At 38.9% G+C, this 121,896-nt stretch overlaps 5 protein-coding genes across 21 annotated transcripts in view; 2 read left to right on the top strand and 3 right to left on the bottom strand.

Annotated features, from left to right (window-relative positions):
• Window positions 1-1,000: 1,000 nt before the first annotated feature.
• Window positions 1,001-37,875, bottom strand: c2cd5 (C2 calcium dependent domain containing 5). Of its 17 annotated transcripts, none has more exons than XM_049483294.1 (31): window positions 37,576-37,875; window positions 34,819-34,926; window positions 34,546-34,632; window positions 34,286-34,457; window positions 34,022-34,117; window positions 33,702-33,857; window positions 28,017-28,227; window positions 26,404-26,577; window positions 24,598-24,752; window positions 23,820-23,993; window positions 22,445-22,533; window positions 19,752-19,860; window positions 16,927-16,980; window positions 13,465-13,579; window positions 12,499-12,669; window positions 11,960-12,151; window positions 11,078-11,264; window positions 10,820-10,984; window positions 10,670-10,714; window positions 8,942-9,082; window positions 8,410-8,473; window positions 8,259-8,320; window positions 8,014-8,112; window positions 7,834-7,923; window positions 6,834-6,921; window positions 6,478-6,561; window positions 5,695-5,733; window positions 5,189-5,290; window positions 2,714-2,907; window positions 2,124-2,270; window positions 1,001-2,023 (listed from the first exon to the last, which is right to left on the bottom strand). In XM_049483294.1, exons 2-31 carry the CDS (start codon window positions 34,906-34,908, stop codon window positions 1,898-1,900), a joined length of 3,678 nt encoding a protein of 1,225 aa, XP_049339251.1. In that variant the 5' UTR covers window positions 34,909-34,926; window positions 37,576-37,875; the 3' UTR covers window positions 1,001-1,897. The 17 variants fall into 17 exon arrangements, with proteins under 17 accessions (XP_049339251.1, XP_049339252.1, XP_049339255.1 ...); XM_049483295.1 differs by having other exon boundaries at window positions 5,189-5,260; XM_049483298.1 differs by having other exon boundaries at window positions 12,580-12,669.
• Window positions 37,876-44,615: 6,740 nt separating this feature from the next.
• tnni1c (troponin I, skeletal, slow c) lies at window positions 44,616-47,849 on the top strand. The gene is made up of 6 exons (XM_015604473.3): window positions 44,616-44,694; window positions 44,841-44,882; window positions 44,985-45,116; window positions 46,030-46,119; window positions 46,647-46,829; window positions 47,395-47,849. Exons 1-6 carry the CDS (start codon window positions 44,650-44,652, stop codon window positions 47,491-47,493), a joined length of 591 nt encoding a protein of 196 aa, XP_015459959.3. The 5' UTR covers window positions 44,616-44,649; the 3' UTR covers window positions 47,494-47,849.
• Window positions 47,850-48,310: 461 nt separating this feature from the next.
• b4galnt3b (beta-1,4-N-acetyl-galactosaminyl transferase 3b) lies at window positions 48,311-105,404 on the bottom strand. The gene is made up of 20 exons (XM_022679522.2): window positions 105,044-105,404; window positions 90,925-90,980; window positions 89,789-89,872; window positions 86,783-86,878; window positions 86,593-86,683; window positions 86,402-86,502; window positions 85,662-85,729; window positions 83,182-83,260; window positions 81,789-81,855; window positions 81,074-81,220; window positions 78,457-78,566; window positions 78,056-78,156; window positions 75,606-75,673; window positions 57,738-59,160; window positions 56,581-56,837; window positions 55,417-55,570; window positions 54,291-54,363; window positions 54,039-54,192; window positions 52,866-52,992; window positions 48,311-52,070 (listed from the first exon to the last, which is right to left on the bottom strand). Exons 1-20 carry the CDS (start codon window positions 105,171-105,173, stop codon window positions 51,962-51,964), a joined length of 3,495 nt encoding a protein of 1,164 aa, XP_022535243.2. The 5' UTR covers window positions 105,174-105,404; the 3' UTR covers window positions 48,311-51,961.
• Window positions 105,405-108,370: 2,966 nt separating this feature from the next.
• Window positions 108,371-119,457, bottom strand: fkbp4 (FKBP prolyl isomerase 4). Its single transcript, XM_007244043.4, has 10 exons — window positions 118,987-119,457; window positions 116,955-117,099; window positions 116,495-116,637; window positions 115,450-115,570; window positions 115,191-115,347; window positions 114,922-115,012; window positions 114,761-114,844; window positions 114,448-114,633; window positions 109,865-110,104; window positions 108,371-109,503 (listed from the first exon to the last, which is right to left on the bottom strand). Exons 1-10 carry the CDS (start codon window positions 119,074-119,076, stop codon window positions 109,420-109,422), a joined length of 1,341 nt encoding a protein of 446 aa, XP_007244105.2. The 5' UTR covers window positions 119,077-119,457; the 3' UTR covers window positions 108,371-109,419.
• A 974-nt stretch (window positions 119,458-120,431) lies between these two features.
• ddx11 (DEAD/H (Asp-Glu-Ala-Asp/His) box helicase 11) overlaps window positions 120,432-121,896 on the top strand; it is a 21,707-nt gene continuing 20,242 nt past the window's right edge. Inside the window, exons 1-2 of the mRNA XM_022679520.2 lie at window positions 120,432-120,850; window positions 121,878-121,896. The exon at window positions 121,878-121,896 is cut by the window's right edge and continues 224 nt beyond it. Of these exons, the coding sequence (XP_022535241.2) occupies window positions 120,716-120,850; window positions 121,878-121,896 (154 nt within the window). The 5' untranslated portion in view covers window positions 120,432-120,715. The remainder of the gene's footprint in view (window positions 120,851-121,877) is intronic.

The following is a 121,896-nucleotide window of genomic DNA, read 5'->3' as shown; positions in this document are numbered from 1 at the left end:
TAAAACAACGCTAAAACAAAACAACCCCATGTCGTGCGTAAAAGCGTTTAATAAAATTGAGACTCACTTCACATTCTCCTCTACACCTCTGCAGCTTTTCCCTGAGTGTTACACTGTTAAATCCAGTCTCGCTCACCAAAAATGGGACCATTATTAAAAAGTAATAAAAGGCTGGGACTTATTTACTTTGTGTTACAGTCGTTGTGAGGGACGCTCATTAACTGCAGCTGGTTAATTTCTCCCCATACATGCCCGCACCTCGGACCGCGCTTCTGATTGATTGAGAGAATTCTTTCCCGGCCAATGAGAAGCGCTGCTCTGCTGAGTATTGAGCACGTAAGGTTTATCGGTTCCGTTTATTGACTGTTTGAGGCAATTTTTATAAACTGAGGGTAAAACTATATTATTCATTTTTTTTTTAAATAAGTTTATAATAGAAAATAAGGAATGTTTAATCCGTTTTTAAATTTTTCTTTGTTTTTAGTAAAAAAAAATCTGAAAATGTTTTTATTTTCCTGTAGTTCTGTTTGCAAACCACAGAAATGAAAAACTGAAAAAGTACAAAGAACAAAAACAGACATTTCTTACTATACCAAACAATAAAAAATAAATTTTGTTTATACTCAGTTTTCCAGTTTCTCATAATGGTAAAACTGGGCTAAATAAGAAGTGGGCTGCCTCTTCTTAAACCGTCTCTGATTAGACTTTTTTTTTTTTTTTTAGCTCTGGACTGTCCCAAATAACTTTTCATAGGACAATAAATATAGTAGTTAAATTTTTACTACAGAGAAAGTCATTAAAATTATGCCTATATTCATTTCTAAATGAATTAGTAAAAACAAAACTTTACTAGCAAAAATGTGCATTTTACTTTAAACAAAATGCAGTTTGCTATCAAAAATATTGTTTTACTAGCAAAAGCTATTAATATTCTACTAGCATAAAACAAATTCACTTTACTAACAAAATCCCCAACCACAAACCAGACAGCAGTCCAATCTTTAACATACATACTTTTAATTATTGTGCACCATTTGATTTGTCCTCAAGCAAACAGACTTTTGTAGACAATCAGTCTAAAGATGAGCAGAGGATTTGTCAAGCATCCAGCCTCGTTCAGCCAGTAGGCCTTTTCCCCTCCATCTGTACATTCAAGTCTTTCCTGGGCAGTTTGCTTTTGGCATCACTCCACCCTAGTATCCGAGTAAGGAAAGGAATAGCTGGCATTGCACATGCAAGAATAAGAAACCAGGATCACAGAGATTGACCTCAAACTGCTTAAACACAGAAAATGCAGCCAGCCTGGCACATGGACTAAAATAGAGAAAAACAAAAAACATTTCCAGCATTTTCTTTTTACACATGATTGAAATGTGATCAGTAGTACTTCAGGGGAGATGTCTAAAATGACACTAAGCATGGCAGGATTTTTTGTACGTAGGACGTAGGCATGAGTGTGTGCGTTTACTATATTCCTTTGGTGGAAAAATACAAAGATGGCCACGGAGAGACTCCCAATGTTGACACTTAAGACACACACTCTAATAACGTCATTTATATCTTAGCTGCCTCAGCCAGGCTTCTCTAGGATGAACGGAATGTGTACAGCATGGCCGATGAATGGAAGCATGGCGATTTTCCTTAAAAAAAAAAGGGTTTTCAGTAGAAGATTCACCTTGTTTCTCATGGATCAACATGGATGTGAAAGGTAATTTCTTGAGTATGCCGCATAAAACACTGCAATCACTCTATTTGAGTTCACCTTAAAAATTATCTTTACTTTATCTTTGGATGTTCTGTTTGGTACCGCAGAGGCAGATACTAAACCTGTTAGACTTGGAGTGGACAGATGTGTTTAAGGTTACAGAGAGAAAGTGTGTCCACCATGTGTTTATTCTCATGTTCCCTCTCCGCTGCTGGAGGTTTGTGTGCTCGCTGACTGAGGCTGTGGAGGCGTGGCCTCGAGCTCAGACTCTCGGACGAAGATCACGGCATCTCCACTGACATTGATAAGGCACTGAGCCTGGGGAAAATAAACACACACATCACACAGTGCAGGTTTAGATCGCAGTTTGGGTCATTTTTATACCTGTGTAAGAGTATTTAAATGAACACACACTGACCTGGTTCTTGTTAGGATTCTCCATAAACACACACTCCTTCATGCTGTAGGACACAACAGCATTTCCACCCAGAGCAGCTACATGGGCTCGTACCATAGCAAAGACCTCAGCTATAAACGAATGCAGGAAGCCACTCACCCCACCCTCCTAAGAGAGAGAGAGAGAGATTTAAATGTTTAACCATTCTTTATCATCATCAGTCATGCAAAAAAATATGGGCAATCAAGTGCACCTCACTAAAACTGTCAACGTTCTGCACTGTCTAACAAAACAAAACAGGGATGCACTGAATATTGTCAACTAAGTTTTGTCAAATAATAATTGTCAAATAAGTAAAAAGCATGAATAATTTATACAGAAACATGACTGAAAAGCCAGAAATATATATTTAAGCTATTTAATTCATGCATTTGGAAAATGTTAATACATTTGAACACGTGTCCAGTATTGGCTTCAGCCCATTTTTTTTATTTAGGTGCATCGCTAAAACAAAATCTTTGATTCTTAATTGCACCAAACCTATAATACTTAACAAGATGTCACTACTGAGACCAGTATGCGACTGTGTGTGAGCACATATATGAACTTACCTCCCGTAGTGAAGTGGTCTCCCTGATGAAGAACATGTTGATGATGCCGAGGTACTTGATTATTTTGGTTCCAGGAATAAAAGAGAGCGGAGTCATCTTGACCACAGCGACAGAGCCTCCAGCGTAGGACCGATTCGACCTGAGAGAGCGAGACCGACCCTCCGGCAGCGGACTGGCCTTCTCCAGAGAGGACACTAAGAGATGGAGAGAGAGAAACACCCATAGAGAGAAGAAGGAGAAACAGTAGACACGGCTCTCAGAGGACATCCTCTGATTTCATACGGACGCAAATTTGAGCAGGTAACAGAGGAAAGAGGCCGCGGGAAAGAGGAAGTGTGCACGTCTGTGCGTTTGTGAGCAGGTGTGTGCAGCAGAAAGAGCTTCATGTGATTAGAAAGCTCAGTGAGAACGCTACTGAAAATATGATAAGCTACCATGCATCGCATGCAGACACACTGGCACACGCTGAGTGAGAGTGAGCGAGAGAGATTGTGTTCATGTAGAATCTGCTGGCATGGTTAATTAGATGGCAATGAGAAGTGTCAGACTACTAGGACTGGGTGATATAGCAAATAATCAATGAAAATTATTCTGGGGGGTTTTCTTAAAATATGTGAACTTGACAAACATGAAATACCACCATGTTAAGAATTAAGAAACAAAATGTATTTAGACTGCACCTTTAGCATAAACTAACATTTCACAGTTTTTTTATGAATAAATGTAACAAATAATATACCAAAAAACGCCATTTCAGCCATACAGCTAGGAATGCAATTTAAGTAATAAAAAAGGCATATTGGCTTTTACTGATTAATAGGACATTTAGCCTCAAATAATCAATATCTATACTCAATATATCAGTCAGGCCCCAATTTTAGCACTAAAAGCAACTAACTCTGTTATATCCATTATGTGAATTACAAGAGTACAGTATTACACTCTCTTACCATAATCACCACCCGATCTTATTTTTATCTTTTTGTCTAATCTTGATTTTCTTTGTGACTAGACAGTCACCAAAGCCCTACTAGCTGTATGATACAGGACTGTAAATTACTAGCTTTTAATTTATTACAGAGTAGCAGGCAAGTTTTGTCACCTGTTGTAACACAAAAGCAATTGTAGCACTTAAAATTGTATTATACCACAGTTAGTTTCGACCCTGCAATGTGATTGGCTATGAGGCATATAAGTGCCATTATCAGCTGGCAATGAACTGTAACTGAAGTTCAGCACAGATACAAACAGAGCAGCAATTTATAATTTATAATGATTTATAAACATGACCAGATAAACATTAACCTATTGGTACACCAAGTCCAATGCCAGGCGTCTGACTAGAGGGGTATAAAGGCAGTGGTAAAGATGTAAAGATGGATTACATCTTAAAATTGCAATAGTTCATGTGGTCAAAGTCCTAAAGGTCTACCAATTTAAAAAAATAATTTTCTTTGTAATGAATACCATGTAAAATGTTTTGACATACCAGGTCCAACATAAAAAAGGACCAAAAAAAAGGTTCCTTGAGTGATATAAATATATATTTATTTGATGGAATTTGGATTCAAGTGGCAGGTTGATCAATAGAGATGTGAAGAAAATGGCCATTTACTATACTGTTATTCTAATATATTACCTTTACAAGAGCATTTGAATGAATAGCATTATGAATGGGAATTTTACATTTCATACCAATTTAATAGAATGTTTACAACCAGAATGTGCTTGGAAAATCTTCAATAAGATTGAGAGGGCACAAAGTGAGAGAGAGTTTATCTGTGGCAGAGCTCAGAGGGTTGAAGGAGGTTACAGCAGTGAGCTCTAGAGAAAACTGAAGCTGCTCTTCGTTTTTCCAATAATACAATATAAGCCAGTTACAACTGTTTGACCAGGGGGGCTTGTTTGTTTTTGTTGCAGTGGCTCAGTGATAAGAGTGCTAGGGGTTGTTGATCACATTTATAATTAATACAGAAAAACAACTGATTGTTCTAATTATAATTACAGCTTTATCACCCAGGCCTATGTATAACATTACTCAGCTGTTAATCAGCATACATAACCACAGCCCTGACATAAAGCCTTCATATGGCATCAGAATCATCACATTGCATGAAGCTCTATATTAGGATGCATGCAAGTGTGAAAGATGTCAGAGCTAAACATCACAAGTCATTCAGTTCATGCCTATGATGCACTTATGCAGGCTTTGTGACAGAGAGCATTCTGTGAGGTGCTGCCATACTTACTTACACATCATTCAGGCCAATTTAAAAAATAACCCAAACAAAATTGTCATCATTGCTGCACAGAATAGTGCTCTTAATACTCTTTAATATTGTCTTCACTAGGGAGCAGTCCTCAACGTTCACACTCTGTTGATCAGTTCAGCTTGATCGGTTTATGCCAGCATAAGTGAGAGTGTATGAAGGCGTGTGCGTGTTCGTGAGTCTGTGTGTATGAATGTGCTCCTACTTGTTTTAATTGATCCGCGTCTTATGGTATGAGCTTTCAGTCTAAGCTGCTCTATCCAGGAGCTGCATCTGTCTGTAAAGGAACTGTAATCAACTGAGGGGGCTGGGCACACACATAGACGCACACACGCGTGTGTGCCGCACACACACCCACACACCAAAACAAAACACACGCACACAGGAACACAGACCCACACAGACAGACAGAAAGACACACGCGAAAAGACACACGGACACAGACATGCACGTGCCACCACATCAAATTACAGAGACAGAGACACACAAACAAACACACATACACACACGCACAACAGAGGGATACACAGAAGTGGAAACAGGATAGAACAAAAAGGAAAAAAGAAGAACAGAAAAGAGGAGTAAAATGGATGATGCTGGAGTGTGTGTTGTAGCACTGCAATCTGTCAGACACAAAAGGAGCAGAAATCAAACCAAAAAACAAAACCCTGCCACCGTGAAAACACCCAGCCAACGAAAAGACGCACTCACCCCGAGCGCTCGGCAGAGCACCTGAAACCTCAGACAGACCTAAAACACACAAACAGGTTACTCAACATCACAGTGACCATTCTTACATGGTAAGATAAACATCAATGTGGTGATTTAGAAAGCTTTAAGAGTATTGTTTTTAAACAGGTGCCATTTCCACATGGCAACTTGTTTATTTAAACAAAAACTACAAAATGTGACATGGTGATAAATTACATGACAAAATAAAAAAAAGAAGCCATAGTTCATGTGGTCAAGTTCCTAAATATCAACCGATCTGAAAAGTAGTTTTCTTTGTACTGACTACAATCTGAAAATGTATTAACATACCAGGTCCCCCATGAAAAAGGACCGAAAACAACGTAAAAGAAGACTCAAGGTAACTTTTTCCTGCACTGCTTGCTGTTCCAAAAACTCAACTCAAATGATGTTTACCATTTGATTAGTGGGAGATATTTGTTAAGTAAACTCAGACATGCATTTATACTAAAATAATAAAAGGCTTGATAAAATAAAATCTATTTATTTGATGGAAATTTAGATTCAAATGTCAATCAATAGAGACGTGAAGAAAATGGCCATTTACTACTATACTGTTTTTCTAATATTACCTTCACAAAAATATTTGAATAAATAGTGCAAAAAATGGAACAAAGGAAACACTTCACACCGATTTCACAAAATGACTATAACTGTAAGCCATACAACTGGTTGGGCTTGGGAAAATCTGAAGGGTAAGAATGAGAATGAGAATAAGAGGGCACACAGTGAGTAAGAGTTTACCTTTGGCAGAGCTCAGAGGGTTGGAGGAGGATTCAGCAGTGAGCTCTAGAGGGAACTGGAGCTGCTCTTCGTTTTCTGTAATGGCTGGAGAAGACATGCAGGGTCAAGGGCTCAGATTAGATTTGGTCAACAGATTAAATTGGGGCATTTACTGGCATGATGATATGCAAAGGGTATTAAACAACAATGTAATACATTCATACAAAAAACATGCAAAATTAATCAGTCAGTAAATTAGTTGTGAATGAGAGATGTTCTTGTAAAAGATCGCCCAAATGAACACAGCTGAGTACCTTTGCACCATTTCTCTTTGAAGGGTTGTGAACACATGCAGACAGGCACACACACACTCTCACCTTTCATAAGCGTCTTGTCGCAGCTTTGTCTGCCATTTTCCAGAGTCTGTTCCTTATCAAAGCTCATCGCCACTGCTGTCACTGCCACCTGTAAATCACACAGAACACACAAATCCTTTGCTGGGTCTGAAAGTGACTGAAAACACATGTACTGGTACATGTACACATGTACTGATGAATGGATATTCATCAGTAAAAGCAGATCAGACCATGGTTCATTCTTAATTCACTTGAAAATATAGAATGGATATGGATATTTAGCGTATCGCAACACACTGCTTTGCATGCTAAGACACAGGACGATACCACACACAATAACTACCATGTTTAAAGTGGCAGTCCGTATTATTTTGTTTCTAAACTAAAAGCAAAAGCATTTCTTAGTGGAACCACCATACCTGCTAAGTATAATATGTTAATTCTAAAAACTGGGGTATCGGGTCGCTGTTCACGGAGTTCTTCTGGCCACATCACGAGTCTTTTCATATCTGGCTCAGTTTTACTAAACGCGAGCAGGTGGAAGAGCAATGGAGATTTCAGAAGGGGAAACTCAGAGCTCAGTAGCTCATTCACTCATAGTAAAAACAAAGTGTATAGTTAAAGTAAAGTTTCTGACTGAGCGTGCTCTCTCTCTCTCTCGCTCTCTCTCTTTGACTGAACATAACCTGGAATCGGATTCATCCGCTCTGAAAGGAGACCGCATCACACCCTCCCTGTTTAAAATGATTCTTTCGCATGCTCAGTGCAATTAACCACATTCATCAAAGATGGCCCTAAACTCCAAAACATAAGGACATCAGCTTTAAACACATGAACTAGGCATTACTGTACAACAGATATGTTGCAGGGTCTGACGAGTAAGTGTGTCTGAGCAACAAGTGGAGAGAATCAATGGGAAAATGCTACAAATCCAGACTAATTAACTTGAGCACACCAACTACAGGTCGTGCCGTGCTTGAAGTACAGTGGACCAAATGCACATGTAACTAGAAGTTCTCACCTGTATGAGCTCATCCTCAGGCACAGCAACAGTGAAGTTCAAATGGCAGAGGCAGCAGGGCACCATGGAGCGCAGTTTAAAGTACAGGCTCTACAAAACACACACACACACACGCTCCTTAAAATAAGGGCCTAATTCCTTAAAACACATAAAAGAGAGAAGGGGGTTGAGTGAACTCACCTTAAGGAGATTCTCACAGAGGTCATTGAACACCTTATTCAGGCCCTGATTAGTGAGGTTTACATTGCTGAGGCGGAAGACTCTTACAGATGTAAACATCTACAGAAATAAGGAAAAACAAGACTTGAGGTATGAGACACACAAATGTAGAATCTTACACTGAGACATGTTTTTGTCCTCAGAAGGGTCAGCAGAACTATTCTGTGCTGTTTATATGGTTTGGTGACCAATGGTTTTTATCCTACCTGTAAAGCTGAAGTCCAGTTATAAATCCCAGGCATGATTTCAGTATTGCAGCTGTAAAACCCTGAGGATGAGAAACAAACAAATACATAAATACAGAGAGAAGACGATTGGAGAGAGGAGAGGAGAAAAGAGAAAACAAAAGTGGTGTACCTGGAGGTGTTGGGGCATCAGTAAGGAGGGAGTGAATGTCTTCAACAGCATCTGTGTCGTCAATCTGAAAAAGTACCAAAAATAATTTCACAATCTTTATTAAATAAATCAAATTCTAAATATTCAGAATATTTTTTGATTTACAAATTAACACATATACTCCTTGTATAATTTGGTTAAAAAAGTGATTTGTCCCAGGAGTCTATGCAAGTAGTATGTCCTCTAGGGTTAAATATTAAATTTCTGCAATGTCTGGAACTCAACACAGAGGATTTTGTCTTCTATTATGTAGTTACTGACAACCGTCCAAATGTTAGTCGTCCCACTGGTCGCCAATGCTGCATACAAGGTAGAACAGCCTTCTGTTGCTTTCTACCCTGCCCATGCCTCAATACACCCAAGCTTTCATACACTCATTATAAATACCCAGATGGGCATTTTTCAAATCCGCTCTTTAATAAACAGTAATTCTGCACACTGATGAATTCGCTAAATCATTTCATCCACATCATGTTGCATGCATCCTCCTTACCTCTAGAACGAAAGCATCCTTCTTTCCGTGAGACAGGTCTAACTCCGACACCTCGTCTGAACTCTCCGAGTGGGAGCGGAAGAGCCGGGAACGTTGCCGGGGTTCAGGGATAGGAGAGCCAATCACCTCCTCAACAAGTTCCTGTATGATGATAACACAAACACTGACTAATTAGAGAGGAGAAAAAAATAACAGCATTAGATTGTTCTGGTGTTGAGTCTAAACAGAAATCAGTATATAAAAGAATATGAGAGGAATACCAGTCAAGGGAGTTATGTCACGGCACAGCAGTCAAGGCACTGGTATAGTGTATGCCAGGGGTTGGCAATTAAGTTTGGCTGCGGGCCAGATATTTTCCAAGACATTACATGGTGGGCCACGTAACAGTTGAATTCAAAGCAGGTAAACCCAAGAAAAAAGCAAAAAAAAAATAAACACATTGCTCCTAAGGTGGGATCGAACCTGTGTTGTCAGGGTCGGGGTCCAATACACCACCGCTGCCTCGGCTACTGAATTGGGACACGCTCAGGGCAAAAAACGCCCTTATATAAGGAGATAGGGAGATAGGAACGGGTGGAAAAACGAGAATGGACGGAAACTAAAGTCACTTAAACAAAAGCTTATATATATATAATTATCGTTCACTATAGTTCAAACAACCTCACAGATCAAATGTTTCATGCTTGCGGGCCACATCTGCACCACTATTGCCGACCCCTGGTGTATGCAGTCACTCAAAAGCGTCCAAAATGTAAACAGAGGTCGATAAACGCATTGCAGAGGGAAATATCTCATGTACACATTTTACTCTTGAACCTTGAGCTTTAAACAGCGCTGGGTGATATTAGATCAAGATTCATGATTCATTATATCAAGATTAATCTTACCTTACACATCTTACTTTGAGTACGATAAGTGTATAATGATTTGAATGAACAACAAACACAACACAGACTATCAGAGTTGGCTCGAGGTTTAGGTTCTCAGGTTGGTGAGGTGTTCTGTATTCCAGTAAATGTCGGTTTTGATTAAATGCTTAGCCCTAGCTTTCAACTGCTTGATCTAAAGAGTATTTGTATTTGTATTAACTGTAGGGGATATAGGTTGTCTTAATGAATCACACAACAAAAAAAAAAAATACACATTCAGTTTCACAGAAATTCTGGCCTTTTGCCATTCAATCATGAAATCACGATTATGGGATAAGGATGGTGTGCCAGTGCTGTTAGTCAGTTGCCATTTGGTTGGTTAGAGGTTTTTTTTATTTGTATTTTTGTGGTAATGATGTAGGTTGCTTTATCAAAGTGTACTCAAAGTACATTGACTTTTGTGTATGGTTAGTTACCTCAAAAAAATAGTTGCTTATGTTTGTTCATATCTATATTTATTAAACTCAACACAATAATGTTTTGTTTATCCAAATGAGTAAAAATATTTTGGTCAGCTTAAATGAAGCCATGGTACTTAAAAATACAAAATACTACACAAAAATAAGTGCACCCCCCTAAACACACAGCATTCTCTCACAATTAGTATACCACACCAGCCCTGCAGGAGGTCAGCATGGTTAGTTGTGAAACACCTGGGAGAGTGAGTTGTGGTGTATCCAGGTGCTACATGTCCACCTTAGAGAGTGAGTGTAGAGGCAAGACTGCATGCTTTTATTATATTCACCAGTGTGTGTGAATAGAGAGTTTGAGCACTGTATGGTCATGCATTAAATTGTACCGTATTGATGCATCTGAAAGCTTCTGGGTCCAGAGTGAATAGTTTCTTTGTCAGTTCAAAAAGAAACACAGTGTTCACCAGTTAACATCCACAAATTGATGAGCAAAGCAGTTGCAACTTAAGCCACTGACCGTATATTTCTGCACTTACCGGGGGGTTGACCTCATACAGCTCCTTGTTTTTGGCAATGGTGTCATTGATTTTCTTCTGCATGTTTGAGATGTGTTGTTCGTATGTGATGTCACTCGGGGTCTTTCCTGCTATCTGGATTCCTCCTGGACTGGGTAGCGGAGTCAGATACACCCCTGTAGCAGACTACAGCGCGCAAACAAACAAACAAACTTTTCAGCACAGCTTTAAGAAACAGTAGAAACTGAGTGTGAGATGAGTAAATGGTACAGTACTTACAGCCAAGCCCAGCAGCATGTTCTCTCCAATGCTGATTTGAATGCGCAAACCAAATAGTGCGTTCATGCTGCGCAGCTTCAGCTTGTTCATCAGCTGCGTGTGCAGCTCGTACTCCAGAAATGGCAACAAATTACTAATGGCTGTGGCATTTCCTTCCCCCTGAGCCTTCTTTTTAGTCCGACATAATCTTCAGAAAGAAACAGAAAATAAAAAAAATCCATATACTTCATATTCTTTTTCTAGTTTTTTTTTTAATACCCATACTGTACATAAGTGCTTTTACCACTGATACGCAAATGAGCTGTTGAGACAGGCTTTCCAACATTATGCCTCAAGCTGCAAGTAAAGCTGAGTAGTGAAGGTCCATGCAGTGAAAAGTGTTATGATACACCACTTTTTTTCGATTCAGAAAAGGATTATTAAATGTGCAGAGTTGGTGGATCAAATGTGTTAGGTTTTTAGTAACACTAAAAAAGGCAGAGCAGGGAGTTCTCCAAGATTAGGCAACACAGGTGTAGTGTTTGCAGCTTTTTGTTGAGTACTGTGTGTCTTTATTATATGAATATCAGTACTGATTTAGTATATTTGAAAGTAACTATGAAAAAGAATGTGTGCTAAATGCCATGCATTTGAATGTAAATGTGATGAAGAATAGTCTGGACATTATTATTCTAAACACTGTTTAAAAAGCCAGGATAATTTACAAAACAGTGAATATTTTCTAGGTAAACAGAGTGACAGAGTGACCATTTTTAATGGTTCATTTGTGATTTACACAATGTAAAGACCAACTGTCACATTCACATGACAAAACTGGCAAATACGAAAAAAAGAAAAGGTTTTTGCATGGCAGGGATGAATTAAACAGTGTCTATGACTCACCTGGCTTGTATAAGGCAACCCTTGCCAGTAACATTGGCTTCAGTAGGCAGGTCTATAGTAGTGAAGAGCACATCTGGGACTTTAAAGCGCCGGCAGCAGTGGCAGTATGTGAGCTGAGCTGGAAATGGCATGTTCAACTCATCATACGGTATGTGACAAAATCCACAGCCAGGGGGCGCAAGGTCTTCAAACCTAACACAACAATAAAAAAACAATACTGAGCAAAGCATACAGGATAATGCACAGCATGCTTAGTAAGGACTCTCTCACATTCACTCGTGCTCACTCTAAAGGTATATATATTAAATGTATATAAGATTAACAATTTTGGCTATCCCCTTGATTAGAACTGTACATTGATTTATCAAAAGTCCCACACACACAAAACACACAGATATACAGACCTCTCCCCCCCAGTACTTAAACATGTTAGTGTCTGTGAAAGCCAATCCTCCGTATCTTCAACCACACACAGCAGCCTCATTAGTAATGTTAAGTGAGGTTTTAGTCCTTCAGCATGGGGCATGTGATTAACCTACCCTAATGAGGCTGAACTACCCATATCACCCTCGCCTTTCTCTGTCCCTGAGGTAAAGACAGGTGCTTGTTGCCGTGACAACCTGTGATCCATGTCCAGGGCACCGTCTTGCATGAAGCGAGAGCTGAGGACAGCAGCTGTGCCTGACGCAGACAGGATACACACTTCTTCGCTGCAAAACACACACACAAAGCCACATGTCCTGACTACAAGTATACATTTGCTTAATGATAGGAGTGAGCAAGGTAGAGTTTGTGTGTGTGTGTGTACACTACAGTCAAACATTTAGACATCTTTCTTCTTTTTAAATGTTTTTAAGAAAGTAACTTTTAGTAACTTTTTTACTTTTAGGCTAGAATCATGCTTTATGTAGTACGCTATGGCCTGCTGAGCCATCTGTGTCTATGATCAGATGGACACAGGTGTTTTTTGCTAATTTCTATTTTACAGCACATACATATATGATCAGAAAAATATCTGCACGTGCCTTTGTCTCATGGCCAGAGTTATAATTAATGTAAATTATGTAATTTTTTACATTAAATTATTAATGTAATGTAAAAAATAATTCATGTAATGCTTTAATCTATTTGTTTTCTTATAAAGGTCTTTTGAATATCCACCAGGGTGGTTGTACTTTAATTGTTTTATTTATTTAGGGAATAATATCTTTATATTAGAAGCCTAATGTCTGTTCTTAATAATAAAAATTTAGTTTTACTGTTAAATGGTGTAATAGTATTATTACGCTAGTATCATTTTACTGTGGCACATTGTCTAAAAGCTCCTTTGGGAGCCCAGAAGCAGGGAAAAAAGGCACTTATTAGATTAATAGGGTAAACCTGCATTGAAGGACATTGGTTGCTAAATGCAATGATAATCAATTTTAATATGAGAATTAAGAAAAAGTAGATGTCCCAATATCTGTAAGTCAGTTTGTGAACAAGCATGTTGTAAAAAATGGTACCAGATGCTAGTGGACTCGCTGTATCCCACCACAGCATGGCAGCCCAGAGCTTTAGCATGAGACTTAATCTCCTGACGAATTTCCTCCCACCACGCATCTCGTGTTTCTGGCTCATCTGAAACACACACACAATTACAACTTAACACACATGCAGACATCACTATACACAAAAACTCTCTTGCTCTCACTCTCACACACACACACATACTTTCACTCTCTGAGAGCGAAGGGCTTTTAGAGACGCTCATGAGAGCAAGCACAAATAGACCCCTTCGCCCATACACAACAGACCAGGAGAAGAATGGAGCTAATAACAATAAGGATGAGGATGCTGATGATGAAGATAATAATGCAGATGTGATTATTATTTGCCATTCTCCTAATGGCTCATCCTCTGAGGTTTGGGGATGTGCAAAACCACATGATCAAACACTCCCAACTAATCAGAACATTCACTCGGTTTTGCAGTCATGCGATCTTACAGGAATTATTAACAAGGGCAAACTCCACCCATTTCTGGGTGCAGCCAGTAACGGAGGGAGTGAGTAGAGGGTGAGCAAATAAGTGGAGACGTGAGCAGAACTGAAAAGTGGAGGTCAGACTAATAATACTGATACGCATAATGGGTAAACAAAATGAGGACTTGCAGGCCAAAGTTCATGTGTAATTCAAAACCTGGACTATAGTTTTTTAATGGTAAAGAATTTACGGCTGCTATCATGACATTACACAGATGTTTAAAACTTTGTGGTCACTTTGACTACTAAAATCACTTGTACTATTAAAATAAAGTACCGAATGCAAGTTTAAATATATTTGTATGTGTACTCTTGCAGTCAAACAAAAACAGTGAAACTTCTAAATGTCAAATTTAGTAATTTAACCTTTTTAACTTTAAATAGAAGTCAATGTATACAGATTTTATTTCAAGTTATAAGGAGAAACTACATTAGTCTATTTATCTTAAGAAAAAAAACACAAGATCAAATTACAATAAAAATGTAAAACATTAAAAATGGTTATACCGCAGCTGCTGGCTACACTGCTCTGTAATAATCAGTCTTTTGGAACTGAATTATATACTGAGAAAAGGAATTTTAAGTTCAATTTAACAGCAGTAAATCAGATGAAAGCTACCTCAAACAATGTTACTTTAATACCCACATGGAATGTTTCTGCTACTCGGAAAAACAAGCCCTGGCCCTATTCCTTATGAGCTACATGCCTAAGCTTGTTAGGAACTGAAACCGTCTACATCTAAACCAAGCCCTAACAGACATGAACTGATTTACCTTACAGAAATGTTTTACTCTCCAGAGCACTCATTAATATGCAACTTCTGCTATCACTTCCTGTTACACAGTAAATTTAATGGATGTATAAAGTAATTTCCATTTATCTCAGCCTAGATCTAGTTTTGAACATTGATCAAAAATAATGAATCGGGTAAATCAATTGATTAGAGTTTTTCTTACTGTCACATGATGACACAGTAACACAGCTTACGAAAATAATTATTTAATATGTGTTTTAGCATTTAGTCCTAAACATTTGGTCAGAATTGGTTATTTGTAATGTAAGACATATTATTAAAGTAAGGAATGAACTAAAGCATTACTAGACTCAGATATCACTCTCTATTTCATCCATATTAGCCAGTATTAAGTATTGATTAATTAGACCGATCTATGGGACTGATCCATTCAGTAAACTTGATGGTGGCACTTTAAGTCGTTACATTAAAATTTATTTAAAAATTCTTCTTTACTAAACGAAAACAGAAAAGTTAAAACAAAAAGAAGAAAAACTAATTTTAAAATAAAATGTAAATTAAATTAAAGCACAAATACAAAAGTCTCTCCAGTATAGAAACTTGCTTCATGTGATATCAGTGTACACAAACATACTGTAGAACTGTAAACACACATCCACTGCATTACATAAAGCAAAAACAGTAACCATGAAGGACTGGGTCATGGGAACCAGAGACAGGGTCAGGGAGAGGTCACAGTTATCACCCTGGTCACAACCCGCTGCAAGAAAAGCAGGGCGATACGCACGCCCACCTCTCTGCACCCTCTCTGGAGCATCTGGTCAAGTGATAATGTGATCGGAGGAAAAGGATGCTGGGTATGGGGGTCCGGTGAGGAACAGCCAAAGCCGATCAGAAACATCCAGCCAGAGCAGAGAACAGCTACACAGCCAGCAGAAGCATGCTGCAGCCGCCTCATCCACGCACACACTCACTCCAATCACAGCGCATGGCAGCTCATGCAACACACTACTGAGCAAAACCAAGAGTGTGTGAATTACTGCATGTATCGGAATTGTTATGTGATGTGTTTGTCTGCTTTACAATAATGTAGAAGAACTGTGTTACTATTAGAGGAATACTTCAGTTTTCCTAAACCTAATCATTATCTGCTATATCTGTACAAAGTGAAATATATGGAACTATAGGCCAACTATGACTCCAGCCCTTTTTCTCTGCTTTCTGCCTCTATTTTCTAAAATTATACTAAATAAAGTTGGAGAGTACGATACATTGTTTCAGCATTGACATCACAGTGTGTGCATTTGCAATTTTCACAATGCAGGACATGTATTGTCAGATGTAATGTCAAATAAATGTTTTGCTGCTTGAAACAAAAGGAAAAATCCAATATATTTAAATTTTCCACAACATATCTACCAGATGCAGATTATACCATGGCTCCCTGTTAAGGAGCTGTAATATTTATGATATACTGATGGACAAAATTATACAATATTATACTGTCTGTATAATTCTATACTCATACAGTAAGTTTTCCAGTGGTAATATTACCAATGTAGTCCTTCTTTTACCAAACATACAAAGTTTTCTGATTGATCATGGCCTTGCATTAAGCATTTTTGGCAGGTACCAACCATGGCAAACTGAAAAAAAAAAAAAAAAAAAGTCCTGCCTGATGTTTTGAAGATGTTCTGACCCAGTCATCTTGCCCTCAATGTTTGGTCAAAGTGTGTCAGATTATATCGCCTGTCTTTTTTTCTTGTTTCCCCTACATATCAACATTACGATATGACTGTTGATTTGCAGTCTAACATGTAGATCCCACTCACTAACAGGTGGCAATTAAACCAATATATCTAATTATATTAACTTTACCTGTTTTATAATATTTTATGGTTATGGCTGTACGGTACGAAAAACCACAAAAATAGCTTGACAACATAATATATCTTACAGATTAAGTTAGAAAATGCTGGAGTATTCCATTAAAATACTTGTTAATACAGTGATAAACAGTATCACTCATGTCCAAGTATTTCATGAGGTGGGGTGCAAGTATCATAAAGAAGATATTAATAAATTAGTATGTCAGTATGAAAACGTGTATATATGTGTGTCTATACGAGCTTCAAACTGAGCTGCCAAGGGCTGTGTGTGTAAATGCAGGACTGGGGGTAGGGTAGTACCTGCGGTGAAACTATTCCAGTCTAGCAGTTTGTATGATCTGGTGTTACCCAAGGCTGATTCAAAACGCCACATTAGTAGATCAGTTAAAGGAGCGGAGAGAAAGAGAGAGTAGAAAAAAAAGAGGAAAAGAATAAAAGAAAATAATAAACATAAACTACAAACAAGAGCACAACACTGGACAACACCACTCCACAGGAACTGCAAAGACAGACAAGAGAGTTATTGTCAGAAAAGAGAGAGGGAGGGAGAGAGAGAGAATGAGAGTGTGAGTGTGTGAAAGAAAGACTGACTGAGAAAGATCAGATACTGTGTGGGGAAGTGAAAGGCAAAGCAAGAAGAGGAAGAGATGAAGAAAAATAGATAAGAGACTGAGGGAAAGAGATTGAAAGAGAGATTGAAAGAGATTAAAAGAGAGAGAGAGAGAGAAAGGCATGCAGCAGCACTATGTCACTAGGTCAGTGGCTCTATATCAGCACAACTACAGTAAAGATTACACAAGCAGCTCCTTCAACCAAACCATGCTTCACATTCAGCTAATACTTACACAGACACACACACTCTCTCTCTATCTCTCTCACACACACACACACACACTCAAACACTCACACTTACTATGATATGTAGGTGTTTCTTTTCAGAGGAATTTCTGCAGTCAATTCCCCTTGAAACTGTGACTCACTAAAATTAAACTAATATTTATCATTAACCCTACATTCAGTGCAGCTGAAGTGAAAGTGCTCCAAATCTAATTGTTTTGTTTGCTCATCTTCTTCTTAAACTGGCTGGTATGTGTCATAACACTCTTAAACATAAAGGTGCTAAAAACACAACGCCCAAAGCACTGACTTGATGCCTATATCTGTCTATACATGAACTGAAATGTGTAACATCTGTGCATTTCATAACTTGCCTTAATAGCATGCATACAAATCCCAATAAAGCTTGGGCAGTACGGTAATTTGGTTTCATCTGTTGATATACATGCACTTTTTTATGCTGTTCCAACTTTTCTGTTTGAGTTAAACAATTAAACAATGCACTAGTGTATAAAGTATATTAATTTGATTTTTGTTTTGTATTTATATTGTGCATATACTGTGTATTTACTGTTGCAAAAAGGCATTCACGTACATTAGTGAGAATCTAAAATCTGGGCTTACATAGGAGTTGTGAAATTTAATGCCTAAAATACTCTCAAGCTTAATTACTTTTACAGCTAACTGTTCAGTAACTACTGGTTGCGATAATCCTCGGTTATAGGAGTGAGGAATCTAAAACAGGACATTAAAGGGTTAAACATGTGACTATGTGCCAATTGATGACATATGGTCTCTGCCATGCAAAAAATAGCAACTTCACAGGAGAAGAAAAAAAAAACCTTCTTAATTTTTATTGGAAATGAATGTAAAAAAAATATAATTCCAAGTCATAGTGGCAGATTTCTACTGGTCCGGTTGTTCTGATTGTTTGACACAATGTAAAGAACAACAGTCAGCTCACATAATGTCAAAAAGCAGAAACTACAAAAACAGAGACACAAGGTTTTTGTTTAACAGTGATGAAATGCAAATAGTAGCCTGTATTTGTGCTCAAATGTGGTAATCAGTTGATTACACCTCAACTCTGCAAACTATATTTAAATGAAAAAGATCTCAAAAAAGGGCAGAATATTTTCCAGCAAGCATTTCGCTACATTAAAAATGGCACATCAGGTGAAATGGGAAGATTCAGGTAAAAAAAAAGCCAGGTTAACAAGGTACAGAATGTGCATCATTGCTGAGCACCATTTCATACAGAGTAAGTAACTGCTGACACACAAAGGCACGTCAGACAGAAGCATCAGCAGTGAAAGCGTTATGCAGGGTGTGGGAGATGGCAAACATACTTTGTGATTTTCTACACAAATCAGGGTGAAAAATAAATGATGGATAAGCTTCACTAACACATGACATACATTCTGGTGTTAGGACAGTCAGTGTGGAGTGGTTAGGAGTGTTTGAAATGATCCATATATTTAAAAAAACAACACAAAGACACAAAAAAAACATAAATAAATATGTTCACAGCTTGCATCATTCCAGTAGACTCAACACATGGGGTATGGATTAGTAGAGGAAAAGATGCACAACACGTAACACAGAGACAAAAATAAACCTACAAACATATGAGAACTAAAAGGCAGGTGTAGTCATGTTTGTTGCCAGGCAGTCAGGGCATGCAGCAATAGACCATGTGATGCAGAACAGATTCCACATTTCACCTCCAGCCCTAAAGCTTAAAAAGCTCAGTGCTTAATGATTTAGAAGTGATTTTCTGCTTTATAATCAGTAATCAGTACTGTACTATCTATCTAAAGTAAGATTACCAAATATGCCATGGTCAAAATTATGGGCACCCCCAAACTTCCCTTTAGAAAATGCACCACTTCTCCCAGGACTTCACTCATGGTACAAAGACACAAAGGCTGAGCTCACTTTGCTTTATTTGAAAAAGTTGAACATCTGTTTCTTGTCGCACATTCAATTTAAAGAAGCACCACATGACTGCAATCTAATTAGGTGCCAATCATACGGTCAATAGCCTCTGAATTATTTAAATTTCTCTTTTAATTAGGTGTTGCATCCAACTATCAGACTAATCTACATTTAGCTGTACAGTATTGTGATTAGAGTGATTAGGGTTAGAGTGGCCTCGCATCATCAAAAGCTTTAGTTTTGGTTCACTGCAATTTTTGTACTACACTGCAGTAAATAGGGAGTCCGTCATGGGTGGAGGTTGTGTCATGAACTTGCCTGATTTGTGTATGTAATATAAGGTGTCTTACCAGGGTTGTGGATTCGATCTAGAAGCTTGACTGAACGTGCGCTGACCACTCCACCCACATGCAGCAGAAAACCAGCAGGGAAACTGGTCAGGGTAAAGAAAGGAAACTCCTAAACCAAAAGAAAGGAACAAAAAAACAAATCATACATGTTTTAAATTGGTCACTTTTGAAGTTTAGAAAAGGTGATTTTCTCTAAGGAACCGAAAAACATTGCACACTATGAGAAGACATGCCAAAATAGAATTATCATTCTATAAATACAACACACAGGAAGAAGCTATTTGGTAACTACAGTATGTTGTATCTGTACTGGGACACAACAAGAGATTAATGGTTGTGCTGGATGCAAAATCCCAAACACTGAATCTGACCTAAAACGTTGAATTTACATGGATCAAATTGAAGAAAATTCTGTTATAAGGATTTAGGATCAAGGTTGTGTAGATGTAAAAGTCATTTTACATGAATAAAAACAGATAAGTGCCATCCTTTGAACCCACCTGCATCTGTTTTTTTCTGAATTAACTCTTCATATGATAATAACAATGTGTTTTCAATGTGGTTTGCTTTGCATAACGTCACTTTCCAATGAAAAACCATGATCTCCATTTCTGTAAATTTTTAGTTTATCGCATAATTTAAACACACAAACTGCCCTTTACATTGTTTCTCGATGAATGGATCAATAGAAAGTCTCAAAATTACCTGAAATAAACTCTTTTCACATTGAAGAAGGTTTAATCTCCCTCTTTTAAAGTTGCTCTTTTGGATTTTTTTTTTTATTGGAAAGCAACAAAACAGTGTTTTAGAGCAAATACATATTCTGTAAATTTCATTTACTTTTATAAAAAGCTTTAATTTGAATGCACTGAGCATAAAACGTTTCTGGTCTATACTGTCCCAGTACTAATAACAAGCACTGCATTCATTTTAAGAGCAATCACTCAGTAGTACATGCACTTTTTTATAATGTATACTGTACAGTACAAATACTCCAATTCAATACATATTTAAGAGATGTGAATAGGTGCGGAAGTACTACATGAGAGTGCTCTTAACTGTTACCAGCTTCATATCAGTCATTTAGATCATATCATACATACAGGTTCCAGGTCCATTATACACAAACATTCAAAACCTCACATTTAAACTCATGCTATACCCTGTTTACAAAGGGTCTCATATATCTCTGTATTAAAGACAATGAGTAGATCCTGGGAAAACATAGATGAACAGGACACATTTATAACAGAGGATAAACGGTGGCGTCAGCTGAATTACTCAAACTAAGCAGCTTCTCAGCCACTGGCTCCTCTGGGATGGGCAACACAACATAACAAAAGTGATGGTCATGCAGGTCATTGAGTGATATTTTTTAAGAAATGGTATTTGATGAAAATAAACTTGTCAAAGGAGCATTGCAAGGAGAGAGGATTTAGAGTACTGGAATTGAAGGAGGTTTATTTCCTTTAAACCCCAAACATGCTCTGTCTAGACATACCCCCATCCTAATAAATGTCTCAGAAGATGACGACACTCCCTGAAGTCCAACAGGAAAAATGTCAGAATGAAACCACCATGGCTAGAAAAAGTAAACTTATTTCTGCTCTTATTATTATTCATGTTATTATATTAAGTAAAGATGCATCTAAAAAAAATATTAATAATACCACTGAAAAGTTACTTTTACATTTCAGTAATTCAGTTTAAGATGCAAAACTCATATTATATAGATATATTACACACAGAGTGATCTATTTTAAGAATTTATTTATATTATCCTCCAGACTCTCCAGGTCCCTTAATTTACAAATAAAATGCAAAATTTACTGATGATCAGTGATGGATTGGAGAGACATGTCATCTGCTGGTGATGATCCACTGTGTTATATCATGTCCAATGTCAGTGCAGTGTTTTCCCGAAAATCTTACAGCACTTCCCTTTGCTGACAACTTTTATGGAGGTACAAATTTAATTTTCCAGCAGGACCTGGCACTCTGCCCACACTGCCAAAAGTACCAACTGGTCTTACATAATATTCTAATTCTACATTCACAATCATGAATAATAAAAGAAATAAACACTAAAAATAGATCACTCTGTGTGTAATACATGTATATATGAGTTTTACATTTTGAAATGGATTGCTGAAATAATGTTTTTTTTTTTTTTTAGATGCACTAGTACAGGTGCTGGTCAACGAATTAGAATAATTTGAAATAGTGCAATCATGAAATTCTTTGAATGCATTTTTTGTGCAGAAAGCAAATCAGGTGTTCACCGCACCTGTCCTACTCGTTAGACTAATCACAGAACTCGTTACCTGGAAAAAATTTACTCAGCTGAGCTTTCCAAAAGGCCCATTTAGGCCATTTAACTGTGACACTGTTGTTTTATTGAATTAGAATAATGGAGAAGCCGTTTCATTGAATTAGAATAATTTTTATTATAATTACAATCATCACTTTCTCAGTATTTTGTGGCTGCCCCCTTGGCTTGTATGACTGCCTGAAGTCTCCGCGGTAACGAGTTCTGTGATTAGTCTAACGAGTAGGACAGTTGCGGTGAACACCTGATTTGCTTTCTGCACAAAAAATGCATTCAAAGAATTTCATGATTGCACTATTTCAAATTATTCTAATTCGTTGACCAGCACCTGTATATTGTCTGTGTGTGTGTGTGTTTGGCATACCCTCTGCTCCAAAGCTGACTGGGTCTGTTGCCTTAAAAGTGCTTTAAGAGGTCCTGCCTCCTTCCCTGCACTGCCCCCACTGCCCATACCTGTGAAAGAAGAGCAGAGAGAGATCCGGAAAACAGAAAAGACACTTCAAGATATCAACCCTTCGTGCAAAACGATTTCATCACTGTCCTGAAAAAACCTTGCATATCCTTTTTTATCCACATTTGATCTTTACATTGTGTCAAAATTATTTAATGCTTAATGAACCGATACAAATGATTCAAAATGACTCTGAAAGGTTTTTGCTTGACAGAGAGAATATATATCCAGATACACCTCTGCTGGTAATTTGTTTTTGTAAAAGAAATGCATTAATCAGCATTATGACCACCTCCTTGCTTCTACCACCCATTGTCCATTTTATTGAGCTCTAATTACCATGTAGAAGCACACTGTGGTTCTATAATTACAGGCTGTAGTTTTGTATCTGTTTCTATGCATATTCATATCATTCTTTTAACCTGACATTAATTCCTCAAATATAAAGGACCCCCCCTATTATTTACATGGTGGGTCATTGGCAAAGACACTGGTGGCATGGTGGAGGTGTGTTAGCAGTGTGTGTTGTGCTGGTACAAATAAATTTGACACAGCAATGTTGCTGGTGTTTTTTAACACCTCAGGGTCAGTGCTGGACTAAGAAACAAGGAGGGGTAAAAGGTCTAAAACTGTGTATCCAACATCCAACATTTGTGTTCATATCATAAAGCCATATTTCAAAGCTTTTCTGCTGACCACCCTGGAAATTGTTTCATCTGGTTACTTGGTGTTTTATATGCTTATATGGTATGATTCTGATAGAAATAAGGAAGATTGGAAAAAGGAAAACAGGAATGATACAGATGATAGAGAATATGAGCAAACAAGAGGGTATTGGACAACCCGTATTCTAACCATAATCATCATCAACACCCAGTCCACAGACCTCAATCTAATCTCCCATTGCATTAACACAGAATGCAGATTAATGGACTAAAACAGCAACTTAAACACATCTCAAAGGTCCAGACATTTGCAGATCATCTGACTATGTCTATCATTAAAGTCTTAGTCTACTCCTTTCCAGCTTGCGAGGGTTTTGAATCTAATACACCACAAAACGCATGCGAGTGGACTTTTGTTAATTAAAACAAATGCTTTAGTTCCACACAGCAAAACTGCTTCATTCTACACAGATGACCAAATAAATGACCAAGCCAGGTTTTCTGTCCAAAACCTTTAGTTAGTTCAATCCCCAACAAGGAATGAGATTTCCTTTTAGGGCTCAATTTGAGGTAGCCATACTGCGTGCAGTCAGTTCGGGGATTAATGAGTGGGTGTGTCCTACCAGAGGCAGCCAGTAACAGGTCCTCACTGAAGGACACGCTCTTTCGCAGCATGGCTGTGTCTGACTGGCTCACATGGAGAGGGGGAGGAGTTGTACTCCTGAGGGCCTTAGTAGTGGGAATGGGTGAAGATTTAGACTGAAGGGTAGGAGAACTGGGAGACAGACAAATCCTCGCTGAGGGGAAATGAAGAGAAGAGAAGAGAAAAGAAGAAGAGGCAGAGAATAGTGGACAGCAGACAGAAGAGGAAAGGAGTATGGAAAAAAAGAGAATGAGGAATGGAGAGATCACATGAGTATGAGGCAATACAGAAGCAGAAATGAATTATGAAACAAAGCAAGATAGAGTACAAGGGAAAAAAGACAGACAGCAAAAGAGACAACAGTGAAGAGGAAGGCTATGGAGGCATTAAATATGAGGAATGTTCTTCTTGCTTTGCTGGGGTTGTGCCAAAATATCTGGATCAAAAAAACCTATAGCCTATATTAAAACAGTTCTTAATCAATCTTGATTACTACAGTACAGTAGTATCAAATAAAAAGAAGAAAATGGACAAACATGATAACTAAATGAAACGTGACAGAATAATAAACACAAAAACAAACTCAAACAAATGAAGGGAATAAAGCGGTACCTCCCGCTCTCCCACTTGCTGAACAGCCAGTGTTTGGTGTTGGTAAATGCCTTGATCAATTTTAGGACTGAAGATGTAGGCACTGGTCTGATTGACCAGTCTTAGAGAGCGGGAGTTGGAGCGGGAGTGTGGAGTGATGGTCTTACCAGTTTTGGGGGTGAGGCTGAGCTCCGTGTCAGAGGAAGAGGACTGGCGGCTGTAGGACTTGGAAGGGGAGAAGGAGGAGAAGGTTTGAGCTCTCAGCGGGGTGGGGGGTCCGGAGGACAACGGGACACCAGGGGCCTCCTCCCCAAAACCCGCCCTGTCAGAGCAAGGAGGAACACACTCAGTCGCACACCCACCATGTCTATACACAGGAAGGGCGCTTGTGTGTGTTAGTATTTGTATGTGTGTGTACACTACTAGTCAACCTTTTTAAAAACACCCCATATTTTTCACAGAATTACCTTTTTGCTCCTGAATTTTGAAATGTAATAAATGAAATGCCAAATTCAAATTACAAAACTCTTACAAATTACTGTGACAAGAAGGAGAGAAAAAAGGAAGAAAGAGAGAGGAGAGAACAAATAGATCTGACAAATTCAACAGCATCCACAACAGCATTAGAAGACAAGTTTCTCAGAGACAACAGCTTGCATAATTGTCGTTCCATATGACCCAACATCTTTTTAGTTTAGTGCATGTGGAGTGGCAGTAAGAAAGTGATTGCCAAAATGGTAAAATAAGAAAAGCAGGCTGGGACTACTGAAAATCAGAGATGGGCTATTCAGTGTTTCTGGGGCAATTGCTAATAGCCTTTAAGCTTAACCAGCTAATCAGCAAAGTGAAGGCAGGGCTAGATGCTACTTTAAACATTTCCAGACAAAATTGATAATGCATTGTCATGCAGGGCTTCTGTAATGCCTCTCAATACAAAATGTAAATCAACCACAGAAATAATACTGTGGAACTCCAAGCACCAGCTGTAAAGGTCTGTGAATTTTTATGCAGAACTGCACTGTGGAGCTCAGAGTGGAAAAACAAATTAACAAATTAGGACTGCTTAATCCAGTGCTAACAACTCCTTTACAACTGCTGCTGATATTCATTTGTAGTTAATTTGTAGTTAAATGTGGTCTGCACCATTTGCTGCTTTGTGTGGGCAGCAATATTTGTTAGCTGTGATAATAGTTACTCACTGTATAAGCTGAAAGATGTACTCTTAAGAGAGGAAACTGGTTAGTGGTGTTAGAAGTCTATATTCCCTATCGTCCATGCGATGCGTTAGTATTGGGGGTGTTCTCAAATTTTTGACCAGTAGTGTATGTGTGGAAAAGTGAGGAGAGAGACAGAAATATGAAGGAGAGAAAAGGTTTGAGGAGAGAGCAGAAAGAGTGTGTTGGCTGCTTGCTGCTGAAGAGGAAGGCCGTGAGGATGACAACAGGAGAGAGCGGGCAGGCGAAAGGAACCAAACAAATCAAACAAACGAAACAACGTGACTCCAACACAAGAGTGGACAAATTAAAAACCATACCAAAAAACAACAGACAACACAAAGCGATGAGATGGAAAAGCATTTGTTTCAGCTAACCAAAGCACAACGCTCAGCTAACCAAAGCACAACCCTCTGATAACAGTACCACAAAAAATGCTAACTTAAAACGTAACCTAGCCCAACCCCGCACCCCCAAAACCATCCCAATTAACAGCCCAAAAAACGCACGTGCAAGCTTGGCTTCAGCTGACTGGCTACACTGGTGAGTGGCAGCTGACCACACCCCACCGATTTGATCGCAAGCATATTGTGGGGAGGAGCCTTAGCTGCAGAATAGTTTGCTTTGGCAGCTGAAGGGCGGGTCTGGTGATGTCACAGCCATCTCTTCGAATGAAGTGGGAGGAGTGGTGGTGGGAGGTCTTTTGCAGGATCGTGACGGGATCGTAGGGGTGGGTCATGGGGTCGTGGGGGTACCTGCCTACACTGCCTGGCTCTGGGGCCCTCTGAGCTCCTGTGTCTGTGTTTCATACCGGCGAACAGCAGGGTTGGCACAGAAACGGAGAAGCCCTGAGAAAGGCGGCTGCTTGCACTGTGAACCGGACTGCTGTGAGTGGAGCGACATCCAAGAGCGGAAGGAACAGCCTGCGGAGAGCTACACAAACACACGCACACACATCCAAGTGTTTCATCGTCACATCGCGCGCACACACACAAACATACACTCAAGACACATACAAAGGCACGTACAGACGTACATGTGCATTGACGTGTGTGTTCACACAGAGCACACATACACACGGACAAGCAAAGACATACAAATTCACATGCATGCTTTTCAGATGTCACACACTTATATATGCAAAGCAAACAAACATACATGAACATAGCCATGTTAAAAATGACCACAATCCAAATCCAACCTTTAGCTAATAAAACATAACTATTGAAAGATGGAAGGAATATAACTAAACACACAAAACTAATAATCTGTACTATATAATTCATAAGACAGTTCCCCGTCCTATTAAATCTTTGACTTTTAGTTAGGTTCGCATTTTACTGGTAACAATTATGGTATAATAAAAAAAAAAAGTTCAATTTTTGTGTGCTTGGATATAAATACATCTATCTCTCAATATTGTTAAAATAAGGATCAAACGTCCATATGTTTAGGTTTTTATTGGCTGTGCTAATTTTTTTAAGTAACCATATATCCATTAAGAACTCACACATACATACAAACATACACACAGTAAAGATGCATGGACATCCACAAACATATGGAGCACACACACAACGCAAAACCCAACGATACAAGCAAGACACACAAAGACGAGATGCAAAACACGTAAACTTGCAAACAAAAAACACAACATATTCTCTAACCACTGGACAAACACAGACCAATAAAACACAAGACATCACAATAAAACAGACACTCACACAGTCACATATGCTGCGCAAAACCGCCTGCAGACATAGGACCAGTGCAAAAATGCCCCCGGCTCGCCACGACTGCAACGCTTCATCACAGCTCACTAATGCAAACATGCGGGACGTGAGGGAAGTAAGCAGCGTGCAGGAGTTGCTTACAGAGGGATAAAGGGACAGAAGGAGAGAGAAAGACAAGAAAGAAGGGCAAGAAAGAGCATGCAGGGGGAAAGACAGGGTCGGAGGTGTGGAGTGTTTGTGTGTTGAGAATGTATTACAGCAGAACATACTCAGAAAACAAACAAACCCTCTCACACAGACAAAACAATACAGTGTGAGTGCATTGACGGTCAGCTAACATTTTAGATGTATCCTTGCAGAGGGAAAGACACTACAGGTTTTAGGCTATAAACTTTACATGACTCACGCTATGAATTATATGAAAGATAAAAAATAAACCTGTTGTGTTTTGCCTTAACTAATAAAAATCTACTGATAAAATAATACAGACACTGCATGTCTTTAGGTTTTGTCAGTCAATATATGATTGAAGAGGAAGAGTTTATACAGAACCATCTAACTCAATGTCTTTTAAACATCTATTCATGACATGTCCTATATATGAGTGCTTTCTCTCAAATGTTGAACATAATCACTCACTCTTTTGTATCTTTGGATGGAGACGAGTTACATGGGTTAATGGCTGATGCAGGTGCGTATGTGTTGCTGATTTTGTCAAGTGTGCAGGCGGTGCCGATGGCACGAACAACAAGGCCGGATTCCCCCTCCAGGTCAAAACACTGGAGGTAGCCCACCACTGCGTTTCCACCCATTTCCAGAACCTTCAGACCAATCTTTCTCTGGAGTTCACCTACAAAGAGAAGCAAACAACATGACTACTGTTGGGAAATACATGGTCTATACTTAAAAGCATACAATCATTAAGAGTGCTATGGCATGTGCATTCTCTACTACTCTGGTCTGCTGCTGTGCTGGTCTGCTGCTGTGCTGCTCTGCTGCTGTGCTGCTCTGCTGCTGTGCTGCTCTGCTGCTGAAAGCTTGCTTTAATCTTCAGCTTCTACACTTTTCTCTGTTTTCTTCTCTTTTACTCTCTTCACACTTACTAATCCACTTTTAGTCTGCTTCCTCTTTGCTCTACACACCTATTAATCCACTCTCAGTCTACTTTTATAGATTTTTCCTCAGGTTTGCTGGATTAGCTGTTTGCTGCTGCAGTTTGTTTGTGTAAGTTTCTAATTTCAACTGAAACAAGGTGAGTGCTTTTTTTCTCCATGGCTTCTGCTCAGGTTTACACCTGTTTAGAGTGTGGCATGTATAGCTTAGATCCCTTATCCACCGATACTGGTAACAATAGTGGTATTTGTACTAAGTGTGAGATAGTTAGCACCTTGGTGGATAAGGTGAATAAGTTAGAGCTGCACGTCTGGGGTTTAATAAGGGATAGACTGCAGGATTCACTGTTAGCAGCCCCGGGTGTCTCAGGGAGAGTTAGTACCCCCTCGACTCCGGCCTTAGAGCCCTCACAGCGGGGCGAATGGGTAACGTCTCGGCGGCATAGTCGAAAGTCTAAGGCTAATGCTACCGCAAAGGCCACAGCCAGCCCACCTGAACACCACGCTCCCCCAGTTCACGTGTCAAACAGGTTTGCCACGCTCAGTGAAGCACCAACTGAGGAGCCTGTTAAAGGTACTCTGGTGATAGGAGACTCTATCGTCCGACACGTGAAATTAGCTACTCCTTTAGGGGCACCAGCGGCAACAGTTACTTGTTTACCGGGAGCCAGAGCACAGGACATTAGTGGCAACCTCAGGTTAGGGAATAGGAGATATTCGAGGGTAGTAATTCATGTAGGGGCCAATGATATTCGTCTGCGGCAGTCTGAAGTAACTAAGGCTAATATTAAAGAGGTGATTAAACAGGCCCAGACGCTGTCCGAGGAGGTAATCTGCTCTGGCCCCATCCCAATGAGGCGTGGTGATGAAGCTTACAGCAGGCTTTCTTCGCTGAACCGCTGGATGTCCAAGTGGTGTGCAGAAAATCATGTGGGCTTTATAGATAACTGGCTACACCTGTCTACTAAGCCTGGTCTTTTAGGTAGGGATGGTGTCCACCACTGCCTTACTTTCATGCAGCATAGCTCATAGTCTTTTAGCTAGTCGGCAGAGTAGTATTAGAAGCTGCTGACAATCCAGAGCCGGGACCAGGCCGCAGACAGAGAGGCTTAACCGACCGTCTGCGAGCTGCAAAGAGACGTTACCTAGATACCAATGTATTCAGACTGTGTCTGTCCCCCGAGTCAAACAAAAACATCAAAAAACTAAAACAGTAAATCTAAATAACTTAACTTATATTAAACAATCATATCCAGACTGTAGTACTAACATTTCAAGCCTAAAGATTGGTTTACTTAATATTAGATCTCTAAATTCAAAAGCAGTTCTAGTGAATGAAATGATAACTAATCAGAAATTCGATGTTCTGTGTCTGACAGAAACCTGGATTAGGCCAAATGAATATGTAGCATTAAATGAAGCCACCCCTACAGGCTATAATTATATACACAATCCGAGATTGTCCGGTAGAGGAGGTGGGGTCTGCATATTTTTCCAAAGTACCTTAGTTAGCAATCAGAAACACTATGATAATTTTACTTCTTTTGAGCTTCTTTACACCAGTATAATTAATCCAGTTACAAAAAAGAATGCATTTTCTTTAATTAACATCTACAGACCACCAGGGCCCTATTTAGAATTTTTAAAAGAATTTAGTGATTTTGTCACAGACTTAGCAGTAAGTAATGATAAAGTGATTATAGTTGGAGACTTCAACATTCATTTCGAAAAATTGGATGATCCATTAAAAAAGGCATTCACATCGACTATTTAATTCCTCCTATTAAATAGTGATAAAACAGAAGTTCTCCTATTAGGCCCCAAAGCTGCTAGAAATAAATGTTCAGACTTAATGCTAAATCTGGCTGACTTCTCAGCCACACCTGGTTCAGCAGCTAAAAACCTTGGAGTTATCATAGATTAACAAACCTCCGCAATTTCAGATCATTACCTTATTTCATTTAAATTACATCTCAGTCATAATATATGTACATCCCCTAGCTACTCTGTAAAACGTTCAATTACGCCTTTTACAGCCCAACAATTTACAGGTAAGCTTCCAGACTTATCAACTCTAATATATTCTCCTATAGACCCAGTAGAACTAGACAAACTAACCGAAGGTTTAGAAAATACCTTTCGCTCTACCTTAGATGTTGTAGCACCCCTTAAACACAAAATAGAGAGACAGAAAAAGCTCGCACCGTGGTACAATGATCAAACTCGTACCTTAAAGCAGTTAGTACGAAATTTAGAGCGTAAATATCGATCAACTAAACTGGAAGTGTTTCACTCTGCGTGGAAAGACAGTCTTGTTAAATATAGAAAAGAACTAAATAAAGCCCGCTCAGCATATCTGGCCTCACAGATCGAGATAAATAAAAATAATCCTAGAGTTCTCTTTAGTGTTATTTCCAAATTAACTAAAAACCAGGCAGGTACTGAACCTCAGATTCCAGCCATTCACACCAGCAACGATTTTATGGACTTCTTCAATAGTAAAATTGAAAACATTCGGGATAAAATTAAACAGATAAATATTACATCCTCTCTGTCATCTGGTCTGGCTGATCTAGAACAAAACCCTGTTACTGAAGTTAGGTTGGAAGTCTTTAACCCACTTCCACAGCTAGAACTAGAGAAAATTATCTCCTCTTCAAACAGCACAACCTGCACAGTTGATGCTGTTCCCACAAAATTACTAAAACAGGTACTGCCAGATATAATTAAACCTCTGTTAATGATAGTAAACTCATCGCTCACCCTGGGCCATGTACCCAAAGCCTTTAAAACAGCTGTAATTAAACCTCTGATCAAGAAACCAAATCTTGATCCTAGTGTACTGTCTAACTATAGACCTATTTCAAACTTACCGTTTATTTCTAAGATTTTAGAAAAAACTGTAGCCCAACAACTTTGCTCTTACCTGCAAAGAAACCAGATCTATGAAAAATTTCAATCTGGATTTAGGATCATAGCACTGAGACAGCTTTAGTTAGAATAACAAACGATCTACTTACAGCTGCCGACCAAGGCTGTGTTTCCCTACTCGTACTTCTCGATCTGAGCGCAGCCTTTGATACAATAGATCATACTATCCTTTTAGAAAGACTAGAGAACATGGTCGGTGTAACCGGAACTGCCTTAGCATGGTTTAAATCGTACTTAACCGATCGCTATCAGTTTGTGAGGATAAATGATATGTCTTCCAGTTATACCAAGGTAAGATATGGAATTCCACAAGGCTCTATATTAGGACCGTTATTATTTACATTATATACGCTCTCACTGGGCAAAGTTATTAGAAAACATGATGTGAATTTTCATTGTTATGCGGATGACACGCAGCTCTTCATATCAGCCAAACCTGATGACAGAGTGAGATTAAAGAAAATCGAGGATTGTGTAGAAGATGTAAAATCATGGATGTCGCACAACTTCCTCCTATTAAATAGTGATAAAACAGAAGTTCTCCTATTAAACCCCAAAGCTGCTAGAAATAAATGATCAGACTTAATGCTAAATCTGGCTGACTTCTCAGCCACACCTGGTTCAGCAGCTAAAAACCTTGGAGTTATCATAGATTCAGATCTAGCATTCGATAAACACATATCTAAATGTTACTAGAACAGCTTTTCTACACCTCCGTAATATTGCCAAGCTAAGAAATGCCCTATCACTGCATGACGCAGAAAAATTAGTACATGCCTTTATTACCTCAAGGCTAGATTATTGTAATGCGCTACTGTCTGGATGTTCCGGCAGTAACTTAAATAAACTTCAGCTAGTTCAAAATGCTGCAGCCAGGGTCCTTACTAAAACGAGAAAATTTGACCATATTAGTCCAGTACTATCAGCACTGCACTGGCTTCCAGTCAAATTCCGCATAGACTATAAAATTCTCCTGTTAACGTATAAAGCCCTACACGGGCTAGCTCCTGAGTATTTACAAGACCTCATCTCCTGTTATGAACCACCGCGATTACTTAGATCTCAGGGTGCTGGTTTATTAGTAGTTCCTAAGATTCAGAGGAGCTCTGCAGGAGGAAGAGCTTTCTCTTATAAAGCGCCTCAACTCTGGAATAATCTCCCCGAATATGTTCGGGACTCAGACACAGTCTCAATCTTTAAGTCTAGACTGAAAACTTACTTGTTTAGTTTAGCTTTTGGTAATTAATGTTTTTCCCTTTAGATAAGGCTGCAGATTCAGGGGTTCATGGACAGAGGAAATCGTGGTAAACTGAGATGCTGGTGCTGCTGTTCTCCCACTGCCCACGGTCACTCAGGTTTGTGGACGGTGGAGTGGGTGGATGCCAGTGTTTCAGGGAGCCTTCATGTCTATGTTACCTTCTGGCTCTCTGCCTTTAGTTAGGCTGTTTTATTTAGATCTGCCGGAGTCATTTGCCACACTCTGATAATGTTTTATATTCTCTGTTTTACATAAATCCAGTCAAAACTAATTCCATCTCTCTGCCTTCCTCCGAGTTACTGACTGCCCACCTGTCTGACCCGATACCGAGGGATGTTGGACCCTCAGGCTCTCATGTCCTCTGTCTGGCCAGACTGGAAGTTTCTGAAGTCAGCTCTTCTCCATCCACCACCACAGATCAGCTGCTCATCATCCATCTTACTCTATAAGCCATTAGTGGAGCTGCTATACGCCTGAATATATAAAACCTATGTGGATGTATGAAAGACTTTTTAAAATTAATTTAAAAGCCATTTGACCAGTGTCAGGATGGTCCCCCCTTTAATGTGACTCTTGGTCCTCCCAAGGTTTCTTCCTCCTCCTGCAGCTCTGAGGGAGTTTTTCCTTGCCTCCGCGCTCACTGGGGGTTCTGTATTATGTATATTCTGTGTTTAATGTTTTGCCTGATTCTTTGTCCTGTAATCATGTTTCTGTAAAGCTGCTTTGTGCCAACACCATTTGTTCAAAGCGCTATACAAATAAATTTGATTTGATTTGATTTGATACTGAACCATCACAATGCAGAAGTCATGGTAAATGGTGTATTAATATATAAAAGAATATTACACTGAATGAAAGTAAACACAGGTAGAGGTCTGAATCTAAATGTTTGCAAACCCCTGCTGTAAACTGTAAACTTGTATCAATTAATTAACATACCATGCTAAGGTAAGCTGAATTAATTAATTATGCCTCTTATCATCAAACTAAAAATAAAAAGCAAATACTTGTGAGCTTTTGTACCAGACATAAGAGAGATGAGTCTCTGCCGGGCTTCATTGGAAGCTCGTGGGGTTCGGATGCGGTCAATCCACTGGTACTCCGGATCCTCATTGACCACTAGTTCCTCCACAAAGCCATGAACCATGACAGCACGGTAACATCGCGGAATTGACGTAGCTGGCATGCAGAGACGGGAAGAAAAGGGGAAAGAAGAATTTAAAAACATGAACTACAACAGACAGCATCACAGAACCATAAACAAACCAGAGAAAATGTTGTTAAATTCAAATTAGAAGGAAATTTAAGGAGTAGGAGTAAGGAAATGCAGTCTGGAGGCTTACTACAGAAGAATTTGACTCCGCAGGAAGACTGTCTGAATCGGTTCAGGTCATTGAAGAGGTCCACCTTGACAAGCACATTGATCTCTCCTCTAATACCTAAATACAAGACAGAAACAATGTAATAAATCGTTCCTAACACAGTGTGTGTGTATTGTGGGTGTGGTGCAAACTTTCAACACGTGAACACATCGCTCCTTCGCTCGTTATCATTTATACATATTTATACAGATCAAAACATTAATAAAAAGACCTGCAGATACCCACCATGAATGGTGTCGTAGATGGGAAACCAGCCAGAGATGACTGTAGCAGCTTCACTGGAAAGTAGTGGGTCAATGTCAATGTAAACCTTCCCTATGGCATCATTAGCGCTGTATGTGTCATGATCCAGAACAGTTATCTGCAATGGCTCGTCCTGCAAATCCTCATCATCCACCTACAGAAAGTGGAAAGTGGGGTAAGCTATTTAAACGTAGTTTAAATTATCTAAAGAAAAACATGTTTAAGTAAAAAAAAAGACTTACCTCAAACTTGAACCACTCTGAATTCCACTGAGGATTCAGGGACTTAGGATAGACGTCAGTTTTAAAAGTTGTGTTTCCAAACTTCACCTAAAAGACATACAGCACAATCAGTGTCACAGAAGCTGCCTGTACATAAAGCTGTAAATGTGTGACTGAACATGCATGTAATTCTGTAAACGTGTGACTGAGAGGTGGGACTGGAGCTGTATGTAAAGCTGTACATGTGTAATTGGTGAATATGTGAATATGATATAAGGCAGGGTCTGGACTTACCTCCACAAAGGCATCAGTGAGGTCACTTGCACGGTCCATGACGGGCAGATGTCTGCCCGCCACTATTTTGGCCTTCAGTTTCCCCGGCATTGTTTACCTTGACCAGACCTAAATTCACAAATACATGAACATTAACATCAGAACGCTTAAGCTGTAGCGTACCAGTAAACTTTTATAACAGCTACAAGAAAACACGAGTGCTGCAGACAGTCAAGGAGCACATGACAGCTACAGCTGCATTTGACAGATTGGGCAGAAAGGGAAATCCTGCATAAATGCAGGACAACTTAAACTACCATTTCGGTAATTTCTGTTTAATAGGGCTGTGTACTGGCTAGAACTTCAAGCACATGAATCTCCCCTCTAATACCTAAACACAACTCAGGACCATATCCACAATATGCACATACTGTGTTACAAACGATTTACTACAAAGATATTACATGTAAACAAATTCCAATATAGAGGGTTCAGCTGAAATGTCAGTTTCATACACCTCCTTTAGCTCAAACCATCATAAAGGTCAGTGATATTTTGGAGAGCCATGTCATCTGCTGGTGTTGGTCCACTGTGTTATTTCAAGTCCAAAGTCAGGGAAGTGTTTTCCCAGAAAATATTATAGCACTTCATGTTTCCTTCTGCTGTCAACTTTTATGGAGATATAGATTTCATTTTCCAGCAGGACTTGTCACACTGCCCACACTGCCAAAAATGCCAATAGATCTCATAATATTCAAATTTTCTGAGACACTGATTTTTAAAATTCCATTGGCTGTAAGCCATAATCATCAACAATAAAAGAAATAAAAGCTTAAAACAGATCACTCTGTGTGTAATACATCAATATAATATAGGAGTTCCACATTTTAAACTGAATTACTGAAATAAAGTAAGTTTTCAATAATATTCTATTTTTTTGGGATGCACTAGCATATTGAATATCCTGATAACATCAGAGCACAGTGTGTGAATGTGTGTTCATTCATCTGACCTTATTTACAGAATATAGGTATGCTGAGTTAGTGAAGGAGATAACATTAGCTTTTTTAAATGCTTTAACTAAAGGTTTGACAAGTATTGACCTGATTTCTGGAACAAAATGTTAAGATATGAAATGTTTTAGCCTTAAAATATTTAGCTACAGTCATTTGGCCATGCTAAGAAAAAACAGAGCTAAATGAGCTGTTCACTGAACTTAACTATCTGATTAAATTCTTAATTTCTGATCAATATTTAGAAATGGGTCTGGGCTCTTATAGGCTAAGCTAACCTAGCTAGTTAGTTAGCTAACCGTCACCCAGCCCTGCTTATACTAGGCAGGTGGTTAAGGTAGCTAGCTAGCAAGCTAGGTCAGCATGCTAACTAGCTAGAAAAGTCTATTATTTAGATAGCTTAGCTAACCTAATCGCTATCTAGCTTTCACGAGTGCATAAAATGTTCGGCTAGTTAGTTAGCCTAGCAACATATTAACCATAAAAGCAGCTAAACCCAAGGCTTCACTGAGTCTGGAACCAGGGGTGGTGCACCAAATCCACTGGACTACTATCTACACCATAGACATGTACATAGACGCCACATCGACCGGCCGCCATATTGGAGGAGTCAACCATGTAGCCCAGTGCATTTATTAGTACTTAGGAAGGTGTTTAATAAACCTATAATAATCACAACTCTACCAATTTGTACCTGATTTTCACACGTTTTGGTTTGTTACAAACGGCAGAGATGTAGTAATGATACAGGACGCTGTCACACATTACTAACACATGCTTTCATGCTACAGGTTTCATAAAGTTTGTAAGCAAATAAATGGCCATGACGTTTTCATGACTTTTCCATGTCTTCAAGGCAAATTGTCATGACTATACGATTTTTAAAACATCAGTGCAGACATGGAAAATAAAACCACAATTTAAAACTAAAACTCTAATGACAAAAAAACATTTCTTTAAACAATGTTGAGACTATCTTTAATAATAAGAATACAATGTTTGTCAGATCCAACGAGCTCCAATGTGAAGGGCTATATTACTAATTGGCAAATGTCCATGTATTTTTATTTTTCCAAAACCTATCCAGGCCTGGAAATTGTTATTTTCACATTACATGACCTTTACATGTTGTACTACTGTACGAACCCTGATGCAAACATAATTTGTATTATGCTCTTTAACAAAGATGTAAACATGTATGAATTAATTAATTTTATATTTATATGTACATACATTATATGTGTATTTACAATGTATGTACAAGAGCATAATAGTTCTTATATACACAGTATGTGTGTAATATAATTATGTATGGCATTAATGCTATACCACGTCTGTCTCTGTTAAAGAGCATAATACAAAGTATTTCAACGTATTTGTAAAGTTTGACAGCGTTCTGTGTCATTACTATATCTCTGCTGTTTGTAACAAACCAACCCGTGTGAAAATCGGGTACAAATTGGTAGAGTTTATTATAGGTGTATTAAACACCTTCCTCAGTACTAATTAATGCACTTGGGGCGCATGGTTGACTCCTCCAATATGGCGGCTTACACACTTACTACGGCTGCGCAGTAGGCTGCACCTTGCGCCACACAGACTACACAGCTAGCGAGCTAGTCAGCTAGCCAGCAAGCTTGTTAGCAACTCAGCTAACCTACAAATATTAACTACTACTGTCTGACTGACTGTGCTGCTCTAATATCAGCTATCTACCCGGCGCTTATTCAGCGTTAGGAAGCTAACGCTAGCTAACGCTACTCACCGGATCCTGGCGCTTCAGAAAAGCTGCAGAACAGCGCAGCGTTTTCAATTTGACGTTACAGTCGGTCCATCGGCCTAGCGTGCCTTTCGAGCCCATAACACGAATTAAAACAGAATTCTTGACCCAAAAGCCTGGAACAGAGCTGCACAGCCTCCGCTACTACTTAAAAAAACATGTCTGTACGCTGGAAAATCCGCTATAAATCCTGAAGTTTGCGATTAAAGATAGCTAACCGGAGATAAACACCCGCAGTGGCGTTACTTGCCAACGGCGACAGGTAGGCGGGTCTACGGAGGGTTGCCAGATTGCGAGGGAATCTCATCCTGCAGTTTTACAAAATCCCCCATTCGTCAAAAGAAGTCATTATTGTAAGATAGATAGTCATAACTATGAGATAGTAAGTCATAATCATAATATATGAGATATTAAGTCATAATTACGAAATACTTAGTCATAATTATGATATAAAATATACTAAGTTATAATTATGAGAGAGTAAGTCCTAATTATTATATATGAGATAATAAGTAAATTATTATTATTATTATTATTATTATTATTATTATTATTATTATTATTATTATTATTATTATTGTTATTATTATTATTATAAGTAAATTATAATGATAAATTATGATATACTGTCATAATTATGATATGTGAGATACTAAGTAAAACTTATGAGATAGTAATTCATAATTAAGAGATAGGAAGTTATAATTATGATATATGAAATTCTAAGTCATAATTATGATATATGAGATACTAAGTAGTAATTATGAGATTATTATTATGGGATACTTGGTATTTCACTTAATATCTCATAATTATGACATAGTATCTCATAATTATGACTTACTACATCATTAATATGACTTATCTCATAATTATGACCTTTTTTTAAGCAGTGAAAATGGACTTCCATACTTAACCCCTTATCACTAAACTGAAATACTGTACTGATGTATTTAATTCTAAAAAAATTAATGATAAGTATAAGTATTTTATGAATAACCCATAGGAGCATAGACCCACATCTGAATATTGATGCCAAACTAAGAATAAATTCAGTGAGCATCTCATTTATGTTTATTTGTGGGCATTAGACGAATATTATATGGATGTAACATTAATAAACATAATTTTCTAAAAGCCATAATAACTATAATGTTAAACTAAAATGTAAATGTTAAAGAATTAGGCATTTATGATGCACTAGGCTCCCTGTTTCAGCTGCATATGTGCCCACTAAAAATGAATGCATTATATGTAAATACAATGCAAATATTTGAATGAACCTTAGTTATAAGCTTAGTAGGGACATTTAGCTCAAGTTTTCATGAGTCTCTGTTATGGATTATCTTTTTTATAATTTTTATCCCATTTTCTACCTAATTTAAACAGCCAATTATTCAGCCCACTCATTAGGACTCTCCCTATCACTAGTGATGCCCCAACACCAGGAGGGTGAAGACTATCATTGCCGAGTATCCAATGTGCTCGGAGGAAAGCACAACGACTCGGTTCCAATACATCAGCTCACAAACGCCTTGTGCTCAGCGACATTACTCTTTAGAGTGATGTAGGGAGAGAGTGCCATCTACCCACCCAGTGAGAGCAAGGCCAATTGTTCTCTTAGGGCTCCGGTAGGCAAGCTACATAAACAGGATTCTATCCGATGATCTCATGATCATAGAAGCAGCGTTTTAGTCTGCTGGACCACTCGGAGCCTGCTTTGGATAATCTTTATTTTAGGCTGTATACAGATGCAATGCAGTGGTGATGGATCTTATAAACCAATAGAATGTCAAAAATATATATGTATACTCATCCAACCACAATTAAACTCACTCATTGTATCAATGTGTTGTCAAATATCAATATTTTTATTTAAACATATACACCCCCTATGCCACCAATTTGATTTACTAAAGTTGTTGCTTCATTACTTTACATGGTGGTGCTAATCAAATAAATAGGGTAAACCTGTTATGAAGAATATTGGTAAATTCTGTGAAACTGACACCAATAAAATCATAATTCCTGGTGCTTATTTATGAGTATTTTATCCTCTTCAGTAACACAAAGGCCTTGAAGTATCGTAGACAATTGTAATATATTGCAATATATTTTCAGTATCACAGAACCACAGTATCGTGATATTACTGCTATCATGGGCAATGCACTGTGATAATATCGTCTTGTGATTCCCACCTGTACTATTTTATTAGGATGCACTCTTCATGCACATGTGCCTTGGTGGACTATTCTCAAAAATACCAACATGGCAACACAAGGAAACTTCTAAGAAAGGTAGCAGCAGCCACCAAATAGAAGAATGAGGACAGAGACACTGCTGTCACAACAGGCTTATGTTGAGCCTGAGACGAGAATTAGCTGTAGTGAGCTGGGGATGATTGTTTGATCCCGGGTTGAAATGCCGAACATCTAAATTCTCATTGGGCTAGTTTTAACACCTAATACATTCACACTAATAGACAGCTCACAGGCCGCACACACGGAAAGTCAGAGCTTTAAAGACTAATCCTTTTGAATTTTAACCAGGGGACAAGCCCTACAACTGCACTACTATTATTACACACACACAGTTGCTTGATCTATTTTCAGGTATCCTTCACACCAGCCCACTACCCAAGCAAACACACACAACCACACAGACAAACACACACACACCTGTCCTGTTCTGACTTCCACCTATTTCTATTTCTTACATAAGCTGATCTCATGTTATATAAAGCTCGCACCTGATAAAGTCTGACACACATTCTGCATTGTGCCACCGTGTGCCCTTGTGTGGTGTAAATGTGTGTTTTATACCCACAGGAATATTCACATTGTTGAGGTATAGGTGGAAATGTGCTAATACTGTCAGAATCACTCAGAGAGGCCTGAGAGAGATCAGCATTACAGTCTAAAGGATTTGGCAGGGTGTCCCTCCGCTCTGTCAGCGTATCAGTGATGGACAGTCACAGTGGCACAATGCCGCATAGTCTGGGGAACTGGCATGCCTCTCCACTGACTATGGAAAGGTTACTGAATAAATAGCTTATACAGCTTTTGTGGGCAAACTATATTAGTCTAGATGACATCTAGCGTATTTATTATATACCATTGCTGTCATGCTAAAACCATTTTTCTCTATTATTGCTGTTTTTTAGTATTTGATATACAGCAAATTTGCCAGTTTTGAACATTGTACCTGCATTTCATAAAGAACAGACCAATATAAATGCCCTAACATTGTTAATCTACTTACTTTAAGTTATATCAATTGTTTAAATGCACATACACAGGTAGAGAATTATTGCCAATAGAAGAGCATTTTCTAGGGTAGTTTAACATCAACCTGTCTGCACCATGCATGCACCAAGGCATGGGCCAGAAAGGTATAAAGCAGGGGTGTCAAACTAATTTTGGCCGAGGGCCACATTGGCATATTGGCTGTCCTCTGAGGGCCAGATGTAACTTATAAATGTAATAAAATGTAACCAAATGTAATATAAAATGAATGTAATTACTCCTTAATGTTAAATAACTCTCAATATATTATTTATTCAATCAAATATTACAGTTGCATGGAAAAAATGTTTGCTTGTTGCTCTATTAACATAAATCCTTTTAATTTGTCATGTTATGAAATCCAAAAACTCCATCAATCAAGAACCAAACTATTCAAGTGAATAGAAATTACATCAAGTACAAGTTATATTAACTTTGATCAAAACGTTTGATACTGAAATAAGGCTTAATAAATATAAAATCAAAAATTGTGAGCTGTGAAGAACATTAGCAGTTCCTCACCCAACCACTAGTCGGAGCTGCAGCAGCACAAGCCCGCAGTCTTTACTAAGTCAGAGCTACAGGCCAGCCACGGGCTACAGAGCTCAGCTGAGCCAGTCTGGAGCGTTTTTAAAATGTTTAAGTTCTTCTGTGTATGAAATAAAGATTTTTAACCCCACTAACCGGATAATACAGCTCTCTACAGTTCATCTTTCAGCCCAAGCAGCTAACAGCAGCAGTTTAGAACAGCCGTCACGGAATCACTGCTCGGATTACATTAAAAACAGGTCAGTTAGCGCGCTGCTAACCTCATATTTTTTTATAACTACGGAGTTTATTGGAGGTTATTGAAAGGGTTATTGGGGGCAGAAATCAGTAAAGGCTGGTTAGATAAGTGATTCACGTCCTCGTCCTTTGCTGAGGTGAAACTGCGACTAGCGCTGTCACAGTGATGCTTATTAATGTCATTAAAACAGATTTTGTCAGGTATTGTCTTATAAATATTTACACATAACTTATATCTCTCCTAAAAAGCGTTTATTTTGGTCAGTAACACTCTTCGTAACACAAAAGGCATACCGGTCTTTCGCCTTGAAGCACAGCCGTCCGTCTGCATCAACTTCTCTTTTTCTGGACATTATGGGATAAACATTTGTATGTCTCAATTCCATCCGCGAAGTTACGCCTTCCCTCCGGCAGGGTTTCCACATCAATGACTACACTGCCGTGTAGTGGCAGTAAGCCGTAACTTTGCGGGTAATACAATCGACAAGCATTGTGGGAAATGTAGTTTTTGGTCAAAGAACGCTCCTGACCTATTTATTATAGACACTAAGATCTTACAAGGTCTCGCGGGCCACATAAAAGGACGTGGCGGGCCACATCTGGCCCGCGGGCCTTGTGTTTGACACATGTGGTATAAAGCCTCCCAGTATTGAGCTGTGAAGCAGTGGAGCTGGGATCTCTGGAATGATGGAGCTCCATCCACTACTTTTGGGATTTAGAGTTTGGAATTTGGGGATGAGGTTGGTGATCATCATCCAACAGCCTGACCTCACTAATGATCTTTTTTCTAAATGCAATCAAATCCTTAAAGCAATAATTCAATTTTGTAGTAAGCCTTCCAACAAAAGCAGGATAAGGTATTTTTAATATCACTGATTTTGTAAGAATTAGTGAATCACTGGGTGTCCCAATACTTTTGTCTGTTTATTAAAAAAAAATATGTTGTTTCTCCAACATGGAAACATTTCTAAAAGAGCAGTCCAACAAAATCATCTAATCTAATTAATCATGAACATGGTGTCTGAAGTAAGGTAAGGCCAAAAGTTTTTAGTTGTCCAGATCAAATCCAGGTATATTTTTTATGGATTGGGTATAGGTGTTTTAATCTGAATCCAGTTCCAAGAATTTAGTAAACCAATGTACTGTAGTGTTTTAAAGGTACTGGAAGAATAATTATTAGGGTCAGACTGAATTATAAGATATTAGATACAATATAAAACAGTAAGTCTAAAAAAGTCACTACTAAGTCCAGAATCTCATTATATAAAACAATGCCTGATTATAATGAATACACAGTCATTTATTTAAACTGTAACTAAAAATAAAGTGATTTAATCAGTATTAATCTGCAGCACGTTATCTAAAATGTGTGTCTGTATTCAGGTCATTCCTTTTTTATATTTTATAAGATACTAAACCAATTATGCTGTATATACAGAAATAAAAACATTAATCTGACAGCAACAGTTTGTCTACTGTCTGTAACAAGGTGTGGACTTTATGATCTTATGATATTTTATGGTAATTTATGATTGTGCCCTGCTTTAGCACATTCAGACTACTACTACTACTACTACTACATTTATACAGTGTCTCTGTATAAAATCAGTGATTATGTGCTAAGTTCACTCTCAGTCTTTACCTCCACAGTTCTGCAGCTCTGCTGCTGCAGTGCATTTATTTACTCTTGTAAATATATGAAGTTTTGTTTGATGCAGTGGAGCAAAGATTTATGGCTGACTTTGTTTTACTTTGTCCTTGTGTGACCAACACACACTCAAACACACACAAACACACACATACACACACACACACACACACACACACACACACACACACACACACACACACACACACACACACACACACACACACACACACACACACACACACACACAGGCACATTCACACGTTCACCAGGCTCTGTGACAGTAAAGGCAGCTGGTCTGATTGTTAGCATTGCTGTGTCTGTGTGCTATAATTATTTACCTGCCATCTGTCACACATAAAACCCATTGTCTCAGGGCCCGTCCTTTAGTAGCTCAGACCGACCACCTCAGGTACTGTACTCCTTCCTCTTCTTTTAGTTCCTTTACACTGAACTATTCTACTGAACTACTGTAAACTGTAACTGTGTGGTAGACAAATTTTCATTTATTTGACTTACATACAAATGAGAAAGGTCTTTTTATATAAAAGTTCTGTAACAAGATCAAACTTTTTTTATATTGACACTTTTAGGTAACGACTAAGCCCTCGTTTTTATTTTTATAGTATTTAATTGTTGTTATATAGAGTGTTTCAGAGGTACATTTTCCAGATTACGCTCACTATACTAATACCAGTTCTTGTCTTTTTTCCTTACTGCAGGATTCACAATGGCAGATGAGTGAGTACCATTTACACATTTATCACAATAGTACATATATTTTTTCTTTTAGTCTTTGAGGATCTTTTCATTTTCATCAGCCCACTAGCCGAAGTGTATTTGCTTTATGATGATCTACATGAATTTTTACATTTATTTTAATGATAAGATCTTTGACTCTTTTAAACACTCACATTTAATCTCTTCTTTTTTTCTCTTTGTCTCTGTCCACTCTCTGTTAAAACCTCCGCAGTGTAAGTGTTTATATTTTCTATTGGTCTAAATTATTTCTAAATTACACATCTGTACTTTTGTATCTGTATCTTTTTAATTTTCATAACATAATTTAATTACATAATTACATCATTTACATCTATCTTAATGTAAAACTAGAGTTTCTTTTAAGTAATTTATTGCAATACAAAGCTACTTAAATCCAGACAAAACTTACAAACTATATATATCCTCTTTAGATTAATCTCTCAATATGTTAACTTTGGTAAATAAAACAAAATTTCATTTTGTTTAATTTTAAGAATGTATTCATTTATTTTGCCAAAATAGTAATAAATATATATATATATATATATATATATATGGTGTGATTTTCTTTTTCATCCATGCAGGACGCACCATCACCCATGTCCCCTCGACCCCAGGCTAAGGTATTCCATACCCACTACATTCAGACACATTCAGATCTCCTTAACTTCATTTACCGTTATGTGTTGATATATTTTTCGAAGTCTATAGTGAATTAAAAAAGAAGTGAATTCAAATATAAGTGTTGTTTTGTTTTGTTGTTTTGTAGCCCAAGTCTAAGATCTCAGCCTCCAGGAAGCTCTCTCTCAAGGTAAGCAGTTCCATTGTCTTTAATAGATTTATCTTGTGATGGAGATGTATGAGTGAGAAGATATGTTTGAGAAGTTGTTTATATGAGGGGTTTTGTTGTTAGATTCTGCTGCTGCAAAGAGCAATGGAGGATCTGGAGCAGGAGAAAACGGACCGGGATGAAGAGAAGGTGCGCTACCTGGGGGAGAAACTCCCACCTCTACAGCTGTCTGGTCTTGCCATGGACGAATTACAGGTAAGAGACTAGAGAATTCATATATTCCAATAAATGACCATATCACTTGGGAAACTGTAATTACTGTATTTTGTCATAATTGAATAATAAGAGTTACATGAAAGTGAATATCAAACACTGTTCTGTCCTTAAGGTAAAACTACCAAAACCTCAAAACTGTTATGTAGCAGTCTTTACTCATTCCTTCACTACTGAAAGACTAAAAGCATCAGCAACAGGACCAGTCAAAATTTGGACGTACCTTCTCATTTAATGTTTTGATTGTTTAAAAAATTCCTACAAATTTTACTTCATATTTTGGATTACTTTATTATTAGTCTACAATGCAGAACATTTTAAAATGATGAAAACCCACTACATTTATGGTGTGTCCAAACCTTTGACTGGTACTGTACTTTAAAACAACACAAAAGAAAGGCTAAAAAGGCTGAGACCTAACAATAGCTGACAGTGTGGAGCAATGAAGTATAACTAGGTGCTGGATGGGTGCTAGGCTAAAAGCTAACCTTAGGCTGCCCCAAACAGCAATCTGTCTCTTCAGCTAGTTAACCACATACCACACCACCAACTGGACATAATAGGATACAGAGAGGACAGCAACAGCCCTTGTTACCATACAAAACATATTTTACCCCACAAGCCCTTCAGAAAAAAACTAATTTTTCTTAAAATCTGAGGTAAAATAACAGGGTGGAGAAATAGCATCTGATCCCCAATGTCACCCAAGTCACATACTTACAATTTATAAACTAAATACTAAATAAATACTTTCTGTGGCATCCATAAAAAAACAGGCAGAAAGCAATGAATTAAATACATAATTTATAATTCTATCCTAAATAAACTAAATAGAAGAGTGCACAGGTAGGATTTTCATATGACTGACAATAATGATGTGTGTCTGTGTCTGCAGAAACTTTGCAAACAACTCCACGCTAAAGTCGACGCGGTGGATGAGGAGAGGTACGACTTTGAAGCAAAAGTTGTCAAGAACAACAAAGAAGTGAGTATAAATGCCAACGTTAATAATGTTATCAGGATGTATGTTGAGACGTTGGGTGACAAAAATTCAATGTCATGACAACTCTAGTGCCAACATTAAACTGATATGGAATACATAGGACAGCTGACGTACTGTAGATTTTGTTGGTTTTAAGCTGTGATGTTATGTAACCCAAATCCAACATCTTCCAAACATGAATTGACATGAATTATTAATTATTTATTATTTATTTGTATTAATTATTTAGTTGTGAGTTATGGTGACCAAAATGCAACATCTAAAAAAACTATATATACTTTAATATAGTGATGGTAATCAAATGCTGGTTTTTGAAGGAAATGTGCCCAAATTTTAACATCTGTACAGCGATGAAGCCCAATGTTAACCCTGAGGTGTGTTTTTATAGGATATGTGACTTGGATTTTTTTAACCAAAATTCAACATCTTTATAAAGCTGGAGCTTGGTGTCAACCCAATTTTGTTCTTTAACTACAATTTAACATCTGACTGATGTGTGTGTGTAACAGATTCACGAGCTGAAGCTAAAAGTGCAGGATCTGGGGGGTAAGTTTAAGAAGCCTGCTCTGAGGAAAGTGCGAGTGTCCGCTGATGAAATGATGAGGGCGCTGCTTGGGTCCAAGCACAAGGGGTCTATGGACCTTCGAGCCAACCTCAAATCAGTAAAGAAAGAGGACATTAAACAAGAGAAGGTATTTACATATCCACATACACCTGTAAAACACATGTACTGTATTCTAGCCCACAGCCTTGCCTATATTAGTGTCTTACTACATCTACTGTCCTGAATTCATGGATGTGTTGCTGTTGAGCTAATGAGCTAATTATCAGGGGAAGTCTGCAGAAAGGGCTGGAGCCTGACACATATAGTCCACAGCCATCTGTGGCCTTCAGCCCAGGAGTAAAGCTGGCCTCGCTCCCTCTCTGGTGGGTGGGATGGTTGATACTTGCCAGCTCAGATGTCTGTAAGCTGATTTAACACAATAGAGGAGTTGGAATTCCTATCTCAGCGTGTTCAGCTGTCTGGTGTTGTTGCATCTGCTGCTGCAGTCTGAAGAGGTGCTGGCTTCCTGTGACTCAGAGGGTTGAGGGTGGGAACTGACAGCGGCTAAACTGGGAAGAATTAAAAAAAATCTAAATAGATATTAGCAAAACAATTGTGTTATTTTGTTTAAAATCAAAATAATTTAGTTTAAAATCTGCGAAAACTATCAAAATGTCATATCTGATTGACTGATGTGTGTATATTTTCTGCAGGTTCTAACCACAGAAGTAGGAGACTGGCGTAAGAACGTGGAGGCCATGTCAGGCATGGAGGGCAGGAAGAAGATGTTCGATGCTGCTGGAGGACAGTGAAGAGTGTGTACAGTTTTTGTATATAAGAGTGTGTGCATGTGTATTATGAGTAGGAACCAAAACTGAAAACTAAAAATTGATATTTGTCTGAGTCAGTTATACCTGGTCATACATGTTTGGGAGATAATTCCATCACAAATCTGAAGACTTGGAAGGCTTTTTACTGTGTAAAATTTAGAATTACCATTTAATAGCAGTTATCTTACTAATATTACTGAAATTGTGTGGTTTATGATGAGTTTTTAATTGGATGTTATCACTTAAAACGTATTGCACAGTCAGCAAAATTATGTTTTTAGGGTATGTGTATCTTCTGTAAAACAGTAAATGTAGAAATAAACTTTTCAATGCCATAACAGTGTTAGTGAGTTTCTTTAAAGACACACTGCATGAGAATAAGCCATCCACAATTGATATATTTAAATATATCAATATAACATATGCCTGTATAAATATATATATATATATATATTTATTTATTTATTTATGTATTTATTTATACAGGCATATGTATTTATAAATGCATACCACACACAATACATAGGTTTTAACTACATAACAGAGGTGTGAGGTCACTTGTATGTCAGCTGGGGTGGCCTATAATCTGAAATAGTCCAAATGTGTGAGTCATCCTAACAATTGCTTTTGTTCAAGGACAGCCGTGTCTAAACTGGTGCAGTGACAGCGTGACAGAGCGTGACAGACATTTCTGTGGGTGTTACTGCAAGAGGTATATCAAGAGCTCTGATTTAAAGGAACATAAATTTAAAGTACCCAGTTTGCCGGTGAAACACAAGTGAATAATTACACAATTAAATATTTTTTAACAAACTTCCAGATTTATTATCTTTTTTGTGACAAACAAAATTTACATCATATTTACAATCGTCATTATTTAACGAGGATTTTCTTTATCACAACATTTTAAACAATACAAGAAAAACATTCAGATGCAAGTAAAAAGCAAAAAAATAAAAAAGAAGATACAAGGTTTTTGAAATATGCTGAGTCAAGCAAATAAACTGTACTAATGCTTTAGAATGTGCAGGATGTGTCAGTGTGTGTATATTTATGTTCATTTGACCAGGGGTGCACACACTTTTGCATAAAACCATGCATATACACCATACATGTGTGTGCACTTCCTTTTCTTAAATTTCCAATAAAAAGGCACTTTAGAGCCAGTGTATTTTCCTGAGTCACTATTTATATATTGCAGTTACTAAATCACTCGTGATGTAACAATCTGAGAAATATGTAACCCTGTTATCTCCACACAAAAGACTGAGCTGAGTTTGCTGAGATGAATGAACTGAAGTGTCTGAGAGGATCCTCACAGTGAAACGACACCTGAAACAACACAGCAGCTGCCACTCCTTCTTGGAATGTGAATAACATCAAAATATCTCCTTTTCTCTTTAAACATTTCTAAACATTTTTTCCTAAGACACACTGTGTAAACCCCATGCTGATTTAACCACAGTTAAACTTGTGTTAAGGCCTAAACTCTGAAGGCACGGCCCAACTGCACACCCACACTCTTACAAAATAAATATGCAACAAAGGGTTGTTTGGGGGATTCCCTATAAAACTCACTTTTTTACACTATAGAATCTATTTTGAATGAATGCTTCAAGAGATGTCTGAATATGGATCTCAATTTAAAGCTATAAAACAATGTTCAGGTACTGCAAATTTTCTATAAGAAATTATGTGAACATTCTTTTGAACTGTAAAGGTTATTTCCTGAAAAGTCCTTATTCCTAAGAAGTGCAATACACTTTATATTGAAGTAAAGGTGGAAAAAGAGGTGGAAATAATATTATTAAAAGAGTAACTGAGAAAAACAATGTCCTCAACATGGAGACGATTCTGCAGGACAAGTATTTTTAAATTATGACATTTTTAGTAAATTCATTACATTCTTATTTTAAGTACAGAAACGACACCAAAGTTCAGGATCTAGCTGCTGGAAAATGTGTGGCTCGGACAAAGCAAATAAAATGTATATTTATATACTGGGAATGTACTGTTCTGTCTAGGAATCTGTCAGATTGTGTGTACCATATTTTATATATGTACACACTCTGTGATTGTTTTTCTTTACCCAGGAAATCTCATTTGGATTTCTCAATTGCACCTCTTCAACTGCATGATTGATATGACATTGTTTTTTTCTTTCTATGAAAGTTTCTATTATATCGTTCTATTATATCTTATTAATTCCCATCTACTTGTATATATGTATATATTTGTATTTATACATTTATTCCACTCATCTGTACATTGTTCACTTTAAAAATCTGTTTACATACATTACGTTTTCTCTATTACCGGTAGTTAAATTCATGCACCTTACACATTCATTCTACCTCATCTTATCCATATAGTCAAGTTAGCACATACTTATGTGCTCATTATATGCTTCTGCTTTTTGTTATTGTAATTTCTCAATGACAATACAGTTGATTGATCTAATTTGATCTGACCTGACTTGATCGGACCTGAGATGCTCTAACCTAATCTGATCCAAGCAACCAGACTTTTGTTAGGTTCCCTTTCTCTAATAAATAGTTTATTTAGCAATTGGTGCACTAATTAAATGAGTATTCCAAATGATATTAAGAAATCCTATTATCTTTTTTATATGGAATATTTACTTCAGTTTGGTATTCAGTTTGTAACAGCAACTGTATTTTATTTACAGTATTATCACTAACGTGTAGACTCTGGTACAATGTGAGTCTTGTAATCCCTTTTTCCTAACATCAAAAGATAAAAAAAAAATAAAGAAAAAATACTAAACATTCTTCACACATATCATTTTACAACAGCAGTTCTCTATTGTGCATTGACAGGAATCAAAAATGATCTGCAGTGTTTAGATCCAGTCCTAAACTCACAGCAACAATCATTATAAAAAAAATCAATTAGTAGTAATCAGGTAATCATTTAAGAGGAACACTCACACACAGTCTGGGAAAAAAAGACATGACATAAACAGCAAATGTCATGCCATAGCTTATTTTTAATACAACAAGCTGGAATGTGAGCATATATCCAACATCCTGACCTCACTAGGGGCCCTATTTTAGTGATCTACAGGCGAGTCATCAACCGTGAACCTCACATATTGATTTAGGCTGTGTCAGCTTGTCTTTAATATCGTAACGATGAAAAAAGTGTGCCTCGGCAGCTCGAAACGTGCAAAAGGCATGTACTAATTCTCTTAATTAATCATGGGTGTGTTTTGGACGTAAAGTGAAATAAAGTTTGTCAGTTGCTATTCCTTTTAAGAGCCAGGTGTGCTCTGACTTTGGCAGATTGGTATTTTAAGGGCACACAGCTTCTGCACTTCTCGGCAGAGGAAATTTACGCTGTAAATGTGTATGAGGAGGTAATTTAAGGGAATAGCAATGTTATTTTATTCTGTTTATTGTTGATGTGAAAATAGGGTTTGTGCACTGCTGTACATCTGTGTGTGTATGTAACAAGCGGGGGTGTACGTATGTTGAGTGTATGAAGCACGCCTGAGTTGCTAATATAGCAATGAGCGTCAGACGATTGACTGTTGTCAGGGTTCAAATCAGTGTTTTCCGTTACCAATATACATTTTCCAGACCATCAGCGGCAATATACTCCTAAGCGTCTTTGCTTTTAAACTGCGCAGGCACAAGGGTATGAAAATAGACTGTTGGCAGGGTAAGATAGCAATGAGCATCACAATGTGCCTTGCACGGGTTTTAAGATAGGGCTCTAAGTCTTACCAGCTCTCATCACTGAATGCAATCAAATCCTTAAAATCATTACACAGCCTTCACTAGTGCAGAGTTGAAACAGTCCAAAGGAATGGCAAAAGAAACAACAACTAAGCAGGTGTCCCATAACTTTTGTCCATTTAGTGTACTTTCAGGATTAAGGAGCATCAGCTAAGTTGGATAAGTAAGTTGGATTTTCTGTGAGCTCTTTTTTTTAAATTTAGCATGGCAATTTTCCAGGCATAGACTGGACAGCCCTACCAATGAGTTTCAGACAGGTACTGTCCACAGTTCACACCTCATAGAGAACTGAAGACCATTTCTCCTCAATAAATACTCCCTCAAATTCAACACATATCGTTTCTTTAAAGCAAGACACTACTAAAAGAAAGGCTTTAGAGTATAAATAAAGCAATAATGCACTTATTATTTAAAGTACTTTTTTTATAGTACTCTTTTATAGTAGCATCTTCTGGAGCATCTTCCTGAGTTATCGTCTTTATATCTCTTTTTTTCCAGGTTCAAACATCAAACCTGAAACGTCCCTTAAACCACATCAGCACCACTGCACGACTGCTGGACTGCATCAGGCAACCCGACCTCTGGAATGTCTCACAGCCCACAGTGTGCCATTCTAAGCTGGCCAGTAGAGAAAATGCTGGATAAAGTGCCACAGTGACTGTTGTCCCGGCGATGTGTGGTTGCCATGGTTACGTATTGCGGATTATCCGGCGGTTCCACATGCCGCGCTTAGAGTGGTAGTAATGGAAGAAATTCTTCAAGTACATCCGCTCCACTTCCAGTCCCGCCTCCAGGATCCTACGGGCCAGAGCAATACATCATCAACCACATCCAGACATAAGCAATTACACATGAATAAACATGCATAGACCATAACTATATACAGTAACTGTTATAATTATGAAAAAGTGTGTAATATTGAAAAGCAGGTTTAATACTGCATGGTTCAGTAGGCATCTGGTTAATTAACTAAATATTTAACATTTATATTAGATAAGAGCTTGTAGGGGTGTAACAGTACACAAACGTCATACTTCAAAAATGAATTCAGGTTTCTTTTCATTAAAAATTAAAATACAGTTGTGCAAGTTACAATGTGTTACATCTACTGCCTCACAGTGCACCCCACAGGTATTCAATACAAACTGTACAGTAAAAATAAAAGACTAAGTACACTTCAACACACCTAACACACTTACACATCAGCTTCATGAGTTAAAATAAAATGTTAAAGCCAGAATATCGGTGAAACACTTGTGATATATGCAGTCAATTCCGAACCCAAGGTGAGAATATCAAAAGATAAAGAGAGATAAAACAAGCATATCAGCCTTTTACTCTCCATATATGTCAGTGAGAGGGAGAGGAGAAAAATCACAAGCATGTCAAGCAGTTAACTACAGTTAGTGATGCTTCTAAACCACTACAGTTTCTTCCTACAATCCCAAGCAAAGTAAAGTTAAAGTATTTACTCTAATAGTGGGCACCACATACTCTCTATGCACCTGAATGCACCAAACCTGAATCATGACGATTTAGTGCAAGTAGTTTGTTGTGTTTGTTACAGCCAACAAACAAACAGTAATGTCCTACCTGTCCAGTAGTTCCCAGTCCTCTCCTCCCCAGCGGTCAGTGAAGTCTTTGGTGTTCATGCCACCAATAGAGTCCAGGTCAGATTTATAAATCCCCATCAACCCAAAGCCATTTACTTCCCAGTATCCTGCAGAATGTGCAAAACAAAACTGTATCTGAGATTTTTCAGATCTCTGAATGTGTAAAATGTTTTTAGAAAGTTTAGACACAACACCTCATTCAATAGTTTTTTTTCCACATTGTAAATGTATACTGAAATCATCCAGACTATGACGGTAAAAATAAGGAATCATGTAGTAACTTAAAAGTACACCAAAATAACAGACCAAAATACTCTGTGAAGCTTTATCTGGGGGCTGTTAACTTGCAGTTTCTGAGGCTGGTAACTCTGATGAACCTAACCTGTGTAATTCCTTTTCTGGGGCAGTCCAGATGAGAGCCAGTTTTATCATAAAGTTTTATGGTCTTTGGAACTTTGCACTTTAAGAATCTTTAAAGTTCTTAAAGATTTTCGGATTGATTCCTTAGTTTCTTGCCATAATATGGATTAGAACATTAATTAAATAGAACTATTCACTGTATACCAACTCTACCTCTTCACAACTTTATAACTGATTCTCTCAAACACATTAAGAGGCAAGAAATACAAATAATTAATAGCTGTTAACTGAAAGCCATTCGAGTTGACAAGATCATAAAGTTAACTAAGAAGATGTCAAGATGTGCAAGAGATTATTCCTTTTTTTCTTTATAGTTGGGATGACTTTATTATTTATCTACAATAAAGATCATTTTATAATAATAAAAAAAAAACACTGACTTTAAGGTGTATCCAAACTTTTGACTGATACTTTACATATAAGATTTAAACATTCATTAAATGCTGCATCTTCTTAAAAACCTAACTTTATATAAATAATCACAAAGTCCTTTAAACATCACTAAAAACATGGCTATTCTACACTATGCTATGCTATACTACATAATTCCTGTGAACCGCTGCAGTGCCATAATCCCGACAATCAGAAGAGTTTTCCTTTTTCTATTACAATTAATCCCAGTTTTGTTAAACCTTAAGATATACAAGAGTGTAATAAACATTATGATCCACCAGTGGGCTCTGGGGTTGTTAATGAGTAATAGAAAGCAAGTGAGAGAGATCAGTGAGTGTACCGTCAGGTTCTTGAGGAGTAGCACCACAGTTAAGCCTCATCACTATAGGAGCGAAGGTCATTCGTCCTTCAATACAGTGTTTCCTCACCGAGTCTATGAACCCCAGTGGAAAATGGATGTGTAGATCACACAGAAACACAATGCTGTGTTTATTCTGAGAAAGATAAAGAAACATGTTTATTCAGATTTTAGAAATGTGTAAATATTATTAAATCGCATTTATTAGTGTATTGAAGTCAGGAGTGCACTCACTTCAATTAGATCTATTCCAGCCTGCAGTCCTGCTGATCTCTGAAAGTTTCCTTCTAGTCTAAGGTACTGATATCTGGGACAACACACACACATACAAACATACTATGAAATATAATGACATTCATAAACCACATAAACCACTATTTACAGCAGCATTATGAGTAATTTGCTATTTTTCACTGCTAGGCTTCAATTGTGGTTGGAAAGTGCGATTTACTATTACTCCACTGCTGTAAATACAAATTAAGCACAGAAGCACAGAAGCACTGAAGCTGGAGATACAAAAAAGTGGGCGATATAGCCCTAAAATAATCATCACCATATTTCATGGTATTTTTGTGCTTATGATACTCTTGGCGATATGACATTGAATAAAAAAAAGCAAAGCACATCCTACTGTAACAAAATAAAAATTAAATTGTATTACTGCATACGACATGATATAACTGAGACATTAACAAATACAAGAATCTGATTTATCAGATTTGTAACAGAAGTCAATGTCACAATACTAATAATGCACTCCATATATCTCCATATATCCAGGGTTAAAGTACAATAAATGATACTGTACAGATAAAATCTATCTCTAGTAGATATATAATGGGAAATGAGAACAGTGTGAATATTTCTTTTGCTAAAAGCAGCAAAAAAGTAGAACCCTGATGTGATAATTAGGGGTGGGTGATATGGCACGATATTTCAGGGTATAATATCGTTTAGATTTTTTAAAATGTTGGCGATATTATTGCGTACGATACGATATGGCACAAACCTAAGTGAAAGATGCATTTGAACTGAGGCACTAGAGCAATATTACAGTTTTATGATTCTGAAGCTGCTAGTTCATGGTAAAAATAATGCAGATGTTGCTTTAATGCTTAGTTCATAGGTGTACTCTGTACAGTCTTATACATACAATTGGGCATGTAAAATGAGTTGTGAATTTTCTAAATGTGAAAAGATAAACAAATCATAGTTAGAAATTAAAAACTTGTATGTAAACATTTGTAATTTTTTTGTTACAATAACGATATAAAATAATACATACACAAAAAATATGTATTTCACATGGCATTACTTTTGCTTTTTTAATATGTTTAATTGAGTAATTCTGTGTATGTACCTGGGCAATTGAGAGTCTTCCAAGGCTTGTTGAACGTCCATATCTGTGCTGGAAAAGTCAGTGACGATGATGTTGAAGTTCTTGTCTCCAGTGGCTTTGTACAGCTCCTCCATATCTGCTATAAACTGCTGGACCCAGCGAGCCTGGTTCTTCACTACACACACAAACACAAACACACACAAACACACACACACACACATAGAATGCCATTTAGCATTCACACACATAGAATGCCAACAATCTTTAAACCTGCACTTTAAAGCATCACCTGTAGAAGTCACAGTTATTGCCAAAAATTACAAAAAAATTGTTTTCCTGTATTTGTACTTTTTGAATATGCAACGTATACTAAACGTATATCTGAGATTAATTATGCAGAACTATATTTAAATAAAGCACAAATGTGTGACATCTACATTAAGATGAAACACTTTATATAAGGATAACAAATCACACATACAAGTTCAACTGATGACATGAATATTAGTAATGACTAATTCCCTGGTATATCTTAGTCAGCTGTTTTTTTTATTGCTAACCCCTTAACATGCAGGCCTTTTTTGGATTTTTTCTGCCTGATAATACACACCTTAATCTTGAGGATTTCTATTCAAGCATTACATAAAAAGGTTTCATATTTGATAAAAAAATGTTACTATAAATTATAATTATATTAGAAAATACTTAAACATATTAAACTAAATCTGCAACTGCCAAAACATAATCAATACAAATGATAAAATGTGTGCTTTCCTGAACCTCTTCTGAACATTTTAAAATCAATATTTTAGTGAATAGAAATCAAACATTTAATTCCTCCAAACCTGTCTTTTTAATTTTATGTCTACTTTTTCCCCACAACTCACAAGATTTAGATTGATTTTTCTCACTGATATTAAATTATTATTTGGAGCAGAGAGTGAACAGGCAGCTTCACCAAGTGTCCTGTAGGAGGAGTCTTCAAAGCCTTCACAGTTTTTTTTTTAGAATGTAAATAACTTATTTTACTGCAAAGAAAAAGGGTTTTGTATCACCTACACTTGTGGCCCTAATACGAGCCATGGTCTGTTCAGGAGATTTACTCCATTAAAATTTTAGATTTATAACAAGTTATTCAGTTCTTTCAGATTATTTAAACACTGTGTGTTAATGTGTGTATCTGACCTGGGATGATGAAGTGGACAGTAGCTGTGGGGTTCCACTGGAAGTTATGAGGGTTGCAGAAGAGCAGCTGTGGGCTATATTTCTGCTTGTAAACAGACCGGCTTCGTTTCTGGTCTTTCCTAAGGAGGTAGATATACTGAGCCAGACGGACCCTGTTACCCGCCCTGTCCAACAGATCCAACTCCAGCAGGTACCGAGTGCCCTGAGGAACGTCAGGCCGTTTCTCTACATTCACTATCTGCTGCATGGAGAACTCACTATACACACACACAAAGACACACACATACAAAATGTGATTTCTGACTGTATATATATACAATAATATATTAATTATGGATTATTCAGTATCTAAAATAAATTGTTTGGTATACCATATGAGATATTCAGTACCTAGAATTAATTATACAGTATCCACTATGAATTAGCCAGTACCTGGAATTCATTATTCAGTACCTACTATGAATTTTTAGTGGCCCTTGAGTTATTCAGTTTCTAAAAACCTCTGGAATATAATTAAGAGGAAGATGGATCATCACAAGCCATTAAACCAAGCTGAACTGCTTGACTTTTTATACCAGGAGTGACATAAATGTATCCAAAAGCAGTGTGTAAGAATGGTGGAGGACAGCGTGCCAAAATGCATGAAAACTGTGATTAAAACCAAGGTTATTCCACCAAATATTGATTTTTAAACTCTTAAAACTATATATATATATATACGTATATATATACGTATATATATATATACGTATATATATACGTATATATATATATATATATATATATATATATATATATATATATATATATAAACTTGTTTTCTTTCAATTATTTGAGGTCTGAAAGCTCTGCATCCATTTTTGTTATTTTAGCCATTTCTTATTTTCTGCAAATAAATGCTCCAAATGACAATATTTTTTATAGAATAGAACAACAACGTATACATACCAATAAGTAGCAAAATCAGAGAAACTGATTCAGAAACTGAAGTGGTCTCTTAATTGTTTCCAGAGCTGTATAATACTAGTTATTCTGCAACCACTATGAATTAGTCAGTATCTACTATAAGCTATTTTTTGTCTAGAATAAAATAATTAACTTTTTTTTCCCAAACTGTAGCTATTTTTACTCACACACAGGTTCATTCTATTTCATACCTTGGGTATTTCTCGTTGAGTTTATCCATGAACGCCTGCACCACAAACATGGCTTCTGATTTGTCGATCAGCAGATTGCCGGACACGTTACAGGTTAGATCTATCCAGTCAGATCGCATCGTCTGAAAATCCATAGGCTTCACCTGAAAGGTCTGAGCCCAGTTCACCTCAGCGTCAAAGCCAATCTTAGTGAAGAAGTCATCGTCCAAGTCTCCATACATCATCCAGTCATCGACAGTTTCATCTTCTTCCCCGAATTTGGACAGATTCTTCTCTTCTTCTGCTGCATCTTCATCTACCTTTCCCTCTAACCTCCCAACTCTCCTCCATGTGTTGTTACTTTCCTCAATGGGTGGAGCCACAATGCCTTTGTGCCTCTGCTCAGGACTGGAGTTGAGTAAATGGGACTTAGTGACCTTCTTTTTGGTGTCAAGATGCTCTGTATCCTGAAGAACAGAATTATGATATTCTTCATGCTTAAAATCATTGAACTTGCTTTCACTGATGGAATCATCTAATTTTTTTAATTTATGAGGCACTATGTCCTTATAGTCTGATGCATAGTTAGTCCTTTCTTTCTCCTGATCTTCGGACCTGTCTTTGGGACCGTCCAGCAGGGTTGCATTGGTCTTCCCACTTAGTACAGCTCCACGTTCCTCTGGGATATTCTCCTTTGCTTTGGCTTCAAAAGACATAGCTATTGAGACGTTCTTTGTTTGCATGTTGTTTGCATTACCAGCTAGAAGAACCTGGCTATTATTTAATCTGTCCTCAATATGTTGTGGAACTCCAGCCTTAGCTTTAATGCCAGTCTTTCTTTTGGATGGTTTATTTTTAGAACCACCCAAAGCTGAGTGTTTAATAGTTTTATTTTTATTTAATCTATTTCTTGACCACTCTGATTGCACTGCATGTGCTTTATTATTTGCAAAGTCGTCTAATATCACTCCTTTACCAGGTTTATCATTAACCTCAACCAGTACATCCTGAGGTTCCTGAAGTAAAGATCCTTGAGGCTGGAGATCTTCTATATGTTCCCTTTTTTGGAGAGACAGATCATGTCCATCACTACTTTGTACATTTGACCTCTTGATTTGTCCTTTGCGCAGTATGATAGAGGACTGCTGTACAGACTTTTCCACAGTCTTGTTTAGGATCTGGAGTTCTGCATGTTCTTGCTGGTGGTTGTCTGCTGTCCTATTCTGCTCTGAAAGCCAGTTTGGTGAATTCTCCTGCTGTAGCCCCAACGATCCGTTCATATTTTCATTATCTCTCCACGTCCTTTTTCTACTCTCGTTGGTCAGAGGTAGAGACAATAGTTTTCTTTGGCTCTGTGTTGGGTAGTCCTCCTCCTCTTCTTCTCTATATTTTCTTTCATAGTCCTCAAACCCTCGTTTTGGCCTCCATCCTCTCCTGCCTTCATCTGAAAGAAATGAATAAGAAACTAGATTGCAGTTCCTGCAGAAACTGCGAGTGTGATTGCAGTGCTGGCTGGTATCTGCTAAGGTGTTGCTAAGGTGTTGCTATGGTATCTGGGGTGGTTGCTAAGGTGTTGCTAGGTGGTTACTAGGTGGTTGCTAAGGTGTTGCTAGGCGGTTGCTAAGGTGTTGCTAGGCGGTTGCTAAGGTGTTGCTATGGTATTTGGGGTGGTTGCTAAGGTGTTGCTAGGTGGTTGCTAGGTGGTTGCTAGGGTGTTGCTAGGCGGTTGCTAAGGTGTTGCTATGGTATCTTGGGTGGTTGCTAAGGTGTTGCTAGGTGGTTGCTAGGTGGTTGCTAGGGTGTTGCTAGGCGGTTGCTAAGGTGTTGCTATGGTATCCGGGGTGGTTGCTAAGGTGTTGCTAGGTGGTTGCTAGGTGGTTGCTAGGGTGTTGCTAGGCGGTTGCTAAGGTGTTGCTATGGTATCCGGGGTGGTTGCTAAGGTGTTGCTAGGTGGTTGCTAGGGTGTTGCTAGGCGGTTGCTAAGGTGTGGCTATGGTATCCGGGGTGGTTGCTAAGGTGTTGCCAAGTGGTTGCTAGGTGGTTGCTAAGGTGTTGCTAGGCGGTTGCTAAGGTGTTGCTATGGTATCCGGGGTGGTTGCTAAGGTGTTGCTAGGTGGTTGCTAGAGTGTTGCTAGGCGGTTGCTAAGGTGTTGCTATGGTATCCGGGGTCGTTGCTAAGGTGTTGCTAGGTGGTTGCTAGGTGGTTGCTAGGGTGTTGCTAGGCGGTTGCTAAGGTGTTGCTATGGTATCCGGGGTGGTTGCTAAGGTGTTGCTAGGTGGTTGCTAGGTGGTTGCTAGGGTGTTGCTAGGCGGTTGCTAAGGTGTTGCTATGGTATCCAGGGTGGTTGCTAAGGTGTTGCTAGGTGGTTGCTAGGTGGTTGCTAAGGTGTTGCTAGGCGGTTGCTAAGGTGTTGCTATGGTATCTGGGGTGGTTGCTAAGGTGTTGCTAGGTGGTTACTAGGTGGTTGCTAAGGTGTTGATAGGCGGTTGCTAAGGTGTTGCTACGCGGTTGCTAAGGTGTTGCTATGGTATTTGGGGTGGTTGCTAAGGTGTTGCTAGGTGGTTGCTAGGTGGTTGCTAGGTGGTTGCTAAGGTGTTGCTAGGCGGTTGCTAAGGTGTTGCTATGGTATCCGGGGTGGTTGCTAAGGTGTTGCTAGGTGGTTGCTAGGGTGTTGCTAGGCGGTTGCTAAGGTGTTGCTATGGTATCTTGAGTGGTTGCTAAGGTGTTGCTAGGTGGTTGCTAGGTGGTTGCTAGGGTGTTGCTAGGCGGTTGCTAAGGTGTTGCTATGGTATCCGGGGTGGTTGCTAAGGTGTTGCTAGGTGGTTGCTAGGGTGTTGCTAGGCGGTTGCTAAGGTGATGCTATGGTATCCGGGGTGGTTGCTAAGGTGTTGCTAGGTGGTTGCTAGGTGGTTGCTAGGGTGTTGCTAGGCGGTTGCTAAGGTGTTGCTATGGTATCCGGGGTGGTTGCTAAGGTGTTGCTAGGTGGTTGCTAGGTGGTTGCTAGGGTGTTGCTAGGCGGTTGCTAAGGTGTTGCTATGGTATCCGGTGTGGTTGCTAAGGTGTTGCTAGGTGGTTGCTAGGTGGTTGCTAGGTGGTTGCTAGGGTGTTGCTAGGCGGTTGCTAAGGTGTTGCTATGGTATCCGGGGTGGTTGCTAAGGTGTTGCTAGGTGGTTGCTAGGGTGTTGCTAGGCGGTTGCTAAGGTGTTGCTATGGTATCCGGGGTGGTTGCTAAGGTGTTGCTAGGTGGTTGCTAGGTGGTTGCTAGGGTGTTGCTAGGCGGTTGCTAAGGTGTTGCTATGGTATCCTGGGTGGTTGCTAAGGTGTTGCTAGGTGGTTGCTAGGTGGTTGCTAGGGTGTTGCTAGGCGGTTGCTAAGGTGTTGCTATGGTATCCGGGGTGGTTGCTAAGGTGTTGCTAGGTGGTTGCTAGGTGGTTGCTAGGGTGTTGCTAGGCGGTTGCTAAGGTGTTGCTATGGTATCCGGGGTGGTTGCTAAGGTGTTGCTAGGTGGTTGCTAGGGTGTTGCTAGGCGGTTGCTAAGGTGTTGCTATGGTATCCGGGGTGGTTGCTAAGGTGTTGCTAGGTGGTTGCTAGGTGGTTGCTAGGGTGCTGCTAGGCGGTTGCTAAGGTGTTGCTATGGTATCCGGGGTGGTTGCTAAGGTGTTGCTAGGTGGTTGCTAGGTGGTTGCTAGGGTGTTGCTAGGCGGTTGCTAAGGTGTTGCTATGGTATCTGGGGTGGTTGCTAAGGTGTTGCTAGATGGTTGCTAGGTGGTTGCTATGGTGTTGCTAGGCGGTTGCTAAGGTGTTGCTATGGTATCCAGGGTGGTTGCTATGGTGTTTCTAGGTGGTTGCTAGGTGATGTATATGCAAAAATTTGATTAAATGGTGTTTGCACGTTGCTACGCAACGTGCAAATACATCAATCAGCTATGCACGCTAGGTTGCTCTGGCCGTTCGGGGGTGTCCAAACTTTTGACCCGTGGCTCCATTACACACAGTACTGGGGGGCCGGGGTGTCCAAACTTTTGACCCGTGGCTCCATTACACACAGTACTGGGGGGCCGGGGTGTCCAAACTTTTGACCTAATGCTGTTTTATCCCATAGCTGCTCCATACACTCACAGTACTGGAGTTCTAGCTACCTGTCCTTCGATCTAGCTGCCGTCCTCCGATTGGCCCCATTCATTCCAATGGGGCCACTTCGTACGACATTCGTACGAAATCCGTACGTCGTAACTTTTCGTAACGCATATTTTCGGAAAGAGCTCAATAAGTTCTGCAGGTCCTCAATTGGTTTCATCTTAGTATTTCAAAAATTGCGACGTCCACGGACGTGCAAAGTTCTGCCCATTCATTTTCTATGGGCAAAAAAACGCGTACTTACGAAGTTTTTACGAAAAACGTAAGTCCGATCGGAAAGCTGTATACAAGCCCACCATTCCCGATATGGACGCACGTTTTCTCTTTTGAACGAAGTCGATATTTCGAAAACTGCGGCACTAGTTAACCGGACAAAAAACAGGTGGAACTAGATTGCAGTTCCTACAGAAACTGCGAGTGTGATTGCAGTGCTGGCTGGTATCTGCTGTGGTGTTGCTAAGGTGTTGCTAAGTGGTTGCTAAGGTGTGGCTATGGTATCCGGGGTGGTTGCTAAGGTGTTGCTAAGTGGTTGCTAGGTGGTTGCTAAGGTGTTGCTAGGCGGTTGCTAAGGTGTTGCTATGGTATCTGGGGTGGTTGCTAAGGTGTTGCTAGGTGGTTGCTAAGGTGTTGCTAGGCGGTTGCTAAGGTGTTGCTATGGTATCCGGGGTGGTTGCTAAGGTGTTGCTAGCTGGTTGCTAGGTGGTTGCTAAGGTGTTGCTAGGCGGTTGCTAAGGTGTTGCTATGGTATCTGGGGTGGTTGCTAAGGTGTTGCTAGGTGGTTGCTAGGTGGTTGCTAAGTTGTTGCTAGGCGGTTGCTAAGGTGTTGCTATGGTATCCGGGGTGGTTGCTAAGGTGTTGCTAGGTGGTTGCTAGGTGGTTGCTAGGGTGTTGCTAGGCGGTTGCTAAGGTGTTGCTATGGTATCCGGGGTGGTTGCTAAGGTGTTGCTAGGTGGTTGCTAGGTGGTTGCTAGGGTGTTGCTAGGCGGTTGCTAAGGTGTTGCTATGGTATCCAGGGTGGTTGCTAAGGTGTTGCTAGGTGGTTGCTAGGGTGTTGCTAGGCGGTTGCTAAGGTGTTGCTATGGTATCCGGGGTGGTTGCTAAGGTGTTGCTAGGTGGTTGCTAGGTGGTTGCTAGGGTGTTGCTAGGCGGTTGCTAAGGTGTTGCTATGGTATCCGGGGTGGTTGCTAAGGTGTTGCTAGGTGGTTGCTAGGTGGTTGCTAGGGTGTTGCTAGGCGGTTGCTAAGGTGTTGCTATGGTATCCGGGGTGGTTGCTAAGGTGTTGCTAGGTGGTTGCTAGGTGGTTGCTAGGGTGTTGCTAGGCGGTTGCTAAGGTGTTGCTATGGTATCCGGGGTGGTTACTAGGTGGTTGCTAGGGTGTTGCTAGGCGGTTGCTAAGGTGTTGCTATGGTATCCGGGGTGGTTGCTAAGGTGTTGCTAGGTGGTTGCTAGGGTGTTGCTAGGCGGTTGCTAAGGTGTTGCTATGGTATCCGGGGTGGTTGCTAAGGTGTTGCTAGGTGGTTGCTAGGTGGTTGCTAGGGTGTTGCTAGGCGGTTGCTAAGGTGTTGCTATGGTATCTGGGGTGGTTGCTAAGGTGTTGCTAGATGGTTGCTAGGTGGTTGCTATGGTGTTGCTAGGCGGTTGCTAAGGTGTTGCTATGGTATCCAGGGTGGTTGCTATGGTGTTTCTAGGTGGTTGCTAGGTGATGTATATGCATAAATTTGATTAAATGGTGTTTGCACGTTGCTACGCAACGTGCAAATACATCAATCAGCTATGCACGCTAGGTTGCTCTGGCCGTTCGGGGGTGTCCAAACTTTTGACCCGTGGCTCCATTACACACAGTACTGGGGGGCCGGGGTGTCCAAACTTTTGACCCGTGGCTCCATTACACACAGTACTGGGGGGCCGGGGTGTCCAAACTTTTGACCTAATGCTGTTTTATCCCATAGCTGCTCCATTACACACAGTACTGGAGTTCTAGCTACCTGTCCTTCGATCTAGCTGCCGTCCTCCGATTGGCCCCATTCATTCCAATGGGGCCACTTCGTACGACATTCGTACGAAATCCGTACGTCGTAACTTTTCGTAACGCATATTTTCGGAAAGAGCTCAATAAGTTCTACAGGTCCTCAATTGGTTTCATCTTCGTATTTCAAAAATTGCGATGTCCACGGGCGTGCAAAGTTCTGCCCATTCATTTTCAATGGGCAAAAAAACGCGTACTTACGAAGTTTTTACGAAAAACGTAAGTCCGATCGGAAAGCTGTATACAAGCCCACCATTCCCGATATGGACGCACGTTTTCTCTTTTGAACGAAGTCGTTATTTCGAAAACTGCGGCACTAGTTAACCGGACAAAAAACAGGTGGAATAATAATAATAATAATAATAATAACTAGATTGCAGTTCCTGCAGAAACTGCGAGTGTGATTGCAGCGCTGGCTGGTATCTGCTAAGGTGTTGCTAGGTGGTTGCTAAGGTGTTGCTAGGTGGTTGCTAAGGTGTTGCTATGGTATCCGGGGTGGTTGCTAAGATGTTGCTAGGTGGTTGCTAGGTGGTTGCTAAGGTATTGCTAGGCGGTTGCTAAGGTGTTGCTATGGTATCCGGGATGGTTGCTAAGGTGTTGCTAGGTGGTTGCTAGGGTGTTGCTAGGCAGTTGCTAAGGTGTTGCTATGGTATCCAGGGTGGTTGCTAAGGTGTTGCTAGGTGGTTGCTAGGTGGTTGCTAGGCGGTTGCTAAGGTGTTGCTATGGTATCCGGGGTGGTTGCTAAGGTGTTGCTAAGTGGTTGCTAAGGTGTTGCTAGGCGGTTGCTAAGGTGTTGCTATGGTATCCAGGGTGGTTGCTAAGGTGTTGCTAGGTGGTTGCTAGGCAGTTGCTAAGGTGTTGCTATGGTATCCGGGGTGGTTGCTAAGGTGTTGCTAGGTGGTTGCTAGGTGGTTGCTAGAGTGTTGCTAGGCGGTTGCTAAGGTGTTGCTATGGTATCCGGGGTGGTTGCTAAGGTGTTGCTAGGTGGTTGCTAGGTGGTTGCTAGAGTGTTGCTAGGCGGTTGCTAAGGTGTTGCTATGGTATCCGGGGTGGTTGCTAAGGTGTTGCTAGGTGGTTGCTAGGTGGTTGCTAGGGTGTTGCTAGGCGGTTGCTAAGGTGTTGCTATGGTATCCGGGGTGGTTGCTAAGGTGTTGCTAGGTGGTTGCTAGGTTGTTGCTAGGGTGTTGCTAGGCGGTTGCTAAGGTGTTGCTATGGTATCCGGGGTGGTTGCTAAGGTGTTGCTAGGTGGTTGCTAGGTGGTTGCTAAGGTGTTGCTAGGCGGTTGCTAAGGTGTTGCTATGGTATCCGGGGTGGTTGCTAAGGTGTTGCTAGGTGGTTGCTAGGTGGTTGCTAGGGTGTTGCTAGGCGGTTGCTAAGGTGTTGCTATGGTATCCGGGGTGGTTGCTAAGGTGTTGCTAGGTGGTTGCTAGGTGGTTGCTAGGGTGTTGCTAGGCGGTTGCTAAGGTGTTGCTATGGTATCCGGGGTGGTTGCTAAGGTGTTGCTAGGTGGTTGCTAAGGTGTTGCTAGGCGGTTGCTAAGGTGTTGCTATGGTATCCGGGGTGGTTGCTAAGGTGTTGCTAGGTGGTTGCTAGGCGGTTGCTAGGGTGTTGCTAGGCGGTTGCTAAGGTGTTGCTATGGTATCCGGGGTGGTTGCTAAGGTGTTGCTAGGTGGTTGCTAGGTGGTTGCTAAGGTGTTGCTAGGCGGTTGCTAAGGTGTTGCTATGGTATCCGGGGTGGTTGCTAAGGTGTTGCTAGGTGGTTGCTAGGTGGTTGCTAGGGTGTTGCTAGGCGGTTGCTAAGGTGTTGCTATGGTATCCGGGGTGGTTGCTAAGGTGTTGCTAGGTGGTTGCTAAGGTGTTGCTAGGCGGTTGCTAAGGTGTTGCTATGGTATCCGGGGTGGTTGCTAAGGTGTTGCTAGGTGGTTGCTAGGCGGTTGCTAAGGTGTTGCTAGGCGGTTGCTAAGGTGTTGCTATGGTATCCGGGGAGGTTGCTAAGGTGTTGCTAGGTGGTTGCTAGGTGGTTGCTAAGGTGTTGCTAGGTGGTTGCTAAGGTGTTGCTATGGTATCTGTGGTGGTTGCTATGGTGTTTCTAGGTGGTTGCTAGGTGATTTATATGCATAAATTAGATTAAATGGTGTTTGCACGTTGCTACGCAACGTGCAAATACATCAATCAGCTATGCACGCTAGGTTGCTCTGGCCGTTCGGGGGTGTCCAAACTTTTGACCCGTGGCTCCATTACACACAGTACTGGGGGGCCGGGGTGTCCAAACTTTTGACCCATGGCTCCATTACACACAGTACTGGGGGGGGCCGGGGTGTCCAAACTTTTGACCTAACGCTGATTTATCCCATAGCTGCTCCATTACACACAGTACTGGAGTTCTAGCTACCTGTCCTTCGATCTAGCTGCCGTCCTCCGATTGGCCCCATTCATTCCAATGGGGCCATTTCGTACGACATTCGTACGAAATCCGTACGACGTAACTTTTCGTAACGCATATTTTCGGAAAGAGCTCAATAAGTTCTACAGGTCCTCAATTGGTTTCATCTTCGTATTTCAAAAATTGCGACGTCCACGGGCGTGCAAAGTTCTGCCCATTCATTTTCAATGGTCAAAAAAACGCGTACTTACGAAGTTTTTACGAAAAACGTAAGTCCGATCGGAAAGCTGTATACAAGCCCACCATTCCCGATATGGACGCACGTTTTCTCTTTTGAACGAAGTCGATATTTCGAAAACTGCGGCACTAGTTAACCGGACAAAAAACAGGTGGAATAATAATAATAATAATAATAACTAGATTGCAGTTCCTACAGAAACTGCGAGTGTGATTGCAGTGCTGGCTGGTATCTGCTATGGTGTTGCTAGGTGGTTGCTAGGTGGTTGATAGGCGGTTGCTAAGGTGTTGCTATGGTATCCGGGGTGGTTGCTAAGGTGTTGCTAGGTGGTTGCTAGGTGGTTGCTAAGGCGTTGCTAGGCGGTTGCTAAGGTGTTGCTAGGCGGTTGCTAGGTGGTTGCTAAGGTGTTGCTAGGCGGTTGCTAAGGTGTTGCTATGGTATCCGGGGTGGTTGCTAAGGTGTTGCTAGGTGGTTGCTAGGTGGTTGCTAGGGTGTTGCTAGGCGGTTGCTAAGGTGTTGCTATGGTAACTTGGGTGGTTGCTAAGGTGTTGCTAGGTGGTTGCTAGGTTGTTGCTAGGGTGTTGCTAGGCGGTTGCTAAGGTGTTGCTATGGTATCCGGGGTGGTTGCTAAGGTGTTGCTAGGTGGTTGCTAGGGTGTTGCTAGGCGGTTGCTAAGGTGTTGCTATGGTATCCGGGGTGGTTGCTAAGGTGTTGCTAGGTGGTTGCTAGGTGGTTGCTAGGGTGTTGCTAGGCGGTTGCTAAGGTGTTGCTATGGTATCCGGGTGGTTGCTAAGGTGTTGCTAGGTGGTTGCTAGGCGGTTGCTAGGGTGTTGCTATGGTATCCGGGGTGGTTGCTAAGGTGTTGCTAGGTGGTTGCTAAGGTGTTGCTATGGTATCTGGGGTGGTTGCTAAGGTGTTGCTAGGTGGTTGCTACGGTGTTGCTAGGCGGTTGCTAAGGTGTTGCTATGGTATCCAGGGTGGTTGCTAAGGTGTTGCTAGGTGGTTGCTAGGGTGTTGCTAGGCGGTTGCTATGGTATCCGGGGTGGTTGCTAAGGTGTTGCTAGGTGGTTGCTAGGTGGTTGCTAGGGTGTTGCTAGGCGGTTGCTAAGGTGTTGCTATGGTATCCGGGGTGGTTGCTAAGGTGTTGCTAGGTGGTTGCTAGGGGGTTGCTAAGGTGTTGCTAGGCGGTTGCTAAGGTGTTGCTATGGTATCCGGGGTGGTTGCTAAGGTGTTGCTAGGTGGTTGCTAGGGTGTTGCTAGGCGGTTGCTAAGGTGTTGCTATGGTATCCGGGGTGGTTGCTAAGGTGTTGCTAGGTGGTTGCTAGGTTGTTGCTAGGCGGTTGCTAAGGTGTTGCTATGGTATCCGGGGTGGTTGCTAAGGTGTTGCTAGGTGGTTGCTAGGGTGTTGCTAGGCGGTTGCTAAGGTGTTGCTATGGTATCCGGGGTGGTTGCTAAGGTGTTGCTAGGTGGTTGCTAGGGTGTTGCTAGGCGGTTGCTAAGGTGTTGCTATGGTATCTGGGGTGGTTGCTAAGGTGTTGCTAGATGGTTGCTAGGTGGTTGCTATGGTGTTGCTAGGCGGTTGCTAAGGTGTTGCTATGGTATCCAGGGTGGTTGCTATGGTGTTTCTAGGTGGTTGCTAGGTGATGTATATGCATAAATTTGATTAAATGGTGTTTGCACGTTGCTACGCAACGTGCAAATACATCAATCAGCTATGCACGCTAGGTTGCTCTGGCCGTTCGGGGGTGTCCAAACTTTTGACCCGTGGCTCCATTACACACAGTACTGGGGGGCCGGGGTGTCCAAACTTTTGACCCGTGGCTCCATTACACACAGTACTGGGGGGCCGGGGTGTCCAAACTTTTGACCTAATGCTGTTTTATCCCATAGCTGCTCCATACACTCACAGTACTGGAGTTCTAGCTACCTGTCCTTCGATCTAGCTGCCGTCCTCCGATTGGCCCCATTCATTCCAATGGGGCCACTTCGTACGACATTCGTACGAAATCCGTACGTCGTAACTTTTCGTAACGCATATTTTCGGAAAGAGCTCAATAAGTTCTACAGGTCCTCAATTGGTTTCATCTTCGTATTTCAAAAATTGCGACGTCCACGGACGTGCAAAGTTCTGCCCATTCATTTTCAATGGGCAAAAAAACGCGTACTTACGAAGTTTTTACGAAAAACGTAAGTCCGATCGGAAAGCTGTATACAAGCCCACCATTCCCGATATGGACGCACGTTTTCTCTTTTGAACGAAGTCGATATTTCGAAAACTGCGGCACTAGTTAACCGGACAAAAAACAGGTGGAATAATAATAATAATAATAAGAAGAATAAGACTTAAGAAGATCAATACTGTGATTGCATTACTGCAATCACACTAATAATAATAACTAGATTGCAGTTCCTGCAGAAACTGCGAGTGTGATTGCAGTGCTGGCTGGTATCTGCTAAGGTGTTGCTAGGTGGTTGCTAAGGTGTTGCTAGGTGGTTGCTAAGGTGTTGCTATGGTATCCGGGGTGGTTGCTAAGATGTTGCTAGGTGGTTGCTATGTGGTTGCTAAGGTATTGCTAGGCGGTTGCTAAGGTGTTGCTATGGTATCCGGGATGGTTGCTAAGGTGTTGCTAGGTGGTCGCTAGGGTGTTGCTAGGCGGTTGCTAAGGTGTTGCTATGGTATCCGGGGTGGTTGCTAAGGTGTTGCTAGGTGGTTGCTAGGTGGTTGCTAAGGTGTTGCTAGCCGGTTGCTAAGGTGTTGCTATGGTATCCGGGGTGGTTGCTAAGGTGTTGCTAGGTGGTTGCTAGGGTGTTGCTAGGCGGTTGCTAAGGTGTTGCTATGGTATCTGGGGTGGTTGCTAAGGTGTTGCTAGGTGGTTGCTAGGTGGTTGCTAGGGTGTTGCTAGGCGGTTGCTAAGGTGTTGCTATGGTATCCGGGGTGGTTGCTAAGGTGTTGCTAGGTGGTTGCTAGGTGGTTGCTAGGGTGTTGCTAGGCGGTTGCTAAGGTGTTGCTATGGTATCCGGGGTGGTTGCTAAGGTGTTGCTAGGTGGTTGCTAGGGTGTTGCTAGGCGGTTGCTAAGGTGTTGCTATGGTATCTGGGGTGGTTGCTAAGGTGTTGCTAGATGGTTGCTAGGTGGTTGCTATGGTGTTGCTAGGCGGTTGCTAAGGTGTTGCTATGGTATCCAGGGGGGTTGCTATGGTGTTGCTAAGTGGTTGGTAGGTCACTACTAAGCAGTTGCTAGGTGGTTGCTAAGGTGTTGCTATGGTATCCGGGGTGGTTGCTATGGTGTTTCTAGGTGGTTGCTAGGTGATGTATATGCATAAATTTGATTAAATGGTGTTTGCACGTTGCTACGCAACGTGCAAATACATCAATCAGCTATGCACGCTAGGTTGCTCTGGCCGTTCTGGGGTGTCCAAACTTTTGACCCGTGGCTCCATTACACACAGTACTGGGGGGCCGGGGTGTCCAAACTTTTGACCCGTGGCTCCATTACACACAGTACTGGGGGGCCGGGGTGTCCAAACTTTTGACCTAATGCTGTTTTATCCCATAGCTGCTCCATTACACACAGTACTGGAGTTCTAGCTACCTGTCCTTCGATCTAGCTGCCGTCCTCCGATTGGCCCCATTCATTCCAATGGGGCCACTTCGTACGACAATCGTACGAAATCCGTACGACGTAACTTTTCGTAACGCATATTTTCGGAAAGAGCTCAATAAGTTCTACAGGTCCTCAATTGGTTTCATCTTCGTATTTCAAAAATTGCGACGTCCACGGGCGTGCAAAGTTCTGCCCATTCATTTTCAATGGTCAAAAAAACGCGTACTTACGAAGTTTTTACGAAAAACGTAAGTCCGATCGGAAAGCTGTATACAAGCCCACCATTCCCGATATGGACGCACGTTTTCTCTTTTGAACGAAGTCGATATTTCGAAAACTGCGGCACTAGTTAACCGGACAAAAAACAGGTGGAATAATAATAATAATAATAAGAAGAAGAAGAAGAAGAAGAAGAAGAATAAGACTTAAGAAGATCAATACTGTGATTGCATTACTGCAATCACACTAATAACTAGATTGCAGTTCCTACAGAAACTGCGAGTGTGATTGCAGAGCTGACCGGGGTACCCAAACTTTTGACCAGTTGCTCCATTACACACAGTACTGGGGCTCTGGGGTGTCCAAACTTTTGACCCGTGGCTCCATTACACACAGTACTGGGGCTCTGGGGTGTCCAAACTTTTGACCCGTGACTCCATTACACACAGTACTGGGGCTCTGGGGTGTCCAAACTTTTGACCCGTGGCTCCATTACACACAGTACTGGGGCTCTGGGGTGTCCAAACTTTTGACCCGTGGCTCCATAACACACAGTACTGGGGCTCTGGGGTGTCCAAACTTTTGACCCGTGGCTCCATTACACACAGTACTGGGGGGCTGGGGTGTCCAAACTTTTGACCCGTGGCTCCATTACACACAGTACTGGGGGGCTGGGGTGTCCAAACTTTTGACCCGTGGCTCCATTACACACAGTACTGGGGCTCTGGGGTGTCCAAACTTTTGACCCGTGGCTCCATTACACACAGTACTGGGGGGCCGGGGTGTCCAAACTTTTGACCTAATGCTGTTTTATCCCATAGCTGCTCCATTACACACAGTACTGGAGTTCTAGCTACCTGTCCTTCGATCTAGCTGCCGTCCTCCGATTGGCCCCATTCATTCCAATGGGGCCACTTCGTACGACATTCGTACGAAATCCGTACGTCGTAACTTTTCGTAACGCATATTTTCGGAAAGAGCTCAATAAGTTCTACAGGTCCTCAATTGGTTTCATCTTCGTATTTCAAAAATTGCGACGTCCACGGGCGTGCAAAGTTCTGCCCATTCATTGTCAATGGGCAAAAAAACGCGTACTTACGAAGTTTTTACGAAAAACGTAAGTCCGATCGGAAAGCTGTATACAAGCCCACCATTCCCGATATGGACGCACGTTTTCTCTTTTGAACGAAGTCGATATTTCGAAAACTGCGGCACTAGTTAACCGGACAAAAAACAGGTGGAATAATAATAATAATAAGAAGAAGAAGAAGAAGAAGAACTAGATTGCAGTTCCTGCAGAAACTGCGAGTGTGATTGCAGTGCTGGCTGGTATCTGCTAAGGTGTTGCTAGGTGGTTGCTAAGGTGTTGCTAGGTGGTTGCTAAGGTGTTGCTATGGTATCCGGGGTGGTTGCTAAGATGTTGCTAGGTGGTTGCTAAGGTATTGCTAGGCGGTTGCTAAGGTGTTGCTATGGTATCCGGGATGGTTGCTAAGGTGTTGCTAGGTGGTTGCTAGGGTGTTGCTAGGCGGTTGCTAAGGTGTTGCTATGGTATCCGGGGTGGTTGCTAAGGTGTTGCTAGGTGGTTGCTAGGTGGTTGCTAGGCGGTTGCTAAGGTGTTGCTATGGTATCCGGGGTGGTTGCTAAGGTGTTGCTAAGTGGTTGCTAGGTGGTTGCTAAGGTGTTGCTAGGCGGTTGCTAAGGTGTTGCTATGGTATCCAGGGTGGTTGCTAAGGTGTTGCTAGGTGGTTGCTAAGGTGTTGCTATGGTATCCGGGATGGTTGCTAAGGTGTTGCTAGGTGGTTGCTAGGGTGTTACTAGGCGGTTGCTAAGGTGTTGCTATGGTATCCGGGGTGGTTGCTAAGGTGTTGCTAGGTGGTTGCTAGGTGGTTGCTAGGCGGTTGCTAAGGTGTTGCTATGGTATCCGGGGTGGTTGCTAAGGTGTTGCTAAGTGGTTGCTAGGTGGTTGCTAAGGTGTTGCTAGGCGGTTGCTAAGGTGTTGCTATGGTATCCAGGGTGGTTGCTAAGGTGTTGCTAGGTGGTTGCTAGGGTGTTGCTAGGCAGTTGCTAAGGTGTTGCTATGGTATCCGGGGTGGTTGCTAAGGTGTTGCTAGGTGGTTGCTAGGTGGTTGCTGGGGTGTTGCTAGGCGGTTGCTAAGGTGTTGCTATGGTATCCAGGGTGGTTGCTAAGGTGTTGCTAGGTGGTTGCTAGGTTGTTGCTAGGGTGTTGCTAGGCGGTTGCTAAGGTGTTGCTATGGTATCCGGGGTGGTTGCTAAGGTGTTGCTAGGTGGTTGCTAGGTGGTTGCTAAGGTGTTGCTAGGCGGTTGCTAAGGTGTTGCTATGGTATCCGGGGTGGTTGCTAAGGTGTTGCTAGGTGGTTGCTAGGTGGTTGCTAGGGTGTTGCTAGGTGGTTGCTAAGGTGTTGCTATGGTATCCGGGGTGGTTGCTAAGGTGTTGCTAGGGGGTTGCTAGGGTGTTGCTAGGCGGTTGCTAAGGTGTTGCTATGGTATCCGGGGTGGTTGCTAAGGTGTTGCTAGGTGGTTGCTAGGCGGTTGCTAAGGTGTTGCTATGGTATCCGGGGTGGTTGCTAAGGTGTTGCTAAGTGGTTGCTATGCGGTTGCTAAGGTGTTGCTAGGCGGTTGCTAAGGTGTTGCTATGGTATCCGGGGAGGTTGCTAAGGTGTTGCTAGGTGGTTGCTAGGTGGTTGCTAAGGTGTTGCTAGGCGGTTGCTAAGGTGTTGCTATGGTATCTGTGGTGGTTGCTATGGTGTTTCTAGGTGGTTGCTAGGTGATTTATATGCATAAATTAGATTAAATGGTGTTTGCACGTTGCTACGCAACGTGCAAATACATCAATCAGCTATGCACGCTAGGTTGCTCTGGCCGTTCGGGGGTGTCCAAACTTTTGACCCGTGGCTCCATTACACACAGTACTGGGGGGCCGGGGTGTCCAAACTTTTGACCCATGGCTCCATTACACACAGTACTGGGGGGGGCCAGGGTGTCCAAACTTTTGACCTAACGCTGATTAATCCCATAGCTGCTCCATTACACACAGTACTGGAGTTCTAGCTACCTGTCCTTCGATCTAGCTGCCGTCCTCCGATTGGCCCCATTCATTCCAATGGGGCCACTTCGTACGACATTCGTACGAAATCCGTACGTCGTAACTTTTCGTAACGCATATTTTCGGAAAGAGCTCAATAAGTTCTACAGGTCCTCAATTGGTTTCATCTTCGTATTTCAAAAATTGCGACGTCCACGGGCGTGCAAAGTTCTGCCCATTCATTTTCAATGGGCAAAAAAACGCGTACTTACGAAGTTTTTACGAAAAACGTAAGTCCGATCGGAAAGCTGTATACAAGCCCACCATTCCCGATATGGACGCACGTTTTCTCTTTTGAACGAAGTCGATATTTCGAAAACTGCGGCACTAGTTAACCGGACAAAAAACAGGTGGAATAATAATAATAATAATAAGAAGAATAAGACTTAAGAAGAACAATACTGTGATTGCATTACTGCAATCACACTAATAAGACTTAAGAAGAACAATACTGTGATTGCATTACTGCAATCACACTAATAATAAGAAGAAGAAGAAGAAGAATAAGACTTAAGAAGATCAATACTGTGATTGCATTACTGCAATCACACTAATAATAAGAAGAAGAAGAAGAAGAATAAGACTTAAGAAGATCAGTACTGTGATTGCATTACTGCAATCACACTAACTAGCTTTCAATACATTTTGTACATACTGTAGATATTATCAATATATAAATATATTATCAATGTAGATATAATAAATATCTGTTTATGATTAGATTGTAAAATATTTCAGCCACATTTGCTACTATGCATCTATAAAAAAACAGTAATTACACAATAACAATACATGCAATAACTACACACAAAGTTAAAGTATGTACATATGTTACAACTTTACTTGTGAGTTATGTAATTACACAAGTGACATACGCTCTAATGTGGTTGTACATATGTAATAGAGTGAGGGTAATTACATTGGTATAAACATCTGCTTTCCTTGGTACATATACTGAAATGCACTTGTGGAACTATACTATTCATAACTATAACTATAAACATGCAATTACACAAGCTATATCACTGTAACACATCTGTTACACTGAATACAATTTTAAGTAGTTACATAATCTTGCATTGTTTTATTAACATACAAACAAAACATCAAAAACCTTATATTAATACATTCAAATCATAAATCTTGGTTGGAGTTTACGTCAAGTCTCAAGTCAATATAACATATACAAAACATGCCATCTCGTCCCCAACTCATAATCATGTTTCTATTCTCTGCTTTATCGCTGGATTGTAAATCCTTGTGAATTCAATGTTACCGCTAAAGCCATGTTATGTTGATATGTTTACAATATGCGCCGCTCGCTGATATCAGATCTGGTTGGACTGCTAGATACTGTGATGCCTTAAAAGATAGCAGGTGTCCCAAATCAACTAAATAAAGTAACCTTCACACACCATGTCTGGATAAGGGAATGATGCTAATTGCTTGAGTTATTTTGGATTTTTAGGTCAACTCTAATTTTTTTTTGTATGTGAACACTTGCAGTAAATAAATCCTAAGAGTAACCTGTGGGGAATGACTACACACTGATGGTGAGTGAAAGGACACACCCAATATGCAAATAGCGTGACCAACATCAGGTGACACCATCTACTAATCAGACATCATTCATTAAAAGAAAAAATCATATTCAAGTAATACATTTTGCAGAAGTCTGTTTTTACATGTATAATTAATTAAGGTAAATATGTAAATTGAACTTGTTTTCAGTTGTTAGACTGACTTAATATTTAAAAATGAATATGTGAGTTTGATTTCCTTGAGATTTGTTGAATTTACTTAAAAAAAATGGTGCAAAACGCTGCCTTGATATTTTTAAGTAAATCCAACACATGATTTCTTTTGTCAGTGTACTTTATTTAAAATCTATTAATTTTGTAAAAATTATGTATACTTAAATCATTTTATTTACATTTCTGATATGTGTGTTTTCAGTCGAGGAAATGGGTATAATATCACCTATCAACTAAACTCTCAAGATTGATTATCTGATATCTAATCAGAAAATACCTTAGTTACATTTACTAGGCTGGACAATCACATGTTAAGTGTGGGTTTAGTGAGAGTATGCTTTATATTATTTAAATAAATTAAATAATATTATCAATAAAATAAAATTTACAGCAGAGTAGCAACACACAGAGTCTGGTTTCAGTACCTCCATTTCTGGTGTCAATGTCCTCTCTTTCTGGCTGATCCAGAGTCATATAACTGGAGAAGCCGTATCTGTAGAAACAATCATTCACAGTTATTTATAGCAGATGAATGATGTGACATCCGGAAGAACAGAACAACAACAAACCTAAGCTCATCTGACAGGCTAACAGAATAATGAAGTAGCGTGGACTCTGATTGCTTGTTAACATTTGCAGCCCTACAGTGCCCCCTACTGCACATACACTGCAGAAAACACAAAGTGCACAAGGGTGCTACAAGGTGTTCTTTAAATATTGCAATAAAAGATACACTATTAGTTTTTAAAAGAAAATGTTTGTAATTTATAGACCTATAAATAAGTTCAAATGGTTTAAAAGAATTTTTACTTGATGTAAAGTATTTTGAGTTTGATGGTTCCTCGCACTTTCAACCACTTTGCAAACATTATGTTTTACACAATTTATGTAGCCTAAAGTGCTTCTTCTGTGGCATCACATTAATAACAGTTCTGGACACAATAACATGATGAAGGCAAATGAAATAGTGTAAATTTGCTTACTGATATCAGATCTGGTTGGACTGGTGGAAATTGTGATGCCTTAAAGATAACAGGTTGTGTCCCAAATCAACAAAATAAAGTAACCTTCACACAGCATGTCTTGATAAGGGAAATATGCTATTTTGAGTTTGATGGTTCCTACACCTGCAACCACTATGCAAATATCATGCTTTACACTATTTATGTAGCCTAAAGTGCCACTTAAACAAACATTTAAAGCAGTTTATTAACCCTTGTGTGGTGTTCATATTTTTGTTACTCGTTTACTTTGTTACTTGTATTTAATTCAGCAAAATTAAGCAATTTTACATTAAAATACTTTACCCATGCTTGCTTCACCTAAATTGCAAGCGATATAAACAGCTTACATGGTTAATATTTGCCCTTTACCTTTCTTATGTTACATTTCTTTCAAAAAGTGTTCCTTATTAGTTTTTTAATAAAATGTAAAAGAAAATCAATTTAACTCAAGATATGAATACAAAATTTGTTTAGTTTCAAATGTACAAATGAAGCAATGTTTATTAGCCCTTGGCCAAACAGACTGTATGTAATATAAATGTGTGTGTGGGGGGGGTGTACAGTGTATGTTTATCGAAAATGTATTTTGATATATGTTTTTCACAAAAAATGAGCCAATGCCAATGAGTTTGAGTTAGAAAAAATATTTTTTTAGTATCAAATGATGAAAAATGAAAACGGGTCCCACAGACCCGAACACCACACAAAGGTTAAACATATGAAAACATATGGATTAATAGCCACTATTATCACATTTGTGACTAAAACATGGTTAATTTATGTGATTTAACGTTTTGTCTGTCCACTCCCAACATTTCTGCCATTCATTTCTCTTATACGTTTCTTATGTTCTCAGTATAATGAGGGCCACATTCATTTGCATGATCACCTCTCTGAACCGGATAAGAGTTAATGCAAATGTAACATTTAGAGTGAACTCAGGATTATTTATCAAGTGAAGAATCGAACACGAAACACACTGACTGTGAATCTGTTCATTTGTCAACAGTCAAGGTGAACAGCCTTTGTGTCTTAACTTTATAGGAGAACTTTTATTGGCAGTCAATGTAAAATATATAAAGTAAATTCCGGAGCAATTCTATTGGTGCTTTACCCTGAAATCCTAATACAATGTAATGAACAACTGCCTGGGTTAAATAGTGTAAAAAAAAAAAAAAACAGGTCAGAGTACTGGACAGAGATTAAGAATGGTCCATTTTATGGCTTTGTTAATGCTCAACTAACATTCAACTAACACTGCATTGAATGTCCATTAAATTTAAATTAACCCTATGCTGAATGTAAATGATTTAAAATAGAACCTAACCGTAAACCTAACCCTAACCTTAACCCTTAATCAACCATAAAATTTAACCCTACACCTAACCCTTACCCTAAACTTAACCTAATCTTAAATCTAACACTAAACCCAATCCTAAAATATTAAGATAAGCGTTTGGAGTTGAATGTAGGGTTATATTCAATAGAGAATCATCTACTTTCACCTTTTAGTTCATTTGCATTTAATAGACATGTAGTTGAATGTTAGTTGAATGTCAGTTGAGCATCAAAGAGGCCATCAAATGGACCATCCAAGTAAAGTGTTACCGAAACCATTTCTTTGACAGTTGAGGAGGTTACACCCACAAAAGCAGGTGTGCTAGGGGTGCTAGTGTTCACCCTCCTGTTGTTGTGGTATCACCAGTGATAGGGGATATACAATTAAGTAGCAGCTGAATGAGTGGGACAATTGGCCTAGCTGATTTGGGGAGAAAATTTTAAATAAATCTTCCCAATATATTTTTCATTTTTTTAAGCAAAATGTATTTATGTAAATGAACGACATTGTGGCCTCGTGTTTATGCACGTACCTTTCCAGGTACTCCGACTTTTCCTGGTAGAAACACTTGTTCTCGTTCTCCATGTGAGTGAGGCGAGTGTAGTCATTAGGGTAAACATATAAAAGATGTACCTGCAATAAGGACACACCGATTAATCAGACACACACTCAAACAAAACACAAAAAGAAGGACATGTGGAGGGATTAGGAAGTAACACAACACCACCCAGCTGAACACACACATTACCACACTGCCACTGATCCAATAAGCACACCCTAAACAGCCCTCACTCCTCGAGTAGAACCAACATTTACAGAGCACAGAGAGAAGTGTTGCAACGCTGCCAGCTTGATCCACTTTCGGAGAAGTATGTAGAAACGTTTGTGGTTTTTTGAATAGGTGTTTAAAGTACAAATAAGACAAGTACTTACAAACTGCAGGCCCTGATACCGCTGCAAGGTGTAGCCTTTAAGGATGTAAGTGGGTTTATAGGAACATTCTGGCAAAACACCCCACAAACGTGACTTGTCCAACAATGGAACTGTAAATAAAACACACACACACAAAAATATATGACATAAAAGGTTACTTGGTAAACCCTGCATTAAGTGTAACTAATCCTTTAAATAGCGCTGTCAGGTGATTAAAATAATTATTATAATTAATTACATGCTCTGTGATTAATTGCACATCACTTTTTGCTATAAAAGTATTTTAAATTGCGCAATTCAAATGAATTTTAGCAAAGCAGTAAATCAATTAATGTATAACTGGCATATACTTTTTTTATTTCACATATAGCACGAAGTACAATAGAAATAGGCAGGTGTATGTTTAAAACAGTTATGTTTACACTAATTAAAATAAAAAAAAATACTTTCTGGTTCTGGACTACCCACCTCTGTGTGTTTAAATAGGATCTCCAGTGGATTTCGCATTTTACAGAGACTCTATATCTCTATATCTCAATGGCTGAACTGCACTTAACAGGGCATTACACATGTTGTAAAGTAACAAATTACATTGCAAAGACTGTTATCTGTGCTGTCTGCTTACTGAACATTCATTTAAACTAGAGACCACAACTAGACATTTTAAAAATTAATAAAAAAAATGATGGAATGAGACCTTTAACAGTCCCTTAAACTTACACTGGTCTTTTCCTTGCTTCTTACACCCCTCTCAACCAGTTATGTAGAAAAACAAGTCTGTCTACATTATCAGAGTTAAATGTCACTCTATTATTTTGGACCATATCACCTGCCAGTGAGAAATCACGCCATCATCATCATGCTGGGTAGTTGATTGATTGTTCAACAGTGGAAAAAAGCTAATGTGCCATCAGTCACAGACTGGCATGATCTCCTTACTAGGGTGGCTGCATATGAGCGTATCTCCTTTTCTTTGATGGGCAGAATGAAACAGTATTATGTGAAATGGAATGAATTTCTTTAGTACATTAATGGTTCTTAAATAATAATTATTTCTTAGACTTTCCTGTGTGTATTATCACATGTGTATTTGTACTTCCATTACTTATTTTTACCCCTATCCAGCATACAGCCTTTCTCACACCATTTCGTTTGCCTTTATCATGTTATTGTGACCAGAACTGTTAAGGATTGGCCAATCTGTTAATATGTAACTTAAATATCTTTTGATTCTGAAATATCTGAGTCACTGACAATCAAAGACAACACTGATTTATAAAAGATAGGAACTATACAGATAATGAACAGATAGATGGGTTGATTTCTGGTGATGCCACCGTCCTGGAGAACACAAGTGGTCTAGCTGTCTAATTGATAAAGTCCTACCCTCCCTCTCCCCCCTCAGTAAGCACCATGCTACCCATTTTGAGTGCCTGGTAGCAGAAGTGGCAGTGGCAGCCACCAAGCAGGTTGAGCTCCAGAGATGTTGTGGTAATGGCCATTTTAAAAAGACCTAATGAAGCACATGGCAGGCTTCACCCTCCCTGCACTAGTGTCCTTCGTGTGATCCTAGGTACTCAGTTGGAACTAAAAATTTTAATATCCAGTTAAACAAGTGTGTAAATTCCCAAGCCATTCTCTAAAAAGCAATAATTCAGAAATGAGTTTGGTCATGTCAGTGAAACTTTTCTACAGTGAAACTTTTATGCTGATAATGATGATGATAATGATGTCATTGTGCAACTACTGTATTTTCCAATGTAAAAAAGCAAAGATTTTCACTGTAGGAATTGTTCTACTATATCAACAGTTCCTTCAGTCAAGATTTGCGTATTCAGTATACAGTATACTCTAAAAAACAGAGGTACGATATGAGTACTTTTTTGTACTCAAAGGTACACTCTTCATAATTGTACCCTCAATGGTACAATATTGGTCTTTACAGGTTCAGATTAGTTCCCTCTGAAGTACAAAGTAATTCCTAACAGCAATAAGTACAAATTTGTACTTACCATTTAGTATTCTGTATCACTGCACTAATAATATAAATCTTTTAATTACACATTATTTATTTGAAAGCAAGACAATTTTGGATCATCACGTTTTTGAGCCATAGTCAGTTGATGATAATGTTTATAATCTTTATAATCTTTACTTGCACTAAAAATATGGGTACAAAAAAGGACTTTCACTGAAAGGTACTTTTTTGTACCTCAATATAAGGTACAGCCCCAGTGACAAGCTTTGTTCTCTTTTAAGTACAAATCTGTACTTACTTTTCTTAGTGTGTATACAGAATACAGTGAACTTTATCCAAAATCTTACTTAAATAATCAAATTAATTCAAATCAAATCAAATCGTGTAACCTGAAATGTAAACTGAATCTCTGTCAATACACAGATCTCTCACAACGAATACTTCCCTCATCTGTCAGTCTGTTCATCTTTATACAGAGAAAGAACCCCTGGAGGGAAACATGTGTCTACAAGAACCTCAACCTGAACTAAAACTGTTCCAGCTTGGTATCTGGTAGATCAGGTTTGTATCTGCATGGTTTTGAGGTAAGTCTGAGTCGAGGAGTGTTGGAGGGCAGTATGGCTGAGTCTGCAGTCTCACCCTGAAAAAAGGTGTCACGAGGATCCTCTCTCAGCATGTCTGCCCCATGGGGAGGAGTCGGGCCAGAAGCTTCTCGCGATGCATCTTTATTACTGGCAGCGGTCTGAGGAATGTGACTCACGTAGTTCATCTTAAAGGTGGATTCATCTGGAATATACACACTCGTGTTTATTTAATGTAGAGTTTATATAGACTTCCATTCCCACAGTTTCCCACACAGAACTAACCATGTTTAATGCAGTGTTAAGAACCTCCCCTTTAAACCCCTTTGAGCTCAATGCTTACATACTGCAGCTAAATATACCCCTGCTTATACACACACACACACACAAAGAAAACTGTCTTGACTCCACTCCCCAACACAAATAAATGTATGCATGTACACACCCTTAAATCCTGTTCCACATTTACGCCACACACAAAGGTTATGTGTGTGCACTTATCATCTTTTAGCCTCAAAACAAGTTCCCACACACACACACATGCACACACACGCACGCACACACACACAAAACACACCCATACTGCAGGAATAGGAAGCCCAGGACTCTCTCACACTGAAAGACACTCTAACCTATCATTTCATCTATTTCAGGGTGCCAGCACAGCACGGGGCGTGGGCAGGGACGGCTATTCCAGCATAACACACTGCAGCTACTACTGCTCAAAATAACACTACGCATGCAGAGAGACAGACAGACCAAAAAACACATACTGGTATAAAGCGAGAGGGACTGGGAGTCAATAACTGTAAACTTCGTTCCAGCCTGATTGAGCCTCCACTGTTGGACAAGAGAAACAAATTCACGTTTATGCATGAATCCAATTCAAAATACACTGCAGAACAAGATATCTTTTGAGTTAATTTAACTTTGCTCAATCTAAAGTTATCCTAATTTACATGTTTTACTGCTGTATCCCAATTTAGACAACAATACATACTAATAGGAGTGGAGGAAATTTTTGCATCTCGATTCGAATGTAGACAATTCTGAACTGATTCACAAATGACAAAAATTGATATTGTAGACGTGAAGGGTGGAACTCAGAAGTAGCACCCTGGAGACATAACAGAGATGCAAGATGAGCAACAGAGCAACAGGCGAGCATTTATTTTTTATGGGAGGACAGGATTTGTAGCCGTGACATGGTAGTGCACCCTGGTTCAGTCTAGAGCATGTCTGTTAGTGTTTTTACCTGACATGCATTTAATGTTGCGCTGTTATATCTTTCTGAGTGTGAGGAAACTAAAAATAGTGTCAAAGAGCCTAATAAATAGCATGATTCATTATGGGTTATTACAGATACTTTACTTTAAACATAACAAGTAGCCATGCAAAGAGGAAAAAGAAATCCTGTACAGAAAAAAAATCATTGATAATCTAAATTTTATAATCGCATCGCAGACCTCTGAGTCGTAATCAAATCTAATTGTATCATATTGAGTTAAGCATGAAAACCATTAGTAAATTAGCTGTTTATTCTTTTTTATTATAAATCGTCTGCAGGTTAGATGGAGCACAGAGGCCTTACTAGGATTTGAACTTTTGACCTCATTACACTTGATGAGCAGCAGTTAAACCACAGGGCCACTCTAGAGTTGTATAATTACACACACATTAAAAAGAAAGCACTGATCTTAGCAAGTTTGCCTTTCATTTCTTTCTCGGGCACAGACACATATGTGGTGCAACTGTCTAACTCTCTGCTTGTCAAGAGATAAAAACCACACAGCCACCATTCATATGATAGGGGCTGCTCTAACCTGCAGAAGAAAGTACACAGTACAAATATTGGAGCAAGGAGCCACAGAATTATCATCCTATACAATATTTAATACATTTTAACTGCAGCTAATTTACTAATGCTTTTGAGGCTCAACTCCATTTGCATTTTTGACTAAACTGGGATGCAGTAAAAAAATGTTAATTTAGAAGTACTCTGCACTAAACTAAGCTGACATAATCTTAAATTAAAAACACTTGTAATCATTGTAATCAGTTTAGTTACTGCATCATTAATAATTATATTTATATAATTATTAATAATCATTAATGTTTTACAGCATACACATATAAAAACAAAGAAGAAACAGCGTAACTACTCACCACAACCTCAACATGATCTGTTCCATGACTGTCCTGTTTGTGGATGAGCTCAAAAAAATATCTCTTCTGCTTCTCCAGTCTGCAGGTAACAGAAGGAAGGAAACATTCGCCATCATTACACCACCCATGAACCAAGCATACTGCACCAATTAATGGAAAGCAGTGGTTATTTTTGAGCCTAGTATTAAACAGTATTTTTACTGTATTCATGCAATTTAAAAAAAGTTTGTATATTCAGTTTTTATATTATTTTTTTTTGCGCTTGTTCAGTTTGGACTCCTTGAAAATTGCCAACCCTAGCTCATTGTCTAGAGATGTTTAGGAACTGTTAGAACAAATTATCCTTCATTTAAAAGCTTAAAAGCTATCTCTCATTTTTCTTCCTACTGTGTCATCAGCTTTTGTACATGTGGTCTTTGGTACCCTAAAGTCTAGTGGCGTGTCTGCACATGTTCAAACAGAGGTAGCATGCGTTTATGTATGTGTATAATTACATTCAGTGGCTTTAGGTTCACCTGCAGATGTACTAATTCTCTGATTTTTCCCTCAGCTCTGCACACATTCACTCGGCTATATGAATTAATTAAAGCTATTAATTATAGTTTATTCCTAAAAAGGAATAGGTCTACATCTAAAAGTCTTTAAAAAACTGTCATGTAAGGTGAGGTCATTTATATGACATGTAAACAACAGATAAAAGAAAGTGAGTCATATATTAAAAATGTCATAGTAGGAAAACAGTGCTTACAAAAGAGGTTAATAATCTGTCAACTAATAACTAATGCTGATAAGAACCGTGAGTCACTGGTGGACCTCAATAAACACCACAAATCACAATGTAGTGGGCAAGTCTTTCAGTAAATGCCTAGTGTTTAATGCACTTCTAAGTGCATTAAATTCATTGCCTCAAAAATATTAATTATGGTGTGCAATCAAGATCCAGCCTCAACCGCTTTCAGATTTGTTTGTATATGTCACCCCTGGATCAAAAGTTAATAGCTGTATATTGCACCAGGAAAGACCAGTGCTGTAATTTAGGCCAGTGCTGTAAATCATCTATTAGTCACTGTAAACGGATATAAAAATAAATTTGATACTGTTAGTTACACCCACTTCTCCTTGATAAATAATTACTAATTTATTAAACCCTCACAGGTTAAACCTGAGCAATAATTATTTAATTTGGTAACACATTTTTTTTGGAGTTGGTAGTGTCTTCTTTCAGGACTGTCTTCTTTCTCTTTAGATTAATCTTAAGGATGACTATCCTTTATATATGCTAAGGTGTAAGGGGCCAAGTACTAAAACTGATCAAAGCTGTGCATTAGGGTTTATTTACAAGTAATAAGTTTTTTGTTGCTATTGTTTTTTTTGTGTAATATTTAGGTTTGAACTAGATCAATTTGTTTTTCTCACATGTTAGTTTATTGTATGATACTGCAGTCCCAATATAAATGGGTTCTGTCAATTTAAGAGAAACGCTGTTTTAGATGGAAGTTTGTTCTTTTTTTTAAAACGTCCAGTGGAGTGGAAAATGACCGAACGATGTGGCACGAGTAAACCGTCGCTTCAATTTAACTAAAGGCTTTTAAACTTTTTTTTTAAAAAGAGGAAAACTCTTTAACTTTCTATAGAAATCAATGTAAAAAGAATGAAATATTTAGAAGTAATTTTGGAGCATATGTCCATATTTGTTCATTCATCCCTATTTTTGATAGCATTTAAATAAGTACTGCTAGATTTAAATGGTCTTCATTTTTATGAAAATTAATAAAAATGAAGAGGCATGGTTTCTGTACTCATAACTCACAAAATAAAAATATCTGGCACCCGGACCAGATACTATATCAGGAAATTTGATACTTGACGTTAACACTAGTTTACAGCACAATACAGTTCATTTATTGACCTTTTAATAATTTTAGATACAAAAATTGGGTAACAGCAGTTTAGGTACCGGTACTCTAAAAATTCTATAAACAGCAAAGAATATTAATAAAAAAAAACATCTGAACTGGAAGCTGTGGTTTGCATCACACTTCTGTTCTGTTATTTCATAAATAACATTTTTCACTGTAAATTGCAAAAATAAATGATGTACAAATAATCTAAATAAAAATAAAACATAAATATTATTGGTTACTTAACAAGTAGGCCTAATGTAATTACCTAAAACCATATGACATATAGGAACAATGATAACTATTCTCTATGTTGTTATACCTTTTTCATAAAATCTGTAAATATGGTGTAAATAAAACCTCTATACTACATGGTAAAATGTGAACATGATGTGAACAAGACTTTTGCCTGCAGACTGATAGCAGAACTCTGAAGGTAGAGGAGGAAACTGTAGGTAGATATGACAATCAGTAGGAAGTTAAGGTAGATAAGGAAGTTGAATTAATTTTAAAATATATTTTTTAGTTTGCCCCTGTTCATAACATGAAAATAATGCCTTCATAAGAATGCATACTCACAAAACCGGCTGAGATATCTGGCTGGCAAATTTCCCATATTCTCCTGGCGCAGTCCATTCTTTACCAGTCTGAAATTCATAGAACACTCTCATCTTTCATAGCCTCATATAAACACTGTACTAAATATACATGTGCAAATCTAACCTTAATAATTTAAAGTTGATGCAGATTATTTAATCTACATAGACAAAAAAATGTCACTTGGTCACTTGTTATTGTTCTAAAATCAAGGCTTTTAAAGAAAAAGATATCCCGGTTTTGTTGAAGTAACTGTTTCTACTGTCCAGTGAATTTTAACAGATTTTTTAATAATGCAGTGGGAACAGCAATATGGCCCTAAAATAATATCACAAGCCTCAGCTCTCCACAAAGTACATTCATTGCTGCTTGTCTGCAGTTTACTAAAGATTATGTGGACAAGACAGAAAACTATTGGAAGAATGTTTTGTGGACAGATGAGACCAAAATATAACTTTTTGGTTTAAATGAAACGGTTATGTTTGGAGGAATAAAATACTGAATTCCAGCATAATAACTTTATCCTATCTGTAAAACATGGTGGTGGTAGTATCATGGTTTAGGACTGCATTGCTGCATCTGGGCAGGATGGCTTGCCTTTACTGATGGAACAATGAATTCTAAATTATATCAGGACATCTGTCCAACTAAATCTCAATCCATATTTGGACATATAGTGTATGCACCACTAATTCTAGCCTACTGCAGCATTGCACACAAACCTTGCCAACGTAGGCTCTGAGCTTCAGGTTGTGTGGGCTGTCATCCTGACTTAGCCAGAACTCACAGTTATCATCAGAAGCCACGGCGAAAACAAACTCACCTGAAAAAAACCCAAAACAAACAAAACAGATTTATTACCAGAGCTACTTGTGTAATAGCACATGCGTGTGTGTGAAAGTGTTTTACTGACCACCAGTGTACGGGTGGATGTAGCCAAAGATCCTGAGACCATAGTTTGTCCAGCTGGGGGCCACGGCTAGCTTCTTCACTGTGCTACGTGACTGCAGAAAAAGAAGAACAGCAAAACAAAAAGGATTTGCTGAGAATTTTATTATATTTTTTAAATCCATATTTGTGTTTTCATGTATGTCTGTACTTACATGAGGGTATAAGGGATAGTGCAGGTTTTTTCTAAGCTGTGCAATGGAGCTTCCACACCAGTCCTCAAACACATGAAGATTAGCCTGTCCCTTATACTGGAACAAAGCAAACAGAAAATATTATGTTTTTAATATATAAATTATGTCACTCATGCCAATGCCACACAAGTTAGTGCTAAAGAAGTGGGACTACAGCTCAATCATTGGTTAATTTAAAATCAAGGGTATTAAATAAGAAAGAAAATCTGCTTTTGTTAAGTAAAGGTCTCTACTGTCCAGAAAAGGCCTTGTTGTAGATTTTGCAGACCTGCTGTGAGGATTTTATTGCATTGAGACACTAAAGCATTGGTTAGAATGCTAAATGACCACCAATCCCACAACATTGTTACAAATTTCCCAAAATATCACAGTTGGCATTAGGTGTTGTACCAATAGGTTAATGTTCTGGAACTGCTCCAGGAAGTCCTATTCTGTTGTTAATACTGTCAATATATCTTTACAGGGACTAGACAAATTGTGTGTGCATTTACACAGCTGTGTCAGCAATGGCCGTAACATAAATTAGCTTAATGGATAAATTTGAAAAGGTGTCCACAAACATTTGACATGTGTTACAGACTTGCACCCAATGACCCCATGTTATACTGCTGCCCCAGATTATTTAGAATTAGCACAATGCTATGCTATGTTATATGAACATTTTCTGTAAGGCTTTAGCACAATGTTATACTTTTGTTATATTTTAAATATATATTGCACAATACTACAACATAAAGCTGTTAAAGATTGTCTAGAATTAATACAGTGCTTAGATTTGCACAAAGCTACAATGGACCAGTGTAGTAAAATTACTATATGCCACTATTGTATAATAATAAATACTACAAAGCTAACATTTTTCGGATTGCATTGTGTGTATGTGTACTTGCATATGTCATACTTTTACATGTTTAATATGGGTAGGGTGAAATGTAGTTGTTTTTTATTTTAATATGTTTTTATTTGAGTCACTCTTAAAAATGAAGTGCGATGAGATTACTTTTAAAAACACGTCATTTAAAATTACAAAGAGCTAAATCTACACTTAATCAAAAGAATTTGCGGTAATACTATTGTATGCTCATTGTGCCTGAGAGCTGTGATTCTTTCTTGAGCTTTTCATTAGCCCAGAATTAATCAGCTGAGTGCTACAATTCTGCATTTACATGGATTTGTTTACTATCTGGCAAGAAACTCTTGCCACTATGAGATCCTGTCCTGCTTAGCTACTTTCCAGGCTCAGAAGGCTCACTTTCAACAGGCATTACATTACAGTGCCTGACCCGTAGGAATGGCCTAATTAGTAGCCTAATCAAACCCAATACAAATCTGAAACACCTTTCCCTATTTGAGTGGCTTTTTTGTGTGTAAGCTGTATTGAAGTGAAGAAGTATTTCTGGCTGATGATTTGAAGAATGGAAACCATATTTGAATGTATTGCTGTACACAGCAAATCTGCCCGTTTTAAATCAATAGTTATATTTTAACAAAAAGTATTGTTAGATTAACAATAACCATGTTAATTCGACACTGACAAATTTGCAAAGTACAATGATAAACTAATAATGTGGTGTTTGACATGTCTTCTAATTTTTAACAATGTAAATGTTAAATATTGACACTCACAGTATTAGCTTAACAATAATGGTGTGGATCATACACTGAGGAATCTGCTGTGTATACTTGGGATATATTAAAAACTCTTAACATTTGAACCTTTTACTTGACATAGCTTAAGGCGGGTTTGCTTTGTTTTGCACATAATTTTGCACAATGCTACAATGCTATATGGCTGTGTTCACTGGTTTGGATCATTCTGACCAAAATTCTTTATACCGGCTGGATCACTTAATTGCTTTGATTTGCCAATAAGCAGGGGCGTAGCAGCAAATTCTGGACCTTGTACACTCTCTATGTCAGTGGGTCCCTATCCATGCCAGTATAAAAGGAACATGAGAAAAAAAAAATCAGGATTTTTATGGTGTCCTCTCCCTACTCAGGCCCTTGGTTAATCAGGTTCACTTTTCACCCCACTACCACGCCCATGCCAATAAGAAACAACTGTGGACAACAATTGTGGACAACCAGGATGCTTACAGCACATCCAGTTTATACAATAAAGAGACTAAAGGTGGCTTATTGGTAAGCCTGTGGGTTTGACACCCAGACTAGTTTATCTGCCACTGCTGAGCCCTTAAGCAAGGCCTCTTTGGTCCAGGGGTCCTGTAACATTGCTGAACTTGAGCTCAGACTAGGTTATCTAAACAGGGATATTTTGAAGTAAAGAGACTCATCGTACTGCATAACCCTAATGACAAAATGCTACAGAATATTTGGCAACCAAATATATTTGGCAACTGAGAATATTGAGTTGAAAATAGCACAAAAACATTTGCAGTGTATAACAAACAATGACTAATATATTTTGGTCACAATGTATTTTTGAGGGCTATGTGAAAATGTACACAGTGAATTTGGTCTGTCATCAACTATCAGCAAGTAATCTAGCTCTGAAAAACAGATAGCTAGCATCACAGCTAAACCCCTCCAGCCCACCCAAGACTATCTGGTGTGACTGTTAACATCTCAGAGTTAACCTGACTGTTAGCAATCATGGCTAAATTGCTTCAGGTAGGCTGAGGCTGGCTGTTGTGTCTGTGTCACTAATTTTAAATTAAAAGCCCTTCAATTTCCAATTTCCAAAACATTTCCAATAATCTTACAGAAGTGGACCATCACGGCAAAATATATGCAGCAGAAAAAATGTATTAGGCTTTGTTGGAATATCTGTTGTGATGTCTGTTATAATGTTAAACGTGTTTGGTGTTCAAATAATAAAAAAAAAAATGTAGTTTTGCAATTGCATTTTTTTGACAAGCAAAACAAAAACACATTTAAGTTGTGCAACAGTGAAAGAGTGTCAAATTAAATTAACCCTGCAAAAAAAAACCTTTATGTTGTTTTTACCTCAGTTTTCCAGAGCTGAGGAATGTATTTGGACGTCCAGTCATTTTCCTCCTCATTAACTTGAGAAATGTGGTCTCTGTGCAGCTAAAACAGAGAGACAGACATAATGTCAGTGTTGCACATCTTCTGCACCACAGCTACACTGATGCTCTTCACTACATGATGACTCGTATGCTGATAATTACAAGCTTCTTAAACATCAAGGAACATCAATGAGGTCAGCATTGTTTACTATTTTCCAGAATAAGGGCGGGCACTACCTCCCACTGTAGAATTAAGAACAGGATCCCTTATGTACACTACACACCTGTTAAACCTGCATGTTGTAATTATAGACTATAAATGTATTTAAGCACAGTGAAGAAGTGCCCCCCCCCTTCCTAAATGTGATAGCCCTCGCAAACCACCTATAAAACAACACAGACCCTAGATAATGAAGCTCTTATGTGTATATATAAGTGTGTGTGTGTGTGTGTGTGTGTGTGTGTGCTTGTGTGTAAACTGCTGCTGATGATGTTTAAAATACAAACATTTTATGACCTGTTCAACATTAGCACACACAAGGTCCACCCAGTTTAGATAAATGTGTTGACTCATGGATTGACAACTGCCCATCTGCTCATGACAGAACAAACTGTAGCATCTTTTCTGTGTGTATAAAGGGTGTTCACATTTCACTAGCTAGTCTTAAATATTGTAAAGGGTCTGTATGCACCCTCAGTGTCTGACTCTTATAACTAAAATAATACCACAGCATCTTAGGATATTTTGCGATAACTTGCCAATTTGACATAACAGAGAAAAAAAATATATATATTTTTTATTTGTATAAATATAACAGTGCCAAACATTCTGTAAAAACAAAAACAATTCTGTACATTTTGTCTATTATGTAAATTATGTAAAATGTTTATTATGTAATAATAATGTCATAAAATGAACAATGTAACACCAAAATGTTGTAAAACATCAAATTGCATACATATAAACTTCAAACTATATAAGAATAATAAGAATATATATAATCTAATATATACCCTAATTAAATAATTCAATAACATCAGTAATATATTCTGTAAAAATATATTAGTTCTCAGTGATGTGGGGAGCATCCTCTACAGGTGTGTGAATTTTACCGCTGTCCTCATTGCTAGTTTTCTGCGCGTTGTCTGGTCAATTTGGAGTCCATCTTCTGAAACATAGAGACAAACAAAAAGAGATATTAAATATTAAATAGAGTGGCCTGTATCATCTTTTTACTGTCACTCCACAAACATCTCACTATCACCTGATCCATGTTGTGTGAGCGGATGTGAAAAAGAGAGAGAAAAGGGAAGAAGAGAAAGAGAAAGACAGAGAGAGAAAGAGAGAGATCAGTAATGGTAGCATTGGATTTCACCTGATAGTATAGGCTTTCGCCAAATGGACTAAAACTGTATATAGAAGTAGACAATGTTTTAAAAGGGAATTCTAACAATTTATCAATAGTTAAAAAAAATACTTTACACAACTTAACTGTTCACAATGGTTGTTAATGAAATCAAACATTATGGGATGTAATTATATATATATATATATATATATATATATATATATATATATATATATATATATATATATATATATATATATATACACATGAGTGTTATGCATTCACTTCAACAGCCATGGACATAATTTGGCACAACACCCCCAGATTTCTACCAATTGCTCCATGTCCCCATGTGTTACAGCAACAATAACAACACATTCACTCTCACTGTGGTGAGTACTACACCAGTACTAAATAATTAATTGTGGCTATTGAATCATTTATAGTGGATCAGAATGTAGCTGAAAATTACACACTGCATACTGATAAATTTATATTGAATACTGAACAATTCATGACAGAACAATTTGTAGTAGATACTAAACAATTTATAGTATGTACTAAATAAAGCTAAAATTACTCTTAAATTGAAGCTCAAAAATAAGTATATGGTGGAACAGCCCACGTTTGTCCTCCCCCAGCACTTTTAGACGATGCTGCTAACAGGCTTACAAAGCGAGTGATACAGCTCTGAAAAAAAATAAAAATAAAAATGATGAGTTTATTTGATTTTACCAAATTAAAAACCTCTGGAATCCATGGAAGCCATCAAACCAAGCTGAACTGCTTGATTTTTTGCACCAGGTGTAAAGGCATAAAGTTATCCAAAAGCAGTGTGTAAGACTGGCGGAGGAGAACATGCCAAAATGCATAAAAACTGTGATTAAAAACCAGGGTTATTCCACCAAATACTGCTTTCAGAACTCTTACACCTTTATGAATACGAACTTGTTTTCTTTGCATTATTTGATGTCATTTATTGCTTAGTTGTAATTTGGGAGAAATGTTGTCTGTAAAAAAACAACAATGTTAATTTTACTCAGACATATACCTATAAATAGCAACATCAGAGAAACTGATTCAGAAACTGAAGTGGTCTCTTATTTTTTCCAGAGCTATTGAGGCTTATTTTTACACCAATAGGAAGCTCAAAAAACTCCACACTTCATTGGTAGAATTCAGAAAGCCCTGACATTTAAAACAAGGCAAAGAAAACTTTAAAAATGCAGAAGTAGTTAAAAAAACAACACATCTATCTATATATATATCTATCTATCTATCTGTCTGTCTGTCTGTCTGTCTGTCTGTCTAAAACCCTGTTTATACATAAAGAACCTTTAAGTACTTCTCCAGGAGATATGCCCCTATCGCCAGCACTGTAAGCCTGTTGTGAGCATCAGCTAAAAGTGCTGTATTTCTGAATGTTGGGGGCAAACAGAGGTGGGCTATTCAACAAAAGTTTGTACTCGTTATCATGTTTCACTTCACCCCCAAGTGCATTTCACTCTGGATTTCTCATTTAAGGGGTTAACAAAAGGAAATGTGAGTGTGAAAAAGGATGGCCGTCTTATTAAACACAGCTACATTGTGCTCACCAATTCATGTTTGCAGTCATTCTCCCTTTGAAACCTGGTGTTGTGTGTCTGGAGTGTAAACAAAGAAAACAAACCCTCACCGTTTGCCACACCCACCACACCAACTGGCCAGTGTGTGTGTGTGTTTGTGTGTGTGTGTGTGTGTGTGTGTGTGTGTGTGTGTGTGCTGAAGTAGGCGGATTGAGAGACAATGAGGGTCATTCAAAGTTCTAGAGCTGTCAAGACAAGGCAGGCTTACACAACACACACGAGCGCTCACACGCGCACAAACACACACAGTATTCCCTTTATATGGAGCTTACCTTATTTCCATAACTATTGACCAGATACTGCCCTGCTCTGCTCTATTCATGTATACAGGAAGCAAAGCATGCGTGTTAATGTTTGATAGATTAATGTACAAAACTAAAATGAGGAAACTTGCTGAACCTCCAATGGTGCTGCTTGAATTATTTCAGCAAATAAAAAGAAATAAATAAACACATACATAAACACGTCAACTAATGATTATTTTGGTAGTCGACTAATCTGATAATTATTTTTTTGATTAGTCAATTAGTCAATGATTATTTCTACCATGTCTTCCATCTTTAAAAATGATAAAAAATGCTGAACATGAGTTTTAAAAGCCATTTAAATGTCTGAATGCAATTTAAACGCACAAAATGTAGAAATGTAGTGAGTAAATATGTAATCTATGGTACTGTTACAAATTAACAATTAGTCGACATTAAAATTTGTAGTCGACAAATTTAAATAATCGACATTGTCGATTATATCGAATAATCGTTACAGCCCTAGAGATAACTGCACACATTATTTAGAGAGGATTGCAACTGCTGAAAAATTAACAAAATGGATATACATTTGTGGTCAAAAGCATTAGGACAGCTGCATATTCACTGTATTTTAAGAAATTAAAATGGAATTAAAACTTAATCCTGACTATTAATAATAGTTTTGCCCACTTTTGTTGGAGTAACTGTCTATACTTTCCAGGAAAACTTTTTTATTTTTATTTTAGAGCACTGCTGTGCGTGCAGCAGCACGTCTGGTCTTCAACCAGCCAAAACGGGCACATGTCTCCCCGCTGCTCATTGAGCTCCATTGGCTACCAGTTGATGCTCGCATCAAATACAAAGCTCTTACAATCGCCTACAAGGTGATGACAGAACAGCTCCTTCCTACCTGCACTCACTCCTGAATGCTTACGCTACCTCCCGGCCGCTGCGCTCCTCCAATGAAAGTCGCCTCGCTTTACCAAACAAACATTCACACAAAGCAATCCAGACTGTTCTCATACAGAGTTCCCCAATGGTGGAACAAACTACCTTCCACTACCAGATCAGGAGAATCTCTCGCTATCTTTAATAAACTCCTGAAGACAGAGCTCTTCAAAGAGCACTTACTCTCTTAACACCTCTAACACACTAACTACTTCTAACCTCATCTCCTTCTTCCCCTCCTTCACTCCTTAATCCTATTAATTCCCTTTGACCTCCTTTAATCCCTATCCAAAGATGTTTTACCTTTAACTTATTTTACTTCTGTACTTTATTATTGTAAGTCGCTGTGGACAAAAGCGTCTGCCAAATGTAATGTAATGTAATGAAATGTAATTGCATTCAGCACATTTGGCATTAAACATGATGGCAATATGTTTTTGTTGTGTTTTTAAAGGCAATACTTCTCTATAGGGACTAGGCAAGATTTGTGTGTGCATTTGCACATCTGTATCAGCAATTCAGCATAACTGATCTATGCATTTACTTTGGTTAGAATTAACTCCTGCACCCAGTCTAGGCAGAGAATACAGGTAAAGGGGGGGGGGGGGGGGGGGGCACAGTAACGAGACACTGTAGAAATGACCCCTCACCCTGAAGTACAGAAGGGAGGGGTAACTGACATTCTCAGTGGGGTCTGTACACACAGAAGGGAGGTGGATGGGTGTGTGTGTCTTCAGGTGTGTTTACCAGTTACCAGTGTGTAAAACTGACTTGGGTTAGTAAGTAAACAGGTTAAATTAAGATACTGACAGTGTGTTTGTAGGTGTGTGTGTGTGTGTTCATTGTTTTTGTGTATTTGATGTGGAGTGTCATTTCCTCTCTGTCTCTCTCTCTTTCATCTCTTACAACCCCATTTACATTTGATAATTTGTCAAAAGTTGATCCCCTGTGGAGTTAGGTAGAAGCACTTCTAACAAACTAACAGCAAACAAATTACAATCCTGATCAATAGAGATCATGTTACACTGTAAGATGCTGGCCAACTTTGCTTTTACATACACAGGATTCGAGCTGAATATCTCAACATTGAGTTCTGAACTGTATATAAACAAATGTTCATGATACATAGAGAATTTGATATGGGCGTAAAAATTGATAGTGATTTTCTGATGTATCACAATACTATGTTTGCAATACTGTACTGATTGTTTTTAATCCCACTGATCTGACTGCAAATAAGACTTTCCTTTACCTCAGATTTCATGCATCTGATCCTGTGTTTTTACACTTTGAAAGCAGGGGTGTGCCATATTGTGTAAAGTACACAAAAATAGCGTTTTATTTTTTAAACAATAAAAAGCCAATATTGTGATAACAGCAATAATCTTTAATAGTCTTGAAAGCAGTCTATTTTATGTTTGTTTTGCTATTTAATGGCTATAATCTGTTATGTTTGCAGTTCATATGCATGCCTAAAAAAATCTGCTATTTATTATTGTGGAATTTGTGGTTGCATTGCTTTATATTTATGTTACAATATTTATTTTGTTATATAATTGATGTATACAAATGTATACTGCACTACTAAATAAAACTATTCTTTAAATTCTAGGAACATATCTCAGTGGTTTATCTCCAAGAATTTTCACATAAATACTCAAAAATGTAACTGCAAAAATATATACAGCTCCAGAAAAAAAATTAGAGACCGCTTAAAAATTAGTTTCTTTGATTTTACCAAATTGAAACTCTCTGGAATATAATCAAGAGGTAGATGGATGGTCACAAGTCATCAAACCAAACTGAACTGCTTGAATTTTTGCATCAAGAGTGGCATTAAGTTATTCAAAGCAGTGTGTAAGACTGGTTGAGGAGAACATGCCAAGATGCATGAAAACTGAGATTAAAAACCAGTGTTATTTCACCAAACACTGATTGCTGATCTATTAAAACTTTATGAATATGAACTTTGGATTATTTTAGATCTGAAAGCTCTGCATCTATTTTTGTTATTTCAGCCATTTCTTATTTTCAACATATAAATGCCAATATATAAAGTGACAATATATAAAGTGACAATATTTTTATTTGGAATTTGGAAGAATGCTGTCTGTAGTTTATAGAATAGACCAACAATGTTAATTCTGCTCAAACATACACCCATAAATAGCAAAATCAGAAAAACGGATTTAGAAACTGAAGTGGTCTCTTAATTTTCTCCAGAGCTGTATAAAACACTCTTCCCACAACAGACACACTTGTCACAACATTAGCAACTTCTCGCCTGCTTGCGTCAACGCAGCCTCAGGCTCACCCTGAGCTGGGGGAGCGGGGATCACAGGAACGTGCGGATTCACATCAAACTGTAAAAAAAAGCTGGTTAAGGTTGCAGACACTTCCTGTGTTTCATTTGTGAAAATGTACCTCAGGGTCCAAAAGACTGACAATATAAATTACAACTGTAATTACAACTGGCTTAAATTCCCGCCAGGTAATGTTCAAAAGTGTCTAACAGCATTCCAGGAGGTGGAAAAATACTACACTAATTACCATTTAGGCTTGTCTAACCCCTCTATACACGCTGTCTCTGACAACATTTAAACTTTCAAACCTCTGATTTTGGAGCTCTTAACTGAGGCTTTATAACAAGGTGGCACACAAGCAGTACAGTCTTTAAAACGATGCCACAGAAAGATGCTACAAAGGGTTCTTCCACAGAGCATTTAGGTTAAGTGAAAGATTCTTCACACATACACTGTGTGAACAAAACATGCTTATTAATTGTGTTATCACAGGCCTTTAAAAGAGTTTATCATGCTTTTGTTCGAGTAACTGTTTCTACTGTGCAAGGAAGACTTTCTACTAGACTTTGGAGCACTGCAATGTGAATTTGATAGCATTCAGTGACAGGAGCACTGGTAAAGGTCATGATATTGTATGATCACCACCCCACTTCATAATCCCCAACTTAAAAATATTGAATGGAGCATCTCATAATTTCTCATAATTTCAGCCATTAAGTCATGAATTCCAGCTGCTGCTGAAAATATCTCTATATATATATATTAATGCATTTCCTATAAAATCATTTGCATTCTGTTCCACTATCCTAGTTATTCGTTTGTGCTCATCAGTTGACTCATTGTGACTTCATTTAACAAAATTCCCTAGAAGGGTGTCTGGATACATTTGTACATACATCCATCCATTTTCCTCCGCTTACCCAGGGTCGGGTCGCGGGGGCAGCAGCCTAAGCAGGGAAACCCAGACTTCCCTCTCCCCAGCCACTTGGGCCAGCTCGTCCGGGGGAATTCCAAGGCGTTCCCAGGCCAACCGAGAGACATAGTCCCTCCAGCGTGTCCTGGGTCTTCCCCTGGGCCTCCTCCCGGTGGGACGTGCCCGAAACACCTCACCAGGGAGGCGTCCAGGAGGCATCCTAATCAGATGCCCAAGCCACCTCAACTGGCTCCTCTCGATGTGGAGAAGCAGCGGCTCTACTCTGAGTCCCTCCCGGATGACTGAGCTCCTCACCCTATCTCTAAGGGAGAGCCCAGACACCCTGCGGAGGAAACTCATTTCGGCCGCTTGTATCCGTGATCTCGTTCTTTTGGTCATGACCCAAAGCTCATGACCATAGATGAGGGTAGGAACGTAGATCGACTGGTAAACCGAGAGCTTTGCTTTTTGGCTCAGCTCTCTCTTCACCACGACGGACCTGTACAGCGCCCGCATGACTGCTGACGCAGCACCGATCCGTCTGTCGATCTCCCGCTCCATCTTTCCCTCATTCGTGAACAAGACCCCAAGATACTTAAACTCCTCCACTTGAGGCAGGACCTCCTCCCCAACCCGGAGAAGGCATTCTACCCTTTTCCGGCTCAGGACCATGGCCTCGGACTTGGAGGCGCTGATTCTCATCCCGACCATTTCCCACTCGGCTGCGAACTGCTCCAGTGCGAGTTGTAGATCACGAGCTGATGAAGCCAATAAGACCACATCATCTGCAAAAAGCAGAGATGCTATCCCAAGGCCACCAAAACGGATCCCCTCAACACCTTGGCTGCGCCTAGAAATTCTATCCATAAAAGTTATGAACAGAATCGGTGACAGAGGGCAACCTTGGCGGAGTCCAACCCTCACTGGAAACGAGTCCGACTTACTGCCGGCAATGCGGACCAAGCTCTGACACCGGTCATACAGGGACCTGACAGCCCGTATCAAAGGGCCCGGTACCCCATACTCCCGGAGTACCCCCCACAAGACTCCCCGAGGGACACGATCGAACGCCTTCTCCAAGTCCACAAAACACATGTAGACTGGTTGGGCGAACTCCCATGACCCCTCCAAGACCCTGCTGAGGGTATAGAGCTGATCCAGTGTTCCACGGCCAGGACGAAAACCACACTGCTCCTCCTGTATCCGAGGTTCGACTATCCGACGAACATACATTTGTACATACAGAATTGTGCAAATGTTTTAGGCCCCTGTGGGAATTTCAGTAAAGAATAAGTGTCTTATCTGTGAAGTGTTTATTAGCTCAGTAAAACACTATCATTACAATAAATACAGCAAATTTACGAAAAGCAGTGTTTTTACATCACTGTTTCATTAAAACAGTTATTTATAGTTCTCATCATATCAACAACTGGTTTGGTAAATTGGTAAATGTGGTAAATCAGGTGATCTGCTGACGGGAGGAGCATCCAGGAGAAATCTGGAACTACACTTTGTTCTTCAGCTTGGCTCACAGGATATAACATACTTAGTTAAAAATAAGAATTCCTTGTTACGTTTTACTGTATGTATGATTATTTGCATCTGTTTAAATCATATCGTCGCTGTCCAATGAAAAACACTTATCTCCAAAATAGCAACTTTACAGGAGAGAGAAAAACTTTGTAAACTTTTAATGGAAGTCAATGTAAAAAGAGTTTATTTCAGGTCAATTTAAAGAGTTTCTATTGGTCTGTTCATCAAGAAATGTTGGCACAGTGTAACGGACAGTTTGTCTGTTCAAATTATGTAGTAAACTAAAAATCAACAAAAATGGAGATAAGTGTTTTTCATAGGACAGGGACGATATGTGGTGCTTTTTTCCAGGTAAAAACACTCACATTGCTGAGATAAATGGATTAGTGTAATTTGTTTTGGTGCCAAAACTTTTGCACAGTACTGTACATACAAACACATACTCTCTCATAGATTTGGAACAAATTAACAGATAGGTGAGAGACATGCTGCAGCAGGTTTCCAAACTGTACTGTCTTATTTCACATTAAAATGAGCAGTGACAGGCTCCAAGTGGTCGTGCGGTCTAAAGCGCTGTCACTATGATTGGGAGATCGCTGGTTCAAATCCTGGTCATGCAGCTTGCTTTCTTTGGGTGGGTATAGTGCTCTTTCCACTCATTATAGAGTGATGTCGATCAGCACAGGTCACTGAGCTGATGTTTTGGAACTGAGTCGTTGTGCTTTCCTCCGAGTGCGCTGTGATGCTACTCTGTAATGCTGCATCAGCAGCAGTTCAAAAAAAGGCGGTGGCTGACTTCACATGTATCAGAGGAGGCATTCAATAGTTTTAACCGTCCTTGTGTTGTGGCTTTACTTGTGATGGGGGATATACAGCTAAGTAGCAGTTGAATCGGTGGGACAACTGGCCTAGCTAAAATTGGGAGAAAAATTGGAGAAAATATGAAATAAACTTATTGTGAACCTAATAAAGCTATCTCGCCTATTTGGCCGCCCAATTACTCCATTACAGTCCATCACTAGGTACACAGAGCACTCTGAAATAAGCGCAGTGACCTGGCCCATAACTGGATAGGGAACAAATAATATTAACCCACCACTAACCCAGGGCTGCTGATGGCAAGCTGCATGATTCAGGACTCGAACTGACAATGCACAGATCATGGTTCAGAGCCTTAGTCTGCTGGACCACTTAAACCTCCGGTGTTCTGTTTTACAAAGCTAAAGAATTTGAATGACTGTACATTTTCATTTGGAAGTCCAACAATAAAAGATCTGAGGTTTTTAAGGAAGAAGTAGCTCAGACAGTGAATGAGGTGCCAGATTAATAAGAGTAGTAGGATCTTGAATTGAATATGATATTTAACAGGAAGCCTGTGAAGATCCTGAAAAACTGGTGTAATGTGATCGTGAGCACGGGTGTAAGTGAGTAAGTGAGCAGCAGAAATTTGAGACATTTGAAACGTATAGATAAAAGAAAACCCTAATGCCAGCCAACAAGAAGTGACAGTAGTCTAGCCTACTGGGAATTAATTTGTGAATGAGAAGCTCAGAAAAAGACTGTGAGAGATCGTCAATTCTTGTGCAAGTTGTGCTATGTTGCACAAGTAGAAGGTGGCTGTTTTTACCACAGTGCTTATGTGGGCTGTAAATGACAGAGTAGATTCGAGGACGACACCCAGATTTAGAACCAGGGTAGAAGCTCTATGTCGGCAATGTTAAGAGATAGAGGATTAGTGTGGTTCAGGGCTTCAGGACTTCAAGCAGTTTTATTGCCATTTAGCATGAAGACATTGTCGCTTAATCCAATTTTTGATGTCTACTAGATGTTACTGATGTTACTAATGGTGAGGTACACCTGGGTATCATCTACAATAAGAACCTGTTTTAAAGTGATGCAATATACGTACAAAAGGAAAAATATACAGCTCTGGAAATAATTAAGTGAATTAAGTGAAAAACTGATTTTTCAGTTTCTAAATCAGTTTCTCTGATATTGCTAATTTATAGGTATATGTTTGAGTAAAATGTTATTGTTATATTATGTATGTTATTATTATAGTAAAATGTCTAGTTGTTTTATTTTATAAACTATGGACAAAATTCCTCCCAAATTCCAAAAAAAAATATTGTCATTTAGAGCATTTATTTGAAAAAAATGAGAAATGCCTGAAATTACAAAAAAGATGCAGAGCTTTCAGACTTCAAATAATGAAAATAAAAAAAACAACAATATAGAAATCATATTAATAAAGTTGTAAGAGTTCAGAAATCAATATTTGGTGGAATAACCCTGTTTTTTAATTACAGTGTTTATGCATCTTGGCATGTTCTCCTCCACCAGTCTTACACACTGCTTTTAAATAACTGGCAAAAATTCAAGCAGTTCAGTTTGGTTTGATGGCTTGTGATCATCCATCTTCATCTTGATTATATTCCAGAGGTTTTCAATTTGGTAAAATTGAAGAAAAATTATTTTTAAGTGGTCTCTTATTTTTTTTGCCCAGAGCTGTATATATAACGGAGAGAACAGGTCCAAGGACTGATGCTTGTGGATGTTAATTAGGATGGAAACTAATCCAGGTCAGTGCCAACAAAGTTTATGCAATTATGACAGGAAGGATGGAATGGTTGACTGTGTCAAATGCAGCACTTAAGTCCAACGTAAGAGGATGCTGAGGGAACCAGCATCTGCAGATACCAACAGATCATTTACAACCTTACCTAATGCTGTTTCAGTACAGTGGAATGGTTGGAAAAGGTTCAAAGAGATCATTGGTTTCAAGATACTTGCAGTTGGCTGGCCATAGATATTTCAAGAACTTCATACAGAAAGGGGAGATAAGAGATTAGGGCAAGACCAGTTTTTTAAGTATGGGCATGACAGCAGTGATTTTATGGACAGATGGTACCTGTCCAAGGAGGAGTGATTGATTGATTGATTGATAAGAAGTTCGAGATGCAACTGATAAAATCATAACCATCTCAAAGAATAACTTCACTGAGCTTGCTTTTAAGAGCCCTTTGAAATCTAAAGTTCTACTCACCACTACAGTGATTGTGTGTTTTCTACATATTTCCATAAAATGCTAACAACTTAATATAATCTGGATCATGTTTTATCAGCAGAATTGTTTTGTGCAATACACTGAAACTAGTCCCCAAACACCAAGACTGTCACACATGTGGTGCAACTAGTTAGACCAGAATGAAAACCCACAGAAGGGAAAGACAGTTCCAGCTCCACGTGATGACTTGCGTGTTTCAGTGACAAACACACACACATGCTAATTGATTGATGGATTAGATTAACTGCCATAACCAACTAGACCAGTTTGAACTAGCCCAAGAAAGGAGGCTGTGTGACTATGGTGAAGTTGCTTATCTTTCCGGTACAAATAATGTGTCTATGGTAGCCTGTTAAAACATTTTTACAGCAGTATAGTAATGAGTAATGCACGCTTTTTGTGTTCTGGGTTATATGTACTGTATTTGCATTGAACGGAAAAAAAACAGAGACCACATTTCCAGTCAGAAGCAAATGCATATGTTTCTACATCAGGCCTACATGTCTTCACACACAATTGTTTTTCACCAAATTGCTTCAGTGCATTTAAACAAATACTGGCACCTTCCAAAAAAAAATCAACTTAAAATTAGCAACAGTTTAAGAGGATAGTTTATCATACAGTTGAGCAGCTGAACCAACCACAAACAACCCTAAACTTAACTTTGAAAATAGATTGACAGAAAACCTTTGACAGTTAACATTTTAACAGACAAACTCAATAAAACTCAATAATAAGAGTAAATAACTATGCAATATTTATAGCCTATAGTCGTTGTTAATAAGAAGTACACTTTTTATTATAATATAAATTCCATCACTTAAAATGGAAATTAGTTCAGTGAACGTAGCCAGGATCATTTTGTTTTGACTTTTTTTTACATTTAAAAATAATAAATTAGCTTAGGTCACACTCTTGATACAGATCATTATCCTTAAGCCACAGAATTAAGTGATCTGGTCAACTGTGGGTGTGGGAAATTTTACCACAGGTGGTCATACAGAATCATGAGGAGATGATTTAGGCAAAAAAAGGAGTTAACAACATTTTTTTTTTCTAAAAAAATAAACTTTTGTTTACAGCTCCATAACCACTGTGTCTATACATCTTTATTATCTTGTTATAAACAATTACAGTTTTCTGTATATGCTTTAATAAAAATGCACTTACAGGACTACAGGGGTAAAACCTCAAAAATTGTCATCATACAAAAGCATGGGGTAGATGGTACTGTATAAAGCCCCTCAACAATGAGTGTGGAGCAGTGGTAGAATTGTGTTTTTTGGAACAATGATTCAATACTTTTGGGATGAGTTGGTGACTTGTAGATAGTAGATCTCATACTGAAATCTTTTATCTTATTTCTGTCTTCTGACTTTTTCTAAATGCTTCGCTGTTATGGAAACATTAGACAATTTTATTGTCTACACTTTAGTTATTTATTAGCTTTAAAGCTTAATTTCTGTCATACATAGAATTAAATGGAACACAAAATCCTGCATGCTATTGTAACATTAATTAATGAAACAGAATAGCTAAACAGCAGATATTTTTTTATTTTGTGGTTTTACAGGCAGTGCTGAGAAAATAAACCTTGGATAAACTGATCTATTTCACCTCATGTACCAATCATGCTTAATTCACCCTATATTTGGACTGGCAGCCTGTGAATAAAAAAGCAATCAGAACAGAGACTTGATTTCTTAAGCTCTCTTTTCTTTTTATTTTACTTTGGCTGTACCGGCATAATTTTGTATAGTGCAGATAAGTGTCAGCAATCAATAACCCAAAAATAGGAATAGCTTGTCCTTGTGTTACGGGAGTGACTATTTGCCCCTTCATTTAAAACTTTGCAGTGCAGTATACCTTAATGACTGGAAAGATCATATTTGCTGGTAAAAATGTTATAATGGTAAAATATAGTGTAGCATTAGTGTGATAATTAAACAATCTCAAGCCCCCTTTTTTGTGAACTTTAGAATAAAAGATTGTAAAATGGACATTGCATTTAAACAAAGCAGATATTTAGGTTTAAGTGAGTAAAAGAGAGATTCTATTTGCTAAATTGTGAAAAAAATGTGCTATATTTTAAATATCACAACCTGCTGTAAAAATAGGGAACAGGCTATTTCCACCCATGTGTATGTACCTGTAATAACCAGTGTGTTATTACTAAAAATATTTCTGTGGAAGTCAATGTGAAAAGCATGTGTCAGCTTTTGGTCTATTCATAATGACATTTGACACAATTTAAAGAACAACTGCCAGATTCAAATGACGTAAAAATGAAATACAACACAAATTGAGATACAAAGTTTTCAGTATTGGCAGACAACATCCTTGACACTGCATTTATTTTTTACTATTTAGTTTAGGAAATAGAATCTCTCTTTTACTCATTTACACATAAATATTTTATTTTATTTTAATACAATGGCCCTTTTGAAAAACACAATAAATGAGGCTTGACATTGTTTAGATACCACACTAATGTACCTAGGTAGTTCACTAGTTATATTTTAGAACTGCAAAGGTTTTAACCTCCAATCACTTCCATTTGCAAAGGTGTCAAAAGCATTAACATCCATTACTCAGGTAGAAGTATATATACCAGGGCTCAAAACTACTTATTTAAAGTTAAAGTATTGGTTGTAAAAGTATTGGTTTCAAAACTACGTAAAGTTTAAAAGTAAAAGTAATGTAAATTGAAAAAAAATGCCATTTAGAATTAAAGCTTAGGTCACAACACAGGGACCTATAGTTCACTACCCCTCCCAAAACACTAAGGGGTGAAAATAGCCTCCCTGAGTTGCATATGTTTTTAATATTTATAACTCCCAAATATATATCTGATAAGTCTGGGAAAAATGTGTAAAAGCCTGTGTATATGACATTTACCCAAAATTAAAACAAGATTTACTAAATCTGAAATGTCTCTATTCAAGTTGCCCATGATAAAGTCATTTTAATTGACAACCAATTACAGATGTCAGACTAAAATAGCTTACTATGTTAACATTTAACAAATAAATGTTCTATAGTTTCTCTTTAGAGCAAAAAGTACAGGGGCCCGTCTAAACTTAAATATTTTGTATAAACATAAAAACATTAACAGGGTACACTGGTAAACATAGTCCTCCAGCTACAGTTCTCCTATTAAAGTGTGTAAAAGTTATAAAACTGGTATAAAGCACACAGGGCTGAAACAGTAAAAGAGTTTACAGTAAAGAGTTGAACTGAACTCACGGCTTTTTATTGAACTTCTGGCAACAAACTCCAGATAGGTGGCGACAGCGGCGACCACCAGCACGGCTCCGAACAGCAGGTATCTCACGTTACGCTTGAGCTTCCTCACCGGTAACAACAGCAGCCGCATCCTGGGCTCTGCAGCCGGCGCTCCGGCTCCCTCCCCGCGGGGCAGCAGCGCGGCTATCAGCGGGGCGCTCCGGCTGTCACGTGCAGGCCAGGCGGCCACGGGCGTGAGCGTCTCCTGTGGGGAACTGCACCATCCTGTAGCCCAGACCACCAAACACAGCCTAACCCACCCAAACACAGCCTAACACAGCCTAACTCACCCAAACACAGTCTAACTCACACAGACTCACGAGCCACACCGGCGAGCAGCTCAGGAGGTGAACCACTCCCCCTGGAGGGGTGTGGCTACAGCTCTGATTTACAGGTAGACTACGCCCCAAGGTAAGTTTTAGGTAAAGAACCCTTTAAGGCCGAATGTATGTAATCAGATCACATCTGATGCATATTTAAGATCAGTTTTCTTGATATAAATACATTTATCATATTTTATTTTTTGTATTAATATCGACATAATTAAAAGTATATATACAATTAATTAAATACATTCATTATTATTACTATTAATTAAATCAAATACACATTTATTTGTTTAGCACTTTTTACAACTGATGTCGCAAAGCAGCTTCACATACATGTGATCGCAGGATTTCTAAATAATTAATTCATTAAGAAAGAAAAAATAAATCCTTGGGATGTGCTGGAGAAGGCTTTGTGCAGCGGTCAGACTCTACCATCATCAATGCACATTGATGCACATTAAACACATTGAAATAAATCTTGTGACATTGCAGAATCCTACTGAAACAATGCCACAGCGAATGAGTGTTGCAATTAAAGCTAAAGGCGGTCCTAAATATTTGTGTGACTTTTTTTTTGGTCAGGCAGTGTATGTCTGACATGTTTTTACCTGCCAAATATAAAATGTACATATTTGTGTCAATCACACAAAAACCTTGTATCTTTACAGATAAAAACTCTCTTAATGTTGCTAAAAATGATTTTACATAATGCAAAATTGTATTTTTCAACAGTAATGGACGTCATTCTTACTTGAAGTACTCAAGAGTATTTTAGACTACAGGGACTTTTCTTGTTGCCTGTATGTCAAAAAATAGCATGAAATGAGGCATATATTATGTGTCATACCACATTTCATGTGACCCTGTCTCAAAGCATTTCCATTACTATTTATGGCATTTAGCTGGTGCTCTTTCCCAGAGCAGACAAAAATGTAGACAATGAAATGCACTATGTTGTTTTAAGTGATTGCTTCTAAAATCTGTTTTGCTGACTCATTCTATGCCTGAGGGAGGCCAATGGAAATCCAATTTTGCTGTGTATCTTACCTCTAAAACTGCATAGTGTATATTTAAAAAGATCCAGATCTTTGTAAAAAGCAAAATACAATACAACAGCAAGTTTGCGAAATGCACATTAACCACACCCAGTTTAACCTGTGTGCAGTGCAGAGGCCTAGAAAAACACTATTATGCTGTGTTTATTACTATTCATAGGGCCAGGCCCTGAGGGCATGTGGCAATTGTAGTCAAACTTTCTTCACCAAGACATTTTGCATGGCCAAGACTAGACAAACATATTTCCCTGTGCAAATAGACAGAATATCCTGGTGTGTACTGAAGCAGAGATGTAGAGATACAAAAATACCCAGAGGAGAAAAAGAAAATAATGCAGTTATTCAGAATCAGGATCCTAAGAGTCCTAAAACAGGCCTTCTTTCTCTCTCTGTGGACACCTCTCTACATAAATGAGTGAGTGTGTAATTTTATCCGCAGGGCTGGTGCAGTTGCCAGGGGACCTGTTGCTCTGCTACGATGTTACTGGGTGACATGAGTCTACAGCAGGTGTGAGGAAAGCACACACACACACACACACACAAAGCCATACCTTAGAACAGTTATGATACTGCACATTTGCAATTATTTTACAATATAGCATAGATACCACTTTAAACTTTGAATCGCAATGTTTCTTTTTTTTTTTTGCATTTGTTGGAGTATTCATTTTATTTATTTTTTGTTTTACTGTTATTGTATTTATTTTTCTTTCTCTGCTTATTGTTTTTATTATCGTAGTCATAGTTGTACAAGTAATAGTATTATCATAAGAAGCAGCAGTAGCAATGATAATGTTTTTAGGAGTGGTTGCAGTAATAAAAGTTTTACTAGTAATTGTAATGACCGACATCATTATTAGTCTTAGAAGTAGGTGTGTTAGTTATAGTAAAATTAATAGTATTAATAGTTTCCTTATTTGTATTCCTAGTAATAGTACTACCAGTTGTATTATTATTAGTGCCATAGTCTGTAATTTAGATTATCAGAATTAGTATTACAGTATTATAATGGTTATCATTATATAATTATATTACAAAAAAGTTCAGTTACTACCTTCCCAACATTTTTATGGGAGTGAAAACAATTTAAATATGATATCTATTGTTTTCGATATGTTTTTATACAACACAGACAGTACACAGTACAGTGGCTCCCTCTTGTGGACAATGCAGATAGTTACAGCTAATTGCTAATCCAGTTAATTTCTCTTTGTTCTGAAAGTATTTGTAAATCTCAGTCAAAAAACACCACAGAATAATGCTAATGAAAAGCTTAGAGAAACTTCAAAATAATTATTTCTTCATAATAATACAGTGGCTACCAAATATTTGGGCACACCTGGTCAATTATCTGTTAGTGTAATTAGTTTAACTGATTTATAGAAATCATAGCACTTTCATTTTTCATTTAATTTCATACTTGCTTTGTCTCTATATAGTACAGTTTTAATATTACAAAAATGCAAAAAATCCTTTTGGTGAAACAATCGAGATAAACATCAGATATATTGATGAGTATTGATGGTGGAGTTTTGGCCATGACAAAGTATTTTACATTGAATACTGACGGTAATGTGATCACTATTATACTGCCATAATATACGATATTGTTCATAATTTTTTATGTTAATTATGTTATAATTATGTTATGATCTGTGGCATCATACACATTTCCAAAGGTCACAACAAGATCCTCTATAAGCCAGATCTTCACAACTATGTTGTGGCAAACTACTTTATGGCTTTTCTTTAGGAAATATTTCTCAATCCTCACCCTGGTACATTCCTTGCATGAGGTGTGATGGGACAAGGGAACACACTTTATGTACAGGGAAGGGGTGACAAGACCAGGACTGAGAAACACAGTCTTAGGCTATGCAAAATAAAAAAAAATTGAAGACAAATAGCTCTTATTCTTTTATTCAAAATTGTGGAGCAAGTGAGACTTTATCAGAGCTACTCATTCGTGTGTCTCTTGCTCTTCCACATAATCTGTTGCCAGCAGGGATGTCTATAATACAGGACAGCTGAGAGGCATGTTTATGGTCATTTCCAGTCTGTTCCATAAACTTGGGTAGGTTTTGTTTTCCAGAAGAAGCTGCTATCCAGGATCCTGGTCCAAGTTGACTCGGGTCTAACATTAACACACTCGACAAAACTGTGTTGAACGCAAAGTAAAGCAGACTGGAACAAAAAGTTTCATTAGGTCAGTTCAGAGACGTTCTCCGCACCTGCCCGTAAAAACTTCATGTAAACGCGCTACACTCAGAAGAAACATTAAGTGCAGTCACTCAGACGTTCTCCTTGGTGAAAAGCTCCTGTGTGTAGGTTGTCTTATCATAAAGAGTTCATGAGAGTCAAACGTTAGAAGTCCAATTAGAAGAATGCAAATCATACAGCTCAACAACTCTATGGACAGTAAACCGTGATAGAAATACATAGATATCAAATGCATACAAACCATAAAGATCATTAATACCAAAAAAACAAACAGTCTTGTTGCCCTGCCGACAGTTTCCATGCATTTTAGGTTTACCAGCAGAACAGAAAATGTTCTAAACAGTACAGCAGCGCTACATAACGATGCTCCAAAATCTGGCATCAGGCCAGAATCAAAGGCTGCAGTATTGGCTATTAGATGAATAGGGCTGTAGTCAGCATTTACAACCTTCAAATCTTACACCTTGCTCACGCCACACAGAGTAGCAGCACAGTACAAAGCTGGGCCAGCTAGCTGCCTCACAAACACATTTACAAACAGTTTCAATGCAGACTCTGCCAGCAAGGACTAGAGGAAGGGCAGAAAGCAAACGATAATCTACATCCAGGTCAGACATTCGAATTTACAAGCACACTCGCGCACTCATCTCTGAGGAACAATTTATAGCAGGTACAAAAAAATATCTTAAAAAAATGAAATATACACACAAGCACACCAGAGTTAGCACCCTCCTTATGCTGCAGTTTGCTCCTGAGCACCATTTTCCTCGATCTCCATTACACTGTCAGGCTCTTTCTTTGCCTGCTCTGCTTCTTTCTGCAAGAAAAAAATTAACTCCACATCAGTTACTGTACTGTATAAAATATAAGGACAACAGTATTGGGCATTATACAGGTTTTTGTTGTAGTTGTGTTCAGCAACAAGAATGTTAGTGAGGTTAGCAAAACAGTTCCACTGCTCCACAGTTTAACGCTAGGGGGATTATACACCCCTCTAGCACACGGTTCACATTAGGCATTTTACCAGTTAGTTAACTAGTTCATGGTTGTTTATCTGCTACAAGCAATGCTATTCTAATGCCAGTTCAGGGACTAGACAAGCTGAGTGTGTGTCTGTATTTGCACAGCTCTGTGTTGAATGCATAGCTGAATGCATTTGTAATTAATTACACACTTACTTTAGCATCTCTTTCTGCAAACTTCTGGAACATGTTCGCGTACAGACGCTTGTCCTTCTCGTGTTGCTCCTTGATGTGTTTCTGGCACAGCACCACTTGGCTCTTTGCAGCCTTGTTGGATGGGTAGAGCTGTATGACACGCTGAAAGTCATCTTTTGCTCTTTCAAATTCCTTCATCACAAAAAGCGCCTCTCCTCTCCTGAACAGAGCCTTCTCGTTATTCACACTCAATTCCAGTGCCTAAAAAGAGAGCAAGAGAGGAAAAAACATACATGCATTAACATGTCACATTTGAAAAGAAAAGAAACTACAAGAATAAAGTTTAAGTGGTTCAAGTGAAGCTGTCAAAAGCGAATATTTTGATATTTCTATAATTTATATAAATTTTCAAATTGAGGAATGGTAGTGGACAGATTTGGAGGCTAATGAAACCCATACAGATTACATTCAAATACCACACAGGTTAAATAAGAACGTACTGCTGACACCAGCTGTCGGTGCTTCAAAGTAACATAATTCCATAGTATCTTATGATACACCCTGGTCAAGTTTCCCACCAAAAACACAATCCTTAATGGTTCTTTAAATCTGGCTGACGCCAAAAAGTAAAGTACAATTCACCTTGAGACATATTACAGAAAACCTGTTCAATGATGAACTAAAAATGTTAGCCTCGAATGGTTATGGTTGAATGGTTCCTACCCCACCTGCTATTTGGTATCAGTGATCACTGATCATCTTTCAGAATCAGCCCTTTAAACACTTATCTAGGGTTGCAACGGTATGAGATTTTCACGGTATGATAACCGTCTCGGAAAATACCGCGGTATCACGGTTATCACGGTATCACAGTTTGTTACATATATTATTAAACTGACCCTTAAAGAAATTACAACAAAGTTTTTTTGTTCAATTAACTATTTATTGTAGAAACTACACCATCAGGTGAAGGAAACCATGTTTTTCCACTACTCTTAAGGGCATTAAGACTGTATACAGGTGCTGGTCAACGAATTAGAATAATTTGAAATAGTGCAATCATGAAATTCTTTGAATGCATTTTTTGTGCAGAAAGCAAATCAGGTGTTCACCGCACCTGTCCTACTCGTTAGACTAATCACAGAACTCGTTACCTGGAAAAAAAATTGCTCATCTGAGCTTTCCAAATGGCCCATTTAGGCCATTTAACTGTGACACTGTTGTTTTATTGAATTAGAATAATGGAGAAACCGTTTCATTGAATTAGAATAATTTTTATTATAATTACAATCATCACTTTCTCAGTATTTTGTGGCTGCCCCCTTGGCTTGTATGACTGCCTGAAGTCTCCGCGGCATCGATTTGACCAGCTTGTCGCAAGTTTCCGCACTCTGTTCTGCTTCAGTTGGTCCAGCGTAGTAGGCTTTCTGTCGCGAATTTTCCGCTTGACGATGGCCCAAAGGTTTTCAATGACATTGAGGTCAGGCGAGTTGGCCGGCCATGCCAAAACTTCAAGCTGTTTTTTAGTGAACTAATCTTTGGTCGACTTTGCCGCATGAGCCGGTGCAAGATCCTGTTGAAATATGAAGTCTTCTTCGCCGAACTGTTCCTCAACAGTCGGAATCAGGAACGTTTCCAGAACATCTTGATATACGGCAGCATTGACAGTCTTCTTGAGGAAGCAGAGTTTCCCTACACCTCGAGCGGACATGCATCCCCAGACCATAACGCTCTGGGGAAACTTGACGGATCTTTTCACGCACTCGTGGTTGTAGGTTTCGCCACCACGACCCCAGACACGAGGACCTTGGTCACCGAAGGAGATGCAGAAGCGTGATTCGTCACTGAAGACCACTTTCTGCCAGTCTTCAGCAGTCCACTCGCCGTGTTCTTTGGCCCACTTCAGCCGTTTCTCCATTTGTTTCTTGTTCAGCATCGGTTTTACTGCTGGAACGCAAGATTTGAAGCCGAGTTCGCGCAGACGACGGTAAGTGGTTGATCTGGAGACGTCAGCGCCGGTCTGCTTGTTCCACAAGTCGGTGAGCTCGGAAGTGGACTTGAACCGGTTGCTGACTGCGATCTTTCTCAGCTGCTTGTTGTCGTGAGCAGAAGTTTTTCGGACGCCGGAACAGTTGGTGCGCTTGCTGCAGTTTTTCTTGAGAGCTTTGCAGACGGAAGACTGGCTGATGCCGAGCTGCTCAGCAATTTTAGTTTGGGTCAAGCCTTGTTGGCGAAGGGCTTGAATTTGAGCCACTATTCCGGTTGAGAGGTCACGCTGCTTACCCATGATTGATTTTACAACTTAGAAATTCTACTCAACCCTGACTTTATACTGCACAGTGAACACTCTTCACAGAAAACAAAAATTCGAGCATTTATTCTAATTCAATGAAACGGTTTCTCCATTATTCTAATTAAATAAAACAACAGTGTCACAGTTAAATGGCCTAAATGGGCCTTTTGGAAAGCTCAGCTGAGCAAATTTTTTTCCAGGTAACGAGTTCTGTGATTAGTCTAACGAGTAGGACAGGTGCGGTGAACACCTGATTTGCTTTCTGCACAAAAAATGCATTCAAAGAATTTCATGATTGCACTATTTCAAATTATTCTAATTCGTTGACCAGCACCTGTATATATATATAAAAAGTTGGTATATAACCAGATACTGCAGAAAGAGGGGATTTATTTCTGACATGATCCTCACAATAGAGATTTCTATTTTAAGGCTTTCACACCTTAAAACCTTCAACATATGAAAAACAGGCACGTCAGAATTTGAAAATTAACGCATGTAAATGAATGGCGTCTTTCACATCCAGTCCGGCCAGGACCTTTACACGGACACGTGAATCCATCGTAGCACGCACTTCACGCCTGTACCTGCGTGCCCAAATTTCGGATAACTCAGTGCTTTTGCGGGCGCTTACCGCATGGGTTGTGCACGACTACAAAGAAGTTTTATTTAGGTTATTTAGGTAAAATTATAAACTGAACACATACTTTGCGCTGCACAGCGGGGTGGTGTTCTCGGAGATGGGAGAACAGGTTTGATGTATTTCCTCCTTTAGCTGTGACTACGGCCACATTGATTACAAGCTTGTTGATTACAAGATTACAAGTCTGTTTTCAGGCTGTTTGAATGAGCGAAATATGATCAGAATTATGTTAATTAACACTAACATAGAAGCATAGAACTATTATTTAATTAAAATGATTTTTAAGAACAGCTAAACACAGTGCGGAGAAGTTCACGTGCGAGAGAGAGAGACACAGAGAGAGAGAGAGATTTGTGTGTTCTGATGTGAGCTACTCACAGGTAAAGGTTCTCTTTTATCTCCTCGTGCTCATTTTAGTCCAATTCATAATTCTGCAGTTTCTCAGTGTTTTCTGTCGTATTTTGCGGCTAGCGCGAGCGCTTACAACTAACACCGCGGACCGCGAGGTGCAGCCGCGCTTTATTTAGAGCTTTATTTAAATATAAAATATATAATTAAAAAACAGATGCCTACATCTCAGACTATTTTCTGGAGCCCAACCCGACCCGGCCCGAGGAATGTGGTGGGAAATCTCGGCCCGAACGGACCCGATTTCGGGTCGGTCCTCGGGTCAGGTCTGGTTCGGGAAGAGAATCTAAGCTCTAGTCTGATGCACTTTCTGCCGTTCTCACCACTGTGTGCTGAGTAGCTGAAGCGGAGCAGAGTTGCGCATGCGCGGGTGAGTTTCTCCGCTGGCTTGCGTTTTACCGGTAATAAGCAAACACACACGGTATGATAACCGTGCATTTTAATACCACGGTATACCGTGAAACCGGTTACCGCTGCAACCCTACACTTATCAGTCCAACTCTATTTAAAACACTATGGGTTTTCTAAACAGGGATAAGGTTTAGTCATAAACTATAGTTTCAGACTTGGAAAATCTCAATTAAAATACTGTGTATTCCAAGACTAGACTTAAAGGAGAAAATTGACTTTTGGTGTAGTAAAACATGATTTAAGTACATCGCCACTCTTCTACAGCTTTCTGAGATACAGTAATGTTGTGCTTTTTGCCCAGCACTCTGTAACACGACCATATTGGGGCATATTTTTGCCCCCAATAAATCGCTTTTTACTCCGTTATCCAGGCTCAAAGTAGCATTGCAGCCGGTGCCAGGAGGCAGGCTGTGTGGAGTCTATGTACATGTCTGTCATTATCAGTACAATGATGGTGGCGCATGGAGCTAAAAGCTAGCGGCAAGGGATGCAAACAGTTGTTTTTAATAAGCTTCTTGTGCACCCTTTAAGTTATTAATGCCTTGTTTAAATGGCAGGGTGCTCTGGATTCTAGCAAGGAGGTGTGGAGCTACTTCCCTCGAGTGTTGAGCAATAAGCACAAAATTATTGGATCTCAGAAAGCTGTAGGAGAGCGGTGGTGGGCTATTCAACAAAGGCAAGTACTTTTTATTATGTTTTACTACAACAAAAGTCAATTTTACACTGGAGGTCTCCTTAAACAACAGTACAGGAAACTGCCCCTACAATAAGCATTTCAACATGACCATGAATGTGTTTGAACTTAATGGTTAATGTAAAAGAAATTAATGGAAATAAATGGCTCTGTACCTTGTCACAGTTTTCGAGAGCAGGGTTGGGATCGTGTAGTTTTAGGTAGCACATGGACAGGTTGAGGTGAGCTGCCAACCGCAGAGCTTTGGCCTTCTCTTCGTCCTCCCCCTGCAGACTGGACTCATGCTCCAGCCAGGACACAATACGCTTATACTGCACTGCTGCCTGCTTATACTTGCCATCCTGCAGAGGCAAACAGTGTGTGTGATGTTTGTGAAGAAACAACTTAGCTACAAACAAAAACCTGCTGAAATTCGTACTAAGCTTTTTTAAAATGATTTATAGATGTAGAGCACTCTGGCACTCTTACTTTGAAGTACTGTGTTCCTTTCTCTTTTACGATTGTGCTCTGCTCCAGTTTCTCACAAGTGTTCATCTCCCAAGATTCTTTTGCCTGCAAGGGAGTAAATATTATTAACATGTAAACACACACAACATTATTTGTGAATCATAAGAGAGAGTGAAATTCACCTTTTCAAAAGCTGTCAGTTTGATTTTGTACTGCAGGGTTGCACCAGGAGGAATATTGAATTTGGCATATCCAGTATTTCCAAATCCATATCTAAAATAAAATGAAAATAAAAATAGTTTATCACTTCCATTAAGTCTTGCAATACATCAGACAATCTAAAGAGTGTATGCAACTTACTGCCAATAACAATCATCTTGTGTGAAAGCAAGGCTTAAATTAACTACTTCACTAATTATTAATGGGCATGTGTGCTAAAGGGTGCAATTACTTTGGCTTGATGGTGAATAAAGACTCCTCTCCCTGCTCCATAGCCTGCAGGGCTTTCTCCACACCTGGCGGCAGGTCAAGATTCTCTCCATCTCCCACCTCAAACTTCAGGTCTCGATCATCGAACACACGACCCTCATACTGGCCCTCCAGATGCACTGAAAGAGCGACAGTGAGGTGAGTAAAAGACGCTATGAATGGCTACCAGCTGTACTGTTTTTCACTTTAGCGCTGGAAAGAGTGATTGTGTTTGGGCTTACCATCCACAGAAGCTCCCTCATTGGGTTTAGTGTAACCCTCTCCTTTGGTTATGATTCTACGGACAATTCCGCCATCTTCCTCATCAGTGATGTCCTCACCATGAAACTCAAACAATTCAACCTGTCACACAAAGACAAAAAGCAGTCAATACGATTGTGTACATCATTTCGTGCAAGAACCAGTGCTTCAATAACTGTGACTCCATACACAACATTATCCCTTTCCACCAAAAAATTCTGGTATTGTAACTGTTTCTCATCAGGCTTATGTACTCATCACATTTTTACATTCATAAATTAGTACCCGTTACATTAGCTATTGCTCCACATTATCTCTCTGTACTGTTGTTTTGTTCCGTTATTTGCTTGTTGTTTGTTTGTACTGAGCAGGTCGATCCGAGTAGGATGGGTTCCTCCATGGTTTCTTCCTCTTCATGTAAGCAAGTTTTTCCTTGCCACTAATTCACCACAATAATTGGCATTTCTGTGGTGCTGCTCATAAGAGGCGTGGACCTGAACTTTTACAACTTCTGTTGTAAAAAGCGCTATATAAATAAAATTGAATAGAATTGAATTGAAAAGAATCTTGATGCTTTTTAGCGAAGCAGACCATTTTTGCCGCAGTTTTAGTAAAACCGAGGCTGCGTCACAGAATAAGTCATCAAAAGGGAGTTGCAAACGGTTTTCGGTTCATGCTGAAAAACTTACTATAACCTACTTTGGTTCGAGCTGGAAACTTTTTGGAAACTGTTTAACATTAGGTGTGCAAACCGGAACGTATAAAGTCCATGGTCTTTAAAAGGATATTATTTCTTTGTTCTGATAATCATTTTATTAGTGGCATTTAATAGTCAAAAATATAGTTTATTGCAATAATTTCTAGGACAACATATAGTTTGCAAAAACAGTTATCGTGACAAGACATTTAAAATTGACTTCCACTAAAAGTTGGAAGTATATTGCTTCCTGTGTAGAAATTACTCATTTGGTGATGCAAGGTTTTCGCATGAAAGGAACATTGTGCTGGGGTGTGTTTACACTCTACCTGGAATATGAGGGTAGAATTGGGTGGGATTTTGGGTGGGCTGCCAGCAGCTCCATAGGCATACTCAGGTTTGCAGAACAATTGACAGATCTCACCGATGCGCATTGTGGCAACACCAATATCCCAAGCTTTAATCACCTGACCTGAAGAAGAGATACAAGACAGATACAGTATAAGGACTTTATATAGACCATCTGTTCATTCATGTTTTATTCAAAGAGTTTTGTTCCATGCTGAACCTGTTTTTTATTGGAGTAACTATCTCTATTGTTCATGAAAGGCTTTCTACTAGATTGTGGTTTAATTCTGTGAGGATCTGATTGCATTCAGGCACAACAGAACAAGTAAGGTCAGAACACTGAATGATCACCTTCCCACCTCCACCACATTCCCATCTGTCAGCAATTTAAAAGTAGTTAAATGCATTCATTAGACAGGATGTTTACAAACATCTACCCACCTTTCCCCAACTCAAATGAGAACTTCTCTCCACGATCACGGCTGGAATCAAACTGTGTGCCATCCAACAGTGTACCAACATAGTGCACAAACACCTTATCTCCCGTCATCGGCAGCTCTGTACCCGTGCCTTCCTTTTTCACCAACTAGGAGGAATGAGAGAGGAAACATAAGATGAACAGATCGCAAACAAACAATACAAGATTTAACTGAATGAAGTAAAAATTTAAAAATAGAATAATCAGTCTCAAAGCTTAGCTTAGTATTAGTTTTAGGTTAGACTTTAATATTATTAGTTTCCATAGACCTATTGTTTTGTATATTCTGTTTTAAGGAGGATTTAAAACTGTGACCTGTCTATGTAAGAAACAATTAGCTAAATAAATTAAATGAAAATGTAAACGTGAAAGCAAATTTCTCAAGAGGCAGCTTTTATTTTATTGTTTGTTTACAGTTGGATGAAAACTACAACTTAAGGCAAATAAATGTTACATTTGTTTCTAAAGTCATACCGGGATGTCTAGTGCTTCTGTGAAAGGTGTATATCGGTTTAGGCATCAAAAGATACATTTTGTATTATACAGTTGTAATATTGGTTATCAGCATTGGCCCAGAATTCCCACATTTATGCATCCCTACTATATATAATGCTATAAATACAGATTATAATAGCCTGACTATAATCATATTACGGTGACATACCCATATTGTTGTAGTTATTAATAACATTATTATACCTAGTCAAATCTTGAACTGAAGATATAAAACTACATTGAATTAGAAATATCAAATCTGCACATGACTATTAATTTTTTTATGTTAGTAGTTAAGAGAATAATACAACAAGGCTCATTATACTCAATATACCTATAAATAGTAAAATCAGAGAAACTGATCTTTTTTTCAGAGCAGTAACATATATGTTTAACTGGAATTTCGACTAGTAAAAGAAAGTGAAATTCTATGTAAAATAGTAATAATATGACTAATCAAAATCATATTAAAGATACATTGGCCTGGTAATGTGGCTAGTGTTAGTAAGAATAGATATATGGATCTGTAGATCCTGTTATTAATGCCTAAGTATCAATAAATTATGCCTACTTGTAAAAAAATATATACTTTTAGAAATGTAGGTATGAAAAAAACAACTGTTCTTAGTCAGGCATCCATATGGAATATAAGTTAGTTTGCTTCTTAAATTCTACCTCATTGAATGTTTATAATGCACAGGCACTTCACCTGTTATAGGAATTGCTTACAGTGGACCGACACTTCACCTCACTTCAACTCTGATCAATTCTTACCATATTTTCAGTTTAGGGCTATTACAATTTGTGAACTTTAATAAATTGATATATCTATCTAGCTAACTAGTTAGCTTAGCTAACCTAACTGGTTAACCTAACCAGGCTAGCTAGGTTAGCTAGCTAGTTTGCTAACTACTTTATCTGACGAGTCATGTTAGCTAGCTAACTAGCCAAGTCATGTCACTGTTTTGTTTAACTTCAGCCAAGCTAGCCAAATCTGCGCGTACAAACTAATGATTATATGACCTTAAATTGCTTAAACAAATCTTATATAATAGATAGAATTAAACAACTGACTAGCCAGCAAGCTAATAAGGTAGCTAACAACCCGAAGACAGGCTAAACACCACCTGCCACTGCAGAACCTGGAAAGCTAGCTAGTTAGCTTAGCTTGAGCTAACGAAATAGCTCGCGATCCAGGTCTAGAGAGTAAAAATCCATATCCAGGTTTTGTTCTGTAGTCCACTTTAAGATCGCCCCAGACAGTTTAAACAAAAACCTGGAGTGGATTTTTACTTTTTTGACCCGGATTGGCCACCAATGTAGGTTAGAACGCCACTGCGCTTTAACTTTAGCTCGTGTAGCTTAAATGGACAGTGAGACTTTGAGCTTAGCTATAACGGCTTTTCCTATTCCTCCCATTTCTTAGAATTCCCAGAATCTGTCAAGATATCTCAAGAAATCCTCTAAATCATAGATATTCACACAAAAAAACACCAATACCTTCAGAACTCCTCCATCTTTTTTAGGAGTTATGTCCTCTCCCTCCATAGGGATGCTATTTCCATCATTGGCAACTTCTTCTGCAGTCATGTTTGTCTCCTCTCAGGGTCTTCCACAGCTCTTCTGGTTTCTGGGTGAAAGTAACTCCTCAAACCCGAGTTAATCTACCACAATCCCGGGCTGCTGCTGCTGCTGCTGCTGCTGCAGAGTCAGTCAGGTGGTCGCTGTTGTGTTATTATTATAGTCGTGTCCCTGTGCTGCTGGTTCTTTAGTTAATAACGTTATTAGTTAGCTTCAGTAAAGCTATGCCGTGTCTTTGTGAATCTAGCTAAAGTGTAGCTGGATAGATGCTGTTATTTTGGAGATATCTGCAGCGTGCAGCCGCCTCGTAGCTCTCCAGACCTTTAGCACCAGGCTGCGGCTATAAAGAAGCGATTACCACCAGCACATTCTGGAGAAGGAAGGGCAGCGAACTTTCCAGAGCAGCTCAAAGAGGAGGGACGAGACGCAACGTGGAGTAAGGCACCGTCAACAAATTAACCTACCCAGAAAAAAATAATAAAAACATGCTTATTAATAAATACTCCATGTTGCTGCTACTTCCCTACTCCTTTATATTGTGTTTATTTATATGTATTATTATTTTAGTTTTTTCTGTTTTATTTAGTTTTTATATTTATCTACATTAAAAATTGCTCTTTGGGTGTAACTGAACCGTGGGGATACAATTTCGTTACACCTCATGTAACACATGTGATGTGAAATGACAATAAATCTCCTTGAATCCTTGAATCCTACATTTTTGGAAGGAGAGACACTATTGAAGTTTACATTTTCACAAATAGTATTTTTTTAATATAAGCTTATCCTAAATTATGTTGTGACCAAAATGAAGCCCTACTCCCTCATTAATATGGTTAACATTTGTTTTAACATCATTCATTTTATCTCGTTTCCTTTACTCCCAGTATAATATGTCAAATACATAATTTTTAAACATGCAACAGCAGCAGGAATTATTGCCTTTTTTGACTAAACCACTTTTCTGTAGAAAAATGTAAATAAAGGTAGACTTTCTTTGCTTCTTTTAGATAAATATCTTATTCTAATAAAAGGAATACCTCGAAAAAAGAGTTTTTAGCAGTTTAGCTACATTCAGTCATTTCTGATTTAACAGGGACACAGAAGGTGGGCACGCTCCCCATAAACAGGCTCTGATGCAGCATGGACTAAGGTACCGTCAACAAACTTTCCAACAAAATAAAGAAGAACGTGTTATTTTTTTTTACAAAGAGAGACACGCGAGTTGTTTAATAATACTTATTTTTATTATTTGAGTAGTAACATGTTAAATAAAAAGTTACTGTATGTAACATATGCTATGTTTTAATAAAACATGTGGTGACTGGTGAGTAATTTGTTGACCGTCCCTAAAGCAGAGAGAACTGGGTCTCACTGCTATTGGCTCTGAAACGTCAGTGGCGGGATTGTTCAAGGCCGATTTTGTTGTTTTCTTCAGTAACAGCGCGCTAAATTTCAGCCAAATTAACGTTAAAACTCCGATCAGAGGTTGCGGTTAAGAGAGGATCTGGAATATACTGTATTTGTCACTTAAATTTACGTAGAATCGATGGTAAACTCGAGTTTGTGAAGTTTGTTTATGTCGGTTTAGCTCTGATAGTTTGGTTTAACGTTATTTTAATCGACACGGACTTAAAGTAGAGTACAGATGGAGAACGGGGCGCCCGCTTCTCGGTTCCCGTTCCCGTTTAAACCGTACACGATCCAGGAGCGCTTTATGGAGTCGCTGTATGCCGCACTGGAACAGGGCAAAGTGGGCATTTTCGAGAGCCCCACCGGCACGGTCAGTATGGGGAGGGAAAGCGCAGAACTACGCCACCTGCTGGCTGGCGTTGGGACATGTGGACACAATAAATTAAATATATATTTTTATGTGCTAAAACATTTATATCATGATATTTGAAGACATTTATTTTCATGATACACAATATGTATTGCGATATATAGTAAAGCACAGTCCCATATCTACTACATTAGGGTCAGTGTAACGTTTATCAGTTCAATTTTCTGACCGTTTCAGGCTAAATTGGAATATAAAAAAATTGGGTATAAAAGTTCTTTATTTATTTTTCCATTTACTTTGCTGAAAAAAAAAATAGATCTGTTTCTTCAGTCTTTAGTTTTTCATTTCTTCCTTTTGCTAACAAATTTGAAAAAAGAAAATCTCTAATTTGTGGTATATGTGATGGTATAATGCACCTTATTTTTGTTACAAGATGTAAAAATCAGAAATTTTCCATTTTCCTGTAATTCTAATTGTGAGGTGCAGAAATAAAAAAAAACTAGAAATGTGGACAAAAAAAAAGATGAAAACCCATTTCTTCTATACTACACCAAATGGTAATACACAAGCACAGCATTCTTTTTCTATTATTTATTTAACTAGCAAATATTTAAAATAGAAGTAAACTACAATACTCATAATTAGTGCCAGTGTCTCTGACAGTGTCCATATAGAGGGAAAAGGTCTATTTTAGAGGCACATTTGTAAACATAAACCGTCTTATAATGTAAACAGATCTCTTGTAAGGAAGAAATATTGACTTACTGTTAAATGTGGATAAACATTGAGGTTATATGATATAAAAGGTGTATCATTTAGACCCTTAATTTATTGCTATTGTCTGGACCTCACAGTGTGTTTCAAAGACATTATTATAAGTAAGGTGGTGAGGTGAGAGTCCCAAAAGAGACCCTGTGCTCTACACACACCCTGGAACACATCCTGGACCCCTGTTTTGGTTGAATTGGGATGTAGGGATTGGGATTTGTCTTTTCTCAGATCTTTGACTGAGTTGTCTGTGTTCCAGGGCAAGTCTCTGAGTCTGA

This window comes from Astyanax mexicanus, chromosome 9 (genome assembly GCF_023375975.1).
Source record: "Astyanax mexicanus isolate ESR-SI-001 chromosome 9, AstMex3_surface, whole genome shotgun sequence".
NCBI classification, from domain to species: domain Eukaryota; kingdom Metazoa; phylum Chordata; class Actinopteri; order Characiformes; family Acestrorhamphidae; genus Astyanax; species Astyanax mexicanus.
Note: the sequence above shows the minus strand (reverse complement) of the source record. Positions and strands in the feature narration are given on the sequence as shown.

Bases quoted from the DNA above. Each gene is read 5' to 3' on its own strand.
- c2cd5 (XM_049483294.1), bottom strand. From the start codon at position 34,908: ATGCCGGGGAAACTGAAGGCCAAAATAGTGGCGGGCAGACATCTGCCC. The intron at 34,458-34,545 runs GTAAGTCTTTTT...CACTTTCTGTAG, and splicing joins CAGAGTGGTTCAAGTTTGAG to GTGGATGATGAGGATTTGCA. The intron at 12,152-12,498 runs GTAGGTTAATCA...TTGTTGTGTTAG, and splicing joins GGTAGTTCAGCCTCATTAGG to GTTTGAAGACCTTGCGCCCC.
- tnni1c (XM_015604473.3), top strand. From the start codon at position 44,650: ATGCAGGACGCACCATCACCCATGTCCCCTCGACCCCAGGCTAAG. The intron at 44,883-44,984 runs GTAAGCAGTTCC...TTTTGTTGTTAG, and splicing joins CCAGGAAGCTCTCTCTCAAG to ATTCTGCTGCTGCAAAGAGC. The intron at 45,117-46,029 runs GTAAGAGACTAG...CTGTGTCTGCAG, and splicing joins TTGCCATGGACGAATTACAG to AAACTTTGCAAACAACTCCA.
- b4galnt3b (XM_022679522.2), bottom strand. From the start codon at position 105,173: ATGCGGCTGCTGTTGTTACCGGTGAGGAAGCTCAAGCGTAACGTGAGA. The intron at 85,730-86,401 runs GTTTGTGTGCAA...TATGAATTTCAG, and splicing joins TCAGAGCCTACGTTGGCAAG to ACTGGTAAAGAATGGACTGC. The intron at 78,567-81,073 runs GTGAGACTGCAG...TTTTATTTACAG, and splicing joins TCGTGACACCTTTTTTCAGG to TTCCATTGTTGGACAAGTCA.
- fkbp4 (XM_007244043.4), bottom strand. From the start codon at position 119,076: ATGACTGCAGAAGAAGTTGCCAATGATGGAAATAGCATCCCTATGGAG. The intron at 115,013-115,190 runs GTAATTGCACCC...ATTTTATTTTAG, and splicing joins TTATTCACCATCAAGCCAAA to ATATGGATTTGGAAATACTG. The intron at 110,105-114,447 runs GTACAGAGCCAT...CTCTCTTTTTAG, and splicing joins CTCTCGAAAACTGTGACAAG to GCACTGGAATTGAGTGTGAA.